Source organism: Vulpes lagopus, chromosome 5 (genome assembly GCF_018345385.1).
Source record: "Vulpes lagopus strain Blue_001 chromosome 5, ASM1834538v1, whole genome shotgun sequence".
NCBI lineage: Eukaryota > Metazoa > Chordata > Mammalia > Carnivora > Canidae > Vulpes > Vulpes lagopus.
Window position 1 is genome coordinate 73234420 of NC_054828.1, and position 119483 is coordinate 73353902.

Here is a 119483-nt window from a genome sequence, read left to right on the forward strand (position 1 = left end):
TTCTGGTGAGGGCTAGCTTACTGGCTCATAGGTAACACCTTCTCACTGTCTCCTCACATGGTATACAAGGGACTAGAGATTTCTCTAGAGCCTCTTTTAATAGGGCACTAACACCATTCATGAGGGTTCCACTTCTTACATATTTTTTTACAGCTCATCTACTAATATCATCACATTGGGCGTTAGGGTTTCAACATATAAAGTCGGGTGGAAAAAATAAATAAATAAAGGAAGGAAGGAAGGAAAGAAAAGAAAAGAGAAAGTGAAAGTCGGGTGGGGTATAAACATTTGGACCATAATGTTAGTAATGCCATGACAGTACCACATACTGGGTGATTTGAAACAAGATCTGGGATACCTGGGTGGCTCAGTGGTTGAGCGTCTGCCTTTGGCTCAGGACATGATCCCAGAGTCCTGGGATCGAGTCCCTCATTGGGCTCCCAGTGGGGAGCCTGCTTCTCCCTCTACCTGTGTCTCTGCCTCTCTCTATGTTTATCATGAATAAGTAAATAAAATCTTAAAACAACAATAAACATCTCATTGCCTCACAGTTCTGGGAACCAGAAGTCCAAAATCAAGGTTTCTACAAGGCCAAGCTCCATCTCAAGGCTTGAAAGAAGGAACTGCTCAAGCCTCTCTTCTAGCTGCTGGTAGCCTTAACCATTCCTTGGTTCGTAGATGCATCACTCCTGCCACCACATCATCTTGCCTCTGGCAAAATGTCCCCTTTTTGTAAGGACACCAGTCATTGGTAGGGCCCACACTAATGACATCACTTTAACTTAATTACCTCTAAAGACCTTATTTCTGGGGCATCTGGGTTGCTCAGTCAGTTAAGCATCTTAATCTTGGTCTCAGGTCTTGATCTCAAGGTTGTGAGTTCAAGCCCCACATTGGACTCCACATGTGGAGCCTACTTAAAAAAAAATTTTTTTTTCATAGGCTCGCATTATGAGGTAGTGGGGATTAGGATTTAGGCCTTTTGGGAGAACACAGTTCAACCCATAATAGAACCTTAAACAATATGGAAGATGAAAAAATGAATTGGGAGACTAATATTCTAGGAAACATTCTGCTTCTAATAGATTGAATAAAATCTGCAGACAATAGTCTGGGCTTCAATTTCTTGCCTTTCCCCTTATTAAGAGTTTGGGTTGAACTGTATGAAATTGCCATTTTCAAAGGTCAAATATTGGCAATTTCCTATGGCTCAACCTAATAACTTATGGATAAGCTTGTGGTACCCTACGCAGTTATCCTTGCACAGTTAAAAGATCAGCTGGACTCCTTCACTCCCAGAGCTGGCTGACCCTGGGATGGCCAAGCTCCAAGAAGACTCCTATCCCTAACCCACCTGCACTTCCCCAGCTGCTTTCAAGAAAGGCCCCAGCAGAGAGTCAGGGTCACAGCAGTGAGGAGGCTAGCAGTTCCTCTCCCTTGAAATCCTTGGGGAGAGCTTGGGGAGGTGCTTGGCCCACAGCTCTACAGTTTGCATGTATGGAAATAGCCACCCTTTCTTCCTAGTCTTCCATCTAATGACACTGGAGACTGGGCTTCTGTGGCAGCTCTCACAGCTTGCTTGTCATGGATAGTAGGTGTGTGTAAAAATGTGAAGCTGAAGGAATGAGCCAGCACTACTGTCTAGTTTCACTTAATTAGTAGAAAGGAGTTGAGACAGGAAGGTACTTTCAATGTTACATTTATCTGAACAGGCTTGCCAAACTGCTAAAGCATCCTGAGCCTTCATCCAGGCCAGAAAGAACTAACTGGAAGATGCCAAAGGACCAGTTTTTCTTCTTTCTAGTGTGTGCATACCTCCTTCCATATCCACATCTAAGGTCTTAGTTCTCACACTGGTCTGACGGTGCCCAGGCTGCACTGTGTTGAGTAGGTGTGTTGCCTGACATGGCACGAGGTCAGCTAAGGTCAGCTCAGTAGCTGTGGACATACGGGTTCCCCTGCTGTGCAGCAGGTTCTTCCTAAGCATACTCAAGCCTGAATTCTGGCCTTTGTCAGGTGGTATTTTGATAAGTATGTGAGATTGGCAGGAGGGAAGTGTCTTGAGGACTCCCAGCTCTACTCAGGCACTAGCTTGCTGTATAGCTGTTGCTGTGCAGGCACCACTCCACACCCATTCCCCTTCTTTACCCTAGGTACTAGGGAACAGTGTGAATGAGGATTAGGAATTGATGCAGGTCTGTGTTAATATATCTGAACTGTCAATGTAAACATAATCAGGCAGGGAGCTTTTTGCTCCAGAAATACATTGTTGAGAGAAATTTTTTGAAAATAGAAAATAAAATTAACTTTTCTCAAATGGGAAGGTGGAATGAAAAAAGTCAAGAAAAACCTTCTGTATTAGGGAGCTCATGCCCTTCACATTCTGTGTTTTACTTCCCATTTCCTTCTCGAGAACTTCAACTTCCTTCTGTCCCAGGGAGTTGTGAGGCCAAGTTATTATTCTGTCCATAAGCAACCATCATGGAACTCTAGACAGATATCTCTTTCAAGCCAACTATATAGTGTTCTCTATAGTAAACCCAAGAAAATCTCAAGTTTAAATCACTAAAGTAAGTCATGGATTTTATGTCTCAGGAAGATTTTAAATTTCTTCTGATAATATTCTTTATCTGGTACTGATCAGCTCAGAATTACAGAATTAGCTTCTTTCTCATCTTAGTTATGGACTTCAAGTTAAGTGAACTGCAGACAGATGACACAAGAAGAAAAACTGGACCAATATCCTTTATGAATATAGGTGTAAAAATTTTCAACAAGACACTAACTCCAACAGCGCATTTAAAAGATTAGAGTGAAAAAAATAAAAATAAAAATAAAAAAAAAATAAAATAAAATAAAAGATTAGAGTGGGATTTATCACAAATACAAGGGATAGCTCAAAAGAAAATCAGGGATCCCTGGGTGGCACAGTGGTTCAGCGCCTGCCTTTGGCCCAGGGCGTGATCCTGGAGACCCAGGATCGAATCCCACGTCGGGCTCCCGGTGCATGGGGCCTGCTTCTCCCTCTGCCTATGTCTTTGCTTCTCTCTCTCTCTCTCTCTCTGTGTGACTATCATAAATAAATAAAAATTTAAAAAAAACAAACAAACAAAAAAAAGAAAATCAATGTAATACACCACGTTAATAGAACAAAGGAATAAAACCACATGATCAATTGATACAGAAAAGACATTTGACAAAATGTAGTACCCTATCACAAACACTCAAAACTAGGAATACTTCCATAACATAATAAAGAGCATCAATGAAAAACTGACAGCTAGCATCCTCTGTGGGAAAAGGTTGAACACTTGCTGAGATCAAGGAATCCTTGCTAAGGATTCATAAGTTCACTACTGCTAATCAACGTAGGCTCGAAGTCCTGGCAGAGCATTTGAGCAACAAAAAGAAAAGACCCCCAAATCGGAAAGAAGTAAAGTTATTTGCAGAACACAATTCTACATATAGAAGATTCCAAGGAATCCACTGAAAAACCACTAGAGCTAATAAGTGAATTCGGCAAAGTTGTAGGAAACAAGACTTCCATAAAAAGAACTTTTGTCTATTGAAAGACATTATCAGGAAAGTGAAAAGATGACCTACAGAATGGGAGAAAGTATTTGCAAATCATTTATGTGTTAAGGGTTTAGTATCCAGAATGTATAAAGAATTCTTACAACTTTTTTTAAGAAAATGTATTTATTTATTCATGAGAGACACAAAGAGAGAGGCAGAGACATAGGCAGAGGGAGAAGCAGGCTCCCCACTGAGCAGGGAGCTTGATGTGGGATTTGAACCCAGGACCCCGGGGTCATGACCTGAGCAGAAGGTAGACACTCAACCACTGAGCCACCTAGGATTCTTACAAGAATCCTAAGAATTCTTACAACTTAGCAACAAAAAACAACCCAATTTTTTAAAGATCTTATTTATTTGGCAGAGAGCACAAGCAAGGGGAGAGAGAGAAACAGGCTACAGAAGGCAGACGCTTACCCGACTGAGCCACCCAGGCACTCAGACAACCCAGTTTAAAAATGAGCAAGGGTGGGGGATGCCTGGGTGGCTCAGTCAGGTAAGCATCTGACTCTTGATTTCAGCTCAGGTCATGATCTCAGGGTCATGGGACTGAGCCCTGCACTGTGCTTCACACTCTGTGAGGAGTCTACTTAAGGATTCTCTCCCTCTCACTCTGCTCCTCTGCCTGCTCATGCTCTAAAATAAATAAATCTTTTTAAAAAATAAAAATGAGCAAAGGATTTGAATAGATCTATCTCCAAAGAAGAGATAGAGAATGCCAATAAGTACATAAAAAGATGTCCAACATCATTGGTTATTAAGGAAGTGCTTATCAGAACCACAATGAAATGCCACTTCATGTTCACTAAGATAGAGATATGTATATAAATATACTTTTTATGGAAATGACAAGTGTCAGAATGTGGAGAAGGGGAATCTTCATACATTGCTGATCATAATTATAAAATGGTGAGGCTGCTATGGAAAATAGTTTGGTGGTTCCTCAGAAGGCTAAACAATTACCATATGACTGAGCAATTCTACTCCTAGGTATATATCCAAGAAAAATGAAAATAAGTATATCCACACAGAAGCCTGTACACAGATTTTCATAGTAGCCTTATTCATGATAGCCAAAAGTGGAAACAACCCAAATGTCCCTTGATGGATGAGTGGATAAACAGATTGTGGTATGTTTGTGTGGTGGAATATTACTTAGCCATAAAAAGGAATGAAATACTGATACATACTGCAACATGGATGAACCTCAAAAACATGTTAAATGAAAGAAGCTAATATGCAGAACAGGCAAATACATAGAAACAAAGTAAATTAGTGGTTGCCAGGGAACAGGGGATGAGAGAACAGGGTGTTATTACTAATGGAGTGGTTTTTTGGGGTGATGAAAAAATTTTGAAACCAGAGAGAGGTGGTGGTTGTACAAATGCCCTGAGTCATACATTTAAAATAGTTAATAGTATGCTAAGTGAATTTCATTTTGATTAAAACACACATGCACATATATGCACAAGGAGGTAACTGTTCACACCTACTAGGGTGGCCATATATGTTTGTGTGTATGTAAGTGAATATATATGTGCATGTGTGTGTGTGTGTATTTTAAGGGAAAAAAGTGTTGACAAAGATATGGAGAAATTGTAACCCTCATATGATGTTTGTGGGGATATAAAATGGTGAAACCACTATGGAAAGCAGTTTGGTAGTTCCTCAAAAAGCTAAACAGAATTACCACATGAACCAGCAATTGCACTTGTAAGTGTATACCCACAGGAATTGAAGAGAGTCTCACCTTCAGTTCAGGTCATGATCCTGAGGTCTTGGGATCAAGCCCTATGTCGGGCTCTCTGCCCAGCAGGGAACCTGCTTCTCCCTCTCCCTCTGCCTCTTCCTGCAACTTGTGTTCTCTCTCTCTCTCTAATAAATAAAATCTTTAAAAAGAGAGAGAGAGAGACTCAGATACTTGTATGCCAATGTTCATTACCACATTACTCATAATGGCCAAAAGGTAGAAACACCCAAGTAGCCATCAACAGATGGGTAGATGGATGAACAAATATGGTATATACATATAAAAGAATATTTTTTAGCCATAAAAGGAAGGAAATTCTGACATGGATGAACCTTGAAAACATTCTGCTAAGTGAAATAAGCCAGACTCAAAAGGGTGAATATTGTGTGGTTTCACTTGTATGAAATATCTAGAATAAAATTCATTCAGAAAGTAGACTACAGAGGAGGGGCAAGATGGCGGAAGAGTAGGGTCCTCAAATCACCTGTCCCCACCAAATTACCTAGGTAACCTTCAAATCATCCTGAAAATCTACAAATTCGGCCTAAGATTTAAAGAGAGAACAGCTGGAATGCTACAGTGAGAAGAGTTCGCGCTTCTATCTAGGTAGGAAGACGGGAAAAAAAGAAACAAAAGGCCTCCAAGGGGGAGGGGCCCACGAGGAGCCGGGCTGAGGCCGGGGCGAGTGTCCCCAGGACAGGAGAGCCCCGTCCCGGAGGAGCAGGAGCTGCACCAACCTTCCCGGGCGGAAAGGGGCCCGCAGGGAGTTAGAGCAGGACCCAGTAGGGCGGGGATGCCCTCGGGCTCCCTGGGACACTAACAGGCACCTGCGCCCGGGGGAGTGCCCCGAGCTCCCTAAGGGCTGCAGCGCGCACGGTGGGACCCGGAGCAGCTCGGAGGGACTCGGGCGGCGGCTCCGTGGAGGGGGCTGTGCGGCCGGAGCATGAATCCACGATTGCAGGCTCCGGAGCACTGGGCGCCGGGGACACAGCCCAGGATCCGGCCTCCCCCCCGGGACAGGCAGAGGCCAGGAGGGCCCAGGACAGCAAGACGCTCCTGCCCCGAGCTGAGCAGATCAGCGGCCCCACCCCCGGAGCATCCAGGCCCCTGCAGACATAGAGCTCCTAGTTACTGCGGGAACTGACTCCAGGGCTCCAGAGCTGCCGCCGCCACTGTGGTTGTTTCTCCTGGGGCCTCACGGGGTAAACAGCCCCCACTGAGCCGTGCACCAGGCAGGGGCAGAGCAGCTCCCCCAAGTGCTAACACCTGAGAATCAGCACAACAGGCCCCTCCCCCAGAAGACCACCTAGACGGACAAGTTCCAGGGGAAGTCAAGGGACTTAAAGTATACAGAAACAGAAGATACTCCCCCGTGTTTTTTGGGTTTTGTTTTGGTTTTTTGTTTTGTTTTGTTTTGTTTTGCTTTTTGATTTCTGTTTGCTTCCCCTACCCGTTTTTCCTTTCTTTTTCTTTCTCTTTTCCTTCTCTTTTTTCTTTTTCTCTTTTCTTTCCTTCTTTCTCTCCTCTCTTTTTCTCCTTTTCCCAATACAACTTGTTTTTGGCCACTCTGCACTGAGCAAAATGACTAGAAGGAAAACCTCACCACAAAAGAAAGAATCAGAAACAGTCCTCTCTCCCACAGAGTTACAAAATCTGGATTACAATTCAATGTCAGAAAGCCAATTCAGACACACTATTATACAGCTACTGGTGGCTCTAGAAAAAAGCATAAAGGACTCAAGAGACTTCATTACTGCAAAATTTAGATCCAATCAGGCAGAAATTAAAAATCAATTGAAAAAAAAAAAAAGAAAAAAAAAAGAAAAAAAAATCAATTGAATGAGATGCAATCCAAAATAAAAGTCCTAATGACGAGGGTTAACGAGGTGGAAGAACGAATGAGTGACATAGAAGACAAGTTGATGGCAAAGAGGGAAACTGAGGAAAAAAGAGACAAACAATTAAAAGACCATGAAGATAGATTAAGGGAAATAAACGACAGCTTGAGGAAGAAAAACCTACGTTTAATTGGGGTTCCCAAGGGCGCAAAAAGGGCCAGAATATGTATTTGAACAAATCATAGCTGAAAACTATCCGAATCTGGGAAGGGAAACAGGCATTCAGATCCAGGAAATAGAGAGATTTCACCCCCCCCCCTAAAATCAATAAAAACCGTTCAACACCTCGACATTTAATAGTGAAGCTTGCCAATTCCAAAGATAAAGAGAAGAACCTTAAAGCAGCAAGAGACAAGAAATCCCTGACTTTTATGGGGAGGAGTATCAGGGTAACAGCAGACCTCTCCACAGAGCCCTGGCAGGCCAGAAAGGGCTGGCAGGATATATTCAGCGTCCTAAATGAGAACATGCAACCAAGAATACTTTATCCAGCAAGGCTCTCATTCAAAATGGAAGGAGAGATAAAGAGTTTCCAAGACAGGCAGGAAGTGAAAGAATATGTGACTTCCAAACCAGCTCTGCAAGAAATTTTAAGGGGACTCTTAAAATACCCCTTTAAGAAGAAGTTCAGTGGAACAATCCACAAAAACAAGGACTGAATAGATATCATGATGACACTAAACTCTTATCTGTCCATAGTAACTCTGAACATGAACGGGCTTAATGACCCCATCAAAAGGCGCAGGGTTTCAGATTGGATAAAAAAGCAGGACCCATCTATTTGCTGTCTACAAGAGACTCATTTTAGACAAAAGGACACCTACAACCTGAAAATAAAGGTTGGAGAACCATTTACCATTCAAATGGTCCTCAAAAGAAAGCAGGGGTAGCCATCCTCATATCAGATAAACTAAAATTTACCCCAAAGACTATAGTGAGAGATGAAGAGGGACAGTATCTCATACTTAAAGGATCTATCCAACAAGAGGACTTAACAATCATCAATATATATGCCCCGAATGTGGGAGCTGCCAAATATATAAATCAATTAATAACCAAAGTGAAGAAATACTTATATAATAATACACTTATACTTGGTGACTTAAATCTAGCTCTTTCTATACTCAATAGGTCTTCTAAGCATATCTCCAAAGAAACAAGAGCTTTAAATGATACACTGGACCAGATGGATTTCACAGATATCTACATAACTTTACATCCAAACTCCACTGAATACACATTCTTCTCAAGCGCACATGGAACTTTCTCCAGAATACACCACATACTGGGTCACAAATCGGGTCTGAACTGATACCAAAAGATTGGGATCGTCCCCTGCACATTCTCAGACCATAATGCCTTGAAATTAGAACTAAATCACAACAAGAAGTTTGGAAGGACCTCAAACACATGGAGGTTAAGGACCATCCTGCTAAAAGATGAAAGGGTCAACCAGAAAATTAAGGAAGAATTTAAAAGATTCATGGAAACTAAGGAGAATGAAGATAAAACCGTTCAAAATATTTGGGATGCAGCAAAAGCAGTCCTAAGGGGGAAATACATTGCAATACAAGTCCATTCAAAAACTGGAAAGAACTCAAATACAAAAGCTCACCTTACAGATAACGGAGCTAGAGAAAAAACAGCAAATAGGTCCTACACTCAGCAGAAGAAGAAGGTCCTACACCCAGCAGAAGAAGAGAGTTAATAAAGATTCGAGCAGAACTCAACGAAATCGAGACCAGAAGAACTGTGGAACATATCAACAGAACCAGGAGTTGGTTCTTTGAAAGAATTAATAAGATAGATAAACCATTAGCCAGCCTTATTAAAAAGAAGAGAGAGAAGACTCAAATTACTAAAATCATGAATGAGAAAGGAGAGATCACTACCAACACCAAGGAAATACAAATGATTTTAAAAACATATTATGAACAGCTATACGCCAGTAAATAAGGCAATCTAGAAGAAATGGACGCATTCCTGGAAAGCCACAAACTACCAAAACTGGAACAGGAAGAAATAGAAAACCTGAACAGGTCAATAACCAGGGAGGAAACTGAAGCAGTCATCAAAAACCTCCCAAGACACAAAAGCCCAGGGCCAGGTGGCTTCCCTGGGGAATTCTATCAGACATTTATTTATTTATTTATTTATTTATTTATTTATTTATTTATTTATTTTTAAAGATTTATTTATTTATGACAGACACAGAGAGAGAGAGAGAGAGAGAGAGGCAGAGACACAGGCAGAGGGAGAAGCAGGCTCCATGCAGGGAGGCCGATGCGGGACTCGATCCCGGGTCTCCAGGATAGTGTCCTGGGCCAAAGGCAGGCACTAAACCGCTGCGCCACCCAGGGATCCCCGTCTATCAAACCTTTAAAGAGGAAACCATACCTATCCTACTAAAGCTGTTTGGAAAGATAGAAAGAGATGGAGTACTTCCGCACTCGTTCTATGAGGCCAGCATCACCTTAATTCCAAAACCAGACAAAGACCCCCACCAAAAATGAGAATTACGGACCAATATCCCTGATGAACATGGATGCAAAAATTCTCAACAAGATACTAGCCAATAGGATCCAACAGTACATTAAGAAAATTATTCACCATGACCAAGTAGGATTTATCCCCGGGACACAAGGCTGGTTCAACACTCGTAAAACCATCAATGTGATTCATCATATCAGCAAGAGAAAAACCAAGAACCATATGATCCTCTCATTAGATGCAGAGAAAGCATTTGACAAAATACAGCATCCATTCCTGATCAAAACTCTTCAGAGTATAGGGATAGAGGGAACATTCCTCGACATCTTAAAAGCCATCTACAAAAAGCCCACAGCAAATATCATTGACAATGGGAAAGCCTTTCCCCAAAGATCAGGAACAAGTCAGGGATGTCCACTCTCACCACTGCTATTCAACATAGTTCTGGAAGTCCTAGCCTCAGCAATCAGACAACAAAGACAATAAAGGCATTCAAATTGGCAGAGAAGAAATCAAACTCTCCCTCTTTGCTGATGACATGATACTCTACATAGAAAACCCAAAAGCCTCCACCCCAAGATTGCTAGAACTCATACAGCAATTTGGTAGCGTGGCAGGATACAAAATCAATGCCCAGAAGTCAGTGGCATTTCTATACACTAACAATGAGACTGAAGAAAGAGAAATTAAGGAGTCAATCCCATTTACAATTGCACCCAAAAGCATAAGATACCTAGGAATAAATCTAACCAAAGAGGTAAAGGATCCTATACCCTAAAAACTATAGAACACTTCTGAAAGAAATTGAGGAAGACATGAAGAGATGGAAAAATATTCCATGCTCATGGATTGGCAGAGTTAATATTGTGAAAATGTCAATGTTACCCAGGGCAATTTACACGTTTAATGCAATTCCTATCAAAATACCATGGACTTACTTCAGAGAGTTAGAACAAATTATTTTAAGATTTGTGTGGAATCAGAAAAGACCCCTAATAGCCAGGGGAATTTTAAAAAAGAAAACCATAGCTGGGGGCATCACAATGCCAGATTTCAGGTTGTACTACTAAGCTGTGGTCATCAAGACAGTGTGGTACTGGCACAAAAACAGACACATAGATCAATGGAACAAAATAGAGAATCCAGAAGTGGACCCTCAACTTTATGGTCAACTAATATTCGACAAAGGAGGAAAGACTATCCACTGAAAAAAATATAGTCTCTTCAATAAATGGTGCTGGGAAAATTGGACATCCACATGCAGAAGAATGAAACTAGACCACTCTCTTGCACCATACACAAAGATAAACTCAAAATGGATAAAAGATCTAAATGTGAGACAAGATTCCATCAAAATCCTAGAGTAGAACACAGGCAACACCCTTTTTGAACTTGGTCACAGTAACTTCTTGCAAGATACATCCACAAAGGCAAAAGAAACAAAAGCAAAAATGAACTATTGGGACTTCATCAAGATAAGAAGCTTTTTGCACAGCAAAGGACACAGTCAACAAAACTCAAAGACAACCTACAGAATGGGAGAAGATTTTGTAAATGACATATCCGATAAAGGGCTAGTGTCCAAGATCTATAAAGATCTTATTAAACTCAACAGCAAAGAAACAAACAATCCAATCATGAAATGGGCAAAAGACATGAAGAGAAATCTCACAGAGGAAGACATGGACATGGCCAAGAAGCACATGAGAAAATGCTCTGCATCACTTGCCATCAGGGAAATACAAATCAAAACCATAATGAGATACCACCTCACACCAGTGATAATGGGGGAAATTAACAAGGCAGGAAACCACAAATGTTGGAGAGGATGCGGAGAAAAGGGAACCCTCTTACACTGTTGGTGGGAATGTGAACTAGTGCAGCCACTCTGGAAAACTGTGGAGGTTCCTCAAAGCGTTAAAAATAGATCTGCCCTACGACCCAGCAATTGCACTGCTGGAGATTTACCCCAAAGATACAGATGCAATGAAACGCTGGGACGCCTGTACCCCAATGTTTATAGCAGCAATGTCCACAATAGCCAAACTGTGGAAGGAGCCTCGGTGTCCATGGAAAGATGAATGGATAAAGATGATGTGGTTTATGTGTACAATGGAATATTCCTCAGCCATTAGAAACGACAAATATCCACCATTTGCTTCAACGTGGATGGAACTGGAGGGTATTATGTTGAGTGAAGTAAGTCAATTGGAGAAGGACAAACATTATATGGTCTCATTCATTTGGGGAATATAAAAAATAGTGAAAGGGAATAAAGGGGAAAGGAGAAAAAATGAGTGGGAAATATCAGAAAGGGAGACAGAACATGAGAGACTCCTAACTCTGGGAAATGAATAAGGGTGGTAGAAAGGGAGGTGGGTGGGGGGTGGGAGTGAATGGGTGATGGGCACTGAGGGGGGCACTTGATGGGATGAGCACTGGGTGTTATTCTGTACGTTGGTAAATTGAACACCAATAAAAAAATAAATTTATTATTAAAGAAAAGAAAGAAAGTAGACTACAGGTTACCATAGGCTTGGGGGGAGCTGAGAATGAGGACTTGTTGCATAATCATGTAGTTTCTGTTCCAGGTGTTGAAAAATTTGGGAAATAGATAATCACAATGATTGCACAGCATTGTGAATGTGATGCATACTCCTGAATTATACGCTTGAAAGTGGTTAAAATGACTAATTCTGTATTATGTATTTTCCTGTTTTTTATATAAGTGTTTTTATCTTTTTTAAGTCTTTATTTAAAGTTGTTAGTTAATGTACAGTGATATATTCATTTCAGGTGTTGAATTTAGTGATTCAACACTTACGTACAACACTCAGTGCTCATTGCAACAAGTGCTGTCCTTTTTTGGGGGGAGTGGGGAGAAGGGGCAGAGGGAGAGGAGAAAGAGAATCTTAAGCAGGCTCCATGTGTATTGCAGAGCCCAATGTGGGGCTTGATCTCACAACCCTGTGATCATGACCTGAGCTAAAGTCAAGAGTTAGATGCTTAACCGACTGAGTCACCCAGAGGCCTCTACAAGTGCCTCCTTAGTCCATCACCCATTTAACCATCCTCCCACCCAAGATACATTTATGATGAGCACTGAATAATGTATGAATTGTTGAATCAGGGACACCTGAGTGGCTCAGTGGTTGAGCATCTGCCTTTGGCCCAGGGCCTGATCCCAGGATCTGGGATCAAGTCCCATGTCAGGCTCCTTGCAGGACGCCTACTTCTCCCTCAGCCTGTGTCTCTGCCTCTCTCTCTCTCTCTGTGTCCCTCATGAATGAATAAATAAAATCTTTTTTAAAACTTTTTAAAGAATTGTTGAATAACTATATTGTACATCTGAAACTAGTATTCTACTGTGTGTTAACTGTACTACGGCTTAATTCCAGTCTCCATGACTGTGGGTGGGACTTAATGACACTTCTAACAAATAGCTTACTTCTTGAATTCTCCCTCTCCCCTTCTCTATCGCTCTCTCACCCTCCCTCTCCTCCTCTATCTCTCCCCCATTCCCTTTACCCTCTCCCCGTATCTCTCCTCTCTCCCTCCACCCACCCCTGTCCACCTCACCGCTGTATCCAGTTGACTGAAACCTTCTGAGAAATGAGGCCACAACTCATTTAACTGAGTTAAATTCCAAATTCCTCGCCTTCTGAAATGATATGAGAGAAATGTTATTTTTAGCTAAAATTTTAGGTAATTTGTAATGAATCGATAGATACTTGATAGAAAATTAGGTGATTAAATGCTAGTGGCACAGATGATCCCAAACTAGATAATGATAGGGGAAGATTTTTAGGAGATTTTTTTTTAGTGATTTTTTTAAAGATTTTATTTATTATTTATTCATGGACATAGAGAGAGAGAGAGAGGCAGAGACACAGGCAGAGGGAGAAGCAGGCTCCCTGCTGGGAGCCCGATGTGGGACTTGATCCCAGGACCCCAGGATCACGGTCTGAGCCAAAGGTAGACGCTCAACCACTGAACCACCCAGCCATCCCTGACTGTGTCTTTGAGCAAGTGAAGTGGCCTCGGAGCACCCCCATTTTCTCCTCTGTAAAATGGAGGTAACCTTTTGATTGTGTTGGGACTTAAGTGGATAAATGAATGTAAAACACGTTTGCTGTCACTGTCCCACTCCTGTTTGCCCACACTGGTTGGGAGCCACATCAGCACACTCCTGAGCCCACAGGACACAAAAATGTGTTACTTGGAGCTTAAACATTAAATGAAAAAAAATATTAAATGAGCATAGCTATAGTCAAGGAGCTATATGTATAGTCTCATGTAGCTTATATGAGATAAACTCAACGTAATTAACAGAAAAGTGCCTGGTGAGTTAATACAGCAAAACATCTTTCAAAGAAAATTAGCCACTTCTGGCTAACATATCACCCCATATCTGTCTCTACTAGTGGAATCTTGTTGGACAGACAGAGTCTTTTCACCCCCTCACACACTCTTCCCCTTCAACCCCTGAAGGTGCTTGACATGTGAAGCCTAGATAGTCAGTGAGAGGGTAAGGAGGTAATTTGCATAAGGATCATGGGATCTTTCTAAGATTCCAAGTGTTTTCATCATGTCTGGAAGGAGGGCGCCTGGGTGGCTCAGTGGTTGTGCACCTGCCTCCGGCTCAGGTCATGATCCCGGGGTCCTGGGATCGAGTCCCCCACCGGGCTCCCTGCAGGGAGCCTGCTTCTCCCCCTGCCTGTGTCTCTGCCTCTCTCTGTGTGTCTCTCATGAATAAATAAGTAAAATCTTAAAAAATAAAATGTCTGGAAGAACCCAGGTGGTGGGGTGAGGTGCGGTGGGAGGCAGGAGGGCAGAAAGAGGCATAAGTAATGGGCAAGAGTAGGAAGGGGAAGGGGAAAGAAAAAAAGGAAGGGGAAGGGGTTGGTGAAGTCAGGCCCCCGCTGTTAAAACAAAATACAAAATAGAGCAGATTATATTCAACAATTGCGTTTCAGGCAGTAAGCAATGTAGAATGTAGAACTATGATCCTCGGTAGAAAGGAAAAAAACAAGGTAAACCCTCCAAACAAAAAAAGAGTTGGCTCCCACCCTTTGGGTGCCAGAATCCGCAGACCCATAAGTCGCCACATACGTGACCACAGCTGAAGAACTGTCTATCCATAGCATGGCCGTCACAGTGGGAGCCCAGGTCCGCCGGGCAGGAGCTCAAGGAGGTGAGCTTCGCTCTGGAAAAAGAACTTGCTCTTCTCACCCTAGCCCCAGAAAGCAGTGGCGGCTCTCACCATGGGAGCAGGGGGTGCCTGGGTGGCCACAGTGACTGTGGAAGGAAGACAGGGTCAGGGCAGCGGGGGGGATGACATATCAGTCACTACAGGGAACTGAACGGCAGGTGGAGAAATAGCAGGGCAACAGCCAGAGACAGGGTCCCTGAGCATCCCTGCCCAATGTTTGCCATGTTAGGAAGTGGGGCTGCCCCTTGGTCCTGGGGGGCTCCTGGCTGCCAGGACTCCAGCAGCGCAGGCCGAGCGGTGCTGGGCTGTGGTGAGGCGTGACTCACTGGCCTGCACGGACTGAGGCCACTTTTGCAGCTCATATGTTGAACTCAGAGCACGTTCTATTGGAACCGGCATTCAACACTCCGAATAGTGTGTGTACAGTTGTACGTGCGAGGGCCCACCTAGCTCCCCTGGGAAAATGTGGCCAGTGCACCCACCCTCCAGGAGACCTTTCCTGCCTCAGCCTTGTGCTTCCCAGCAGGGCAATCTGACCAAGTGCAGACAAGGAGGAAGGGGGCCCAAACCCGAGGGCTTTCTACTTGCAGATCAATCTACACTGACCCCAATAATCTTCTTTCTCAGCCCCTGTACAATAGATTTTATTTATTTATTTTATTTAAATTCAATTTGCCAACATAGAGTATAACACCCAGTGCTCATCCCAACAAGTGCCCTCCCCAGTGCCCGTCACATAGTCACTCTGTCCCCTACCCTGTACAATAGGTTTCAATGCAAGGCTTTCACCCTCATCAGCTGCCGGAATCTTGAATCACCCCTGGGAGAAGCAGGGTTAAAAATGGTGTGTGGAGGCTGTTTACGGAGGGTATATCCTCCCATGAGTGAAACAAAGATACATTGGCCCATAAGGCCTCTCTGGGGTGGTTCAAGCCTATGGCAGTACAAGCATCAAAAAAAAGTGATAGCTATAACTTAAAATTACAATTTTCCAGTCATTGTATAAACACATTATTGCCTTGCCTCCTTTACCTCTTAGATATCAGTGGCCTTATCTTAGTTGTGAGCAACCTATGTGAGATTAAGTAAACTTCCCAAAATCACACAGCCACTCCATGAAGTAGGTAGTCTTGATTGTTCCCATTTTACAGATGAGGAAGCTAAGGCAAACCTGGGATTTGCATCAGGGTCATCCTGACTCCAGATCTCAAGACTCCACCACCAGCATTTTCTAGCCTCCTGCAAACCCAGGCACGGAAGTATATTAAGTGTGGTGGACAGAGATCCAGAAGAAGGCAGAGGTGGAACGACCTTTACTTTATCACTGATTTAAGGCCAGAGTTTTCAAACTTGAATTTTGAAAACCTTATATTTTATAAAGAATGCTACTCCAATCAAGAAATTGGTAAAGTTTTAATAATAGAGGAGATTTTGAGGGGCACCAGGCTAATTCAGTGATTGAGCATCTGCCTTCACCTCAGGGTGTGATCCTGGTCTGGGGATCGAGTCCCTCATCCAACTTCCTGCATGGAGCCTGCTTCTCCCTCTGCCTGTGTCTCTGCCTCTCTGTGTCTCTAATGAATAAATAAAGTCTTTTTAAAAATAAATTTAAAAAGCAGATTTTGATAGTGTATCATTAGTGCCCATTTGAAGGTCAGGGGGAGAAACCTCTGGAATAATAATAATACTAAGTAAAGCAAGTGTAAAGGGCGGGTGGGGGTTAAATGTTACACAGTTGTAGCCCACTGTCTCTAATTAGCTGCCTCAGGAATACAAATGATACATGCTCCATGAAGGGGACAACACTCGGGCTGTTTATTCCCTCTGAAAGAACCTATTGTTCTCAGGAAAAAATCAATCCACCACCACAGGTAAGGATAAATGTGACAGAGAAAAGGAACTGAAAAAAAGAACTTGAGAATAACTTCCACCTCACCCATATATAAAATACAGGGGGGGGGGAAAGGCCTCCCTAAAGTCGCCCAAGTCCTCTGTCCATTTGTGACACCCCTCACCAACATCCCCAGGAAGAAAGGGCTCCAGGTATCATGAGAGCAGTGTTAGCCATTTGATATGTTTTTGAAATGGAATGTGGCCTTACTTTGTGCCCCAAGTCAGGAAAGCAGATTTGCCAGTGGCACCATGTGGGCTGTCCCTTTGATTTGAAGATACCACCTCTCAAGTGACTGTCTAGGTGTGAAGAAGAGTGGACTTCAAGTACAAGCCTCGCTGGGAGCTGGGGGCCACTCCGAGCCTGCATGCCACACACACCCATTCAGGATTTGTCACTCTGAGCTTAGGGGCTCTCTGCCTCTTGGCGGTTCACAAATAGGACCTCCAGCTGAGCTGTGGTAGGGGCTCTCACATCCAGGTTCCCATCAGTCCCGGCACATTCCTGCCTTGGGCTCCATCAGGGCAGTGATCACACCACACATACACTGCCTGCTTGTCAGCTGCCCAGCTCCCCTGGGCACACAGCCCTGCTCACCTTTCAGCCTGCATTCTTCTCCAGGCAGCACCCACCAGCCCACCCCCTCAGGGCCCCACTGGACACAGCACTTAGCCACTGTTTCCTTTAGCTCCATCCCATGCCTGAGTTTGCTGAAGGCAGCCTCCCCCCACCCCCACCCCTTCCAGCCTTGGCCTGTCTGAGGCTGAGTCCCCGCCTTTCCCCAAAGCTGCTCATTCCCGGGTCCCACATGCAGCACAAATCAAAACACTTAGCAACTGGATGGAGCAAATACCCCAAGGCAACTGATTTATCAGTTTCAATGCTTGACAGCTACTTTCCTTTCCAAAGGGCCCACTGTGAGTGGCCAGGGTGTAAAATGAGCTCCAGGAGAGCCCTCCCTGAGCACTGCTCTGAGAGTAGTAGGAGAGACAGGATTTGAGCCAAAGAGCAACAGACTCCTGGAAGAGCAGTAGTGAGAGAAGGAGTAAGCTTACAAGCAGTAGCATGATCCGCAGCCTGCCAGACAAGATCCAGTCAGAGGCATTTGGCTTGGCTCAGGCAGTGTACTTATAAATTAGCTGCCACATTTAAAAGTTGGAAGGTTTCACAAACATAAAAGTCTGGATGTGTACTGACTTTTCTGGAGAAATTAGCTGGTAACTGGGCCTCTGCCCCTTCATGGCCAGCTTCTGAGTGGAGCAAGACCAGGGCGGCTCGGCTCCCTCTGAACATCCTCGGTTCCCATCACTCAGCCTGGCCCCCAACTCCTGGCTCAGAAGGTCAAGAAACCAAGCCTCTTTGAGGTCAGGGCCAGCCTGAGCCCTGACCAGTCTGAAGATCAGTCACAGACTGAGAGGGGCGTGGGCAGTCTGGAAGCCCTCTAGAAATTGCAGGGGTGAGTATAAGAGCCTCAGGAGGAAATTGAGTTCACAGAGCAAAGACATTTAGGGAGGCCACTAGGGGAGTCCCTTCCTCAACCAGAAGGGCCAGATGGGCCCATCCTGACAGAAGCACCCTAAAGTGCCTGGAACCCACCATCACAGCAGAGAGCCGGCCAACCCACGTGGGGAGCTCCACCACGTGTCCAGAATGGTCTGAGAGCGCTTCCAGGGCCCCCAAGCTGAGAAGGACTTTGTAAGATTTCTGGAAATGCTACTCTTTTCCTGTTTCCTCTTAATGATTTACAATAAATGTCTCTAAGCACAAAGAGTCCTCCCCAGGATAGGCTGGGGAGGCCAAGGGCCACTACATCATCTTGTGGTGAAAGGGAATTTCCCAAGAGGCAGAGGTGGGTGTGAATTTGTATTTGGGAACCTGCTAGAAGGAAGAAAGCGTCCTAGGACTGGGAATTGATCCACAGAAACTCCCAGGCCTTGAATATCTCTATTGCTTCATACCATGCCAGAGAAGGTTCTAGATCAGTGGTGTGCTGGAGCCAGTTCCTACCAGCCTACAGGAGCCAATTGTGTGCATCTCTTCCCAGCCTCACAGTCAGGGTCAGTGGCTTCATACTGGTAGCTTGAAATCAGCCACCATGGGACTATTTCCATTACAGAAGTTGACAAACTCTAAGCTCTCCCAACCCCCAAGAATCAGTTGCTAATTATTTACTCTCATACTACTGCTGGTTCTCCCATGGACCACCTACCTGCCGGCTCTGGCCCAGAATGTGCTCCCAGGACAGATCATATCACAATGACAGAAACACCCAGACTCTACACTCCCCCATGGGTCCAAACAGGAAATGAACCAAGCAGGCAAACAGGCTAAATCAGAATACAACAGGAGTTCTGAATTAATGAACTTTCACTGACTTTCCTCTTTTTACTCTCTCTCTTTTTTTTTTTTTAGTTTTTTTTCTTAATTAAAAAAAATTTTTTTTAAGGATTTGTTTATTTATTCATGAGAGGCACACCGAGAGAGGCAGAGATAACAGGCAGAGAGAGAAGCTGACTTCCTGCGGGAAGCCTGATACAAGACTTGGTCCCAGGACCCCAGGATCATGACCTGAGTCAAAGGCAGACACTCAACCACTGAGCCACTCAGGAGCCCCTTTTGAGTTTTATTTTTATTTAAGTAATCTCTACACCCAATGTGGGGTTTGAACTCATGACCCTGAGATCAAGAGTAACATACTCTTCCAACTGGGCCAGCCAGGCTCTTTTTTCTAATTACTTTTCCAGAGGGTCCAGGTCTGAGGAGAAACTTTCTTTCCTCTGAGCTGAGTTTTCTTGGTTTGTCCTGAGTTCACATGGAAGGGTTGGGGCCAAAGTTCGTGTTGTAACAAAACCCACTCAAAGCCCAACACCTTTCCACCTCCCTGCAAGCTGACCTCCCAGCCCACATCTAGAAGGGGTTCAGTATTGCATAGAGAGCCCACAAGATGTGTGGAATGGCCTTGAATAATCTCCTGCATTCCACTCCAACCACTGACTGCAGGGCCACACCTATGGTTTTGCCATCAGCATAGATGTTCTCTGATATCTTTCTTTCTAATCAGCTTCATTCTGTCATACCCTTGACCCCATTGTATTGTCTAAAATATCACAGATATCCATCGCCAGGTCTTTAGTTGTTTTTTTTTTTTTTTCTCTCTCTCTCTCTTCTGGATCTCTTCCCTCCCAGCTGGGAAATGAAGATTGATCAGCTGGGTAACCCTTTCAGTTCCCTCCACTGCCCTGGACCACAGCATCCTGCTGAACCTTGGTAATCATCAACTCAAGGAAACTTAAAATTATACAAGAGAGGAAATGTGACTATAGTACTTGGCCAGGCTGAGAACAACTCATAATGATATAAATTTTTAAAAGCAGATTTAACAAAACATTGTGAAACAACAAAAGTGGGAAAATGTCCATAGGAAAATTTTCCTGTGTTTCTCCTTTACAATTACACAGTACTTCTGACACCAGATGTGTGGGCTTCCCAACACCAAGCGATTCTCTGCAGCACCAGGTAGATGTCCTACAATTCAATTATTTTTTAAAAAGATTTTATTTATTTATTTGAGAGAGGAAGAGAGAGCAGGGGAAAGGGTAGATGGGGAAGGAGAGGAAGAGGGAAAGAATCCCAAGCAGACTCCACGCTGAGCACGGAGCCCAAAGCAGGGCTCAATCTCATGACTCTGAGATCATGACCTGAGCCAAAAACAAGAGTCAGACGTTCAACCAAGTGAGCCACTCAGGTACCCCTACAATTCAATTCTGACACTAACTGGACCCCACAGTTAATGGCTAAGTCTCACAACCCTGCCCCCCATTTCAGATGCCAATGGCAAGTGCTGGGTCTCTGGGCTACTTACAATGTCTGTCTGACCTGGCTACAGATCAGAGGTTCCCATACCCTTTTTCTTAGGTTCGATCATTGGCTGGAACTGTTCACAGAACTCCAGGAAACTCTTATGTTTACTAGTTTATTATACAATGAAGCATGTGATAAAGGATACAGATGACAGGCAGATGAAGAGATACATGTGATCTGGGAAGGTCTTGAGCAAAGGAACTGCTATTCCCATGGAGTTGGAATGTACTAACCTAGAAGCTCTCCAAACCCTGTATTTTTTGGTATTTTTATAGAGGCTTCATTACATAGACATGATGGATCATTAACTGAATCTCCAGTCCCTGTCTTTATCTTGAAGAATGGAAGGTGGGACTAGTTGAGGAAGGTCATCAAGAAGACATGACTGCTGGTTGATCCATGAGTTGGCACCCAGTGATCAGAGGTCCTCACCCTCACCCCTGTCCTTGGAATGTGGGTCCTACTTGCCTTTCCTACTCCCAGAGACTGCTCCAAGAACACAGCCTTAAGTAATGATGAAGTGTTGAGAACCCCCACATAGTATACGTGACTGAATCCAGTTAAGGTCCCTCTCTCCCTAAATCTAAAATGTGGCAGACGAGTGCAGGGATCCACTTGTCTTGCTTCCACCCAAGACTAGCCTGTCTTGTAAACTCCCCTTGTTCCTTAAAACTGCCACCTACCAACCTGGAATGGCCTGCCTCTTTCTTCTGATCTCTCTTTGCTCTGCTCTCATGGGCTACTTTCACAGGAAGCTTACACAGGGAACCTCACAAGGGGTTTCAGATCAACAAAGACTAAGTTCCAAGCTTCTAATCCTGGTTTGGTCTTTCTGATGACCAGTCCCTGTCCTGAAGCTATTCGGAAGATTCATTATTCAGAATTGCCTCATTAGAACAAAAGACACTTGTATCACCCAGAAAACTCCAAGGGATTTAGGTGCTGCATTCAGAAACCAGAGGCCGAGTAGAGTATATATATTTTCTATTATTACACAGAGAGTATTATTTTCTAATCAGGCAATAAGAGATGCTGATCACACTGGGGAGTACAGTCTACAAGGGTGATAACCCAGCTCTCACGTGGCTCTTGGGCAACAAAACAAGGACTTCCTTTCTCATGTTCAGCTACTGATTGTTCTTGGAATCAGGACAGTAACTACCAGCTTGGAGCTCCTGATGATGTGGAGCCCCTCTTTCTCCCTGCTCCCGTTTCCTCAGATTCCTCTACAGGAATTCCTCTTTTATCTCCTCCTCAAGTTCCATCTTTTCAAACAAGTATCACATATAGAGACTGCCAGGGGCTGCATGGCTGCCAGGTACCGGCCGAGGCCTCGGGAAAGCCAGAGGACATGATGCATGGCTCCAGCCGGCTGCTGCTGCTGCGCAGGAATGAAAGCACGCTGTTGCCAGATCTTTCAACTTATCTGGAGACCCTTGACCTGCTTTGTGCAAAACTCCCTTTTTTAAAAAATGCTAGCAACTAATTCAAATATTTTTGGCTAGACCCAGAGACTGAACCAATAAAAAACCTGGTCTCCTTGTCCTTGAAGAAATTTCATTCTAATCTTCACAGGACATGAGGGAAATACTTATATTCTAGTCTTCTGGGGCAGCCAAATACAGAAAGTGGTACAAAACCTATAAACTTCCCTATCAAATCAGTTTGATTCTTTCAGAAACTGCCAAAAATCACCACCACCACCACCACCATCATCATCATCATTATAATTCCACCTTTAGAACGTGCTTTTCTCCAGTAAATTAAAAGCTAGGAGTTTTCATTGAAAACTGGCCATTTTAATTCAATAGAAGAAATACCACCACGAAAAAAAGCTCACAACCTTGCAGACACTGGCTGAACACTCCTCCCTACTTCCCAGTGAAAGCTGTCCCTCTTCGGGCTTGCCAGTGACAAGGCCTCCACTGCCCAGCTCCCCACCTCACCCCCAGCTCTCATCCCCTCCCTTGGGGTTCCCAAAGCATGAGAGCACCTGTGCTAAGCTGCCTGCTCCCAAATGATGTCCTGTCTCTGCCTTTAAGTCCTTCCCACCGGTTTCCCCTCCAGGGACCAGCAGATAGAGGCTTCTCTGTGCCACCCCTTGCCTGGGATAGGGGAAGGGGTGGCTAAGGGCCATGAGTCGGCTTCCTGAGTGCCACGATGATACCAGAGCTGATGTGGTCTTGTTGCGGAGCACACACCACAAGGGCTCCTCTGACACACACAGATTCTCCACCAACCCTCTCCAATCAAGAGACAGACCTCCTTTACCTTTCTGGGAACTTTCTTGGGTTGCCCCCCAAACACTCCAGGGAAGCTCTCTAAGGCTCTGTGTACCATGTGCTATTTCTTTATGTGCTTTTTTTTTTTTTTTTGTCTTTAATAAATGTTTCTTTTCTGGACTCAGGCCAGTCCTGTTGAGCATTCATGCCCAAGCAGCATCTGCTCCTCCCCAAGTGCTGGGTGGGGCTTGGGATCAGCTAAATGCCCCAAGCATCTGTGGGTATTGTGTCAAACCAGCCCAGCCTTGCCTAATCATTTGCAGAGGCCACTTGCTGCTGAAAGCTTTGTGACAGAAAGGGAGAGAGGCTTGTGCGAGCAGTATCTGTACCAGCTGCACCAAAGTCCATCCAGAAAGCACCCAACTTTGCTACTTTCTCAAGAGTCTGCCAGCAGTCCTGCCAGCCCTAACCTAACTCAGCCATGATAAGGAGAGGCTTCCAGGTGGCAGTAAGGCTTGGCCAGCACAGAGCCCTTTTTGGTGGCCCCCAGGTCCTGCCTAGACTCAACCCCACCTCAGCATTTGGATCCTCCACGGACTCTCTGGTGAGTAAATTCCCAGCTCAGCTAGGGAGGCAGCCCTTCTCTTGGGGGCCTAGGGCATAAGGAGCACCCCAAAATTTCTCTTCCCAGATGATGGCTGGTGCAAGGGGGCAGTGTGTTGGGGGGGCTATTTGATTTGCCAAAGGGAAGGTGCTCTTGAGACACCAAGTAGCCCAGATCAAGTGGCTCTTTGCTGGCTTAGCTGGTAGAGCATGTGACTCTTGATTTCAGGGTCGTGAGTTCAAACCCCATGTTGGGGGTAGAGAGGAAAGGAAGGAAGGAAGGAAGGAAGGAAGGAAGGAAGGAAGGAAGGAAGGAAAGAGAAAGAAAGAAAGAAAGAAAGAAAGAAAGAAAGAAAGAAAGAAAGAAAAGAAAGAAAGAAAGAAAGAAAGAAAGAAAGAAAGAAAGAAGAGAGAAAAGAAAAGAGTGATGCCTGGGTAGCTCAGTGGTTGGGCATCTATGATCCCAGGATCCTGGGATCAAGTCCTGCATCGGGCTCTCCACAGGGAGCCTGCTTCTCCCTCTGTGTATGTCTCTGTGTTTCTCATGGATAAATAAATTAAAAATCTTTAAAAAAAAAAAAAAAAAGAAAGAAAGAAAGAAAGAAAGAAAAAGAAAAAGAGAAACCAAGGAGCCCATATCCAAGACTAAGAGCATGAGGACACTCTCTTCCTGGTCTGAGTCATGTGTGGCCACCAATAATGGGTCACCTTCCTCCTGTGGAACTCAGACCATGCCCCTGAGTTGGGGTATTTCCAGACGGAGGACACTGTGTGTAGTCTGGCAAGCAACCAACCCACTCCCACAGTTGTGATGGGCCCGTGAATGTTTGATGCCACAGAGGGCTTACTGTGTTCCACAGATAGTATCACACTTCTGTGGGCACCCAAAACATGTTTCAAGGGAGCACCGTGCCCAGGCAGCCCCAAGCTGTAGACAGAGCTGGCACAGGCCCTGAGGTGAGGGGTGGCAACAATGGTTCTCAACAACCGGTTGCCTTCCCAAGGGAAGCCAGTGTTTCAGAAGGCTCAAGTGCCTGACCATCAGCTCTCATACTCACAAGCTTGGCAACCTCAGTTTCCCCATCTGTACAGTGGGGCTTAGATTAGCAGTTCATAGCCTCAAAGAACAGCTCACAAGTTTTTAAACAGAACAGTTGTTTTCAGTTTTGTTTTTTAAGATTTTATGTATTTATTCATGAGAGGCCCAGAGAGAGAGAGGCAGGACCATGATGTGAGCTAAAGGCAGACGCTCAACCACTGAGCTGCCCAGGTGTCCCAAAGAGGACAGTTGTTAAGACACACCACAGAGCAGTATGCCTCTACTTGTCAGTCCTGGTTCCCTTTTTTTCCTTCCTTTGCACTTTAGCGTCCCCTTGCCAGTCACCCACAGGTGTCCCCAGACCCTGTGCAGGGAAGATGGGCCGCTTCCCATCAGTCAACACTGGTGGAGGGCTTGAGGAGCCAGAACCCCAGGAGCAGAGCACCTGGGGGTTCCGCTGCCCAAGCAGCAGATGCCAGCCCCCAGGAAGCTGTTCAGTCTCTCTAATTTTTCCTGTCCAGGTCTCAAGATTCTGTCCAGAGAAGACAGATTTGAAGGACTATGCCCTTCCCAATGCCAGCTGGTGTCCAGACATGCTGAACCTATACCAGGAATTTCTAGAGAAGACCAAGACTGATGGCTGGATCAAACTGCCCTCCTTCAAGTCCAACAGGGACCACATCCAGGGACTCAAGCTCCCATCTGGGTTAGCAGTTGCCTCTGGTAAGGCTCAGCCCCGGGGGGGCCTCTGGGCACACCTGCTCCCCAGCCTACGGGGTGGGTTCAGCCGGCGCCTCTCCCTGTGCTCGGGGCCCTCAGGAAGGAGCTCCGCAAGCGCCCTTCCGGTTCCCAGCTGGAAGTTCTTGCTGTGTCTGACACAGCTCAGATGCTGCAGTCCCAGGCAGGTAGACAAGAAGAGCAGACTAGCTAGCCCCTCTGATCTCCAGCTCCCCTCCTCCTGTCCAAGAGGACACAACCTAGTGGCCGCCTTTGCTCCCAGCCCAGAGCAGTGCCCTGACCGCAGCCTGTCAGCCTCCTGCCCTCTGCCTTCTCCCTGCTGCTCTTCCTCTTCTGTCAAGCCCGTTCCTAAGTAGTCCTCCTCTCCACCTAGTAGAGGCCCTGGGACCCCTCCCCCACCGCAGTCCTCGGCACACCCTCCCTGCTCTATGGGGCCCATAGCTAGTCTCCCCAAACACCCACCAGATCAGATAGATAGAACTTTCCACCATCATCTTTCTTTGTGTGTGTGTATATGTGTGTGTGTGTGTGTGTGTGTCCCTGTTTTCTTGTCTCTCTCATTCATCTAGTGGGGAGTTTTTCTCCCCACTAATGAATGGGTGGTACAGGAGGCAGATGACCTTTGGGTATATGCCACAAACAGCAGGGTCATCAAAATAATTTTTGATTATTTTGCCCAAAGAATTTGGTATCCATCAAAAAAGGATATAGTTGCTGTAGTAGTTGTCTTGGGGGGAAAATCAGAACTTTGGTGGACTTTTCTGCACTTATTTTACTGTGGTTTTTCTTAAGATTTTATTTATTTATTTATTTGACACAAGCAGAGGGAGAGGCAGAGGGAGAGCGAGACAGGCTCCCCACTGAGCAGGGAGCCCAACACAGGGCTCAATTCCAGGACCCCAGGACAATAACCCGAGCTGAAGGCAGATGCTTAACCAACTGAGCCACCCAGGAAGATTTTATTTTTAAGTCATCTCTGCACCCAATGTGGGACTCAAACTCATGACCCTGAGACCAAGAGTCACACGCTCCACTGACTGAGCCAGCCAGGCTCCCCTATTTTACTTGTTTAGTACTGCTGTTATTTTGAATTATATGTGCATTATGTGTTATATAATGTTTAAAGTCTGTTATAGTCTCCATCTGGCCATGATCCTATCTCTACCTCTCAGCCAGAGAACTTCCTGTCTCTCCCTCCAGACCAAGGGCTCCTTAAGGATAGGACTGTGTCTCCACTCTCAGACTGAATGCTTCCTGAGGACCCAGGGCCAAGCCTGGGTGTCCTCTACTTCTCTCCTGGATCCCATGCCAGGCTCTGCCCATGATGCTGAATGACAGGCCCTGCCTCCCACGGGGCCCCATGCACTCACACTCCCTTCTCCAGCTACACCACTGCCCATCTCTCCACAGACAAAAGTGACTGGCGTATCTTCACCAGGTGCATCCCAGAGGAAGGACAAGGCTACGAGTATGTCATTTTTTTCCACCCATCCGAGAAGAAGTCCATCTGTCTTTTCCAACCTGGCCCCTACCTGGAGGGGGCCCCCGGGTAAGCTACCAGCAGGGCCTGGGTGGTTGTCCTTGGCCGCTTCCTGGGCTTGGCTCAGCTAATGGATTGGCCACACACCAGGCCCTGGAGTCTGTACCTCTCCTGAAGTAGCTGAGTAGGGGCGGCAGGCACTGGGCTTCTGTCTCGACACCAGGCCTGGAAGGGCCTTCTCAATCTTGTCCAGTCCCCATTGTGCAGATGAGAACCTCCTTATGGGGGTCTGAAACTTTTCCAATGAGAGGCGGTCTTAGGGGCCACTTTGAGAAAATGTTGTAAGCTTGGAAGAGGACAAGATCTGGAGCAGTCCTGTACTGCCTCACTGGCCCTGGAACCCTAAACAAGCAGCTTAACCTCTGAACTTTAGCCTCCCTACCTGAATCCTGGGGCAATGATATTCACCTGCCAGAATGACTGAAAGATACAATATTCTGGGTCTGTGTGAATGTACTCACAAATCATCTGGCACAATATAGCTATCAACACTTCATGTTTCACCCATGGGCAAACTGAGGTTCATAGAGGTAAGGTAGCCCCGTAGCGTAGGCAACCAAGTCAGATCTGGTCTCTAATCCAGGATCTGGAACTCCAAGGCCATTGATCTCTCCATTATGCTCTGCTGCCTTCAAACCTGGGAGAGGCCCAGGAAGGAACTCACACTGGACAAACTGCATAAGGGAAATCAAGCTGGCCTTGAGCCTCCTGCCCAGGGCCACTGGGCCACCAAGTCCATGGCTCTCTGCCTTCTCCTCCATCCCTATTCCTTCTTTAGGCGGTTACTGGAGGCTGTTGGTGTTGCTGGAGTTCCTACAAAGGAGAAAGAAGTGTAGGCAGCTGCTTGAAGGTCCCAAGGCCTGGGAGGGACCCAGCTGCAGTGAAATTCAGAGATGTTAAGAGATGTCAGCACTGCCACAGGCGGTGGATTCAGACCACAGCCCTTGATCACCCTGTCCATCCCAAAGGCGTCCTCTGTGAGGACACTGATTTTCCCGGTGATGCATGAAGACCCTAGGGGACTAGTCAGAGCCCTACGCAGCTCAGGGATCCCCTCCCCTCCGAAGAGGCAAACCCCAGAAGGCAGGGGTGGGGGCGAAGTGTAGCTGATTTTTATTTAGGGGCTCATGGAGGTGGGGCAGAAGAGGCAGAGGAGGACCATCCAACATTGAAGCCAGTGGGTTGAGGGGTTCAGAGAAGAGATTAACACTGAATAGAAATAAAAATACCCAGTTCAGTCTATCTACTGTGTATGGAAAAAACAGTTCTCCCCTACTATATCTTTTTCTACTATGTGTCTCCTTTACTACTCACATGGGACACTTTACTTCTGATAGTTCTTATCACCAAATGGGTGGAGGCTTTTCCCCACACCAGGCAATTCTGTGTGTCCTACAGTTTAACTCCATTCTGACACCATCTGGCCGCAGACAGGATCAAATCCCACAGGGTAAGGGCTCAGTCCACAAGGCTGCCGCCTGCTACTGCAGATGCCAATAACAAATAGTGGGTCCTCAGTTTCCCACAACTTTTGTCTGATTTGGCCATGTCGGGAAGCAAGAATTTCTTGGCCCCTTCAAAAGTCCTTCCAGCTGGACTAGGAATCAAATTGACATGAAACAGATTAACAGGAGAAAATCAAATTTAATAGTGTACATACAGGAAATCCACACAGATACGGAAATTCCAAAGACAGGCAAAATGAAGGATATATGTCAGCCTGAACTAAGGAGCAGAGTGCAGGGGTCTGGGACTTCAGGGGGAAGGAGCACCCTTCACAGGGCAATAACAGCAGATGCTTGTTCATTAGATGCTTGCCCCGCCATACTGATGGTTCACCCAGACCAAATGTAGCTCTGCTAATAAACTCTGTCCTGGGAAAGACCCCCAATTTCAATTCTTCTACATAGTTAAAGGAGGGGCAAAAGTTTCTCTTGAGCCCACAGGGTCTTGATTGCCTTCAGCTGAAAAGAATATTCGTGCCAAAGTGGCCCATCTTGGGGCAACTTGCCTTGGCTCCTACAGTTACAAATCAGAGGTCCCTGCAGCCCCTTCCTCATGTTCAATTATTTTGCTAAACAGGCTTATAGAACTCAAGGAAACATTTTTTTTTTTTTAATTAAAGATAAAGTACACAGAAGAGGCCAGATGACAACATACATAAGGCGAGGTCTGGGAGTGTCCCCAGCACACCCAAGAGCTCTGTCCCTGTGGAGTTGGAATGTATCACCCTCCCACTGAGCCTGCGTTCACCAGCCTGGAAGCTCTCTGAACCCTATACCATTGGGATTGTATGGAGGCTTCCTCACGCAGGCATGACCCGTCATATACTCCATTTCCAGCCCTTCTCCCTTCTCTAGAGGCTTCTAATCATGGTTTGGTCTTTCTAGGGACAAGCCCATCCAGGAGCCAACTAGGAGCCCACCCAGAGTCACCTCAGTAGAACAAGACCCTCCCATCACCCAGGAAATTATGAGGGTTTCAACAGCCCTGTGCTGAATGTGGGGCAGAGACCAATTTATCTTTTCTGTCTTGTCACAAGTAACCACCCAGTCCCTAGGCAATGAGAAGGGAGAGGTTGCTGGCTGGCCAAGAGCTATCCTACAGAATCCACACACTTGCCTATGGACTCCTATCTGGCCAATGAGGATAACCAGGGAAGAGCAGGTTTGGGGTTCTCTGACACCCCTCTTTCAAGCAATGTGGAGGTATACAGGGGTTTTGTAAACATTACCTCCTATAATCTGATGAAATAGGATAGGATTTTATTCACGCTTTATAGTAGAAAAACTTAAGCTCAGAGAAGCTTAGCGACTCAGCGGCTCAACACCTTAGCAACTTGCTCAAGATCAAACAGGGAGTGAGAGGTGGAGCAGCCGGGTGGAACCAAGTGGGTGTGGTTCCATGGCCCCCGGCTGTTTCTCCTCCCAGTGGTGGGAACAGGAGGGTAAGCCACCCTAGCAGGGTGGGCAGCTGGCTTGGTGCATGGAGAATAGTGCTTTTGAAGATCAGAACCTTGAATCTGCATTCTGGGGATGGGCGCCCTTCTATTTTCCCCAACTTAACCAAGAGTGGAGCAGCTTTCACATGAAGGTCAGTTTCCACAAGTGAGGATGAGAATTTCACTCACTTTAAGTAAAGCAGGTGTTTGCAGCATCCTGCTGAAGGGGCACTTGGCTTTCTGCAGGCGGTGCTGCTCAGGAGGCTGTCCTGTTGGCACAGTAGAGGGCATGAGTTAGCTTCACATTTACCTGCCTGGAAAATGTCAGCTCAGCACCAGACTGGCTATAGTGCTGGGGAGGTGGGAGCTGGCTGAAGCCGTGCCTCAGAGCCCAAGCCAAAGAGGACAGGGGCTTATCCATCCCTGTATGAGCACACTTGTTCAAATGATGGCAACTGCTGCCAGAAGTTAGGTGATGAATCAGAAAAATGTTTTTCTATTACTTTTATCAGAAAGAAAGAAAACACATTTTCCTGGTGAAACAAAATAATTGTGTCAGGGGTTGCTAACACTGCTGAAGCGACATGGGAGAAAAGGTAGAGCGACCTTGAGCAGTTTGATCAGCTGGGATCCTGCTCTGCTTCCTTTCCTGGCCCACAGAGAGGTAGAGGCCAGGTCGGGGTGGGGAGGAGGGGGGTGTGTGGCAGAGAGGCTTGCAGCCCTGGCCTCCCTCCTGCCTCACCCCAGGTTTGCACATGGAGGCTCCCTGGCTGCCATGATGGACGAGACTTTTTCTAAAACTGCTTACCTGGCCGGAGAGGGGCTGTTCACGGTGAGCCTCAACATCAGGTTCAAGAAGTAAGTCTGAAGAGGAGGATGGGGGAATGGAGTGCGGAAGGGACAGCAGCCAGGGGCTCGGATGAGGAGCCAGGGGCTCGGATGAGGGATGGGCTAATCCACCTGCTCTTTCCAGCTTGATCCCAGTGGGCTCTCTGGCTGTACTGAATGTCCATGTGGAAAAGATCGAGGACCAGAAGCTTTACATGTCCTGCATCGCCCAGAGCAGGGACCAGCAGACGGTCTATGCCAAGTGCTCAGGTACAGAGGTTCTCAGCCTCAGCCCCAGACTGTGTCCTCTGTCCCACCATCACCCTCAGGACAAATGGAAGGAAGAATGCTGAGGATGCAGTCCCAAGCTGGGATCCAGCTTTTCAGAGTGGGATTGGGCATCTGCTATAGACTCCGATAAAGCAAGGGAGAACCTGGCTAGGATTTTTTCCTACGTGTGAGTGGCACAACCTGTACCGCAAAGACAGGATCCTAGGTAACAGGATGCAGATGCTCAGAGCACCTCATCTGGGTCCTGCCATTCAGTTTGCCTTTCTCCCACAGGTATCTTCCTTCAGCTGCAGCTAGAAGAGGAATCACCCCAGTAACAGTCACTCTGCCTTCCTGCTGTCTGCTGTGCCTGCTTGGGACCCACTACAGAGCAGGGAGGGGTCCCCAAGAACTGACTGGTGACATAAAGAAGGTGCTTTTCTCTGAATAAATAAAGACTCGTGGCCTCATCCTTAGGCTCAGAGCCTTCTGCGGTGGGAAATTAGAATCCTGCCAACACCTCCCACACCCCCACTTCCCCATTCAGCACCAGGAGGTTTCCTGAGCACCCACAGACACCAGGCCCTGGGGGAGGCACCAAGCACACAGTGAGGGAGGACGGGACCCCTGGTCCTGCAACACACCATTGCAGGCCAGTAGCACAGGGCCCCTTCAGCTCCTCTGCCACCCCACCCTGGCTCCCACTAGGTGGGCAGTGCAGACACAAAGGGAGGAGGGCTCAATTTCACTCCATGAAAGAGATTGCAGGAAGATTATCTAGAGGAAGCAGTGCTTCCAGTCTCAAAAGTTGGGTGCTGTTTACCAGGCAGGGAAGGGAGGGGAGGACTGTTTAAGCAGAGGGAACAGTTAAGAGTGAAGGAACTGAGGACTAAAAGGTCAAGTGACTTTGGAGAAGAACAAAGTTTTGAGTAGCATAAGAGTTTAAGGAAGGAGAAGTGGGCAGGGCTGGAGCAGACCTCAGAAGTTTTCCTAAACCCTACTGATGGAGCTTAAACTTTGTCTTGAAGGCAAGAGGAAGCCTTTAAAGGGTTTAGCCTGGTGTGTGTGTATGGAGGGGGTGATTAAAGCTTTATTTCTTAAGTGTATTTATTTATTTTTAATTAATTAATTAATTAATTATTTTAAAGATTTTATTTATTTATTCATGAGAGACACAGAGAGACACAGAGACATAGGCAGAGGGAGAAGCAGGCTCCCAGGTAGCCTAATGCAGAACTCAATCCCAGGTCCCCAGGATCACACCCTGAGCTGAAGGCTCAACCACTGAATCACGCAGGCATCCCATAAAGTTTTATTTTTTAGAAAGATGACTCTGGTGGCAGTAAAGGAAGGGTGAGTAAGCCTGTAGGTGGGAACACTGGTTAGTAGATCCCTGCACAGCCCCCAGGTAGAGATAAGAAGGACCTGACCTGGGCCAAAGCTTTGAAGATGAAAGAGAAGTTGGAAAACATTACAAACAAAATTGTGTGGGACTTTGTCACTAATTATACGTAGTGGATTTGTGAAGAGTCATCCAGGATAACTCCACGTTTCCAGCTTAGGAATCACAGGTGGCATTCCTGGGAGTAAAGAGGACCAGTTTTGAGGCAGGGATAGAAAATGAGCTCAATTTCCCACGCACCGAGCTTGAGGCACCTGTGGTACTTTTCCCACATGGTGAGCACCAGCAGGAACCTGGGCTTTGTAATCTGGAGCTCAAGACCAATGAACAGCCAACTTGGTTTGTAAGTCATCAGTATAAAAACTGACACTGGGAGTGAAGTATACAGAGTGTAAGGCAGGGAAGGGGGAAAAAATGAAGAACAGGGAAGGGATCAAAGATCTCTCAGTCACACTAAGGCTTCAAGTTGGGGCAAAGTACCAAAAAGCCACCAGAGGCCAAGGATAGGACAGGAGGGACTGTTCTGGAGGCAAGGCCATCAGTGGGGAGAATAGTCCAGGGGATGGGCAACAGTTGGCTTAGGCCCCTGTTCAGGAGAACACACTGACCAGGTACATGTGGACTGAGGCATGTAGGAGGCCCAGCTGCTGGTGGAAAATAGGAGTCCAGAGTATACTGGTCCAGGGTGAAGGGAAGGCATGAGCCAGCTGGCAAGACTACAGACAATGGCTGATAAGTCAGGCCAGGAAATGACAGTAAAGTAGAAAAAGAGAACACGGCCAGCACACATTTCTAAGGAAGAATGGTCTGACATGAAGGAGAACACAGAATGGAGGAGGCAATTGTCATCCAGAAGAAGCCAGAACGTTCTCTTCTGAGCCTGCAGAGGAGAGAAGTGGGAAACTGAGCAGCTTCCTCAGGAATAGGCAGGATTCCATCAAGACTAAGTGGGGGCAGGAGATACCCAGGAAGAGGTCAAGGACTCGAGAAGTTTTACCAAAGAATAAGAACTCCAGGGGGGCATATCACAAAGGATTTTAGTAGTATGTGTGGTAAAGCCAAATACTGAAACAGGTAAATCTTCACATCGCCGAAGTGTAACCCATACCTTACACAGAATGGACGTAATGTCGAGTTGTTGGTGTTTAGGAGTCATTCAAAAATCTGGCTGACAAAAGTTCTGCCATCTTTAACACATGACTTCCAAAGTCAAATGTTGACATCCAGTTGCCAGATGAGAGAAGAGAGAATCACAAGGGAGGTGTTTGGGGGCCAAGCCGCGAAGTATTGCCATTGACCAGAACTCAGTCAGGAGGCCCCTCCCTAAACAACAAAGGGAGGTTGGTTGGAAGATGTGGTCTAACTACATGTTGCAGAAGAAAGGGAAAAGGGCTTGGTGACTAGCTGGCAACCACTGTCTCAGTTTGAGAGAAGGATGGGCAGAGGAAAGAAGAGTCTACTTCCCTTATCCTGGGAAGTGAAGAATTCAAGTTCAGGCCTAAGCTGAGGTTCCAGCATATGAGGCTCCCATCCTGGCGCTTCTAACAGAAACAGGCACAGGTGGAAATCTACTGTGGTAGGAAGCTCTCAGGCAAGACCCCATAGCAGGGCTGGGGGTGTCAGGCTTGACTGGGTAAGGCCAGAGGGCAGGCAGGGATGTTGGTAAGGGAAGTAAGGTTCCCAGCTCCTGGAACACTTCTCTAGGCTCTAGGGCTTTGATAAATGCTTCTCCTCTCCAGGAGGTCAAGTACTACTGTTGGACCCTGGCTCACGGGTGCCAACGCGTCCCGGTGGACGCCCCAGAGACTCAGACCCCAGACAGGCAGATGCAACAAGCAAGAGGGTTTATTGGACGTTTGCGCAAACGGGCTCTCCGAGGTGGCAGAGCCCCGATTAGCAATTACAGGCATCTTTTAAAGGCAAAAAACCGCGGGAGTAGCATAGCATTGATTTCTTTGAAGGTCAGCACGACCATGTTCAGGGACTTTCCCAGTCAGGGCGAGGGGAGATAGTTTCTTTTTTTTTATCTCGCAAAAACAGAATGTTTTTGTTACTTGAATTCTTATCTCGGAAAAAAACAGAATGTTTTTGTTACTTGAATTCATGGGAGGCGCCTGGATGAGCTGCCTCAGGGTTAGGCCTTGTCCCACTTGCGGGCGGAGGGGGGCGGGGGGGTTCTTCACTATAGCTTTCTGGGCAGAAACAGGGAGAGTTGCTGCCTCCACACTTAAAAAAAAAAGCATCCAGGGATCCCTGGGTGGCGCAGCGGTTTGGCGCCTGCCTTTGGCCCAGGACGCGATCCTGAGGACCTGGGATCGAATCCCACGTCGGGCTCCCGGTGCATGGAGCCTGCTTCTCCCTCTGCCTGTGTCTCTGCCCCTCTCTCTCTGTGTGTGTGTGTGACTATCATAAATAAATAAAAATTTATTTAAAAAAAAAAAAAGCATCTGGAATGCAACTACTACAAAGGCAGATGGAGTAGAATCCAACTGGCCATCCAGACACTTGTGTCAGCTTATTCTGCTTAAAGCAGAGGACATGTTTTCTCCAGATGCCTAGTCAAGTGCCAAGAGAGCCAAAGAGTGAATAAGGCAATTAAGAACAACCAGTTCGGGGCAGCCCCAGTGGCGCAGTGGTTTGGTGTTGCCTGCAGCCTAGGGCATGATCCTGGAGACCCTGGATCGAGTCCCATGTCGGGCTCTCTGCATGGAGCCTGCTCTCCCTCTGCCTGTGTCTCTGCCTCTCTCTGTGTGTCTCTATGAATAAAAATTAAAAAAAAAAAAAGAACAACCAGTTCGGGTGGCTCAGCGGTTTAGCGCTGCCTTAGCCTAGGGCCTGATCCTGGAGACCAGGGATTGAGTCCCATGACGGGCTCCCTGCATGGAGCCTGCTTCTCCTTCTGCCTGTGTCTCTGCCTCTCTCTCTGTCTCTCATGGATAAATAAACAAAATCTTTAAATAAAATAAAAAGAGATCTCTAAAAAAACAAAAAAAACAAAAAAAAAAACAAAGAACAACCAGTTCAAGAAGGCAGGAAACATTGGTGGCTCATACCAGCTCTTAAAGAAAGGGCCCCTAAGGCCTTCCTGGAACTGCAAAGCTACGTCATTCATCAAAGGTCTTAGATAAGGAGCCAGAGCTGTAAGACACAATAGATCACCAACTCCGTCATCTGCCAGCACCCATAGTGAGCATTGGTAGCAAAATATGCTACATGAGGCCACTGCTCAGGCCATGGGACAGATAGCTTAGTGAGACCCAAAAGCCCAGAGAGTCTTGTAGCAGTTGCCCGCCAATTGGAGGAAAGTCCTGTCCCCTGCCTGCCTTTTCATCAGGCTTGAACCCAGATGAGTTCTGTTATGCCCAGTCCTCCAGGTGTCCCTCTACAATGGAACCAGCAGGGAAAAGGAGATTGGGGCGTCATGTGTGATGGTCTCCAGGAGTGGCAGTGATGGTGCTGGAAGAGGTGAGGAGACAGCACTCTGGGCCTCATTCAAGGGAACAGTTCTGCTCAAATCCTCTAGGGTTTGACCCCTTGGATCTGCGCCCAAAGACCTCTACAGTTCAATAAAACAACAATGTTTTTTGAGCTAGAAGATCTGGCTTCTAGCTTCAACTCTGCTACTGTTTTAGCACATCATTTCTTTCTGGGTCTGTTCCTGCTCTATAAACACGAAAGAATAAGTGAGGTAACCTCTAAGTTCCTCCCAGGTCTGATATCTTACTATTCTCATTAAGTCAGCTTTTGGCGGGATACCTGGGTGGCTCAGCAGTTGAGCGTCTGCCCTTGGCTCAGGGTGTGATCCTGGTCCCTGGATCGAGTCCCAAGTCGGGCTTCCTGCATGGAGCCTACTTCTCCCTCTGCCTATGCCTCTACCTCTCTCTCTTTCTCTGTGTCTCTTATGAATAAATAAATAAATAAATAAAATATTTTTAAAAGTCAGCTTTTGGCTACTCAGTGTGCCATTCATTTGCTTGTTGGCTTTCAGATCCGCTACTCCTCCCCTACTCTGCCTTAGATTGAGCAGGGCTAGCGCAGGGCTAGCACCTACAGCCTACATTTCCCAGGCTCCTCTGTCACCTATCTTCGAGAGGCTCTAGTGGCAGATCAGAAGGTGGGAAGTAGCAAGAAGGGCAGTTCTCCCCGTCTCTGCTTTGAAAGGCAACTCAAGTAGTGGCTGTGTCTCCCCAGTTCCAGATCCTGCTAGATGGTCCTCACCAACCTATCTGCCTTTTTAGCTCTTGCAACACCCTTATAACAAGTTCCCTGTGTTAAACTCCCTCTGTTGAACTGCCCAGCAGGTGCTATTTTCCTCACCAGACCCTGACTGATGCAGCCAGGTTCTGGATTATCTATAATCATTCTCAGGCCCACTGCTGTACCACCCAGGTCATGTGCACTCTTGTATGTGCCCTTGATTTTATCCATGAAGAGAAGGAAATAGAAGGAGAGAAGGAGCCAGAAAGTGAACTGTCAATGATTGAGCATAATCCTAAACCAAATCTCTGCCCATTTTCCCCCTGCATCTGTACCACTGAGCACAGCTGGAAAAAAATCTCCCAACTATGCCATTCGGTCTCTGCATAAAGTCATGGCTGCTGTCCTAAAGGCAAGCCTGCAATACTGCCTGCGATACTGCCCAGCAGCCACCTTGCATTTCCCTAGAGCATTCACTCCCCTGTCCTCCTGGGTGACTGTTCCTTTCCTGGTCCTCTCTACTCAAACCCCAGAGTCGCCTCCTCCTCCATCCATCATCACTCTCAGCTGGTGACCTTGCAGCCTGTTCCAGAAGCATTCAGAGGGAACAAGTTCCCACCACCCACTCCTCCACCTTCTACCTCTACTCAGTTATTCTCCCTTCTCTTCAGTAACTGGGTGAACTGTCCACACAGCAGGCGAAGGACAACCCTCAGATTGATTTCTCATGATCAAGATCTATTTCTTCATGCCTACCCGGGCTGCCCTATCTCTGTCATTTAAAAATTTCTCTCTTGGGTGCAGCCCCGGTGGCCCAGCGGTTTAGCACCACCTTCGATCGAATCCCACATCGGGCTCCTTGCAGGGAGCCTGCTTCTCCCTCTGCCTGTGTCTCTGCCTCTCTGTGTGTGTGTCTGCCATGAATAAATAAATAAAATCTTTTAAAAAATAAATTAAAAAATTAAAATAAAATAATTTCTCTCTTGGGGGGTCTGGGTGGGTGGCTCAGTTGGTTAAGCGTCTGCCTTCAGCCCAGGTCATGATCCCTGGGTCCTAGGATTGAGCCCTGCATCCATTGGGGTCTCTGTTCAGTGGGGAGTCTGCTTCGCTCTCTGCCTCTGACCATCCCCCCTGCTCATGTTCTCTCTCTCTCTTTCTCTCAAATGAATTAGAATTCTCTTTTGATTCCACTTCCCACCCTGGCGACTACCCCACCTCCCCCTGCTCTTTCAGCAGATTCTTCAAGGGAGATTTTTGGTTTTGGTTTTGTTTTTTGTTCTCTCTTCCCCCTAACCTTCTTTCTGCAGCCCACTTCAACCAGGCTTCTGTTCCCACCACTGTGTCAAAACTGCTCTTGGAAAAGTCCCCAAAGACTGTGCATTGCTAAATCCAATGATCAATTCTCAGTCCTCAGCTTACTGGATCTTGCCACAGCATCTGGCACAGCTGGTTCTCCTCTTCTCCCCTCTAAATGTTGGCATGCCCAGGACCAGGATACTTACTCTTTTCTACCTACACTTCAAGTCTCATGGCTTTCAATTCCATCTTCATTTCTCTTGTCTCTAGGTACCCACACTTGGTCCAGTCTGGACCTCTCCTCTGAGGTCCAGGTTCATATATGCAACCACTTACTTAGTATCTCCATTTAGATGTCTGGCAGGCATCTCAAACTGCACAGATACAAAACTGAGCTCCTAATCATTCCTCTTCGGTTTGAAGAGGTAACTCCATTCTTCCAGTTGCTTGGGCCAAAAACCTTGGATCGTTCTTTCCCTCTTGATGAGGATGGATGGATCCATTTATTGACTTAATCCTCAGAACAGATCTAGAAACTGACTACTACAACCCTGATCTGGCCCCAATCATTTTGTACAAAGATTACTTCAATAGTTTCCTCTCTGGTTTCTCTAATTATGCCCTTTCTCTAATTATCGCCTTCATTGTTCTTAACATAGTGACCAGAGCAACTCTTTTATTTATTTATTTATTTATTTATTTATTTTTAGAGCAACTCTTTTAATACATGACAAGTCATAGCACTCCTCAGCTCAAGTAAAAAGTTAAAATTGTCACAGTGGCTACAAGCCCCAACAGCATCTGGCCCTATTATCCCTCTGACTCCATCTCCTCTTCACTCATTCTGTTCTAGCTATGCTGGCCACTTTGCCTCCTTGAACACTCCAGGCATGCTTCTGCCTGAGTGCCTCTCACTGAGGAGTCCTTCTGCCTGGAATGCTTTTGCCTCAGAAAATCTTCCTCTCTCCATGTCCTTCCTGAAATATTCCCTTCTCAAGATGGCCATCCCTGACCACCCCATTTAAAATTGAGTGCTCCTCTCTGATCCTCCCCTGCTTTATTTTCTTCCCAACACTGATTTCCTTCTCATAAACTGTGCTTTCTTTCTCTTTCTTTCTTTCTTTCTGCACGTTTATTGTCTGTCTCTCCTCTCAGCCAGCTCCCCATTCTATGTATCCCCAGTACCTAGCACAGTGGATGGATGAATAAATTGATCCAAGTATGATTCTGCTTAATGTCATTAATTCATTTAACAAATCCTGACTGAGCACCTGCCTGTGCCAAGCACTGTCCTTATGATGCTTACAGTCTAGTAAGACATTAAGTAAATAGTCACATAAAAAATCAGAGAGGAAAATAAAGAAAACCTGTGACCAAGGCCAGAAAAGTATGGTGTGCTGTGACAGCATACAACAGAAGCCCCTAATTTAGATGGGAGGCTATCAGTGAGGCCTTCAGATCTGAAGGATGAAAGAGGGGAGTTGTCCCAGGAGAGGAAACAGTTTCTGCAAAGATCCTAAGCGGGGAATGAGCCCAGTGCTTTGAGAGACTGAGGGGTGGTGGGTACTGTTGAGGGTCTTGTCTTGCAAGGGGTGGCCTGTGCCTCCTAGGATCTGCCTGCAGGGAAGATCCCCGTTTATAGTTTAATACCCTTCTGCCTCCCCGTTTATAGTTTAATACCCTTCTGCCAAAGACAGGGAGCACAGGCAAGCTTGTGCTTGACCCACTGATAGAACAGCTGTGTTTGCAGCATCTCTATGTCCAGAAATCTGGATCCTGGTCACTTTTCTTTGGGCCAGTGTAGTTCAGAGAACTAGTCACTGCAAGTCACTCCGTCGAAGAGCTATTTTTTTTAAAGATTTTATTTATTTGAGAGAGAGTGAGCGAGTGAGAGAGAACAAACAAGAGGAGCAGCAGAGGGAGAGGGAGAAGCACACTCCCTGCTGAGCAGGTAGACAGATGTGGGGCTCCATCCCAGGACCCTGGGATCATGACCTGAGCCGAAGGCAGGCGTTTAACAGACTGAGCTACTCAGGTGCCATTGGGATGTCTCCAGAACAAGGCGATGGGGGCCAAAGCAGGAGTCCAGCAAGGAGGGCTTTGTAGAATATGCAGGCTGTGTGACCATGGCTAGGGTGGGACCAGAACAGCACAGAGGGGTGGAGGCCACTGCCCACTGATGACATCCTCCTTCCTCCGTTGTAGCCCTCCCAGGAGGCCAGGACCTAGGGCTAGCTTGCTGCTAGAAACCTGGAGGAAGGAGTTAAGAAGGCCAGGCTGATGAGCTGGAGACAGAGCTCTGTTTATCCAGGAAAAGAGGTCACACTAGGCATGGGAGGCCTCTGCCAGCTCCTCCCAGGACTGGGCTGGGGGAGCAAGCTGGAAAGGAAGCTGCTCCCCTGTGGGCTCCGGAACACCTGCGGCCTCTGGGAGGCGGTGAAGCACAGGTGAGGCCTGCGCTCTGGGAGTCCATTCGATCTGGTCGTGGGCTTGGACTCCCAGGCCCGCCGGCATAAGGTTGAGGCCCCGCGGGTGGGCGCAGGGGTGCGGCGGTGGCGGCGGCAGTGGTGGTGGAGCCTCCAGGAGCCGGCCCTGGGGGTGGCCGAGAATCAATGCCGCCTTTGTGCTCAGTGGTTTCCCAGGGAGAGGAGTGGAGAGAGGGAGTGGCGGCCCAACGGCCTCCTGTCCTGTCCGCCCTGCAGACTCCACAAGCGGCGGCAGGGCGGGGAGGCTGGGGCAGGCCAACCGGGGTTTGAGCTGGAGGGTAGTTTCTGACCCCCGAGAGGTACGTCTCCTTGGACTGGCCCTGGGTGCTCGCAGGACCTCAGCCAGGTGTGCAGTGAGTGTGCTTCTGGCCTGGAGCTGCTCAGAAAGGAGAGGGAGGAGTGGGAGCGGACAGGTGGGGCAGGGGCCAAAGGATGGCTCGGTCTGCAGAGGCCTGCTCTAGGCTGCCGCTGTGGCTGTGGGGAAGACAGGCCCAGGGGCACCCACAAGACCTTGGGAAAGAGTCTGAGTTCGAGATGGGGGCGGGGGGAGAAGATGAGCCTCCTGAGGGTCTCCCTGTCTCTTCAGGGCAGCGGGATGTACCAGCAGGGTTGGGGCTCTCAGTCACTGTTTGTGACCTGCAGATCTGATAATTCGAGAGTGTTCCTCCCTTCTCCTAATAGTAGCCTAGAGTTCTAGGGGGTGTGTTGGGCCTTCTAACTCTTTAGTGAGCGAGCATCCTTGGCACTGATGGCAGGGTCTGAGATCTCGGGTGTCTAAAGCCTGCACCCGGAAACGTGCCTGTCCCGTGCCCTCCTCCATTTCTCCGCAGACCCCCAGGCTTCGCCGCCCGCTACTTTTCCTTCTCTGTTGGGGTCCGTGCGCCGTGTGGGCCAGCATCAGCGCACCTCCCCCGGGCCTCTTCTGTCCTCCGCAGGCCTCCCCAGGGACGCTGGATCTGCGCCCTCTCGGTCCCGCGGCTTTCCGCGCCGCGCCGCCACCGCCCGCCGCATGTGGCTGTCGGAGAAGGCCGGCTACGGGCCGGGGCCGCGGTGGGCGCCGTGCGGCCTGCTCCCTGCGCGCCGAGCCCCGGGGCCGCCCGCCCGCGCCTGTCCCAACGTCCTCACCCCCGACCGCATCCCGCGGTTCTGCATCCCGCCTCGGCTCCCGGACGCCGGCGGTGCCGAGCCCCGGGCCGGGCGCGGCCTCCGCGCCGCCTGCTCGCTGCCGCACCTGGCGGGCCGCGAGGGCTGCCCCTTCCTGCCCGAGAGCCCGCACACGCGCCGGCGCGAGTCCCTGTTCCACCCGCCGCCGCCCGCCGCCGCCGCCGCCGCCGCCGCCGCCGCCGCCGCCGCGCGGCCCCCGCTGCACGTGTCCGCCCCGGACCTGCGCCTGTGCCGGGCCCCGTCGCCCGAGCCGTCGCACCCGCAGTCCCCGGGCGGGCCGCCGCTCTTCCACCCCGACGTCCTGTGCTGCCCCCTGCGGCCCGCCAAGGACAGCGTGCTGCGCCTCGGGCCCCGCGGCGGGCAGCTGCGGCTCTCGGCCGAGTACCAGGCCGGGCCCGGGCGGCTGCGCCTGCGCCTGGTGAGCGCCGAGGGCCTGCCCAGGTCGCGGGCCGGGCCCGGCGGCGGCGGCGGCGGCGGCGGCGGCTGCTGCGTGGTGCTGCGGCTGCGGCCGCGCGGCCGGCCCCGGGGCCAGCGGAGCCGCGTGGTCGGGCGCAGCGCCAACCCCATCTTCAACCAAGACTTCTTCTTCGACGGGCTGGGCCCGCGCGACCTGGCCTCCCGCAGCCTGCGGGCCGAGGTGCTGGACCGGGGCGCGGGCCTCCGCAAGGACGTGCTGCTGGGGGAGTGCGAGGCGCCGCTCGCGGCCCTGCTGCCCGCCCTGGGGGGCGGGGGGCGCTGCCTCGGCCCGGGGGCCGCGCCGGCGCCTGCCCATCTCAGCCTGTAGGCTGCCTCAAAGAGGTCTCCTCCAGGTGTGTGGGTTCGTTCCTTTCAGCTGCCCAGCCCATATTTATTTTTGCTAATAAAACGTATCTCCTGGGCAGGCTGGCTCCTCTTGTTGGCACCCCACGCTCAGATCTGCAGCCTCCTTTCCTCCCACTGCCCTGACTACACCAGGGACGGAAGAAGCTCATTCCCGGTATACGCTGAATGGGAGCAGCTCTCTAGCGCTGGTTCTCAAACTTGCATGAGCATTAGAATACTCGGCATCAGTAATCCTGTACCCCATCCCCAAGAGCTGCTGAAGCTCCTTTAATAGGTCGGGGGTTCTGGAGTCCCGGGATCGAGTCCCACGAGCCTGCTTCTCCCTCCTCCTGTGTCTCTGCCTCTGCCTCTCTCTCTCTCTCTCTCTCTTTCTATCATGAATAAATAAATAAATAAATCTTTTTAAAAAAATAGGTCGGGGGGGGGGGTTAGGTAGGTCCTAGGGCTTGGTCTCAAAGGGCCTCCAACCCTTCAGGGAGCTCTCTAATCACTGAGTCACTCCAGAAAAAGCTCAGTGACTGAAACCAACTTCCACCTCCCTCCGGGGATGGCGAGGGGGGGATGTCCTTGGGGCTTCACAGTGAAAATCAGCAGTCCCCTACTCATCCACCTCCCCACTTGTACCCACATCTCTCCTGAGGACAGATGAAATGTCTGTGTCTTGAAAGTGAGTCAGGAGATGTCAGCTCACGATGCTGAGTTTGGTGTCCTCTCTGTGCTACTCTCATGGGTGAAGCTGCAGCCGATACTCAGAGCAGCATTTGAAGACCAAATGATAGAGATAAAATGTCCCAGGGATTGAGGTGGGAGACGTCCTGAGTGTGAGAGTTCTTCTCATCAATGCCTGAAAAAGGCTGCCCCAGTGAGGAAGAGGAGGGTGGCAAAGGAGATGGATAAATGTAGGTCAGAATGCGTTCACCTCCTACCTGAAGGTCCCTGATGTCAGCAGTGATCTTCTCTCTCTCCCTCTCCACCTTCTTCAGAGTTGATTCCTGTTGGCTCGGGCCAGGCTTAGAGAAAGGAAGGAGAGAGAGAGAGGGAGGGACGGAGGGAGGGAGTGAGGGAAGGACGGAGTAGGGGGAGAGAGGAGGAGGAAAGCCCTGGGTGGACCAGCCCAACTTCTTTCCCCCTCTCGCTTGGGCCCTTTCTTAGTTTCCATGGTGCCCTGAACCAGGGATGAGCCTGCTGGATCCTGATAAACCCCAACAGGTGTAATGTAACACAACATACACTTACTTCCCTGTTCAGATGGCTGGGATGCCTTCTCCCTCCCCTGATTGGGACCCCCACCAGCCACCCCAGCCCTGGGCCAGGGCAACCTTGCTCCAGGTGGCCACCAGGTGGTAGCATTGACCAAACAATAATAAGTGCTAACAACTACAAGGATTAGCGCCCAGCAATTTGTCAACTTATTCTTCCCAGCAACTCCCAGGAGGGCTAAGTACTATTGTTATCCAATGTGATGTTGGACTTCATTCCTACAGTGAGGAGTGATGCTAAGATTCGAACCCAGAGGGTCTAGCTCCAGAGTCTGGGCTTCTTTTTTTAAGATTTTATTTATTGACTTGAGAGAGAGACAGAGACACAGACAGAGGGAGAAGCAGGCTCCCTGTGCTCCCTGTGGGGAGCCAGATGCAGGACTCAATGCCAGGACCCCGGAGTCATGACCTGAGCCAAGGCAGATGCTCAACCACTGAGCCACCCAGGAGTCCCCAGAGTCTGGGCTCTTAATCCCCTCACTATAATATCCCTAAATGCCAGCTGCCACCTCTCAACCAGGTCACTCTGGAAGGGGTCTCCTCCTTCCCTAGGATGACAGCGCTGCCATTTTTTCAGTCTGTGAAATCACCCATGGTTCTAGCCCTGTCCTCAATACTATCCTTCTACTTCAGCCCAAATCCACCCTTGCCCCCGTCACAACCTGGGGTAACTGGATCTGATGCCTATTCGAAAGTCCCCGGAAAGAAATGTAGAGGTCATTTAACTTTCATTCATGCATTCCCTACACAAGGTAGGGAGGCCCCACCGAGGTGCCAGGTAGTGATCAAAACAGACATAGGGGGATGCCTGGGTGGCTCAGTGGTTTGGCGCCTGCCTTTGGCCCAGGGCATGATCTTGGAGTCCCAGGATCAAGTCCCATGTCGGGCTTCCCACAGGGAGCCTGCTTCTCCCTCTGCCTGTGTCTCTGCCTCTTTCTCTCTGTGTGTCTCTCATGAATAAAAAAAAAAAAAAAAAAAACAGACACAGGGATCAGAGAAGTTACAAAATAAGTAAGTAAAATGTGTAAAAAAAAAAAAGTTATTTGGTAATATGTTGTAGAGAAAAAGAAAGCAGGGAGCAGCATAAGAAAGGGGAGTCAGATAAAGAGAAGGGAAGACTATAGGAATGGAAAGAGGGAGGGATGAACCAAAACATCCTTTTCAACCACAGGACTTTGTACCCCGGTCCCATACCTTACTTGGATTATCCCGGTAATCATCACCATCGCTCCAGAAGCTTGGTACCATTATTCCCATTTTACTGAGAGCTAGATCAGAGAGGTTAAGGAAACCTGCCTGGGAATGGCCTGGCTCCCCTGGATCCCCCACCCCACCCTGCTACTCCCAGGTGGGAATTCAAGGAGCAGTTTACTCAGTTCACAGCTGGGAGCTGTCCCCATGCGATGGAGGCCACAGTGTCCCAGTCCTGGAGGAACTTCCTGGCCAGCTAAGGCCAGGTAGTGCCCCAGGACAGATGAGGTCCTGGGAACCCATCCTGTGTGCACACTGCTATTCACAAGGCTTGCACAAGACCTGTTCACAGGACAATTTCTAGTGTCCCCTTTGCACTGATGTGGTCACTGAAGACTAAGAAATAGTAGGCTGTGTTCTTATCCAAGTCTTTTGCTCCAAAAATCAGAGCTGCTGCCTTTCAGCACTCCTTGCTGCGTCCAAGCCTAAGTGACAGGTGAGTGGTATGGGCAGGGTCACTATGGCAAGTTCAGGGCCAGGAGCTGGGGTCAAACTCCTACTGTTCCCTCCACCCACAGTGGCCTTTGTGACAGGAAGGGGGAGGGGTAGAGGCTGGGAGAGCTACATATGTTACAGAGCCTCCCTTGTGTTAATGGTTGAGGGAGGAGGAGGTACAGCCCCGTCCCTGGGTCACTCCCCTGGCTCAGATCTCCTCAGGCATGGACCTCTTAGAAAGGACCCAAGAAAAGTTGTCCTAATCATTGCATCAGGCTTCCTAGAGGGGGTGGCCCTTGAAGGATGGGGCTGGGGCAGTATGTGGCATGCAGGCTGCCCAAGCCCCACATAGTTCCACCTTCACACCACCAGGCCCTCCCTGGAAGTGCAGGCTTACACCGTGCTTTAAGTGGTTTCTGTGGTTTAAGGGGTGGGGAGGAAGGGAAAACAAGTTGGTGACTGCTCCCCAGTTCCAAGCCACCACCACCACCCTCTCCCCCTCCAGGCTGCTTGCCCCTGCATAGAGATTCCCCAGTCTGATAAGGGAACTTGGGCACATGGGGGGTGAAATGATTGTCTGATTCCTCTTCCTTGCCTAAGAATTGTAAGAATGAACTTGAGGAGGAAAAAAATCACTGCCCCACTTTGAAAGGACTGATTCTTCCAGAAAAGGGGCCGTGATTGGAGCAGGAGCGAGGAAGATTAGATATGAGGGGGGGACTTCCCAAAAGGATGACCATGGCACCTTCTGGCCCTAGGGAGAAAGAATCCCAGACACCCATGCTTGGGATGGGGAAGGGGTGGAGACCTAAGAATGTCCAGGAGGCATGTGATTTGGTGAGGCCCAGAGGCCAGGACCCTGTCTTCCAAAGCCCCTGTCACTTCCTCCTCGCCCTGCACAGTGGCACAATGACTTGGCTGGGAGAGGCAGCCCTACCTGTGGTGTCTGGGTGGGGGGCGGGGGCAGGACTGGCTGGCGCGGCAGGCCTCCACTCCGTGCCCACCACTAGGAGGTCAGAAAGGGCCCTGAGAGACCCGGAGTCACAGAGAAAGATAGGCTGAAGAGGAGAAAAGACAGAGAGGCACAGCAAACAGAACCATGGACAGGGAGGGGCTGGCTGGGAGAGACACAGAGAGAGGATCCCAAGCGGAAGCAAAGCCAACCATCAGGCTGGGAAGGGTAGAGCAGTACAGCATGACCCCAGTGCCCCACCCCCCAGCCCTGTCCCCCGCCTCCCCTGGCGCCCCTGTCCCTCTGCCTCTGGCTGGCCCTCCTTGTCTGCCAGAGGGTACTAGGTGGGGCAGAGCTTCAGAGAGCATGGACTGCCCAAGGGGTAGAGCCCCAGAACAGACCAGCATCCTGTTCTGTGCTGAGAAGTGTACCGAGATGCAGGGGGATAATGACAGGCACAGATATACACTGTCAGACTCTTGGCACAAGGAGGTCCCCAAAAGTGTCCACGCCACTCTTCCTCACTCCCTATCTCCTGACCTACCATCCTATGAGTTGGGAAGTCCTTCTCTACTTCTAATCTTCGTCCCTCAAGCTGCAGCCATTGGGAGACATGGGGAACCACCCTGGAGCAGAGGTGCTTATGGTAGCAGCCTGTGAAGCTCCAGGGTGGGGCAGGAGTGGAGGATGGTGAGGGGGAGGGCAGGAGAGGGCCGGGACAGCTGCCTGCCCTCTCCACGCCAGGTGCCACGTGCTGTGGTGTGGCTGGCTCCTGCTCTGCTGTTTACCAGCTGGGAGCGAGAGCAGGAGGTGGTGCCAGGGAGCCGCCCCACTGCATCTTGGCCCCTGGCCAGCCAGCCTGTTGGGTAACTAGGAGAGCCAGGCCCAGCTAATCAAACTCTGGACCAACGCTGTGCAGGAGAGAAGTGGCCTCCAGGACCCACACCAGCCCCATTCTGTCCTAAAGCCTTTGGCAGAGCCCTTCCTCAGTGCAGGCCCACCCAGTCCAGGGGCTCTACCTCCTCTCATGGTGCAGAGCAGCAGCTCTCCAGGCCTCTCCCCTCCTCTGCACCCCCATGCTCCTCCAGCCTGCCATGTGCCCCCAATAGACCAAGAGAATGTGGAGGCATCAGGAAGCCAGGGAATTGTAGGGAAGGGCAGCGAGGTGCAAGGGCCAAGCAGGCAGAGGCCTCAAGAAGCTGAGGGACTGTGGGATGAGTCTGACCGCATCCCAGAGAAGCAGCACATGCCTCACACACATACTGCTGCCCCCCAGGAGAAGCCATCCCCTCCCCATCTCCCCTGCTCTTGTCGCCTTTCTTGGTCAGGTAGAAAACACACCATTCCGAAGTCACAAACACCTGGCTTCAAATCACAGTGAAGCCACTTACTGTCCTTGGGTAAGTCCTTCGGCGAGTCAGTAACAACTTTGAGCATCATGTAGCTTATGGGGAAATCTGGAATGATGGTGGATGTTGGGAGGACTGAAGAAAACCACAGCTTTACATAAAGTGCCTGGCAAAGGGCCCAGCACACAGTAGGTGATCCATAAATGCTCCTCCCCTTGCCTTCACTTCTGGTGTGTCTCCTCGAGGCTCCAAACTCTGTTCCTCCAGTCTCTCCCCTTGTCCCTTCCCGCTGCCAGGCCACTCTGCCAGCCACTCCTTTCCCCTGCCTGCTGACGGGCCAGGTGCTCCCTCCCTGCTCCCTCCTCCCTCCCCTGGGCCCTGCTCCCTGCCCTCCTGGGCAGCCAGGGCAGCAAGGACGGCACCCAGGGAGCTGCCCCATGGACAGGGCCCCACAGAGACAGCACCGAGCCTCGCAGGGTAAGAGGCCCAGGGCTCTGCAGGCAGGTGGCAAGAACTTGCCTGGAGGTTCAGAGGAGAGAGAGAGATTGAAAGAGTCTGGTCAAAAAAGCAAGGAGGAGAAGGAGGAGGAGGACGATGATGAGACAAAGAAGGAAGAGAGAGATGGGTTGGCAGGGGATATAGGCCAGTCTTGATGGAAACAAGGAGAAGCAGGAGGAGGGGCTCAGGCAGCAGCAGAGGAGGAGATGGTGGAAAGTGTGGGGGAGAAGCAGGAAACACGTGGAGGGGAAAGACAGGGAGCAGTGGAGAGGGAAGAGACAGGTGTGGGGCGGTAGGGGGTGTGTGAAGAGCAGAGCAGGAAGGGTCAGAGTGGGGCAGGCCCTCCACAGCGTGAGTGCCCCCTGAGAGGAGGTGGTGACCCTCCTTGGGTCAGTGGGCCGAGGGCAGCAGGGGCTGGAAGGCTGGCCTCTCCACCTTCTGCTCCTTCCAGGGAGGAATCTGGCCTGTCTTGAGGGGTGACAGGCAAGAGGGGTGGGGGAGGAAGGAACCACACCCTGTCAGCTGCCCATGCCCACTGGCCCAGGAGCATGGGGTTTCATTTCTGCAGAGAATGCGGGGCACCAGCCTGGGGACAGTGAGGGGCAAGGGGCCAGGCAGTCCTCGGGCCTCCCGTGGTCTAACAGAGACCCTCACAGGAGCAGGATCCACAGCCACATGCTTGGTCTGCCATGAGCACCAAGGAGAGTGCCGGCAGCTCAGCCACCTGGTGGAGGAGGACATCCACTGCCCCACAAGGCAGCTGCCCAGGGAGCACCCTACCCCAGGACTGCTCTGAGGGGCAAGGCTGGAGGCCAGAGAGAGGGTGCCACGTCAGGGAGGAAGCTGGGTGGGGCTGGTCAGGATCAGGGGGAGTGGGAGGGGCCGGTGGAGCCACTCCTTCTCCAGGCAGGGATGGGGCAGGGATCATCATCGCAGATTCAGAGGTTAGGGAGACTACAGGGGGCACAAGGCAGGCCTGCAGGCTTTGCTGGGACAAAAGGCTGGCCTCGTGCTCTATGAGGTGCTGCTGCGTGGTTGTAGGAAACAGACCAAGGTCTGGCAGGGGAAGCCTCTTCCCAGGGGCTCCCTTGGTAGGTGTTCAGTAAATGCTATAAATGAATGACCACCCACCTTACCCGCCTGCCACCGCCACTGCCATGGCATCTTAGCTGAGGCTTTTCCCTCAGCAACTGCCCCTCGGACGTATGTGCATCCCTGCCCACCCCACATCAACCCACCTGGGCCCTCTACTGCCCACTCTCTACCTGGGCCGTAGGAAGGGGTTCCCTCCCCCGCAGGCTGGTGAGCCAGGGGAGCAGCGGGAAGGCAGAGTGGGGTCTATGCTCACAGCTCTTCCTCCTCTGCCTCCAGGCAGCCTCGTCCCCTTACTCTCAACCTGCACACCTCTGGCAGTCCCAGGTGCTTTGGGGCACTAATAAACAAACAAGAGACTTAAGTCCCACAAGGATGTAAGTGGCGCAGAATGTTTGTGGTGCATCTCTAATGGGCCAGCCCCTATGGATGGCTCTGGGGGTACACAATCAAGAGGGCAGGCGGCTTCCCAGCTAGCAGGAGAGCCCCACGTTGTGAATCATGACACAATGACAGCAGTTACGGGACAACATGGCTCTAGTGTCGGGAAAGCAAACACCCGGTGCTGAGTGTCAGCACGAGGCCCAGAGGGGGGGTGGGGACATGCAGCTTCTGCAGTCGGAAGCTCGAGGGACAAGGGCAAGTTGGCTTTACCCTGAGCATGGTGTCAGGAAAGGGCATTCGGGGAAGGACGAGCTTGGGGACTGCCGGAGGTAGTAAGAAGCCTAGTGCTTCTGAGGACCTGCAGGGCAGAGAATGAAGACAGGGCTGCTGTAGCAGATGGTCTCGCCTTCTGCTCAGACACCAGGTTCTGGAGGAAGGAGTAGGGTAGGATAGGGCCTATGACAGGGTGGAGGGTGTCTCCCAGGGCCCACCATCTTCAATTTTTGGCCCCAACTGCTCTCTTCTCTTTCCAGAGCTGCTGGCTGCCAAGAAGACCCACACCTGTGAGTAGAAGATTGGGGCAGCACCTGGCGCTGGGTGTGGAGAGACAGCTTAGAAGTCAGGGGGCTCCAGGGGACATGTGCAGAGGTGGCAATGAGGGAAGCAAGGAAGATGGGGAGCCCAGAGGGGAAGAGATGAAGAAACCTCAAGATCAGGGCTATAGGAGAGGAGGAGGAAGCCTGCCTGCAGAGAGGGAGACACCAGGAGAGGAGAATTAGGAAAGGGATGGGCGGCAGAAAGAGAGGAGGGTGCTGGACGGAGGCACAGGAGCTGGCAGCAGGGAGGAGAGAGACAGGGGCAGCCTCAGGGACTCAGAGAGCCTGCACCACTAGGCTTTGTGGCAGCTGAGCCACGTTTGGTGTTCGTCTTGGTGGTTAACACATCCTGAAGTGTGAACAAGCCAAGCTGTGCAGAGCTGGAGAGCAGGAAAGCTTTCACCTCTGTAGGAAACATGACACACAGGAACACTCCAAGCCCTGAAAGACTGAGGCTACAGCATGTGGGAAGGAGGCTAGAGCTCAGGAAGGACTTCCCAACAGATACTGGCAAATATGCATCCTCCTGTGGACCTCTCAGCACATCAGATCTACCCACCCCCCTGGTTTGTGGGAGAAGCTACTCTCCCAGAAAATGCAGCCACTCCACCTCAGTCCCAAAGCTTCTATCACATCAGGGCCATGCATGCCCTTAGCGGCCTGAGGGTGCTCTGGGGGAAGGCCTCCAGAAGCATATGTCCCTGAATCAGTGAGGACCATTCTGGGGCAAGAGAGACCACCTGCATTTCTCCATGGCCTTCCCTTGGGTTACCTCCCAGTTCCTTCTGAGAGCTCACTGACCCTGCTCTGGCTTCCAAGATTGCTTAGAGCCTCCCTGTTCTAAGCGGAGAAATCTCGGAGGCAACAGCATCCCCTGGTCCCTAGGCTGGGCAGACAGGAGCTGGGGGGCCATCCAGGATGTTTCATCCTCCTGGCTGGAAGGTTGCTTTGCTCAGCATAATCCTGATCAGTGCCTCGCCTGCCCCTAGCCACAGGGCCCCACGGAAATGCTGAGCAGGGCCCTGTGAGGAAAGCAGGTCAAGGAGTGACGTGCTCGGGCTCGTGAGCTGGGGGATGGGAGCCAGGGACCATATGTGGGTGGGGGGGAGAAGGGGGAAACCATGGCCAAGGCTACACCCCTTTCCTCCTTCCCAGCCCACCGGTCCCATGCAACCATGCCCCACCTCATCCCAGGATGTTCTGTGAGGAACCGGGGTGACAGCCCCTCCCCCAGTCCACTGCCAGGTCCTGCGCGCCAGAGGCAGGCCAGTGGGAAAGGCCTGTAGCAGACCAAGGAGCTGCTCAAGGCCTGGCAAGATCAGAGACCTCTTAGGAAGTTTGGTGCAGAGAATCTGGGAGGGACTAACTCCCCCAGGCTGGGAGGCTCAGAAAAACAGGTTCCAAACTGAGACAACCCCAAGAAGGGAGGAACTCAGGAGGGACCCCCAGACCAAGAGAGGGCCTAGCTACTGGAGGGCCCCGAAGAGGGAACCCCCAGACTGAGGGAGCCCATGGAGCAGATAAGAGGCTGAGACAGCCCCTCAGAAGGACCCCCAGGCCAAGAAACTGTAGACTCACATGCCAGAAGACCTCCCAAGCTAAGACACCGTCAAGAGCAGATGTGAACCAGAGAAACCCTCCCCTTCCTTAGGTGGGATTTGGGGCCAGACTGCCTGAATTCAAATCCTAAACCCACCACACACAGCTATGTGTGACCTTGGGCAAGTAATTTAACCTCTCCATGTCTCTCACTCTCTTCATCTTTGAAATGGGAATAATGGTACCTACCCCATAAAGTATTTTGTGAGTATTAGATAATCCACATAAAACCATAAGAAGTGTTTCTGGCACAAAGTAAACATTATTATTACCACCACCACCACCACCACCATCATCATCATTGTCATTATCATCATCATCTGCATTCTGATTTCAGTAGTTTTGCTCTTGAGGAAATGTCTGACAGACTAACCCTTCTTGCAGTCAGTGGGTATTTGTCTGATGATGATTCCTGCTGCTATTATCATTTGTTCCCTGGCCTGAGGCATACACCACGTCTGTAGGGAGGGCAGAAGCACGGTGGGCAGCCTCCCAGACTACACCTCACTGGGCAGCTGTTGGCAGTCCACAGGGTCTCAGGTGGCACAGCCACTGCCCCCAGGGCAGACATCCTGTGACTTACCTCCAGAAACATCCCTGTCCCTGCAGTCAGTCACCTGGCAGAGGGTCAGGTTCAGGTCCTCGGTGGGAGGGGGAGTGAGAACATGGCCAGGCTCCTGTGAGCTCCACTCTGGTTCCCCAGCCAGAACTACCTCTGGCGGGTGGAAACAGCTCTTACCACGCGTGGCTGTCGCATGTGGTTTTGGAAGTTTCCAACGCCCCCCTGCAATGGCTGCCCCACCCCTCACACCCTGCCCCAGGCCCAGATTGGCCACGTGGGGAGCCTGTCATCCTACTTGCTGCACCCCAGAGGGGGTGGGGATGCAGTGGGGGGGGTTGTCACTCGGCCACCTGTGTGGTGTGGCTTAAACCCCCCCCACCCCAGCCCAGAAGAACTGGAGATTGCTGGGTGCAGAGCTGCGGGCTGGAGCTCCACAGAAAGGGCCTCACCCCCAACCCAGCTGCCATCTGTGCCCCCGCCCCGGACCACCCCTGGCTGAGGACAGAGAGCTGGGGCTGTGAAGCCTGAGGCCCAGTCATGAGAAGTAAGTGAATGGGCCACCTGGGAACCGGGAAGCCTGGATGGGATGCCAGTGTCAGGCCTGGGCCTCTGGAACTGAACAGTGTGAGCAACGCTGAGTGCTCTTTCCTCCTGGCAGGGTGTGTCCCAGTCCAGGCCAAGGTCTGTTGGGATGGGTGCAATTGCTGGAGGCTTGCTCCCTAGGCAGTTTTCTCAGAGCAGGGGGAGATGGGGGCTGTGGAAGATGCCTCTGTCAGGAGTGCTGGAGAGGAGCTGCAGGAGTAGCCGAGGTGCTCTGCCTTTCGTCTAACAAGGACTGAGCCCCAGTGCGACCAGCGCTTCACCCCAGGTCACACAGCCGCAGCAGAGGGAGGCTGGTAACTGACAGGCACCGTCCCGACTCCCCCTGCAGCGTCCCACCCACCCCTAGTGCCTCCAGCCTGTCCCAAAGTGGGTGAGAGAGGAGCCAGAGGGGTCACTGTACCCCGAAGCTACAGGACAGGGAGGGGAAAGCCAGATTGTCAGGTGGAGAGGGTTAGAAGTCTGTGTGTCTGTGTGTGTCCCCAGGTTCAGTCACCCATTCAATGAGATGGATATGGCAGGGGAGACGGGAGCAGAAAGCCTTTGGCTTCAGCCCCTTCCTGGAGTGGAGCTGTGGGCCAACAGCTAGTGGGTAGATGTCTGGGGCCCCCATGCCTCCTAGCAGAGCAAGGCTGGGTAAATCAGACAATCCTTGTGTGCATGTAAGGAAAGCTAGAGAAGCTCTCGGAGCAGAGAGCAAATGAGGAATAGGAAGCCCACGTCCCTGTGGCCTGAGGCCTGAGGCAGCCCCAGCCTCAACCTGGGGTCTTCCCACAAACCACAGAAGGGAGGCCATATTGGGTCCTGGAAAGACCCATAGGCTGAGAGTCTAGAGACCAGGTTCTGGTGCCAACTCTGTTACTGACTGGCCACGTAGCCTTAGGCAAGTCACTGGGCCCTGGTCTCCTCATCAGCGAAACAAGAGAGCTGAACTTAAAAACAAAACCAGCTTTGGAGAGGCTCCCAGTTCTGAGGACCCAAGACCAAGGTGAGAGCTCTGGTCCCCGAGGTGAGCTTCCCAAAGCTAGTGAAGGTGTTTCAACTCTCCCAGGACAGTTGGAGAAGAGGCCATAGAAAAGAGCGAGCTTGGGACAGAGATCCCATAGCAGGTATATGAGCTGCAGTGGGCCAGGAGGGGTAAAGAGAAGAGCCAAAGACTTCCACAGGAAGAGAGAGAGGCCTTTTGGAGCTTCCGTTTCCTTCCAGCTTCAAATGTTAAGAGACCAGTCTTCCCAGAAATGCCCCCCAGTCAGCAAATCCACCCTGGCAAGCAAGGATTGAGCATGCTTCAGAGGTTGGCAGGAGAGCAGGAGTCCCTCCTGAATGAGGAAGCCACTAGGCAGCTCTATATGATATCCCTCCAACAGCTCCATCCAGGCTGGTAGTAGGAGAGAGGGCCCTTCTATGTGGGGGTAGATGCCACTGGTCCTTCTTGCTTAGACATCTCTCAGTATCTCACAGTCCCAGCTTACCTGGCTCCCTCCCCCCCAACACATACCTAGTGAGTCCTAGCCACCTCCACGCCCTCTGACCATAGCCAGGGAGAGCCCGTACACCAGGGGCTGGGGACTGTGACACCCCAGAGACCAAGGGGCAGACACACAAGGAGCAGAAACAGACCAGGAAATAAAGAGGTGTAGAGGTCAAACCCAAAGGACAGATTTATGAAATACTTGGGGAAAGAATGATGTCCCGATGGGCTATAAATGGAGAAATACCAGGAAATACCACCCAAACATGATGAAGCCCGAGACAGAGCTGGAGCACCGAAGATAGAGAGGCATAGAGACACAGAGGTTTTGGAGGGAGGGGGCTAGGCAGTAGAAGGGAGGGGGCGCCGCGTACTGAGTACTGATCGAGGGTAGGAAGTCAGAGAGTGGGAGTTCATGGGGGTTCTGAAAGGATGGCACAGCTCCCTGCCATGGTGACCTGCTGCTAAGTAAAGAGGAAATGTCCATTAGCCAAACAGACTCCCAGCCAGCCAGAGAGACGGCGGCCCTAGTCATCTCTCTCTAAGGACACGGCCAGTGTGGAGCCAAGAGGTGTGAGGCTCCAGCTCTGGGTATGGATGGTGAGGTAGGGGGAAGAGGGGGGGGGTGGCGGGCAGGTGTGAGGTCCCATGCCTGTCTTTGCTGTGCCCTGGTCTTTCCAAGGCTGCTCATGATAATGAGAAGTGGTGGGCCAGGAAGAAGTCCGGGTCCCCCAGGTGCCACAGCTCTCATCCTGAGAGCCCAGGGCCACCTGAAGCCTTTACAAAGGACCCCCTCCTTCCTTGCACCACCCTGAAACCTATGCCTTTCCCCCTCCTCCCATTCCTAACAGGAACCACCCCCCTCCACCTCCCAGCCTAAGGTACTAGAAGCTGGAGCATCCCAGCCTGTCCCAGCACAGGGAAGCCTGGGCATTGGGTTCCACCCTCCCAGGGGCTCCCTCCCCTCCCCTGCCTCTGCCCCTGACTCAAACAGGGAACAGGGACTTTCCCACGCTGAGAGCCCTGTAAGGAAGGCAGCCCTGGGGTCTCCTCTTATCCTCCCTGGCTAGTCCTTTCTGAGATCTAATCTCTACTCCTCCTGCGCCTGCAGTGCTGTCCTGGGACTCTGGGCTCAGAACAGATGGGCATGTCTATTTGAGGGGAGGGACAGTTACAGGGCAGGGCCTCAGACCCAGAGCCAGTGTCCCTGGGTTCTGCATCTCCCAGGATGGCAGACCCTTCTGGAAAAGGAGACCCAACCCTGGAGGCAGGGAAGCCACTGACTGTGACTTGGGGCTCCCACTCCTCAGAGCTTCCTCCTGGTGATTCATCCCCTCCCCACCATTCACCGGTTGTTTTCACTCAATTCTTTTGTTTCCCCTCCTTTCTCCAGTCCCAGACTGCGGGGGTGGCGGGGGCACCAGGAGGGGTTTCAGGTGGCTGGCTGTCTTTGGTGGCTTTTCAGAACCCCAGACTCTCCCTCGCCCACCTGAGTTTTAGCGTCAATACTTTCTCAGCCCTAGGATCTGGGTGTATCAGCAAAACATCCTTGCCCTGACTTGGGAGGAGTGTTCACCAGGTAGAGAACTGCTCCTCTCCTGGCACTCCACCCCCAGTCCTCCCCCTCCTGCTCCCCTGGGCTGCCACCCACCGCGTGGTTTCCAGCTTTGCAGAAGCTGCGGGAAGGAGAGCTAAGAAAGGAGGGAGGCTGTTGACAGGCTGGGGTACACAGGGGACCCCTGGCCAGAGCTGTGGTCTCTGTGCAGGTGGGGGTGGGGGGAGCCGAGCTAAGAAAAGAGATGCATCCCTCTTTCCCATTCACCCATTCATTTCTGCAGAGGCCTACTAAGATGTGTGAAAGCCAGTCCACACTCCCAAAGGAGCTCAGTTAGGTGAGGAGGGCTGTTCTACCTTGGCCTTGGAAGCCTGCCCCAAGACCTGAGTAGAGGCAGGAGGAGGTGGGCACCACAGAAGAAGACCCGGGACAGAGGGAACCATGTGTCTGTGGGTCTTTACACTGGATATGAGTCCTGGCTTTAGTTCCATGGGTGGGGCGGAGGGGGGGGTGTCTTCTCTGAATTCTGTTCCCACCCCACCTCACACTTCTCTGAATTCTGTTCCCACCCCACCTCCACACTTCACACTTTACCCCTGCAGCCAATAACATTGGCCCCATCCCATTTCCTTGATGCACTTGGGCATCTCATTCTTACAGGGTGTATAGCTTACTAGTTGGAGAACTGGGCTCTCGAGTTACAGAGACCTGGGTTCAAATGCCAGATATGCCACTTTGGACTGTGTAACCTTAGTCGAGCGCCTTACTCCCTCCTGGACCACTTTCTCATCTGTAAAATGGGCACAATACAAGTAATACCTACTTCTCAGGGTTGTCGTAATCATTCATAAAACATATATCCAAAGCCTGGCACAGAGTAAGAATTCAGCCAAGGCTTACGTCTGTTATTACTATCCCCCCTTATTCACTGACCATGGGAGAAAAGGAGAGAGAAGGAGAAGAGAAGGCAGGCTCAGCTGGAGGCTGACAAAGCACCAGGAGGGGATAAGGACCCTCTGGCTCCTCTGACTCCATCCACTCTCCAGCAGGGCTAGGGAAGTTTCTGGGGTTGCGGGGAGAGACCCCCCTAGGCTAGAGCCCCTCCTTTGCTCCTACCACTTCCTCTCTGAGGTATAGGGCACCTGGATGGGGCCCAGGGCTGGCTTCCTAAGGGGGCACAGGGCCAGGTTCTGGATGCATTCAGAGAGCGCTATCAATGAATCTCACAGCTGTGGGAAGGGCGAGGTTAGAGGGATTGGAGGGAGGGGAAGGCAGACCATCTCCTCTCTGCCTCTCCCGTATTTCCACACAGAGGAGATGCACATAACAAGCTCCCTGAGGATACTTCAAGTCTCTGAAGGATCCAGAAGAGGTTCGTTTTCTTTTCCCAGTACCGTATCATAATGAAGCTTTAGAGGTCTCACAGGCTGAGGAGAAGACACAAGAATGGGCTGAGGAAAGGATGGCCAACCCCACCCCCGAGGAGCAGTGCCTGGCACAAAAATGTCACAAGGGACTAAACTCTTGCTCCTTAAAAATGTAGGCTGAGGACCAGCAAGCTTGGGCATCAACTGGAGTTTGTCCAAATGCAGAATCTGGGCCCTCAGACCTGAGGAGGGACCAGCTCACAAAATTTCCACAAGCCCCTTGGCTGATCTTGTTTGAAATGCAAAGTGCTAGAGCCCTGCAGTCATTAGATGCCTTGGGAGCTTTCAAAGCACATAGGCACTCCTGTCTCCTGGGAGGATTTCCTTTGATGGGCCTGGAGAGAGCAGCAGCTAGGTACAAAGCCCTTCCTGAAGCAGCGGGGGGGGGGGGGGGGGGGGGGGGGGGGGGGGGGGCTGCAGGGGCTGGCCTAGAAGGGCCTGACCTTTGCTTGGTTGAGTTCCTGGCACTGTCAGGCCCTTAGATGGTAAGTTCCTGGCAGGCCAGGCTCCAGGGCAACAGTTTGAGTAATCCTGTGATTACTCAGCTCCCCCTCCCCAATCTGGGTTCCCATCACCTGCAGCTTCAGGCAGGAGCTTAGGGGTAGGTTGAAGGTGAGGGATCCGAGGTGTTTTTCAGCTCCTGCTCACCCCACTGCCACCTCTGCCAGCCCTTCCCGTTCTCTCCCCTCCCCGCCTCCACAGTCACACTCATGTACACCGGTACTTTCTCTTTGAGGTTTCAGGCAGATGGCATTGAAAGGGGTACAGGTGGCAGGGGAAGGAGGTAGCAGTGGGAGCTGAGGGCCTGATGCTGCAGACAGGGCCAGGGGCAGGGCGTTGGCGCTGGGACATCACTGTGGGTTTTCCTGTGTTTCTGCACCTGTCTCTCCATCTTGGGGTCTAAGTCTCTGTTGTCTGCCAAACCTCTTGGTCTCTTTAGCTCGGAGGCTACAGTGTCTGGCACTCCTACCTCAGAACGTCTGACTCTGTTTCTGTCTCACCTGTGTACCTCTGTCTTGGGACTATGGTTAGGGAACACTGAAAGGTGGCTGGACTGGTGGCTGGGGTCCAAACGTCAGCGCCCTCCCCCCCCCCAACAAGCACAGGTATTTGTGAGGGGGGTCCAAGGCTGGCCACATCATCCCATGAGAAGAGCAAGGTCTTGGTTACAGCATTGTAAGGTTCCTCAGGCTGGGACCAGCAGTGGGTCAGGGAGACATGTGTCTGGGTCACCTGTGTGGTTGGCGCGCGCACACACACATACACGCACACGGATGTGGCTCTGGGAGAAGGGAAGAGGCAGGGAGGCCTGTGGTTGACTGCTGGGCTGGAGTCCGAGTTCCCACTGTGGCTTGGCCTAATCTCCCCTCTGCTTACTTTTTTGGGTGACCCACGTTGGTTTCTCCCCTCTCTGGGCTGAGGGTTCCTGTGAAGAGAGGTTCGAGCTGTTGGAGGGGAAGGTGTGGAGACAAGCACAGACTGTACAGGGCACAAGTGCTTCTTTTGGGCCTCGGGTACCCACTGTGTGTCTTTACCTTCAGCTCTGCTCTATGGTAACAGGTGCACATAGAGTTTGCCTCTTAAACACAGTGCTTTCCACAGGTAATATTGTCATGCCTACCGTCCTACCTACAAACATCGCATGGACAAACAATGTTATTTTTTATCCTCATGTCACTGACAAGGGATCCTAGGCCTAGGGAATCTAAATGACTTGACATGCAGGTGCCTCCAAATTTTCTGCCTCATTTCCAGCTACCAATCCCCTCTTGTTCTCTCTTCCCTTCCATGCATTCCAATCTGCTCATTTACTGGAAAGGATCTGAAAGGCTCACTTGCCATCTGTCCCCAATGATCACAGCCTCCTGGGTGGGTGCTGGGCAGGCAAGTGAGGGTTGGGACAGGGGAGAGAACGGACTCCTCATGGAAGAGTTTCAGATACCCATGGGCCCTGTCCCCCATGAGGAGGCAGCTGCTTACACTGGGTCAGCTCAAAGCCAGCTTGAGGGGACAACAGTTTCAAGAGGAGAGAAATGAAATTTCAGAGGGTGGTGGGCAAGCCACAGTCCCTCTCCCCACCTCCCATCAGAAGGCCCTCCAGATGACCACAGTCCAGGCCTGGGCCAGGCATGGGCCATGCACTCATGGGAACACAGGCCTGCCCTATAGGCCCTCAGGGTGGGACATGGATGGGGGCACGTCAGACCTAGTCAGGGCTATATTCCTAGACCACCTTTCTGGCCCACTCCACCCCAGCCTCCCCGCTCAAAGGGGAGGCCACGGGGCCCCAATGGCAGAGAAGAGACCCCCTACCCCCTTGGGATGGGTGAAGACCTCCAACACAGTGGGAATCCCCACTCCCCTTCAAAGTTGAGCTGGGAAGGGGCCAAACGCTGGTCCCTGAACCTCAGAGGTTCAGGGGCATTGACAGGGACAGGGAAAGTAGAGGAGAATCTGGAGCCCTGGGAGGCCACAGTGAGCTCAGTGGGCAGCAGGCATCCTACTGGCCAATGAGCAAACACGAACACACGAACAGCCAGGCGTGCCTGCTGGCTCAGGCAAATGTGCCCACTGACTCACAGTCACATGGCCTTCCATGTGTACGCATGCCTTAACATGCCCACTGATGTATGTACCCCCAAAGCTGTGTACACTGAACAGCATGATGGAAAGCAAGGGAGCTAGGATGTAAACCCCTCTCTGGGGCAAACTAGCTGCATGAATCTGGACCAACAACCTTACCTCATCTGTCTATTCCTTCACTTGGAAAGGAAAAAAATTGAATGAGATGGTCTCTAACCTCAGCCAAAGCTAACATTCATGATTTGTGCATACGACTGGACCCAGAGGGCCTTGTACACACATGAACATACACACTCTCATGTGTCGATGCACACAGAGCTGCCCACGCGCCACGCCAGGGCCAGGGGCCTGGGCGCCCTGGTTCGGTCTCTCCCTGGATCGCCAGCATCTGACAATCTGACAGACATGGCTTGTTGAGTGCTCTCCTGGGCTCCACCTTACTTCTCCTGCCCTCTCTGGGCCCCACCCTGTGGACCCGATCCCTGCCTGGCGGGTGCCTGAGGCTTCACAGGCTGGCTGAGGATGGCTGGCATCTCTAGGCAGTCCCCAGGTGCCTCCTGCCTTGGTGCACCACATCCCCCCACCCCCATGCCTCACCCACTGCCCTCAGGAGCAGAGCCTGGTGGGGGAGGGTAGCGTAGAGGAAGCCCCTTGGGCGGGAAGCAGGTGTTGTAAGAACTCCTGGCTCCTCAGGCAGAAGGGAGGCAACTGGAGGTTTTCAACTTAAAGGGCTGAGCAGGTGGTCTCTCTGCAGCCGCCTCATCTGCCTCTGCAGAGCTGACACAGCTCCTGGCTACCCTGTGAAACCCAAAAGCAGCCTCCTTGGACCCCTGGCTGAGCAGCATTCGGCACTTCACTTCTTCCATTTTGCAAGAGGGGAAGAACAACCCTGAGTGGGGTGGGGGAAGCACCAAGTCCCACCGTGTCCCTGTGTCTACAGCCCAGGACATGGGGGCCGAGGCAGGGAAGGTTCCTGGGATGACTCCTGTTCTTTCTCTCTTCCAGCGCAAATCGAAGTGATTCCTTGCAAAATCTGTGGAGACAAGTCATCTGGGATCCACTACGGGGTGATCACCTGTGAGGGATGCAAGGTGAGCCTGTGCACACATGCACGCACAACCGAGTATCTTCCAGCATGAGGAGAGGGGGCTCTGTGGCCTCTGCTCTGACTCCAGGGACAGTCTCCTGAGGCGGCTAGGGAGCAGCTTAAGAGTGCCCTACATAGGAGGGCCTGTCTTAACCTGGGGACATGATTGCCTGGCAAAATGTAATCGTGCTAAGAAAGGGGAGGAGAGAAAACTGGTTGTCGGACCTGGGGAAGCTAGGGCCAGAGCCTGGGCAGGGAGCACTGGGGACGGAACTGGGCCTGGCCAGGACTGCAGCCCAGGTCTCTGCCTGCCTCCCCCAGGGTTTCTTCCGCCGGAGCCAGCAGTGTAACGTGGTCTACTCCTGCACCCGCCAGCAGAACTGCCCCATCGACCGCACCAGCCGAAATCGATGTCAACACTGCCGCCTGCAGAAATGCCTGGCACTGGGCATGTCCCGAGATGGTGAGGCCACACAGGCAGCCCCTGGGGGTCTCTCTGGAGTCTCTAGGGCAGACATCACCCTGTAGACACGTCCTTCTGTGGGGCACGGGCTGGCCAAGCACCAGAGGTCTTTGTGGTCCCCCGCCCTCCTTTCCCCAACATCCCAGACTCCTCATCTTCTTCTTTCTGGGATGGATTCTCCTCACCCCCTTTGCCTGTGGCCCACACACCATCCAGCGGCCACATCCTGCCTCCTGCTCCATGGCTCCAATACCAGCTCCATCTTCCTGATCTCCTATCCCCGTGCTACAACATGACACAGTGGCTAGGAACGGAGCCAGAATCAGCCCGAGAACCACCTGGAAGGCATGAGGGTAGGGAGGGCGGCTGCTGTTCCTAGTGCCTCTCTCCTGGGTCCTCGCCCTCTGCCTCCACGAAGCCCCCCATCACCACCACAGAGGGAGCCCAGGGCGGGGCTGGGGGAGGCATGAGGTGATGAGGAGCCAGAAAGAGGCTGTCAGCACTTTTCAGCGCCCAAAATAACAAAGTGAAAGGAAACACGCAGGGGTGCAAAGGGGCAGGCGGGGCGAGGGGCTGTACCCCCACACCTGGGAGGGGTGGGGGGAGTGAAAAGGCAGGAAAGAAAGAGCAGAAGAGGATGTTCAGAAACAAGCCGCGGAGCCTGGGTTGGGCTGTGGTGAGTATCTAGGTCACCAGGGAGCCTGCAGGCCTGACCACAGGGAGACCTGTGTTCTCAGCTCTCCTCTTCCTCCGACCCTCCTAGAGGGCGAGGTGACCCCAATACAACTCGAGCCCCCCCACCACTGACTCGACCACCCCCCAGCCCCAAAATCAGGAGGCCACAGTCCTCAGTCCAGACTTACTGCTTGAATTCTGCTCCTGGCAGAAGCTGGTTTCCAGCTGGGAGAGTTTGCTTGGGAGACGGAAATGCCTGGGCTGGACCAACCCTGCAGCAAACACCTGCAGGAGGTGGGAGGGGTGTCGAGCAAAAGTGGGGGTCCCTGAGGGAAGTTATTATGCCACACTGGAGAAGCTCTGCTCGGAACCAGCTATTCAGGGAACAGCAAATGAATTCTGTAATGATCAAAATGCCTGTCGATGCTGCCCTGTCCCCTGCGCTCCTGCCTTGAAAACTCCTGATCCCCACCTCTTTCAGCTGTCAAGTTCGGCCGCATGTCCAAGAAGCAGAGGGACAGCCTGCATGCCGAGGTGCAGAAACAGCTGCAGCGGCAGCAACAGCAGCAGCGAGGACAGGTGGCCAAGACCCCACCAGCGGGGGGCCAGGGAGCTGACCCCCTCGCCTGCCCCATAGGGCTCCCAGATGGGCAGCTGCCCCTGGGCTCATCACCTGACCTACCCGAGGCCGCGGCCTGCCCCCCTGGCCTCCTGAGAGCCCCAGGCTCTGGGTCCTCCTACCCCAGCAGCCTGGCCAAGGCTGGGCCCGACAGGGCCTCATACCACCTGGAATACAGCCCCCAGCGGGGTAAGGCTGAGGCCAGCGGGGGCTTCTACGGCACAGGCAGCCAGCTGAGCCTGGAAAGATGCGCGCTTCACTTTGAAGACGCCAGGCCTCCTGGGCTGGAGGAGCCAGGACGGGGCCCAGACACCTACTGTAGCCCCAGTTCCCACAGCGCCTTGGAGGCATCCTATGCCTCCCTGATGGAGACTGGTGAGCAGCTGGGCAACAGGGAGGGTAGGGATGATGAGGGGGGCCCCAGTCAGCATCCTGTGTACACTAAACATGAGGCTAAGGGTGCTGAGGGGCCAAGGAGGGGAGGCAGAGCGAGGGTAGGCCAGGCTGAGGAGGGCCCTCAGCATGCATAGGGTAGCAGCTGGCTGAGATGGAGCCCATGCCCTTCCTCCTCTGGCCCCAGAGCACCTGGTACAGAATGTTTGTAAGTCCTACCGAGAGACGTGTCAGTTGCGGCTGGAGGACCTGCTACGGCAGCGCCCTAACATCTTCTCCCGGGAGGAGGTGGCCAGCTACCAGAGGAAGGTGAGGCCAGGAGACCATGTGGGAAGGGCGCAGGGGAGTGCAGAGGTGGCTATCTGCATGTCCATCACAGATAGACACGAGTGTGTCCCCACTTTTAAATATAGGGTGTGTGTGTGTGTGTGTGTGTGTGTGTGTGTGTGTGTCTACACCCTAGCAGATGGATGAGGGGTTGTCCTTGGCCCCTGCCTATTAACGTTTTGTCTGGCCTTCATCCTACCTCCTCCAGCACCCAGACCTTGGTGTGTGCAGCCCTTGGTATACTCCCCTTCCCTGTACCCTCTCTTTTTTTTTTTTTTTAAATTTTTACTTATTTATGATAGTCACAGAGAGAGAGAGAGAGAGAGAGAGAGAGAGAGAGAGGCAGAGACATAGGCAGAGGGAGAAGCAGGCTCCATGCACCGGGAGCCCAACGTGGGACTCGATCCCGGGTCTCCACGATCGCGCCCTGGGCCAAAGGCAGGCGCCAAACCGCTGCGCCACCCAGGGATCCCCCCATACCCTCTCAACGATAGCAGTAGTCAGAACGCTGATTACCGTTTGTCAAGCACCCCTTCTCTGCCAGGCACTGTGCTAAATGCATCACAGAGATCATCCCCTACCCTTCCAATGGCAACCTGTGAGGTTGGCATTTATTTCTGTTTTTAACAGACTGGGAAACGGAGCTCAGAGAAGTTAACAGACTTACTCTAGGTCACAAAGTAGTGCAGCCACAGGCACGTTCAGATCCACAGGGCTCCAAGGTTTATGCTCTTTTTCATCATACTCTTAACAAGACCACCTGTTCTAAAAAACACCCACTTGGCACGGAATTTTTGTCACTCTACGTTATTAAGACCTTTAGGTAGGTCTTTTCGGGGAGAGGGGTCAGTGTGTCCTTGTCACTTCAACAGAACGCAAGCTCTTTGAGGCAAAGCTGCATCTCAGATGTTTTTTTATTTCACCATGACGGCTGAGTGCCCACGGCTGGTGGGTGCTCGGTGAGTGTGACCCAAGTGTACATCTGTGCTAGGACAGGCTAAATAGCCAGAGAGGAGAGTGTGAGAGTTCTGAACCTCAGCCTGGGCTCCCAGGGGCCTTGGGAGGGTGGCAGGGTCATAAATGGGGCAACCACAGGACCCTCCTCCTTTGCAGTCCATGTGGGAGATGTGGGAACGCTGTGCCCACCGCCTCACAGAGGCCATTCAGTACGTGGTGGAGTTCGCGAAGAGGCTCTCAGGCTTTATGGAGCTCTGCCAGAATGACCAGATTGTGCTTCTCAAAGCAGGTGCCCAGGGAGAGTGGGCTGGCCTGAAGGGGGGGCAGAGCATGGGGGGGGGGGGCGCTGAGCAGATGGAGGTGGCTTAAAGCAGGATATGGAGGGGCAGAGCTTCCTGGCTTCATGACACTGGCCTGCATGTCCCCCTCTCTCCCCAGGAGCAATGGAAGTGGTTCTGGTCCGGATGTGCCGGGCTTACAATGCTGACAACCACACAGTCTTTTTCGAAGGCAAATACGGTGGCATGGAGCTGTTCCGAGCCTTGGGTGAGGGGCAGAGGGAATGAGAGAGGCGGGAGTTGGATGGCAAGCCCATCTAAAGCTTCAAGACCAGGCACCCTCTTTTCAGGGCAGATCCCCCCTGTACTCCAAACACCTAGAGGGCAAGTGGCCTCACCCACCTTGCTCATCCTTTAGTTTTCTCTCCCTCAGGCTGCAGCGAGCTCATCAGCTCCATCTTTGACTTCTCCCGCTCCCTGAGTTCCTTGCGTTTTTCTGAGGATGAGATTGCTCTCTACACGGCCCTGGTACTCATCAATGCCAGTGAGTGTCGTTGGGCTTGCCTAAGGAACAGTCAGGTGGCAGGGGAGCCATGGAAATGGGTCTGGACCTTCAAATGTGGTTAAATCTGGGAAATTGCTTTAAAGAGCAGAAAGAAGATTCAGAGGAGCCTGAGAGGGGAACCACCCTCCAAGGTGGAGTTGGAGAGTGGGGAGGCAGGGAGCCGTGAGGATGAGAGGAAGTGGGCCACCTCCCAGAGACAAATTAGTTTTGCTCATGAGCTCATGTCAGCGAGTCCAATGTGGCCACACACTGGAATCACCTGGGGAGTTTTAAAAAGTGATTCTTGGGCAGCCCCGGTGGCTCAGTGGTTTAGCGCCACCTTCAGCCCAGGACGTGATCCTGGAGACCCGGGATCGAGTCCCATGTAGGGCTCCCTGCATGGAGCCTGCTTCTCCCTCTGCCTGTGTCTCTGCCTCTCTCTCTCTCTCTCTCTATGAATGAATAAATAAAATCTTTAAAAAAAATAAAAAGTGATTCTTCCCCAGACTCCACTCCCAGAGACTCTGAGGTCATTGATCTGGGGTACAGCCAGAGCACCAGGATTTTTAACAGCTTCTCCAGGTGATTGTCATGTGTCACCAGGCTCGAGAATCGCGGCTCTGTGTGAGCTGATTTTGAGACTGTGCACCATAATGGCAGGACTCTGGATCCCCACTCCGCTGGAATGGAGTGGGCTGGGCAGAGCCAGGGAAGGCTATATATTCAGAGACCCTGGAGAAGTGCTATTAACCTGAATTTACAGATCGAGATAATCTGTTGTCTGGCTCTGCCAATGAGCAGAGACCTAAACTAGAAATAAAGACTTAAAAGATGACTTCTGGCTATTTTATGGAGTCAGGGTTTGTCTTTTGAAGTTAGCCACAGACTGCTGCAGAGGCCCGGGTGCTGGCCTAGGAGACTTCACCAAGGCCTTCTGCTCTCTGGGCTCATCCTTGGCTAGGGGATGGAATCCCTCTCATTTTTCCCCCACAATGGAATTCTAGCATTGAATGGACTATGTGAGGTATCAGGGTACCAGGGAGAAGGCCACTTGGAGTCAGTCTCTCCCCAGTTTTCCTTGTAGACAGCTAGCCAAGCCCCAGGCCCCAGAGCTTTTCATGCTCAAACCAGGACGCACACGCACTCAGCCTAGAAGGCCGCAATCCAGCACAGATGCCCAACATGATACACCCTTCCCCCTTCCAGGAGAAGTTAATGCCCATGTTCTTTCTTGTTCTTGTGATGGTCCCACGCCTTCCTCCAGACCGTCCGGGGCTCCAAGAGAAGAGGAAAGTAGAACAGCTACAGCACAACCTGGAGCAGGCTTTTCATCACCATCTCTACAGGACTCACCGCCAAGGCATCCTGGCAAAGGTAGGATGGCAGTCCCTGAGGGGGAAGAGGTCAGGCCCTTCACCTCAGCTGGGACACTGGGGCTCTGAGGGCACAGAGGAGGAAGTACTTGAGCCCCACATCGTGCTAGAGGGCTCGTGGCAGAATGGGGAGTAAGGGGATGGGCCGGGCCGTCACCTCCATGTGGAACTTCCAGATTGAAAGTTAGGAGAATCTGGAATTGGGAGGAAGCCCCACCCGGAAATAATCTGGCTTTAATAGAGCCAATGCTCACTCAGCATCTCTTTGTACAAGGCACCATGGAACAGAAAGATACAGAGAGGTGGTCCTTGCCCCCACCCAGGGTCTTTAGTGTGGTACGAAGAAGAGGCCCATGTCCCAGTAACTCTAATACAAGGTGGTATACAGTATTAGATACGGTAGTCATACCATTAACAAGGTGACAGACATGCTGTCATCCTCAGGATAACTCAATCAATAGGACAGGTATTAAAATCTCTCTTTAGTGATGAAAAAACTTAAGTGACTTGTCCAAGTTTGCCTGATTGGTAAGTAATAGATGCAAGATTCAATGCCAGTGCTCTCCCACGGTATCCCTGCACTCCTGGTAGGTTACTTTGATAAGAGATATTGGGGAAATGTTAATGGCGGCAAAGAACAAGGGATTAAAAATAATTCAGGGTAAAAGGAGAGGGTCATACACGCAATCCTAGGGAAGGCAGCCTTTAACGTAGGCCATGAATATGTCGGATTTTAACGGACATTCATGGGGATGGGGCAGGCACTCCAGACTACGGGAACAATCAGCAAAAATAAGGAGGCAAAATAGCACATATATGTGGAATAGCTTGTGGCACATTTTGACTAAAGCATAAGATTGGGAGCTGGCATTGATTGATGAGGGCAGGGAAGGAGTAGAAGACCAGCTTGAAATTAGGTCAGGTAGCAAATCAGAGAGGACATTCAGTGCCATCTTAAAGAGTGAAGGCTTTACTTCCAGGCAATGAAGAGCTCTGAAGGCTAGAGAAATGATGTCATCAGACCTATTATTTAGACAATTTAATTTGGAACCAGTGTCAAGGAACCATTTATACAATCGTTCAAGCAATGGGCCCTTGCTATATGCCGGGCACAGTGAGTGCTAGGTGCCGAGGATAGAGAAAGGACTTATACACACCCTATGTCCTAAAGAACTTCAAGTCCAGTTGGACAGGTTGGAAGGGCAGACTGGAGCCTGGGGAAACATCTGGAAAGCAGATCTGGTTGGCTCCACCTTCAGAACACAAACCCTCCACCGTCACCCCTCTCCTTTGCCAGCTACCAGTTCTCATGTGGCCTGTTAGAGAGGTCCCTGGTCGTCCCTCCTCCGTCCTGCAGCAGCCACACAGCCCAAGTCTCCGTCCTGCTGAGCGGCAACTCTAGGTGCTATTACACAGAGGGAAGGACCCTAATCCAGGGAGAGGTAGCTAGGGAAATATTCCCAGAGGAGGGACACTTGAAAGTGAGGAAGAATTAGTCAAGCAAAGAAGAAATGGAAAGGCATTCCAGATGAGAAGGACTTCCAGAGCACGAAGGCCAAGACGCATGTGATAGAACACAACGGCCGCAGGGTCTCAGTATTATAAGGGCAGAAACTGATAGTATTTACCAGGGTTCATTTTAGGAGTAGCAGGGGTCCACTCAGAAAACATGCACCCCACCCGCAGCAGCCCTCGCTTGCTTCCAGTTTCCTGAACACATTCCCTCAGCCCCCACCCGCCATGGGATCTAATCCAGCCACTCCTCCAGAGCCAAGTGCAGATGGGAAAGCAGGAGGATTTCCCTACCCAGGAAGGAGAGGACATCGGTGCTCTGGGGAGAAGGCTGGAGAACTGACCCTCCTCCCCTGTTAACCCGTCTCCAGCTGCCGCCCAAGGGGAAGCTTCGGAGCCTGTGCAGCCAGCATGTGGAAAAGCTGCACACTTTCCAACATCTCCACCCCATCGTGGTCCAAGCCACTTTCCCTCCACTCTACAAGGAACTCTTCAGCACTGAAATCGAGTCACCTGAAGGGCTGTCCGAGTGACCTGGAGAACGGACTCCTTTCCCTCCCCTTGAGCCTACTGGCCCTCTTCCCTGGATCTCCTCCCACCTTCATATTTTTCTTACCTGTGCCCCGGGAGGGTGGTCTCCGCCTATTCTCTAGGGATGAGCAATTGCTGAGACTGGCTTTCTGCCCACAAGTGTGCCTGGCAGTGGGCCAAGAGCCAGAGGGTGGTGATGAAGGAACACCATCTCCAGCCTCAGCGTTGTTGCATCTGCTCTCCCATGACCCTTCACCCCCAGCTTCTGAGAGGCCTGGGGTGGCACATAAGGACCTCTAGGAGGACCATGGTGTCCTCAGGACACCAGGAGAATCCAGTCGACTCTGGGCTCAGAAGCTAAGAATAGGACTTTAAAATACCTCATTGCATTTCCCTGTGGGCTTTGGCTGGGGATATGTGTCAAGCTCAGAGACTGGCAGCTGGAGCCCAGAAGGACCTGTATATAACACGAATCCAGATCTTTAGATTTTCTGCCTTCCCCCTTCCTCTCAGCTCAGCAAGGAAGTGGTTGGGCACCCTGCCCTTTTCCCGGGGTCTAAAAAAAACTAGATATGTGGAGGATAAGGATGGGATGGGGGGATGGGGCTGGGATAATTTTTTTTTTTTTATGGAATTTGGGTATAGGGATAGAGTACAATGGAGGCCAAGAGCATCATAGATAGAATTAGAACTCAAGTCTCTTATGTGCACTTTAGAAATAGACTTTAGGGGTCAGCACAAATCTGATGGGAGACACACGTCCACATGCAGGTGAAACACATACTCACAAACTCAAACTGCAATTATGCATCTCTGTAGACTCATTTAATCTGACATAATTTTTGTCTTCTTTGAGGTCACAGCTCAGAGGCACTTGTGGCCTCAGGGAAAAAGTCCCGTCCTGAGGGACCCCAGAACATTTTCATGGTACACCAACCTTAGACTGGGGGATGCCCAAACTCAATCCCAGCCCCAGCTGTCTTCTAGCACAAGAAACCCCAAAAGAAGGATGGCTGCGCACTGGTCAGCCAGATGCCCCAGACAGACCCTTGGAAGAGTCCTCCTGTCATCATGGAGAAAGAAGCCAGACACAATTTCATCCCAACTCCCGCAGGGAGGAGACCAGGGAACAGGACACACACCTGTTTTTCTGGCTGGGATTGTGCCCCTGAACTTCTCTTGGCTTTACAAATCGCTGTGAGCCCTCCTCTGAGGGATAGACAGCAAGTGATGTGGGGGTGTTGTGTTCCTCTCAGGGGAGGGCTTTAGCTGGCTAAACATAAACCCCAACTTGGGCTATTCTTTATAAAATGATTTCAAAGGCCAGAGGTGTGTGTGGAAGGGGCAGGGGTGGAGTTCTTAAATCAGATTACAGACAAACAGCTCTCCTGTCTCATTCCCTTGGGGGATATCCAGGCTGCTAGCCCAGCAACACATGAATATCATAAGGATTGAAGCCCCTGCTCTGAGCAGCACCCCAGGGAGGCTGGAGCCGCTCCTCAGGAACCCTCACTGAAGGAGTCTCAAATTCAGCTCCATGGCAGATGTTCTGGACTGAGAACTTTCCCCACAAAATGATACCCGTGGGAGACATTTCGATTGAGAGGCTGCACAGAATTGCCCTGCATCTGGGAGACTAAAAGACAACCCACAGGAAGGTGCTTGGTCCCAGAGCTCCCCAGAGGGGAGTCAGGATGCCCACAAGAGACCCTTTGGAGCTGCTAGCTGCCTCTACCTCCTGACCCCTCCTGAACCCCCAAAGTCTCCCTCTCGGCTCCCTCCCCTTCGCCATCCTGTAGTGGCTCTTGCTGCAGCCCTCCCTGGTTGCTTTATTTATTTATTTTGCACCAACAGGGTTGCTGCAGACTCATTCTCGCCTGGTTTAAAAAGAGAGAGAGGAAAAAAAAAAAAGAAGAAATGCTTTCTGGCTCTTTTCTCTACCTCAGTCTTGGCAGCAGCAGCCACAGCAGCAACAGCAGTCACAGTGGGCAGGCGGGAGGGCAGCAGGCAGCGGGCAGGCAGCAAGGAGGGAGACTCACCCACCAGGAGGTAGAGCTCCCCCGGTGCAGCTTGAATAGGAAGGCCCCCAGCCCCGGACAGATGCAGTGTCCAACTTGATGCCCCCCCCCAGCTTCTCCGGTAAGTGACCCTGCCTCCTGTCCCGAAGCTGCAGCTGCCCTTCTCGGTAACATTCTCAGAGACAAGGCCAGACTAGCAGGCTAGAGGGTTTGTGCCCCTCCTATCCCTCTTGCCAGACCTCCCCACCAACCCATGCCCCCTCCCTCCTGCCAGCCCCACTGTCCCCAGCTAGCCTTTGATCCCAGCCCTGATCCTGGCCTCACTGGACTTTGATGGGAAAACTAAAAGGTCCCAGAGGCCCCTGGGGGGAAGGACTCTAAGGAGACCTCCCTCCAGCTCCCCAGTGCTTCCTCTACCTCTGGGAAGGGTTCTCTACAATCAGTGTGGAAATTCCAGAAATCTTTCCCCCAAGAGCCTCCTCCCCATGCAGGTCCCTGTGCCTATCAGGTCTGCCTTAGAGGGGATATCCGGGTTCAGATGTGTCTCTGGACTGCCAGACAGGGACAAGAAGAAAGTTTCCTGTTCTTTAAAGGGATAATGCCCCAGACCCCACCTCATTTAAAGAAAGAAGTGGCTCTGACACCCATTTCTTTCTGCAAAGTGGCATGAAGCCAGTCCTGTAGCCATGGAGACTGGCAAGGGAAGTTTGTGATTAAATTAGCCATCTTATAAATAAAGAAAAGGGGTTGTCCCCAGATCCCCCAGCCCCTGGCCCAGCAGGCTTTCAGGACTAAGAAGAAACCCACAGGAGTGGGAGGCAGGGAAGCTGGGTTACATGCTTCACTGCACTTTTGCTGAATGCAGAGCAAAAAGGATGAGCAGGAACTGCAGCGGGAATGATAAAGAGCTAGCTGTCAGATGGACTTCCCAGAACAGGCACAGGGAGGATGAGGGAGACTGGGACACATCTGTCCCTGGAGAACTCTCAGCATGCCAGAGATACCTGCTAGGCTGGGCTGGGGACCAGAGGAGCCTGGTCTGAAGCCTCTGCCTGCCCCGGGCCATCCTCTCTCATCCTAAGCCTTGGGATGGTGTCCTACATCGCTCTGCCTCTTTGATCTCCAATTTCCAACTACTACAGCAGGAGAGCCACCAGAACTGCCCTTCTGAAGGAGGGTTGCAGAGGCTAGTTCCAATCAGGATCCAAGGTTGTGATCCTCCTGGATGGGAACAAGTCAGACCATGTCTTAAACTGCCTCTCCTAAGTTCCACATGGGAGAAAATGGGGCATGTGGGAGAGGGCTGACCCTTTAGGGCCCAGGCAGCCTGAAGCCCCAAAGGCCATCTGGATCTGCAGCTACAAAGATAGCCAGGCATCCTGCTTCCCAGGGAGCATCACTTGTCTCTGGTTCCATCCCTTTAGCCCTCCCTTGCCAATTCCAGGACCTCCCCTCCCTTGTGCAATGCCTGTTGACACCAAGCCAGGAGACTTGAGGGTAAATTCACCACCCACGAGGCCCGTCTCTATAACCTCCACCAGTCCCCGTGGCCGTTCTGCTCACCTTCGTCCTGATTCTGCCCAGGCCCACAGTGCCCAGAAACCCACTTGCAGTCTACGGGCCATGCACATGGCCTCCCAGCCTTCCCACATGCAGCATGTGGAAAGTGCGGTCTCCCCCTTGCCTGTGTCTCCTTGGGTCACAAAGTCTGGCTCTAGTGTATCACTCAGGCAGCTGGATCCCAAAGGGACAAGATGGCCCTCAGATTCACACCTTGGACTAAATCAAAATACCATCAAGTAGGGAGAGAAGAGAAGCCTGAGACTGAGGACTGAGCAACAAAACTCGAAATGTGGGCATCCCCTGGGTCCCTTGCACACCCCAGTGTCATCTACAGGCGCTGCCCTGAGGGTTCTTGTGAGGGATTCAAGTGCCCCCTGCAGCCCGTGCCAGAGCTAAGGTGCCACTGGGCTTTTGTCCATGCAGGCATTTCGGGGAGATTGGATCCTACCAATTCAGGGCACCAGGCCCTGAGCTAGGCTGCAGGACGGCAGAGGGACAGTGAGTGGAGCTTGGGAGAGCAGAGCCGAATGTGTTTGGAGGATTTAATCAAGGTGAGGACCTAGCTCCAATCTGAATCCAGGGATGTGGTTCCCCCTGAGCCTTAGACAAAGCTGTAGGTGGATGGCACAGGAGGAACAAGGGTCGGCATGGGGGTGGATGGCCAACCTTGGGGAGAACAAGTATCAGGGAGAAGGAGGGACTTGAGGTATTCTTGGATCTGCAGATACAGGAAAAACCCATCCCAGGGAGACTCCGGGTTACTTCCTTGCTTCCTGTCCCATTCACATCAAGCTTTCCTCACTGAGGTCAGGCTTAACTAGGGCTCCATGAGCCAGGAAGTCCTTGGCCTATGACCCAGGCCTGGGAGCAGGAGGAAAGTAGCGGTTCCCCAAAGAGGAGGCCAAGGAGGCCCCTGAGAAGGTGGCCCACCAGAACTGCTCCTGGATGGGAACATCTGCTCCTGGGTCTGCACCCCACGTGCCAGCAATGCTGAAACAGATAGCTCAGTCTCTCGTTCCTCTAAGGAGGTCCAGGGAAGTCCAGGGTCACCAGCCTCTGAAGTCACTTTCCAAAAAGGACCATGTCATCATCTGTTCCAGGATTGAAGAGGGGATAGCTATGGCCACAGCTCCAAAGAGAGCCCGGGCCCCATGGCTCCCTCTCCTGTTCCTGTTCCTCCTGCCTGGAGGGAGCTGTGGCGGGTGCCCTGCTGTCTGTGACTGTACTTCCCAGCCCCAGGCAGTGCTCTGTGCCCATCGGCGACTGGAGACTGTGCCTGGGGGACTCCCACTGGACACTGAGCTCCTGGACCTGAGTGGGAATCACCTGTGGGGGCTTCAGCGGGGGATGCTCTCCCGCCTAGGCCTGCTCAAGGAGCTGGACCTCAGCTACAACCAGCTCTCCATCCTTGAGCCTGGAGCCTTCCACGGCCTCCAAAGCCTCCTCACCCTGAGGCTGCAGGGCAATCGACTGCGAATCATGGGGCCTGGGGTCTTCTCAGGCCTATCCGCCCTCAAGCTACTGGACCTCCGCCTCAACCAGATTGTCCTGTTCCTTGACAGAGCCTTTGGGGAGCTGGGCAGCCTCCAGCAGCTGGAGGTGGGAGATAACCACCTGGTGTTCGTGGCCCCAGGAGCCTTTGCAGGGCTGGCCAAGCTGAGTGCCCTCACACTGGAGCGCTGCAACCTCAGCACAGTGCCCGGCCTGGCCCTCGCCCGCCTCCCAGCACTGCTGACCCTAAGGCTTCGAGAACTAGATATCGGGAGGCTGCCAGCCGGGGCACTCCGGGGGCTGGGGCAGCTAAAGGAGCTGGAGATCCACCACTGGCCATGCCTGGAGGCTCTGGAGCCTGGGAGCCTGCTGGGGCTCAATCTCAGCAGCCTGGCCATCACCCGCTGCAATCTGAGCGCCGTGCCCTTCCAAGCGCTCCACCATCTGAGCTTCCTCCGGGTCCTGGATCTGTCTCAGAACCCCATCTCGGCCATTCCGGCCCGAAGGCTCAGTGCTCTGGTGCGGCTCCAGGAGCTCCGACTGTCAGGGGCATGCCTCACGTCCATCGCGGCCCATGCCTTCCACGGCTTGACCGCTTTCCATCTCCTGGACGTGGCAGACAACGCCCTGCAGACGCTGGAGGAAACAGCCTTCCCTTCTCCCGACAAACTAGTCACCCTGAGGCTGTCTGGCAACCCCCTGACCTGTGACTGCCGACTCCTCTGGCTGCTCCGGCTCCGCCGCCGCCTGGACTTTGGCACGTCGCCCCCTGCCTGTGCCGGCCCCCAGCACGTCCAGGGGAAGAGCCTGCAGGACTTCTCAGACATCCTACCTCCGGGGCACTTCACCTGCCAACCAGCCCTGATCCGAAAGTCCGGGCCGCGATGGGTCATTGCAGAGGAGGGGGGGCATGCTGTTTTTTCCTGCTCTGGAGACGGAGACCCAGCCCCCACTGTCTCCTGGATGAGGCCTCAGGGGGCTTGGCTGGGAAGGGCTGGGAGAGTGAGGGTCCTAGAGGATGGGACGCTGGAGATCCGCTCAGTGCAGCTACAGGACAGAGGGGCCTACGTCTGCATGGTCAGCAATGTCGCTGGGAATGACTCCCTGAGGACCTGGCTGGAAGTAATCCAGGTTGATCCACCAAATGGCACTCTCTCTGACTCCAACATCACCATGCCAGGGATCCCGGGGCCCTTCTTCCTGGATAGCAGAGGGGTAGCTATGGTGCTAGCAGTTGGCTTCCTTCCTTTCCTCACTTCAGTGACCCTCTGCTTTGGCCTCATTGCCCTCTGGAGCAAGGGCAAAGGCCGGGTCAAACATCACATGACCTTTGACTTTGTGGCACCTCGGCCCTCTGGGGATAAGAACTCTGGGGGTAACCGGGTCACTGCCAAGCTCTTCTGACTTTTCCTTCCACATTGGAATTCCAGCCAAGCCAGCTTCAGGTACCAAAAGGGAAGAAACTCAAGGCTGATTGGACCAGAACCTAGTCCCACATCGTGCCAGCAGCTAATGACGCCTCCCGCGAGTCTGCCTCCGCCTGCTTTTGCAGTTTGAGGGCCCCAGGGAGAAGATGTAGACCTGTAGTCAGCTCAGCCCTCCCCACCCCCCATGAAGCAGGAAACATTCTCAAGGCTCCAGTCTACTTGTTGGCACACGCTTACAATCAGCACCAATTGCCAACCACAGCTATAAGATTATTGCAGAGGTGAGGCTGCAAAGTGTTGCTTGCTTGCTTCTCAGAGTTTCTACTCCTCAACCAGGCAGGCTTCCCTCTTTTTTCTGCTCTGTCCTCTCCCCAGGCACAAGGAACTAGGGCCAAGGACCTCAGGCAAAGATGTGAGTGTGCCATGGGGGTGGTGGTGCAGACTACACATCAGTGCTGTGTCTGCATGAGCCTCCAACCCCTGTTCCATCTGTCTCATCATTAAACTTGCTGCCAAATGGCCACAACAGTAGCAGCCTAAACTAAGTGTGATATCCGGAATTTTATTTCACTTTCTCCCCCTTCACTGTTAGTAAATCTCTCCCTTCCCACCTGCCCACTGAACACATATCCCAATGGGCTTGCCTAACATACAGGCTTGACACAGAAGGCCTGCCAGAGATGTTCTGGAGAGACTCCCACTCTGTTTCAATTTCAGCCTTTTCCCTGTCCTCTACATCTCTGCAGCTGGAGGAGAGGTCCTCCACCTTCCAAGGGATCCCTCTGCAGAAATCCCTTTGTAGGACACCCAGCTCCTTCCTTCTTTCCTGTTCTTGTTGGGATCTCCCAATCACAAATCTTTGGTGCTTGGAGGAAGAGTACAAAGGGGGCTCCTAGAAAATGCCTAACAAAGGCAAGAAGCTGCCGTTGTCCTAAGAGAGAGTCCCAGAACCCAGCAGGCCCTGGGGCTTAGAGGAAACAGGCAGGAGTGGCACCACGCACCATAGTGAAAAGCAGCAGGATCTGGCTTTCAGCAGGTGCCCTTTGTTGCCTGTTTAGTGCAGCCCAAGGGGGACGCTGACTCCAGAGAGAGGTCACTGCCTGCCAGAGACGCCAGGTACAGAGGCGTGATGGAAGAAGATGCTGACTGCCTCCGAGTGTGCTTCAAATAGAAGTCAAGGCAGAGCCAGGGATTGGAGAGGCAGCAGCCTCAGCATCGTCAGAAGGGGAGGAGTGAAAAGAGAGGAGGGGCAGGGAGGAGGGACTGAGAAGCAAGGAGTCATATGGCCCTGGGGAGCCTCTCTCTCTGCAGCAGCATCTGCTCAGTGTCCCTAGCTCCCCTCCACGCTCAAGAGCCCCCAACCACCCTTCAGTATGCAAGCATCATGAGCTTCCTAGCGACTCCTGCTGCTCTGTCCTTGCTTAGAGGAGACTCCACTCGTTAGAAGATTCCCCAGCGCAAGCTGTCCCTGACAGGGGGGAGGAGCAGGTGCCCTCCAGCAGGCAGCCAGACTTGATCCAAAGGCAAGCTCTTCAGTGAGGCCCAGGGAAGAGATGGGGGTGGGGCCAGAGATGAGAACCCCACAGATTGGAGAGTCCAACAATCTTGAGAAAACGATATCCCTGAGCCTCCGACCCTGCCTTCACCTCCCCACACACAATTCTCTTACATCCTGGCGACCTCCCCTCTCCTTACAGGCATCCAGAAAGGTTTCCCTGGCACAGCCCTCTCCTCTCCAAAATTTTCCGGCCACAGCTTTCTAGGTGGGGGAGTCCAGTACTGGAGGTTCCTACTCTGTGGTAGCCCCCGCCCACTCTGTGGTGCAGTGAAGGGCAGAAGCAGCACTGCTGTGTGGACAGATCTCTGGGAAGCCCCCTGAGGCGGTGGGGAACAGATGATGCGCCCAGAGCAGAAGGTGCAGCTGCCCTGGTCCCAAAGTCTCCAGAGCAGCGCTGCCCAATAGAAATAGAATGTGAGTCACTCCCGTCGTTTCAAATATTCTAGTATTACGTTCAAAAAGCAAAAAAACCAGATATGATTACATTTTGACACTATATTTTATTTAACCCAGGGTACCCAAAGTATCATTTCAGCATGTTATCAGCACAAAAATTAGTAATGAAATAGTTTACATTATTTTTTCGTATTAGGTATTTGAAATCCAGTGTGTATTTTACACGTAGAGCATATCTCAATTCAATCACTGAATTTTCACCAGAAAGATCTGAGCTGTTCTTAGGCTCGATAAAATTCATTGTTAAAAGCGTATTTTCACACAGCCAAGTTGTCCCAAACATATGAAAAGTTTTCCAATAACTAGATCAAGTGTCAATTTTAACATTTAAACTAACTTAATTAGGGCAGCCCCGCTGGCTCAGCAGTTTAGCGCTGCCTTCAGCCCAGGGCGTGATCCTGGAGACCCGGGATCGGGATCGAGTCCCACATCGGGCTCCCTGCGTGGAGCCTGTTTCTCCCTCTGCCTGTGTCTCTGCCTCTCTGTGTATCCATCATGAATAAATAAATAAAAAATCTTTTAAAAAATAATAAACTAACTTAAATTGAAATAAACTTAAAAGTCCACTCCTTGGTAGCACTAGCCATCTTTCCAGTGCTCAAAAGCCACATGTAGCCAGTACCACTCTGATGGGCAGGAGAGCTGTAGACCCTGCACCTCCAGGCATGGACAAGGGCCTCCCTGGCAGAGGCGGGCAAAGTGTCCCTTGAGAAGCACCTTCCTTTGGGGAAAACACCTGTGAAGTGACCGCCCACTACTGCCTCTTATTTTCCTTTCCACACTTTTCCCTAAGGCCCTTTGATGTGACTAGGTCACTGTGATGAGCACTTCCACAGCTTGTCCAATCATCAGCGAGCTAGTTCCTTATCTTACCTGCCTGGGAAGGCTGCCCATAGCCCAGATGCGACTGTACAGGCTGTGGGGGTTGTATGTGAATGCAACCAGGGACACACAGGCTGGGGTGTGTGTGTGTGAATGCAACCAAGGACACACGCTGGTGGTGTGTGTGCATGTGTAGGGATGTCACAGCCCACAGAGTGGGGGCAAGCTGATAGAGCCTCTCCCCAGGGCAGCACAGGAGTGGAGAGAGAAGGCAAATAACATCTGTCAAGAATCTGTCCTATGTCAATGGCTTTTTATGTTTTCTTATTGAATCCTTACATCAACCCTATGACACAGGACATCTGAACTGAAGGTCAAATAGAGTAACTTGCTCCAGGACACACAGCTAGTCAGTGAGGGAACTGTTTTTAACTCGGGGCTCTTGGCCTCCAAACCCAAATGCCTTCCACCAGGTGTGCTGCCTTAGTCATTGCCTGCTCTTCTGACCTCTCACCACCTCTCAGCTGAAGAGCCTGACCCAGGGCCTCTTCCACGCCACCACTCAGAACAAGTCTCTTAGGGGGACCAGGCCAGCTGCTAGCCCTTCCCAGCCTTCAGGAACTCAAAGGCACCTGACTCAGGAAGCTGAGGGTTGTTTGGTTGGTTGTTACCCTTTCTCCTCAGTCCCCTCTCCAAATGTCCTCACTGTCTCTGCTCCAGGGACTGGCAGAAAGGGGCAGAAATTCCACGGATCAGATGGACTGAACTGAAATCCTGGATGTCAGGGATGCCTGGGTAGCTCAGTGTTTGAGCATATGCCTTTGACTCAGAGTTCGTGATCCTGGGGTCCTGGGGTCAAGTCCCGCCTCGGGCTCTCCCCAGGAGCCTGCTTCTCCCTCTGCCTGTGTCTCTGCCTCTCTCTGTGCCTCTTGTGAATAGTTTAAAACAAACAAAAAGAAATCCTAGATGCCAGCAACAGAGCCTCTCACATTTTGGAGGCTTCAGATTTCCTGGGTCCTTTTCTGGGTTCAAATCTCAACAATCTCTTAGGTTATAGAGAAACTGCTTGGGAATTTCCAGTGTGGCAGAATAATCTATGAACTATTTCAGCAGGTGAGGGTCTGGGGGGAAAGGCTGAGGACAAGCCTGCCCGGTCTCTCTGGCGTCTGTCATAGGCAAGGAAAAAAGGCCGGGAAAGACAGAGTGGATGTTAGCATAGGTCAAAGCAGCTTCTCCCTTTTCCTGTTCCACTCCTCCCACCAGCTTCCCTCTCTCAGGGAGAGACAGGAGACTTCAGGGTAGGGAGGGACTTTTGCTCAGAGCAGTGAGTATGTGGTGATTCAGGATGGACAGCACTTGATACCAAGAACTCCGGAGTCCTCTTCCTCCAAACTACTCTGTAAGGAAAATTAAGTAGGAAGGCATAGAGCTGTGTGGTGGCCACATATGCAGGGGACACCTGCCACAATCCATCAGTCTGATCTAAAGACTAAAGAGCAGCACAGCATAATTGCTGACTCTAAGGCCCAACCTCTGTGTTGGGTTGCTGGTTTCTGATGCAGAGCCTTGCATCATGGGGGAGGAAGGGGTAACTCCTACAACAAAGAAAAAAATGACTGTTTTCTAAAAAAACAGATGGCTGGGGGATCCCTGGGTGGCTCAGCGATTTAGCGCCTGCCTTTGGCCCAGGGCGTGACCCTGGAGTCCTGGGATCAAGTCCCACATCAGGCTCCCTGCATGGAGCCTGCTTCTCTCCCTCTCTCTCTCATGAATAAATAAAATCTTAAAAAACAAACAAACAGATGGCTGAACACTGTTTGACTGGACTGTTTGCTTGTTGTCCAAGAAGGGAACTCTGAGTTCCAGAGCAAAGGCCTTTGAGAACCCCTCACTGCCCAGCCCTCTAGCTGAAGTCCCCTTTCCTGTTTGGCTTATTGAATGGAAACACCTGCTAACTGAATGTTCTGTAAAACGCAGACCTTAAGTTAACTGGTATCACCTACTCCTGCACCCTGTTTAGAGCACCCCTTCAAGGAAAAAGGACAGACTCTTCGGACCTTAATAGGAGAAAACAGAAATTGCAATTCACCGAATCCCAGCCTCATAACCCTATCTTGACTTGGGCTCTTGGGGGGGTGCATGAGATGACAAGTCCCAAATAGGATTTGAGAGTTTGGAATCCTCTCACCTGAAACTATCCCTTCTGCCCACCCTCCCTGCTCAGCCAAATTAGAAGTTAATTAGAAGTCAACCTTCCTTTAAAAAATTAAGGGGGAAAAAAAGTGATTACAACTGCTCATGATTAAGAAATTCCTCATGTGGTTAATTTGTAATCCTTTTTTTTAAAAAAAGATTTTATTTATTTATGAGAGAAACACACAGAGAGAGAGAGAGAGAGAGAGGCAGAGACACAGGCAGAGGGAGAAGCAGGCTCCATGAAGGGAGCCCGACGTGGGATTTGATCCCGGGTCTCCAGGATCACACCCCAGGATGAAGGCGGCGCTAAACCACTGAGCTACCCGGGGCTGCCCATTAATTTGTAATCCTTTTGGACTTCCACTTCATATCCTTTTTGCCTACCACGTCCTATTGGAGCTAGAAGGTAATGGATCCATAAAGCAGGCCTGCGCTTTCTACAGCAACAATGGACATTCTTCCTTGAGTCTGAACTACTCCTTTACCTTTTTGAAAGTAAAAATGGCTATTGTAATCAAGGCACTCAAATACCAAGGAATAATCTTAACAAGAAATATGGGAGAATCCCTGGGTGGCTCAGCAGTTTAGCACCTGCCTTCTGCCCAGGGCGTGATCCTGGAAACCCAGGATCAAGTCCCATGTCAGGCTCCCTGCATGGAGCCTGCTTCTCCCTCTCCCTGTGTCTCTGCCTCTCTCTCTCTCTCTCTCCCATGAACAAATAAAATCTTAAAAAAACAAAAAGCAGAAGTATGTTATCAAACAAGTTCTTTTCACACATTGCTGATGAGAGAATTTAGAGCTTCTGTGGAGGTAATTTGGTAATACATAACACCTTTACCAAATTTTTTTCAAACATTGCTGATGGAATGAAAATGAGAAGTCTTTGGGAGGGAGGGAATTTGCAAAATTGTATCTATCCTAATGAAAAAATGCACATAAATCTTTGACCTAGTATTCACAGCCCTAAGGATTTATTATACAAATATACAAAAGCCAGATGAAATATACTTGGGTAACAATATAATATGAAAGGATTGTTTAAAAATATCTTAATCTAACCCTCAGGCTACTGTGAAACTTACTACGAAGCAGATACACCTGCTGCTATGGTCAGGTATCTAGGCTATACAAAAGGAAATTGCAAAAAAAATCAAGAGTAAAAATAATATATATATAAGATGCATATAATGTATGCATATAACATGGGTATGTTTGCTACAGAATATTTTGTGAAAAATTTACAAGAATCTCATAAAACTGGTTGCCTCTTGAGGGAAGGGAGACCTTATTCACTGTAATAACCTTTTGTGCCTATGGATTTTATAGAATGTGTATTACTTATTCAAAATGCACATTTTAAAAATTAAAATTTTTAATTTTACAAATCGAAACCCTGAGGCCCAAAGGCATCGATCGCCCTGGTTGACCAGAGATGCAATCTGGCGTCCCTTCAGCATCCACGGAGAGCTCACCGTGTGCCGGGCACAGCGACAGAACCGCTGCAAAGAGCTCCCGGCTACCGGGAGCCCGCACCCCACAACCCCGGGTGCGCCCGGCCGCGGAGGGGCTCTGGCTCGGGAGGAGGCTCCCGCCGCCCGGAGGCGGTCACAGGCCCAACCGTCCTTGGCCGTCCCAGTCCCGGGTCCTGGGCGGCGGCCGCAATGCCCTCCTCCGAAGGGAACCGCCGCCTGGCACGGCCCACCCTCTACCGCCCTCCGCAGAAATGGCCCCGGCTGTGCCGTCGCGCCGGTCCCCTCCGTCCCGGGGAGGGCGCGCCCCTGACCGACGCCCGCACGGCCCCAAGTCCCCTCGCCGCGGGCGCCCCAGCGCCCCGCGCGCAGCCCCTCCCTCCCCCGCTCCGCGCCCTCCAAGCCCGCGCTGGCCCTTCCGTGCGTCCCCAGGGCCTGCCACGGATCAGGACGGATCCCGGCAGGAGAGCACCGAGGAGGCAAGTGGCGGGGCGCCGCCCGTCGAGGGGCCGCTCTCCGCGAGGTACCTGGGTGCCGGTGGCGAGGGGTGGCAGTGCACTACGGCACTCGAGGCCCACCAGCGGCGACACGCACGCGTGATCCCACGCCCTCGCACCTCGGTCCCCGCCCGGGGCGCTGACTTTCCCCGACGGGGAGGTGCCAACTTCCCAGGTAATTGGCCCCGAGGTGGGCTGACAGCGCTCCGTGGAGCCTCTAACGGGCTGCTTAATTCTCAGCAGGTGCAGCCGGGGGAACAGCGGCTGCCTTCCCGGGCTCCGACTGGCTAACGCCGGGGCCGGCGCGTCCGGGCAATTGGCTGCCAGCGCGCCGCAGCCCAGTCGCTCAGGGGCAGCCCGCGGAAGGATTGGTCGCGGCGGGCCAGCGATTGGTCGCCGCGCGAGCCCGGCGCTGATTGGTGCGGACGGGCTGCAGGGGCGGGGAAGAGGGGGCTGAAGCGTGGCGGGCGGGGCGCGAGGAGGGCGGCGGCGGCCGGCGGGGCGCAGGGCTAGGTGCGAGGAGCGCGGCGGAGCGCGGCGGCTGACTGGAGGAGCGGTAATGGCGGGGCCCGGGGCGAGGGGCGAGGGCCGAGGAGCGCGGCGGCTGACTGGACGGGCGGCAAAGGCGCCGGGGAACAGGCTGGGGAGAGCGGGCGGGCGGCCGGGCGGGGGCGCCCCCGGCGGCGAGCAGATGGGAACGTGGGGCGGGGAGGTGGCGGCGGAGGAGGCGTCGCCGCCGCTGCCGCTGCCGCCGCCGGGCCCCGGGTGTGAGCTACCAACCGCCCCGGGGGACGTGCTCGGGCCCACAGCGGACCGGTGCCCGCGTGCTTGCCCCCAGCTGGTGGGGCTCCGCGGACGGGCTGTGTTTGAGACGAGAACCGCCGTCAGTGGAGCCGTCTGCCTCCTATCTTCTCCGGTTTTTTCTCCCGGTATCTCTAAAAGGACGGCTCCTTAAATCGGGGGTTTGTTTACCAGTCTCGCTTCTCACCAAGCACATCTCCCCCATGGGTTCGGGCTGAAGACTCCCCTGTCAAAGCCACGTTTTTATTCTAGTCTCAACGTGAAATGGGTTGGCTTTCTTCACTCGTTGGTTAAAAATAAATGTGGCAAGGATGAGAAAACTGAGCAAGCTGCTTCAGTGCAACAAGCCCGTCACCATGTTCCAGCTACTCTGTAGGTTCTGGTTGTTAGGAGATAAGGGGATGAGAGGTCCTGGCCCCCATGGAGCTTACTAAATTCTTAAGATGAGGTGACTCCCAACGATGTTTCTAAAATAACACAAAAGTAAGCTTTCCTTATGCCTATTAAATAGTCAGCAACTGTTTCGTGTAAATGTCAAGAAATTTCAAAATTGGCTTCTGAAAAGCATCCTCTGTATGTCTCACCTTGACATGATCCACGTGTCTCCTCTTTACTCAGCTTCCCTTAGAAACTGTTGGGTGTTTTTTGTTTTAGAAACTATGATCTTAAATCCAACCTTTTCACGTTCAATTTGAAGTAATAAAATCAAACACAAGCTGGCACTCAGTACTATGGTTATATCCCTCGTGCCATTGTATTGTTTCCCACTTATTTTTAAAGAGAACTCAAACGAACTAATATGCATATAGTAGCAAAATCATACTTGATGAATCAAGTAGATATTCATTCTTTGAGACTTCAGCTAACTCGACATAAACTTCATTTGTAATATGTGAAAAGGAGTTGAGTGAAACTTAGGTTTCAATTAAAATAGAAGTTACCTAATTTATCCTTGTCGTGGACTTTCATCTTCCCACCACACATTCCTTCCACCACCAAATCATTAATATTGTGTCTCAAACACCAAGTGCTCAAATGAGAAACCTGATAGGGGGCTCCTTGAATCAATTATTAGGTCTTGTGTAGTCTACCTATTAAAACTCTCCTCCTTGCCATCTCCATCATTGGCACCTGAACTAGCCTCTAAATTGGTCTCCCTACCCTCCCCCCTTGCTGCCCTCAATTCATTCTCACTACAGACACAGCGGTTAAGAATCACAAGCAACATATGTTGTGAAAGGATGTTTGGAGTACTATGGAAGCCCATGGTAATGACACCCAAACAAGCATAGACGGTCAGGATGGGGGGGGGGGGAGCAAGGGGTGAGGGAGTTGGCAGCAGAACCAGAGGAATATCAGATGTTAGATTTTTTTTTTTTTTTGCTTTGATCTTGATAGTTTCTGAACTGGGGTGAAAATGCTATTAGTTCTTTGAGTCTCCTTAAAGAGGTGCCTTTGTGACTGGTCTTCAAACCACATTGTGTACTGCATTGTATAGAAGTCACTGACTATATAACCTTAGGGAAATCCCTGTATTTCACTGGGCTTCAGTTTCCCCAGTTGGAACATTATTAGTAGAATCAGATCATTTCTTTGGTCCTTCCGATTCTAAAACTCTATGATTTCTTAGGCATAAATTGTGGCCAGAAAGGTGATGTTAAAAGGGAAACAGCATTAGAGTGCTGATTAAGTTACTGCTCTGTTCACAAGATTTATTTCCCCAAATCCTTAATGCCTACAGACTCTTGCCTATCAAGTAAGACCTTCCCTGCTGGATAGGAAACCCCATGACTGAAGGCAGCTACCAAGTCTTTCTGAACTGTTGTATGCCCCAGAGCCAACCACACATTGAATACTCCGTATTTATTGGTTTGAATGCAGAAAAATGATTTGTATTTTAAAAACGTGGTTTCAATTCTGTGCCATCTAAGAAATCTTTTAAGTTTCGGTTCCACTCAGCTGTTACTTTAGCCAAGAATTTATATTGTCTCTGCACTGCCTCTAATTATTTGTTTTGGTGGTCATTTTTTTCTCCTAGACTGTATTTCAGGGCAAAAATTCTTATTCCTACTTGTGTTCCCAGCATGTGCAGCTGGTAACAAAGAACTAGCACTATGTAAATGAGGCACTATAATAGTGAAGACAAGCTTTGCACTTCAGAGACCATATGAAAAAATATATGAAGTAACCACTAGGTAAAAGAAGTGAACTCTTCTTTAGATACTCCAAATAAACCATCTCTTAATATAAGAAAATAGTCTGAGGCTCAAAAAATTCAAGAATTTAAGCAAAAATCTTTATGAAACAGAGCTTGTTTCCTTTGGTATATGCAAAAGTGATACCACCCAAACTTGCACAGAGAGCAGTGAAAGGTTTTATTTAAAGGTGAGGGGAAAAATTTAAAAAAAAAAAAAATAAAGGTGAGGAAAAGAAAGAAGCTGATTCTTTTTTTAATCCAGGTAAGAAAGGAACCTCATAACTCAAACACCCATTAAACTCCATTCTTTCCTTTCTACCTACCAAAAAAGGAAAAAAAAGCAACCATATTCCTCCATGTCTATACTATATCTCCAAAAGGGATATATACTGTATATATTGGATCTTCTTACTGAGTAATGAATTGCCTGAAATAACAAGACACTTGAAAAAGAGTATTTTTTCTGTTCCAGGCCTGAGTGAGCAAGAGAATGGATGAAATTTGTTTAAAGCTATTGGCTAGGGATCCCTGGGTGGCGCAGCGGTTTGGCGCCTGCCTTTGGCCCAGGGCCTCCAGGATCAAGTCCCCCGTTGGGCTCCCTACATGGAGCCTGCTTCTCCCTCTGCCTGTGTCTCTGCCTCTCTCTCTCTCTGTGTGACTATCATAAATAAAAAAATAAAATTAAATTAAATTAAATTAAAAAGCTATTGGCTAAAAACATAGGCAAACTTCTGGAGTTTCTATGACATTTAGAGTCAAAGTTTTATTCCTGAATAGGTCCTGTATTAATGAGTATGTTTTTAGCCTTCCTGGAATACAACCAGTTTTTATTTTTTAAAGGTAAAAAAAATGGGCTGCCCGGTGGCTCAGCGGTTTAGCGCCACCTTCAGCCCAGGGCCTGATCCTGGAGACCCGGAATTGAGTCCCACATCGGGCTCCCTGCATGGAGCCTGCTTCTCCCTCTGCCTGTGTCTCTGCCGCCCCCCCTCCGTGTGTCTCTCATGAATAAATAAAATCTTAAAAAACAATTTCTTGGATATCATAATCATCTGGGTTGAATTTGTGTACCTGGAGGTAAATCATAGCATAAAATTATATTTTCTTATTTTTAAAGATATTTATTCGTGAGAGACACAGAGAGGCAGGCTCCTGCCTGATGTGGGACTCGATCCCACCCTGAGCTGAAGGCAGATGCCCAACCGCTGAGCCAGCCAGACATCCCATATTTCCTCATTTTAAAGCAAGTTTCATTAAAAGCCACACTGTTTTGTTCTACTGTTTTGTTCTATAAGAAATAGACGCTGTCTTTAGTTTTTTACCACCTAAGTGTTTTCCACTAGTGTTTATTTTTTTAAAAATATTTATTTATTCATGAGAGAGGCAGAGACCTAGGCAGAGGGAGAAGCAGGCTCCATGCAGGGAGCCTGATGTGGGACTCGATCCTGAAACTTTGGGATCACGCCCTGAGTCAAAGGCAGACGCCCAACCACTGAGCCCCTCAGGCATCCCTCCACTAGTGTTTATTCTTGAATTTCCTGAATAAAGACACCAAGTACTGTTCTGCTGAGTCTGTGTAAAAGAAAGCGGGGGGGCTTCTAAAGTCACTTTGTTAGGTTTTTAATAACCAAATAATAACCCAGACCCTGGGTAAGAAGCTGGGTAACCTCTCTAAGCATATATATTCCTCTGTAAAACTGGAGTTGACATTTCCTACCTTACAGAATTGCATAACGATTAAGTTAATGGAAGTAAAGTGCCTGGTGGCATAGTAGCTACTCAGCACATTTATCTTTTCATCTTTTTCATCCTTAGTGCCACAATAACATCTAACACATGGAAATGCTTAACAAATGTGGTTGACCTAGCTTGCTTGAAGCCAGTCTAGAGGACATAGGCATAACAGATACACACAGTTGCATACAGTGTGAACAAGTGCTATCATGGAAGTATCATAAGGGCAGCATGAGCTAAGGAGAAACCTACCCTAAGTCAGCTAGGAGAAATCCCACAGGCCTCAAAAGTGTAGTAGTAGAACTGAGATGTGAGGAAGGAATAGGGTTTTGCCAGAGAGACCAGATGGGCTAAGGTGTATAACCAGAAAAAAGTGACACAAGGTCAGAGCAGGGACACACAGGCATGTAGAGCATGTCCTGCCCCCCTGGTAGCAGTGGAATTAAGAGTATAAGGTTGTGAAAGTCATAGGCAGAGATCAGATTATAAATAACTTTTCATGCCATTAATGAGTTTTTATGTAGACAACAGAGTTGCTGAAGTTTATTCATTAAACAAATATTTATTGACTAGCTACTGTGTGCTAAGCACTGATGAACAAAACAAAAAATTCCTGCTCTGTGGAGTGTACATTCTATTGGAAATACAATCAAAATGAAGACATCACAGGTCGTTATGACAGCTCTGGCTTATAATCATATAGTGAGATTGAAAACCACTGGGAGGCTTTGAGTGGATGAATAATGTTATTGACATCAGCTGTTGAGAATAAACTGGACAATGGCAAATACCAGAATATAATGGATTGCAATAATCTAGACAAGAAATATTGGTGGTCTTAGCAGTGGAGAGGCAAAATGTGGTCAGATTCTGGAAAATCTGAAGGTACAATAAATAGGATTTGCTGACAGGCTAACGGTGCTATTTGAGGGAAAAGACGAATAAAATTTTTAACCTGAGAGAGTAAAAGAATGGACTTGTCTTTACTAAGTCAGCCAAGACCACAAGCAGAGGGTAAGATCAGGAGCTCAACGTTGTACCTGTTAAGTTTGAGATGCCTATTAGATATCCAATGGAGACGTCTCATAGGCAGTTGGTATACAAACCTGAAGTTCAGGAGTTCATAGTCCAGGTCCTACCTGGATCTATGAATTTGGGAGTTACCATTATACAGATGGGATTTAAAGCCAAGCTGTGAATGAAACGGTGAGATCACTAAGGAAGTGAGGTAGAACCCACAAGAGGGCATAGGACAGAGCTCTGGGGTGTTGCAGTGTTTAGAGGTTACAAGCAGGAGAAGAAAACTGACCGATGGAGCACCCAGAAAGGGAGAAGGAAAACCAGAAGGGTGCTATTGTGGAAGCCAAGTGAAGAAAGGGTCAGAGCAGGGTGGAGTCCTCAGTTGTGCCAGATACAGGGGCGAGGGCAGGTAGAGTGAAGACAGAGAATTGGTCATTGTGATGTCCCTGGAGACCTTGGCAAGAGCAGTGGGAGTGGATTCAAGAGAAATTGAGCACAAGAGTATTGGCACTTGTGAGTTTTCCTATAAAAGGAAGGGAAGAAATGAGAAGTGTTTGGAGGAATAAGTGGAATCAAGAGAGGATTTTCTTTAAGAAATAAGAAACAGTGGCATGTTTGCTGAAAGAGATCCAGTAGAGAGGAAAACATCAACAATGCATGAGAAGGAAGGAGAGCAACAACACTTTTATGAGAGCCTTCAGTGCCAGGAGTAGAGACAGTTCATCCATGGCCACAGAAAGATTTGAGCATAGATAGGGGTAGGTGGGTAAGTGTGGTAGAACTGAGTTAATATTTTCTCAGAATGCTGTACTTTCTCAGTGGCATAGGAAATAAGGAAGATACCAGATGAGAGTGAGGATGGAGGAAGTGCTAGAGGCTTGAGAAGAAATAGTATGAATTGTCTGGAAGGGTGAGAGAAGTTATAAGAAAATCTAGTGATGATGATAAGATTAGCTTGGCAGCAAAATGAAGGTACAGTATCAGTCTAAGAATAACGAGGCCATTGCAGTGGTCCAAATGAGATCTGATGAGCTGAATCCAGCACAGTTGATGTTGGATGTTAGCATCTAGGTATTCATTGAAGCTGCAGGTGTAGATGAAATTGCCATGGACCACAGAGTGGCAGTAGCAGTGGAGAGAGGCCATAGGAAGACAAGCCCAAGGCTGTAAAAACGCTTCCAGGGAAAGAGGAGGAGAAACCAAGAGAAAGGTCCCAGAGGTGAGATTAGGTAGGGCTTATACATGCCATCTAGGTTGACTATCTGGGAAGTTGTAGTTTTGGTGAAGGAGCAGGGCAGACATCCTTTCAGTGTTAGCTGAGAAATAAATAGAAATCAGGAGTATAGATAAAAGAAAAAAAAATAGAAGGAGCAGAACCTGAAACTGGACCTGAAAAGCCACTCCTTGCAGAGACTACAGCTTCTGGAAAGGCCTAGAGGCATGGAAGGGCACAGATAAGGGATTTTAAGTAGTCTGATATGAAATCTGAAGGCTTATTTTTGTAGTGTTTGATTCATTTAATAATTTTTTTGTTCCTTCATCTTATAAAATTGTGGTCAATGTATGCTTTTCTTTGGGAGAGGGAGGGAATGAAGTATGCCTCTAATTGTATATGTCCCTTGGTAACTTTTTAAAAATACCTTGAGACCTTTTACGTGAAGTAGGTTTTAGAAGAAAAAAAAAGATTTTGAGATGGCTCAAGCTCTTGTTTTGGAAAGGTAGGCAGTAGTATTCTTTTTAATAATGCTGTAATATGTTCCCATGCCTCTCTGCCAATCATAAAGACATAGGATGAAAGCTTCTTTTCCGTCATTTACTTATTTCAGGATGTAAGTCTGAATACAGCAGAAAATGTCCACTGAACGAACTTCTTGGACAAGTTTGTCCACTATTCAGAAAATAGCACTGGGCCTTGGGATCCCAGCCAGCGCAACGGTTGCCTATATCTTATACCGCAGATACAGGGAAAGCAGAGGTATGTGAACCCCCCAGCTGTACATATGGAAATGTTCAAACTGTACTCTGGCCTTGTTAAATTGAAATGAAAGTTTTCCCTGGTGGACTGGATATGTCTGTTGGGATGTAATTGGCTTTCTTCACCAAAACTACAAATCTTTGAAACTAGTTTCTTCTTTTCTTTGTTTTTAATGTGCAGCTAGTCTGAATTGATAAGCTCATTTTATAATTCTATTTATCTGTTCCCTTCAACAGCACTACAATGGGTTCTTTTTTGGTCTTTTTTGTATACTTCTCCTTTTTATACACTCCCTGTATTTAGTTGTTACAGGGTTAATCATAGGGTCACATTTCCCCACAGGCTGGACCTAGAGAAAGGATTTAGGTACAAATGGAAGTTCTGAGCCCAGTGGACTCCTTTTAGCCTTCATTCTTCTCTAGGAGTCCTCTCCTGGGAGATACAGTTTACCCAGAATCCAGCACCCTTTCCTTGCAGGTCCAAATGCTTTCCACATTTTAGCATCTGAGATAGTATTCCAGAGACAGTGCCCATCTTCCGGTCTTCTGAGACTCTCCAGTTCCTACTCAGATGCTGCTTCTCCTTGTCATTATGGTTGAGATCTTTGGTCTATCTCATGGATCATTCTTCTCGACAGCTAGCTTCAGGGGAGGGCTGGGGTACTTTGGATGCTAATTCTGATCTGAGCCATGATCTGTGCAGAAGAGCGGTTGACATTTGTTGGGGAGGACGACATCGAAATAGAGATGCGAGTTCCCCAGGAGGCTGTGAAGCTCATCATTGGCCGGCAAGGAACCAATATTAAACAGGTAAGTGTGCAAGCAGGCAGTTGGCTTTCCCAGGGATTGATTCTGCTTAATCTTGCTTCCCTCCTCTGCCTCCACTCACACTGTGTATGTTTTTAGAAGAGAAAATACAGAACTTTTAGCTAACTGTGTTCTTTTCCTTCTAGAGAGGAGTCCTACTCCCTAGAAAATGAAGGACTCAGTTAGAAATGGGGATTTTTGATTTTATGATTCTCAGCTTGGTATAGCTTGAACCATTCTTTTCTATTATGGAATTAATGAACCCTTATTGTTAGTAAATGTTGAATTGCTGCCGAATTTTTCTTTTGTTCATTTGAAATGTCAAGAAAACAAAATATTTGATTCTCTAATCCAAAATTAGGGGGAAAGAGGGTTGGAAACACAAAGAGAAACTGTTTTGAATTAACTGCTATTTGAGGTTACCTTTGTCATTAATAGCCTTTCATAAGTACAGGTAATTGAGGACTGCTTATAGCATCCTGATTTAGCTAATTACTGTCCAGTTCCATCTACCTCCAGGGTTACGTTGAGAGTATACCTAGCTGACGAGCTGTTTCCAGAGCATACAGCCATGTATCCTTTTCTCTGCAGCTACGGAAACAGACAGGTGCTCGGATTGATGTGGACACAGAGGATGTAGGTGATGAGCGGGTGCTGCTTATCAGTGGGTTTCCTGTTCAGGTGTGCAAGGCCAAAGCAGCCATCCATCAGATCCTGACAGAGAATACCCCAGTGTCTGAGCAGCTCTCAGTTCCCCAGAGATCCGTGGGCAGGATAATAGGTACCACTGGACAGCTTCCTCTGCTTTTAACTTTTTTCTTCACCTTTGTCTTTCTTTCACATCTTCCCAAGGATTTTTCCTGGCCTACTTCCCTTCACCTTGTGGGGGTGGGGGCATTTGGTGGTGGTGCTGGGGAGACATTGAGACCAGAGCTTTACTTTTTTATAGAACCAGTAGTAAAGCAAAACCCATTACCTCGGGAAGGTATATGATCTGAACCTTACAAATAGGTTCCAGAAGGGTTCAGGTAAATGTATTTACCTCATAATAGATATTTAAAGGGAAGCTAAGTCTGCTCGTTTTATCCCAGATCTTTCATTTCCTTTTAAGATTGTATTTATTTATTTGAGAGAGAGAGAGAGAGAGAGAGAGAGCGAGCACAAACGGGGAGGGGCAGAGGGAGAAACAGACTCTCCACTAAGCAGGAAGCCCAACGTAGGGCTCAGGACTCCATCCCAGGACCCTGGGATCAGAACCTGAGCCAAAGCCAGACCCTTAACCAACTAAGCCACCAGGCACCCCCCAGAGCTGTCAAGATAGTAACCTGTTACACCTTCCCCAAGCACATTCCTTATGCTGCTACTAGAGACAGAGAAATGTCTGTCCTTGGTCCAATGTTTCATATACTGTGTAGGAAATCTTCTTATGAAGTGCCGGTGTAAAGTATGCTGAATGGTCAAAAAGTGGAAATGACATGAAGTTATACTAACCAAGAGTTTAGGTAAAAGAGAAAGAGCAGATAGGCCCTAGTCCCCTTCTTACAGTAAGAATTGCAATAGCTCCTGCTTTCTATTTTCTGTTCACTTTGGAAGTGACTCTTCTCTCCCAGTATATACAAAATAGTGATTCCTCTAGTAGTTTGGTGAGCAGGGAAGCCAAAGTGTTTATGTGCTTTTCAATGCAGGGAGAGGTGGGGAGACGATTCGTTCTATCTGTAAGGCCTCTGGAGCCAAAATTACCTGTGACAAAGAATCAGAGGGGACGTTACTACTATCAAGACTTATCAAAATCTCAGGAACACAGAAGGAAGTGGCAGCAGCCAAGGCAAGTAGCTAATAGGCCTGAATTGTGTCTAAGAATGAGAACCTTTTACTCCATCCTGGGTGAAAATATCTGGTCACAGAGCTCTCTCTTACTACAGCATTTGATACTGGAGAAAGTTTCAGAAGATGAAGAACTTCGGAAGAGAATTGCCCATTCTGCAGAAACCAGAGTCCCACGCAAACAGCCAATCAGTGTAAGAAGAGAGGAAGTCACCGAGTCTGGTGGAGCTGGAGAGCCAGCTTTGTGGAAAAACACTGGTACTGGCACAGAGCCAGAGCCAGCTACGCCACTGGGAGCTCCTCCCCAAAAAGGTGGTGGTGACATGGCTGGTGTAGGGCCAGAAGGTGCTTGGGAGAAACCCAATGGTGACAACTTTCAGAAATCTGGAGCCCAGACCAGTCCTGAGATGTCCATGTTTGAAAGTATGTAACAAAATGGAAACCCATTTGCTATATGGAAGATAGAAATATTGGCTTGGATAACCCAAAATAGGAAGCAGTAAAAGTAATTTGTTTTCTTGACTGCACTTATATAAGTCTCTTCACAGATGTTCCTTTGTGTGGTAATATATTAGTATTAATATTTATTATTTATAATTCATATTAAATACTGTTAATGTTTAGTATGGATAAATACTAATTCATTACTGTTTAATAGTATTTAATATAAGTACTAATGATATTTAGTAACTAGGGTTAGTACTAAACATAAATAATAATTTTCTGAACACAAACCAGCTAGTGATTGAGAATGATACAGAAATATGCTACTTCATGGGGCCCCATGTGACTCTTGATCTCACGGTTGTAAGTTCAAGCCCCATGTGGGGTGTAGAGATTACTTAAAAATAAAATCTTAAAAAAATATGCTAGTTCACAGGAAACTATTCTGAGTAATATATCTAAAAATTGAATTTATGTGATATTCTTTCACAGATTTATTAAATAAGTAAAATACTCAGCCTGGTGGGGTTTTGTTGGTTTGTTTTGGCCTATCTCATTAGTGCTTTTAAAAATCATCACCATTAAGAAGAATGAAAAGACAGTGAGCATCCTCTTCTGTGTATAGGTTCTGGGATGGACAGGGAAGACCAGGGGCCCTACAAGGTTTGCAGACTTGTTCAGGGTTACATAATGAGTTAGTGATAGAATGGATCTGGAACAGGCCCACCTATTTCCACTGGTTCATGCTGCAGCTAGCATATGGAGGATTTACCTTCATTATAATTGATGTCTGACTTGAATACATGGCAGATGATTAGGAATGTAAACTCTTACTACTCTGTTACATAGAAAGGTACACAGCAAAAAAAAAAAAAAAAAGAAAGGTACACAGCAAAAAAAAAAAAAAAAAGAAAGGTACACAGCTCAGCTTACTACCTTTCTTCAGGATAGTCTTGTAGGCTTCATCCAGTTGTCCCTCAATTGTTTTTTTAAATGGTAATAGCCACTTGGTGCTTGTACCTCTGATAGAGAGGCCCCATTTCAACCAGAGATGCTTCTGATATGGTCACCAGCTTAGGATTCTGTAGCTTAGCTTGTTTATCCCTGTGTTTAGTCCCTAGTCCTGACTTCAGCTTTCATGCCGATGAGTTCCTGGAAGTCTACGTCTCTGCCTCCGAACATCCCAACCACTTCTGGATCCAAATCATTGGCTCCCGCAGCCTGCAGCTGGATAAGCTTGTCAGTGAGATGACCCAGCACTATGAGAATAGTCTAGTGAGTTGCCATAGGGGCAGGGCTGGGTTCGATGAAAAGGGGGCCTATCTTTTTCATTGTGATATGTTCTCTTTTCCTGGGAAGCAACTACTTGTTCTTTCTTCCTTCTGATACTTCCTGCTTATCTATTTTTTTTTAGCGTGCCCATCTTAACTCTCCCCATTTTGATCCTTATCCTCATGTGCAGCCTGAAGACTTGACTGTGCATGTGGGAGACATTGTAGCAGCACCTTTACCTGCAAACGGTTCCTGGTATCGAGCTCGGGTCCTTGGCACCTTGGAGAATGGGAACCTGGACCTCTACTTCGTTGACTTTGGAGATAATGGAGATTGCCCACTGAAGGACCTCCGAGCACTCAGGTCTGTGGAGGCCAGGATGGAGTCCCAGTTAACTCAGCCTTGGCCATAGCTGGTGGTGTGCTCTAGGCACTTCTCACTTAGGGGGATTGGGAAGAGAACCTACATACAGAGAGTAGATGATTATCTTCTCCAGCTGAGTTATTTGGTGATCTCTAGAAACAAGGACTATAAGAGATCCATCCTGCACTGGGATTCTAATTTTAGTTTCTTTCACTTTAGGAGTGACTTCCTAAGCCTTCCATTTCAAGCAATAGAGTGTAGTCTGGCACGGATCGCCCCTTCAGGTAAATTGGTCATATCGCCTATTGACCTTGCCTCCACATAGAATAACTCTAATACAGCACATGGAAGGAATTCTCACATTCCCAGGCTTTTTGCGTTCTGGGGACTCAGGTGTCTTTTCCTCCCCAGCAGAAGAAAGCAGCAACCTGGCAGGCAGACATACATGCCTTCTGGAGTAGAAAGAGGTGGTTCCAATTTCTCTCTAGGGTGTAATCTCACCCCGTCAGTAGGGACCCCTTCTTAGGTTATCCCTGCAATCTTTTGCCAGGTGAACAGTGGGAAGAGGAAGCTTTGGATGAGTTTGACAGACTGACTCACTGTGCTGACTGGAAGCCCCTGGTGGCCAAGATCTCCAGCTATGTCCAGACTGGGATCTCAACTTGGCCCAAGATTTATTTATATGATACTAGCAATGGGAAGGTACGACTGGGGTCCACTCATTGCTCACTGTCTCTTCAGTATATTTATAGTCTCATTCACTTTTTCTTTCCCAGAAACCATTATCTGATATTACTCCTACCTCACAAGATCCTGCTGCTTACTGTTCCCTCACTAAAGGAATGTCTTTGAAGTATCAATCCTAACTCCTTAGTTCTTCAGATATTCCCTTCCCTATAGAAAGAACATCATTCCCTTTTCATTTTTCTTCTCAGAAACTTGATATTGGGTTAGAATTAGTTCGTAAAGGATATGCAGTTGAGCTTCCCGAAGACCTGGAAGAAACCAGAGCTGTCCCAGACATGTTGCACGATGTGGTGAGTGAGCCATTGTGACTACATGCAGGGCATTGCCTCAGGGCAGACCTGGTGCCCAGAGAGACATGAGGGCTTCTAGTTAGGCGTGACATTTTGTGGAGAGCTTTCCTAAGGAGTTGTTACACAGGTTGGTCGATGGAAGCATTGTGTCTCTCTCTTGGTAGCCAAACTCAACTGCCTTAACCAGATTCTGTGGGCAAAATGATAGGGTGGCCTCTCCTTACCCACCAGCCAACACTGCATTCTTCCTTTTTCTCGTCTTCATCCCTATAGGCCACAGAAACAGATGTCTCTCTTGGCAGCATACTCACTGAGCCCAAGAAGAGCCCGGGAGAGATAGCAAACACCCTGTCTTGCCTCAGCTTATCAGGTACAAGCTGCATTTCCTCCCTAGAGTATCTTTGGAAGTTACGGTTTTTCAATGTGTCTTTCCAAACCAGGGACGATGGTAAAAGTTGGCTCTTAAGAAAAGTGATCACTGAGCACTAAGAAGCCCATTTTCCCTTGAGTCTCCATGGCTGTGCCTAACTTCCCCTCCATTCCTTCTAAGCAGAAGCTGCCTCTATGTCTGGTGATGATAACCTGGAAGATGACTACTTACTCTGAAGTTGGCTTCAGCCGCCTCTGCTGCCTGCTTTGCTGTGAGTGCAGCTCTCATCTGTCTGTAGCAACAGGAAAGTACAAGAGTGACAACAGGGGCCTTGCTTTATTCTCTTCCCTAGCCTGTCTCAACACTACTCTGCCACTGCTTTCCTGCAGCTTCACTCTCAACCTGAGACCTTCACTCTCAACAAGCTTTTTGTTTCTGTGTGTTTGTGTCTTTGGCAGGACTTGGCACAGGATTTGGTGCCTGGAGAGAGGGGCCTATGATAAAGAGATATGTGCAGTCCTTCCTCTATTACGTACGTGATCTGGCTTACTGTGGACCAAATACATCCTCTTCTGTTGGACTACCAGAAAAAGTGTGGGGTAGAGGAGGATAAGTACATGTCCCTACAGGGGGATGTCTTCTTCCAGAGTTTGCTTCCAGGATGCTCAACATCTGGCTCACTGTTCTCTGCCAGACATTGATGTTTCTGCAAGGCTGTGTCCTTTCTGAGGCTGGGAAGCAGCCAGAAGTGATGATTCTGCAGACTTCTGACTCACCTCATCAGGTGACTCTGTTACTTAAAGGTTTTTGAGTGGTGAACTCAGACTGCAGTTGAGTCAGGAGGCAGAAGCAGAAATCAACATGACTATGTTAAAAAGCCTCAGGAAATGGGAAGAAAACACTGCCTCCTGGCCTTAACTGCTGATATGTTATTGGAGATAAGTTTTTTGAAACAGTTGCTCCAGCTATTTCCCTGTAAACTTTGGTTAAAATATAAGTAGACAACGGGAGAGAGCGGCTCAGGAAATGTTCTAAAGTGCTAGTGTAGTATCTATATGTACGCACACGTCCATAGAGTGAAAGAGAACTTATATGGCTGTTTGAATCATTTGGGGGGATTCTTTGCTGAATAAAGTTCTCAAGAAAATTATCAAAAACTAAATGTTGGTTGAATCAAGATGGTAGTAGGCCTATGGGTATCCTCTGAACATAAACCTGGTAGAATTTGTCACACACCTCACAGGGATGGCCCATCTTTGAAACAAGTGTCCCTTCCATGCACAGATCCTATCCTTTCCCTAAGTTGCTTCAGAATTAACCATTCACTAAGAACCAGACCAATTTAGGTTTAGGTTATGTAAATAACCCATTGGGATGCCTGGGTTGGTTCAGTCGGTTAAGTATTGGACTCTTGATTTCAGCTCAGCTCATGATCTCAGGGTTGTGAGATCAGGCTCAGCTGGAATTCTGCTTGAGATTCTCTCCATCTGCCCCTCCACCACCACCATGACACTACACCCCACCCCCACCCACATACATTTTCTCAAAATCTTACACACACACACACACACACACACACACACACACACACAGACTAGATACTTGGAAGAAGAGGTCTGGGTTCTGGTGGATCTCCACTGTGAACTTACTCTTCAGGAACCATGTCCTCGTGTCCCCCGCATTGTGGGCAGTACTGTGCAGCCAGTGAGAACTATGAGGGGACTTGGAAGTGAATATCAAAAGCAGCATAGTAATGTGGGTGGTGGATTAATGGCAAATGAACAGGGATGGCTTTTTAAGGACTAGTAAGGTGAATTGCAAAACTTAAAACTAGCACATAAGGATGCCTTGTGCAGAGTTTCTATTTTTTTTTAAGATTTTTATTTTTTTATGACACGAGAAAGAGAGAGGCAGAGGGAGAAGCAGGCTCCATGCAGGGAGCCCGATGTGGGAGTCAATCTGGAGACTCCAGGATCGTGCCCTGAGTCGAAGGCAGACGCTCAACCATTGAGCCACCCAGGCATGCCTGTGCAGGGTTTTAAATCTAGGAATTAGACCTACCCATATACTGCATAGCAACTATGTTTTCCCATATTTTTCTATGGGAAAGAAAGGTTTTAGCAGAAAGGCTAAAGGAGCATCTCTGATGAGTAGCTTGTGAGGTCGTAGAAGAATCAGTGAAGGGCTGCCATTGGTCTGGCAGTGAACTCACCCCCAAAGCAGGCTCCACCTGAAGGGTTGGCACTGCTCAACAACAGGGTCATGAGGCCTGATAGTTGCCAGGTCCTTGGCCCCTTGGCATTCACCCTTAAGTAGACGATCCCTGATACAAATCATTCATAGGACTTGTTGCTCAGGGAAATGAGTGGGGCCTCATTCCTATTACTGTGCATACAAGTCTGTGCCTTTAATATGGCCTTTTTAGGTCTCGTCAGTTAACATCCCAATCAGGCAGGTTCCTTATTCTTTCAACACAACCCTGTACTTGTTGTCTGGGTTGCCCTCTTCTATGCTTTCTTATTTTGTCTGTTGAAATCCTCTCAAGCCAAACCTGTGGGACTGTGGAATCTGGGTACCTTCTTGGATTTCCTCCATGTCTAAAGTGGAGGAATTAGTACTTCTCTAATTTGAACTGAAATATATGGAAGAAAATCTTCCCAACAAGGCTTAAGTCTTTCTGAATTCCCTAGAGCCTGGTTTTTGCTCTTGGTAAGTGCTCAGTAAATGGTTAGGATAAGTAAATGGCTTTGGGAGTAGGGGGAAACACAAAGGAACCTAAAATCCTTGGCCCCCTTCTCCCTCTGATTCAGGTCCCTCTGATTTTCCCCCCCACTAAATATTTATCTTATTGTCAGTTCAGCTCTATAAGGCTCTTTTTCAGCCAACCCCGTGCCTTCCCCCTCCCAAGAAATCGTGAACACTTGAGGATTGCACTACCCTTTATTCTAGGATGGAAGGTATCCTAAGTCACATCCTGGTTCCCATTTATCAAGGCTCCCAGCCCCTCTCAGTAGGAATAAGCATGTTCAAGGAGGCTCACTGGGCAGGCGGCCAAGGTCCCTTTCAAGGGGATACACCATAAAGATGACATTGTCCCAGGGAGGGAGGGCAGGGTGATCTGGTCTGACCAACTCAAACCCCATGTAGCTGAAAGCCCGTAGCAGGGCACCTGTGAAAAGAGAAGAAAATTAGAACACTTTTGAGGCTCCATACAATGATTCCCCTAGATTTGGCTGCTTTCACGAATGAGGGAGTGGCTGGGGGGAAGCCATGTAGTATAGGCATTAGGGTGATGTGGTATGGACTAGCAGACCTAGACTCCAGCCGTGGCTCTAACATTTACTTAGCTTTGTGACATTCTATAAGTTAACCTTCCTAAACTCCAGTTTTCTCATTTGTAAGATGGGGGTCATAGAACCTTCCTCACAGAACTTTAAGCCGATGTTTATGAAGCCCAACATGATGTTGTAAGCTCCTGACCATCTACTGTCTTAATGACCAACAGAGTATGAGGGAATAGGTCATAGTTTCTGTAACATGTGCTCCAAGCATCTGGTTAAATACATTCCTACCCTCCTAGCCCTATGCCTCACACTGTCCATGTTTAACATGTTTGAGGTCCCTTCTATCTCACCAGTTACATGCCTGAATGGTTCTCTGTTAATTTCCCCACTGTTGGGATGCCTGGATGGCTCAGCGCTTTAGCACCTGCCTTTGGCCCAGGGTGTGATCTTGGAGTCCCAGGATCGAGTCCCGCATCAGGCTTCCTGCATGGAGCCTGCTTCTCCCTCTGCCTATGTCTCTGCCTGCCTCTCTCTCTCTCTCATGAATAAATAAAATCTTAAAAAAAAAAAAAAATCACCACTGCTGCTTCAGTCTGGCTTCTGACCTCTACCTGCAGGGCCTTCCTCATAATCCCAGTGTAATTTGAATACACAAAAGTGCTAGGTGCCTTCATTTGGGGGGTGGGGGGCAGTTTAAATCCCTGAACTGCCTCTTAAAGAGTGAGGAGAAAAGGGTCCTCTACAAAGGAAAAGTTGCTGTCAACTGCTTCAGCACCACAGGCCAGGAAGGACAGCCCATCCCCACCTCTGTCATTCCGGTTGTTTTGGAAGTTTACAAACACGGAGTCCACATTGGTCTTCTCCTCCACATACTCCAGTGTTGCAGTCAAACTAGAGGCCAGAGGGAAGAATTACAGTGTTTAGTGAACTAAAAATCCAGACCCTTACTTGGAGTAGAAGAAATCTTATTGCTCAATGTTTTTTGACCTAAGCCAGGAAGTGAAAGTTGATGAACTTGCATTGATTTTTTTTTTCTCTGAAAGCCAAGGATTGCACACAATAGAACTGACACCCATGCCCTGCAAGGGGCCTGAGGAGAAGAAACTGCTCTATAAAGATAAACAGAAGGCGCGCATCCTATTATTCAACTATTTATGGATCCTCACTTCTGTGTTTCTGAATCTGAGTCCAGCAGCCTCCTGTGGGCTGTTATTCCTGGAAGTCCAGATTCTCGCTTGGCTCACAGGCTTGTCTGCACACCACTTCAGTGGTATGAAAGTATCAACCCTCATAGGTTAGCCTACCCACTACCTGATTATGACATAAAAGAAGGAAACCTGGGAAGCCCGGGTGGTTCAGCGGTTTAGTGCCGCCTTTAGCCCAGGGTGTGATCCTGGAGACCTGGGATCTAGTCCCACGTCGGGTTCCCTGCACGCAGCCTGCTTCTCCCTCTGCCTATGTCTCTGCCTCTTTCTGTCTCTCATGAATAAATCTTAAAAGAAAAAAAAAAAACCTCCTGCCTCTTCCTCTCTCACCCTCCTTCCCTGCTTTCCCTTCTGGGCTTAGTCACCTTTCCCGGTTGCCTTGATCCAAGGCCCGATATGGAATATCCAGGAAGAGTCGATGGTCACAGAGAAGACCGTGCCAATGGGTAGAGGTCTGGGGGGTGAGGCGGAAATGGAAGTCTAACTGCACTGGGTCCTGGTGGAGCAGAGGGTCAGTAGCCAGCACCGTCAGCTTCCCAGCCTGGAAAAGAAAAAAGTAATAGTTTCCTATGCTCATCTCAAATCGCAGGCCAATTTGTGTCTGAGAAAGCAAATTGGCCTGCAGGGAGCCTGGGAGAACTGGAGCCAAAGTCTTACTCTATCCCGTAATCCTAGGACCTAATTCTCTATGGTAGAGCTTTTCTTGATATCAAACAATCTAGAAAGGAGTGCAGTTGCAGTACCGCTGCCTGCTTACCTCACCTGAGGGATGCACCAACCCTTCAGAAACTTAAATCCGTTTATTCCTTAAGCAACATTGTGTCATTTGTTTACTGTCTCACTGATAATGCTCTTCCGCTTTTTTCCGTTATAGGGGTTTTCTCTGAATTCTATTTCTCATTTAAAGTGCAGAGGTCACCCACAGGCATGTTACTGCAGTGTGATACAGGGGCAAGTTGAGTTCTGGGTTCTAGTTCCTGCTTAGCATCTAAGCAACTTTATGTCCCAGAAGTCTGGTCTGCTCTTTGTTCCCACTTCCTCTTTTCCCATTCTGCTTTTTGCCACCAGCTCTGTGACCTTGATTTAATATCTCTGGGTCAGAATCCTTGTTTCTAAAGCAAGTAGCTATTATACATGAGTTCCAATATCTACAATTTTCCAACTAGCTAATGCCCCTTCTTCACAAGGTACTATTAACATTACGCCAGGGGCTTCCCCAGCACGGCATCAGTGCACAGTCCACTTACCGAGTATAATTCTTTAAACTGGTTGTGATCACCCTGCTCAGTGCTTCTGACCACCTGAAGGCCTGCTAGGGACTCAGGAGCACTGAAGGCAGGAACGGGGCCGGAGTGTCAAGTCCTCCCGTTCCTTATAAGTGATGCTGGTTGGAAAAAGAGCCCCAAGTTAGTTCCCTCTGCATCTGAGAAGAGAGGATCATAACTTCCAGGTACATAGGACTAGGATCTGGCACTGTCTTCTGTATCTTCTGTGAACCAGCCTGTTTCCATTCTCCCAGGCCAGCCAGATGGAATAATTTTAAAGTTCCATGCCAGCCTTCTATCCTATTTTGCTATTATCTCTTGCCACTTGGAAATTTCCTGCAAATTCTTTTATTTTTCCTGACAGTTTACATAAACAACTATAAGTAGAGATGAAAATAAGTACCTTTTATAACAAGGCAGCATCTTCTCCCGGAGGGTGATCCGGTATTTGTAGCAGTAAAGGTAATAGGCGTATGGTGACCAGATCGGGTAGAGGTAGTTCCGTGTTTTTCCCCTCTTGATATAAGAAAGGGAGAAGGCAGAGGGGCGTGACCTGTAACAAGGCAGTTTCTCAGTTCAGTGCCTCCCTGCGGCAAAGTGAGGTTCAGAAATGGGTGGCAGAGGTTCAGGCAACCTGGTGTCATTGTGACCCAGTGGGCACTATGACATGGGCAAGGAGTCAGCCCTTATGTCACTTCAGGGCTCCACTCTGCTGCTCCCCTACCCCACCCAACCCCCTTAACTAAGGCTCCTGTTCATCTAGTATGTATTTCATGGCTGTACTGCCATTAAAATACTTTACTTTCTGTACTGATTGTAAACAGCCCTGCCTGAGCACTTGTCAAGGGCACCCAACCTGGCCGCTTATTCTGGCATATGCATGCATGTGTGTGCGCACTATCGAGCAACACACACATACACCATCCCACTTTAGCAACTAAATGGTTCGTGTCTGACACTAGATTTCCAAGGCCCTGATCCAACGTCTGATCTGATATGTTGGTTCCCAGTTCCTATCAATTTGATATTTTTATTACCATCCCTACCTTTAATAATCCAGGGGTGCTACACATCGTTGAATTATTTCATTGCCTTGTAAGGTAAGAATTGCAAACTAAAAGCCTCCAGGAACCAGGAGAGCTAATGAAAATTAGTAGAGGGATCCCTGGGTGGCACAGCGGTTTGGCGCCTCCCTTTGGCCCAGGGCGCAATCCTGGAGACTCGGGATCGAATCCCACGTCGGGCTCCCGGTGCATGGAGCCTGCTTCTCCCTCTGCCTGTGTCTCTGCCTCTCTCTCTCTGTGTGTGCGTGTGTGACTATCATAAATAAATAAAAATTAAAAAAAAAAGAAAAAAAATTAGTAGAGCTCCTGGGTGGGGCTGTAGCAAAAGGGAAAGCTCATACCCTAAAAGAAGCTGACAACTCAGCTCCAACCAGTTGAAGAAATACACTCCGTGGTCCCAGTTTGTATGATTTTCAACATAAAATGGACAGTTAAATTCCTCAAATTTTTTCACTAGTGGCTATTAACTCAAATCGATGAAGAAAAAAAAAGCCAACATTTGTGAGCAAAATTTGATTCTGTGGTCACCAGTTTGAGGCCTCTGCATATTCATTCATCCATTCAACATATATTGAGGGCCTACTGAAAGCCAGACAGTATTCCAGGTGATCAGGATACACCAGTAAACAAAACAAAGATCCCTGTTTAATGGAACTTAGCTTCTTTTTTTTTTTTTTTTTTTTTTTTATGATAGTCACACACAGAGAGAGGCAGAGACATAGGCAGAAGGAGAAGCAGGCTCCATGCACCCGGAGCCCGATGTGGGATTCGATCCCGGGTCTCCAGGATCACACCCTGGGCCAAAGGCAGGCGCCAAACCGCTGCACCACCCAGGGATTCCCCTGGAACTTAGCTTCTAACAGAAGACAGGGGCACCTGGATGACTTAGTCAGTTAAACACCCAACTCTTGATTTTGGCTCAGGTCATGTAGCATGGGGCTCCCTGCTCAGTGGGAAGTCTGTCTCCCTCTCCCTCTCGCTGCTTACATGCTCTATTTTTTTTTTTTACATGCTCTCTTTAATAAGTAAATCTTTAACTGTAGAAGATTGTAGAAGACAATCAAACTTCTTAATTGTAGAAGACAATAAAATTTAGTATGTTAGGTGATAAGTGCTGTGGAGAAAAGAGCAGGATAAAGGAAGATCAGGAGTGTGAAGGGGTGGGGCAGGCTAGAGAAATAAATTGGGTGATCCAAAGAGGCCTCATTGAAAAGGTGATGTTTAGTCAAAAGCTTAAAGGCTTAAAGGAGGTGAGGGAGTTTAGCCAAGCCAACATCTGGGGGAAGAGCATTCCATTCCTAAACTACAGCCAGTGCAAAAGTCCTGAGAAGAAAATGGCTGAGGTTTTCAAGAAATAGGCCATAGTGTAAGCTTTGAGAAAAGCAGATGAAGTCAGCTAATGGGCCAGATTAGGGAGGCCTTGTAAACGACTACGTAGCCCTTTTCTTTTACTGTAGGAGGGAAGTCACTGCAAAGTTTTGGGTAGAGGGATGACATGACCTGATGTATGTTGGATTTTTTGTTTTGTTTTGTTTTTTTAAAGATCCTGACTGTTGTGTTGTAAATAAACTGTAGAACACTAATGCAGATTTGCCAAGAGTCTCCTGCAGTTATCCAGGAGAAAGACAGTGTCTCATTCCAGGCTAAAGCATTGGAAGTGGTGGGAAGTGGTTGGATTCTGGAAATAGTTTAAAGATAGAACCCCCAGAATTTCCTGGAGTCTGAGAACTGAAAGAATAGTTTCCATCACTGAGATGGAAAGGCTGCAGGTGAGGCAGTTTGAGGCGGGGTGTAGAGATGGGTTTAGTTTGAAGCATGTTAACTTTAAATTGTCCATTAGAGGGACGCCCAGGTGGCTCAGCGGTTGCATGTCTGCCTTCGGCTGAGGGCGTGATCGAGTCCCACGTCGGTCTCCCTGCATGGAGCCTGCTTCTCCCTCTGCCTGTGTCTGTGTGTGTGTCATGAATAAATAAATACAATCTTAAAAAAAAAAAAAATCTAAAGGAAAAGTGAGAGAGGAGCTCCGGGAAAGGAGCTCGCGGCCTCAGCTTCCCGGGCTCCCAGACGGGCCGTGAGGCTCAGGTCCCGTAGCTCCGGTCTGTCCCGCCCCGCCCCGCCCCGCCCCGCCCCGGCTTCCGCCCGCGGGACGCGGCCTCACGCCGCCCGGGCAGCGCCGTGGCCTGTCGTGCGCCTGCGCCGGGAACATGGCGGCCGCCGCAGGGCGGTCGCTTCTGCGCGGAGCGCTACGTGGGCTGCTGCTCCCGAGACTCGGGGGGGCCGCCCCCGGCCCAGAGCGCGACTTCAGCCTCTCTCACAGCCGGGTGAGGGCCAGCTCTGAGCGGGGGGCGGGTCCTCCCCTTGCCGGAATTTGTTCTGGGGGTGGCGGGCGGCCCCTGGGAGCCCTGTGCTGGCGGGCCGAGGCCGACAGCGGCGCCCCGGGAGACTCGCTCACCCCCGCTCCCCCGCTGCCAGGGCACGGTCATCGTGGAGCGCTGGTGGCAGGTGCCGCTGGCCGGAGAGGGCCGGAAGCCGCGCCTGCACCGGCGACACCGGGTCTACAGGCTGGTAGAAGACACGAAGCACGGGCCCAGGGGCAGCCTGGAGCTCATTCTCACGCGGTCGGTGGAAGGTAAGGCCCGCCGCACACTCCTGCCCGAGGCTGGCTCCTTAGCTGCTCTTCTCCCTTTCTCTGCTTGTAAAAACGACCTGCTCCGTATTTGAGAAGCAGCAGCCATAAAAGGTACTGTGGTCGTGCCATTGCCTTCCTGCATCGAACAAGGAACACGAATGCAGCAACGTCAGGAGGCCGAAGGGCATGTGCTACAGCCACTGAAGCCTATGAGGAAACGGCTCTTCTTTGCAAAGGGAGTTAGAAGTCTTTTAAGTGTTGTTCTTAGTGACTATTAACATTTTTTGTAGGAGGAATAAGCTCCATGAGAGAATAAGAGATGTGCCTTTCTTTGATCATCTCCTTAGGTCCTCCTAAATGCAATGTCTGATGTTCTCCTTGTCAGGACTTGGAGTCCGGGGTGACCTGGTCTCAGTGAAGAAATCTTTGGGCCGGAATCGACTACTACCTCAAGGTCTGGCTGTATATGCATCCCCTGAAAACAAGAAACTGTTTGAGGAGGAGAAATTGGTGAGCACAAAGGAAGGCAGAGGGACTTGGAGGAATAAAATCTTAAAATTTCTTCTAGCAACTTCCTTTCCTTTGCTATCTAACTTAAAAATGAAGTGGGGATTAGAAGAACAGGAATCCAGAAACCTGGCCTATGTCCAGCATAGTAAGGGTTCAATATTTATCATGGACTCATTTTTCTTTTTCTTTTTTTTATCTTTAATTTCCTTTTCCAGCTAAGACAAGAAGGAAAATTAGAGAAAATACAGACCAGGAGAGGTGAGATGGTGAGTAAAAACATAGAAAGTTGTTACTTATTTGTCACCTAAGGAATTACCAATTTCTTCCTGAGGCTCCTTGATTTCCTTGAAATCTCCTGATTGCAGACACAAATGTTGGAGAAAGGGGAAATGTTTGGCTGCCATAACTGGTATTGACACCTCCTGGGAGGTCCTTACTCGTTGGATGAAGTGCCCTAGCTTATTGAGGAAGGCGCCAGCCCAGTACCAGGGGATCCATGGAAGAGTATGAGATGAGGGCTCTGCCTCCCGTGGGTATTTTCAGACAAGTGGCAGAGAACAGAAACACATGAGAAAGTGATCAGTAACCTCAAGGCAGTATAAGAATGATGTGGACCAAAAAGGATTAGGGTGATTAGAGAGGGCTTTTTTTCAGATGGGATTGAATTGGCCCTTCTGGGTTTAGTAGGCTTTCTATCTAGGAGGTTAGAAAAGATATAAAGGTATTTGTTTCTTTTAAGATTTTATTTATTTATTCATGAGAGACACAGAGAGAGAGAGGCAGGGACATGCAGAGGGAGAATCAGGCTCCATGCAGGGAGCCCAATTTGGGACTTGATCCCAGGACCCCGGAATCATGCCTTAGGCCAAGGGCAGACACTCATCCACTGAGCCACCCAGGCATCCCCAGGCATATTTTTAACAAACATCTTGTAGCAAAAGCAGAGGACTTACACAGGGTAATATTATAAAACATATGGCTTACTTCATTCTGTAAACAGGGAGAAATTGTTAATGGGGTAGTGGTAGGATTGAAGGGCCAGAAGTACTGAGTTAATATGGTCTGTGAGGGGATCCCTGGGTGGCTCAGTGGTTTAGCACCTGCCTTCAGCCCAGGGCGTTATCCTGGAGTCCCGGGATCAAGTCCCACATCAGGCTCCCTGCATAGAGCCTGCTTCTCCCTCTGCCTGTGTCTCTGCCTTTCTCTCTGTGTGTGTCTGTCATGAATAAGTAAATAAAATCTTTTAATATATATATATATATAATCTGTGAAAGTCATTCTAGCCTGGGGCACCTGGGTGGTTCAGTCTAGTTAAACATCGACTCTTGATTTCGGCTCAGGTCATGATCTCAGGGTTGTGAGACTGAGCCCCGCGTTGGGCTCTGTATTGAGTGTGGAGCCTGCTTAAGATTCTCTCTCCTTCTGCCCCCTCCCCACTCATACACTCTCTTAAAAAAAAAAAAAAAAGAAGAAGAAGAAAGTCAATCTGTCCTGAGATATACCACTGATCCCCATTGACAAGTCTAACTTTAGGGGTTTTTTGGGGGGTTTTTTTCTAAAATTTTATTTATTTATTCATAAAAGATGCAGAGAGACAGGCAGAGACATAAGCAAAGGGAGAAGCAGGCTCCCAGTGGGGAGCCTTATATGGGACTCAATCCTGGGACCCCAGGATCATGACCTGAGCCAAAGGCAGATGCTCAAACTGCAGAGCCACCCAGGTGCCCCGATAAGTCTAACTTTGACATGGCCTATTTCTCCTTGCTTAGGAACAACCAGGTATAACGGGGGAACAACCTTCCCCTCTGCAGTATCACTAAAACATCTTTCTACAAAATCACCCCTGAGACAATAAGAATGTTCTGTCTTTCCCTTTCATCTTCTCGCCTATATGCTTGTGAGGCAGAAATTGTGCCGTTTCCTGAACTCAGACCTTGTGCCTCTTGCTAACAACATTATTCTTTGATCACAACTCTATCTTATGTCCCGTTTATAATTCCTATCAGACAGTGAAATTTCTGAGAAGCTGTCACCTGGAGGTGGGGATGAGGAACAACATCAAATGGGAACTAAATCCCGAAATAGTTGCCCGCCATTTCTTCAAAAATGTGAGTGTTCCCAAATACCACTATACCTCAGAGGGTAGAAGCTACCCCTGGAAAGGAGGCCCAGGATTGATCCTTTGTTAGGGAAGGCTGGAGTTAGGGAAAGTGTTGGTTGGTGGCAGGGGTTGTGGGAGGGAAATGGCTAAGGGTTAAGGATGATCAGAATTTGAAGACTGACAGGAAAAGATGGTATCATTTATTTCCTCTCTAGCTAGGGAAAACCTAGGAAATGTGACTCACTGAGTAGTTTATACTTTTGTGGATGAAGTGATTTTGGTCTCAAGACTTGTTTCTCTTCAGTGAATCTTCTTCCCTCTCTGAGAAATTAGGACTTTCTCTGCCACTATCCATGGAGGTCTCTGCCCTCCCATAGGATCAGCCAGGGTAAACTCTTCAGTTTTATTCATTCCTATACAGGAAATTCCAGAACCTTTGAGGTTGCCTACAATTGCATTAATGTAAACAGAGCTCCTTTTGGCTATGACTTTTTGCAGCTTGGTGTTGTGGTCGCCCCACATGCATTAAAGTTACCAGAAGAGCCCATCACACGGTGGGGCGAGTACTGGTGTGAGGTGACGGTGAGTGTGTCACATACTGTCTCCTTTCTCTGGCTGGGTAAAAAGCTGGGATTGGGTGGTAGTAGTTCTTATCTGCCCAGCTGACCTCTGAGGACTCCTGTCATTTTGTGTACAGGTAAATGGACTTGACACTGTGAGAGTACCTATGTCTGTGGTGAACTTTGAGAGGCCCAAGACCAAAAGATACAAGTACTGGTTAGCCCAGCAAGCTGCCAAGGGAATGGCCCCCACCAACTCCCAGACGATCTGAACCTTCTCTCCCTCAAAAGCAGAAGAACAGATTCAGAGGAGCAGTGGAGCAGCAGTGGGCCAGCGCCCTGTTACCACTCTCAGCTCTGACCAAATAATGAAATGTTAGAGAGCATATGGGGACATTAGCCTAAACTGCATGTACACATTGAATCCTCTGTATATCCCACCCCCGACTTTGACCATTATCACATCAGGCCTTCCTGGGATGGTCTTACTCAAGGAGTACCAGGTTGTAGATTTGATAAGCTGAATATTAATAGATGAAATAGTCTAGATCCTGTTGAGCCTGGAATTTGTTGGAACAAATGGAAGACTAGCTACTGTCTCTAGTACTGGTCTCATTCTCATATAAACCGAACATTTGTATCTCAAGAGGAAATAAAGAGGTTGTGTTCTTTTTATTTTTCGTTTTTTTTTATGGCAGTGATACAGTATGTACTATAGTTAATTTTATGCAGTTATGATTTAATACTGCACCTTCATGTTTACATTTCCCTCAACTGCAAACGGTGCTATGTATGGTTGTTTGTGTACATGTTTTAATGAATTTTAACTTTTTAATTTTTTTAAAGATTTATTTATTTATTTATTTATTCATGATAGAGAGAGAGAGAGAGAGGCAGAGACACAGGCAGAGGGAGAAGAAGCAGGCTCCATGCCGGGAGCCCGACGCGGGACTCGATCCCAGGACTCCAGGATCACGCCCTGGGCCAAAGGCAAGCGCCAAACCGCTGAGCCGCTAAAACTTTTTAATTTTTAAATTTTTTTGGTTGTATTATACTTCAATCAAAGTATGTTACATTAGTACATTACATGTTACATTAGTCTCAGGTGTACGGCATAGTGATTGGATAATTCTGTATGTTATGCCGTGCTTACCACAAGTATAGCTGCCTTTTGTCACCATGCAACACTATTATAATACCATTGACTATAGAGGTGGTGTTCTTTTTAGATGTTGTTTACCAGGCTTGAGTAGACTGGAGATAGGACCTCCAAGTGCGTTGTCCTCTTGAGCTATTGGGGTTTGGTACAGAAAGGGAGAATGCATTTGTAGGCTACATCCCATGGGTGCTGTGGGCAATGTACTTAAATGGATATGTCTTTGGTCTTAAGAATTATTTTTGTTAGGTATATTGATAAAGGCATGAATGGACAATGGATTCTACTTTTCTAAAGGGATCCAAATAAGGCCTAAGGGTAATTGTTGGAGAAAATGAAACTAAGATGAAAGAAATTTAAGGAGAACTCTGTTTTGTTTCTATGACCAGTTCCTGAAATTATGAAAAAGATGATACCTTAGTTTCTAGACTAGGGTTAAGATCTAGGGCTGGTCATTGGGTAATTATGGAATAGGTATCTTGATGGGAGATAAGGGAAGTAGACAGTTCTGCCTAAATTCAAGGTTTGTGAATGGGCCAAAGACCAGCTGTTGACAAATGGATTATGCTAGTCACTATAGTCACTCAAATATAATATGAGGTCACAGAGGTTAGGAAGGGTAAAGGGACCATTGACTCTCCTCTCCTTACCAGAAGCTCACAGAAACTTGTTTCTATCATAGTGTTTGAGCTTACTGTCTGAGTAACACATTCACATGAGGCCATCCCAGCTAACAGGTCTGGCATCAGCTGCACTGATAACTATAGCCAGCCTCACACTTGCCAGACTCCATAACGCAAGTCTGGCATGGTACTGTTTGAAATTTGCCATTTCAATAATCTCCATCCCTACTGTTAGGATGAAAAGCTCATTTAACATCTTTCCAGGGATTCCTGGGTGGTTCTGAGCTCTGAGTGGTTGAGCGTCTGCCTTTGGTTCAGGGCGTGATCCCTGGATTGAGTCCCGCATCGGACTCCCTGCGGAGAGCCTGCTTGTCCCTCTGCCTGTGTCTCTGCCTCTCTCTGTCTCTCGTGAATAAATAAATAAAATTGTAAAAAAAAAATCTTTCCACACCACGACCGTCAGCATCATGGAGTTCTCTGAAATTGTCTGAGCAACGGGCACAACATTCCACACAGCTAATTTCAAAGTGTTTAAATTTTAATTTGTTATAGTGTGAGTCCCTGGCAAAACAGACTGAATTGGAAACTTGTGCGCAGGAAGTTTATGATGGGGGAGTCCTCCGAATCAGTACCTGTGGAGGAAGCCTGACTGCGTAGGGGGAGGTTGAACTGAGTGGTCTCAACAAAGATCTTAATCAGCCCCTCACCCTCAAGCTAGGATAGCTGTGTAGAAATGTATAACCTGTTGAGCCAAGTGGCCAGACATGCATACCCCTACATGGGCCAGGGAAGGGTCATGTGCTTGGGTGAGGTGACTGACTTCAGGCAAAGGCATTTCCCAGGGGGAACCCAGTTGAGTGCTGGCAGCATTCTCAGCAGCTTGGGAAATGAATGCCTTAGTCCTGGAATGGGAGATCAGAGCCACATGCTCAGTCCTCTTCAGATCCATTTACTTCATAAGTTCTAGAATAATCCCTTCAGGATCCTGATGGGCCCCTTTTCCTGGGAAAACAGAGGAGGGTCTGGGACAGCTCACAGCCCCTGCTGCTACAGCCATCCTGTCTGCAAAGGGTATTTACCTTCCTCCTCTACTCCCCATCTAGATTCCTATATGTACCCCTCAACTTGTACTTCTGGTTCAGAGAGGTTACCTGATAAGATACCTTTAGGTCTTCGAGGGCCACTGATGCAATTGTTTTATTATCTTGGCCTGAGATAGTGGAGGCAGTTTCAAGAGCTTCATGCTGGCCTTCACTGTGATAGCTTTTACCCTGTAATGGTCACTGTAGTTCTGCCAACTATCAACTATGCCCATCTCAGTTACCCCATTAAAGACCAATGAAATGACTGCTAGGTGGATCTGTTGAACCCAGTAGAACCCCTGAGAGCCATACCTAGGTCTAGAATCCATTTGTCAGCTCATCCCCATATACTGCCAATCTAATGGGTTAGTGATGATGCTTCAGATCTGTGGACATCATTATCACGTAGGACCCTGAATGAAATAATTCTTCAAATGTCTGAATATCCCCTTTTTTCCAGTGTGTCTTGTACAAACAAAAGGTCATGAGTCCTAAAAAAAAAAAAAAAAAAAGGTCATGAGTCCTTATGGGATAGGACTGGGAGAATTATTACCTTATACACTTATCATGCTGTTTCAAGGTCCTTTCTCTTAAGAGTCTAGCCTCTCACATCAGTTGTTCCAGCTGAAAAACCGGCTCAGGAAGACTTCCACTTCTACCCATGAAGTGATCACAGCTATAGAAATCTCCTTCCCAGGACTCCTGGGTGGCCCAACGGTTGGGTGCCTGCCTTTGGCTCAAGATTTGATCCTGGAGTCCCAGGATCGAGTCCCAGGTCAGGCTTCCTGCATAGAGCCTGTTTCTCCCTCTGCCTGTGTCTCTGCCTCTCTCTGTCATGAATAAATAATAAAATCTTAAAAAAAAAAATCACCATTCCACTATAAATAACAAAAAAATGGACAAAATTATAATGTTTATGGACATTGAAAAGCAGGTAGTACAGAACTTCATTAAATGAGAAAAGGGAAATAAATGGGGTGAGCCCTCTGATCGCCTCAGTTTATTGCCTAGAGGTAGTTTCCTGCACTGTAGTGTAGGGAGCAGTACAGAGCGGGGAATCCCAAATAAAGCCAGAGATTAGAGCTGGTGGAGGATCATGGAGGATCACTTTCCCCTCCCATGCCAAAAAAGTTCACAGGAAGTTTGTTAAAACAATTTTAAATTTTGATTCAATCTCATAACACAAAAATGTCCCAGGTTCCAATAAAAAGACTCTCCTCATGGGTTGCCTGCCTGGCTCAGTTGGGACTCCTGATCTTGGGGTGGTAAGTTCAAACCCCACCTTGGGCATAGAGATTACTTGGGGAAAAAAGTCTCTCATCATACCAAGAACCAGGAAGATCTCAAACTGAATGAAAAAAGATAGTAAATGCTGATACTGAGATGACAACACGATCGCCAACAGGGCTGAGTCAACATTTATAAAACATTCCACCCAACAACAGTGAAGTAGACCTTTATTTATGCTCCCACAGAACATATACCAAGATAGACCATATCCTGGACCAAAAAATAAATCTCAACCAATTTGAAAATGGAGTCACACAGGGGAGCCTGCATAGCTCAGTTGGTTAAGCATCTGCCTTTGGCTCAGGTCATGATCCCAGGGTCCTGGGATAGAGCCCTGCATCAGGCTCCTCAACCAAGCAAATAGCAAGGAGCTCCTCACCTGCTTCTCTCTCTCTGCCTGCAGCTCCCCCTGCTTGTGCTCTCTCTCTCAAATAAATAAAATCTTTTTTTTTTAATGTATTTATTATGATAGTCACACAGAGAGAGAGAGGCAGAGACACAGGCAGAGGGAGACGCAGGCTCCATGCACCGGGAGCCCGACGTGGGATTTGATCCCGGGTCTCCAGGATCGCGCCCTGGGCCAAAGGCAGGCGCTAAACCGCTGCACCACCCAGGGATCCCTCAAATAAATAAAATCTTAAAAAAAAAAAAAAGGAATCATACAGAATGTGTTCTCTGATCACCATCGACTCAAATCAATGAGAGAAAGGAGGAAAATCTTACACTACTTCAAAATTAAATGCACTTGTAAATAATCCATGGGTCAGTGAGGAATTCTCAAGGAAAAAGAAATTTAATACATTGAACTGAATAAAAATGAAAACAACATATCAAAATTTGTAGCACAGCTAAAGCAGTGCTGAGGGAAAATCAAGTACTAAATGCATACATTAAGAAAGAGGAAAAGTCTAAAGTCAATCATTTAACGTCCCACCTCTAGAACCTAGAAAAGAAGAGCAAAGTAAATCCTAAGCAAGCATGAGCAAGGAAATAATAAAAATGAGAAAAGGAACCAGAAAGCAATGAAATTTATGAGAGGAAATAGAGAAAATCAATGAAATAAAGAGCTAGTTCTTTGAAAAAACATTAAAATTGACAAACCACTAGCAAGACTAAGACACAAACTACAAATATCAGAGATGAAACACAGCATATCACTAGAGACTTTACAGATACCAGAAAGTTGGTATGAACTCTATATGCATGAATTTGACAACTCAGACAAAAACCCTTGAAAAATACAAACTACCGTAATGACCCAATGTGAAATAGATCATTTGAATAGCCCTATAACAATTAAGGAGAATTAATTCATAATTTAAAGCTCCCCCCTTGGGACACCTGGGTGGCTCAGTGGTTGAGCATCTGCCTTCAGCCCAGGGCGTGATCCTGGAGTCCCAGGATCGAGTCCCACATCGGGCTTCCTGCAGGGAGCCTGCTTCTCCCTCTGCCTGTGTCTCTGCCTCTCTCTTTGTCTCTCATGAATAAATAAATAAAATATTTAAAAAATAAATAAATAAAGCTCCCCCCTTGTGCTCACTTCGGCAGCACATATACTAAAGCTCCCCCCTTCACCTCCCCTAAAAAACTCTCAGGCCTATATGGTTTCTCTGGACAATTCTACCAAAAATTTAAAGAAGTAACTAATTCTGTATAATTTTTTTTAAGATTTTATTTATTTGAGAAGAATCATTTGACAAGCCTATGCCCATCCATGTTTGTTTTTTAAGATATTATTTGAGAGAGAACAGAGAACAAGAATGAACAAGGGAGGGGCAGAGGAAGAGGGAGAAACAGACTCTGCATTGAGCAGGAAGCCCAAAGTGGGGCTCAATCCCAGGATCCCAGAGTTCATGACCTGAGCTGAAAGCAGACCCCCCCTTCAACATAATGCTAGCAGTTCTAGACACTGCAATAAGGCAAGAAAGGGAAGTAAAAAGCTTACAGATGAGAAAAGAAAATTGTTCGCATTTACTGATGACATGATTATGTAGAAAATCTCAGGGAATCTACAAAAAGAAACTAAAGTTCATACACATTCACGTGCACTCATGCATACATGCATGCATGCACACACACATAAACACAAATCCCATGTGGACACCAAAATTAAAAATACAATACTCTTTAAAATTGCCCAAAAATATGTAGGTATAAATCTAATAAAATACAGATTTATGTGCTGAAAATCACACAATGTTGATGAAAAAAATCAAAGATCTATATAAATGGAGAGACAGTGTTCATGGATCAAAAGACTCAACATGGTATCCCTGGGTGGCTCAGCGGTTTGGCGCCTGCCTTTGGCCCAGGGCACGATCCTGGAGTCCCTGGATCGAGTCCCACGTCAGGCTCCCTGCATGGAGCTGCCTCTGCCTGTGTCTCTGCCTCTTTCTCCCCCTATGTCTATCATGAATAAATAGATAAAATCTTTAAAAACAAAACAAAAGACTCAACATAGTAAAAATATGTCCTCAAATTTGTATTATTTTTTAAATTTAAATTCAATTAACATATAATGTATTACTGGTTTCAGAGATACAGGCCAGTGATTTATCAGTCTTTTTTTTTTTTTAAGATTTTATTTATTTATTCATGAGAGACACACTGAGAGAGGCAGAGACACAGGCAGAGGGAGAAGCAGGCTCCATGCAGGAGCCCGATGCGGAACTCTATCCCCGGACCCGGGATCACGCCCTGAGCTGAAGGCAGACGCTCAACCGCTGAGCTATCCAGGTGCCCCTCATCAGTCTTATATAACACCTAGTGATCATTAATTACATCAAGTGCCCTCCTTCATGCCCATCACCCAGTTACACCATTCCCCCCACCTACCTCCCCTCCAGCGACCTTCACTTTGTTTCCTGTGATTAAGAGTCTCTTATGGGGGCACCTGGGTGGCTCAGTCAGTTAAACACCTGCGTTTGGCTCAGGTCATGACCCCAAGGTCCTGGAATGGGCCACACTGGGTTCCTCCCTTAGCAGGGAGACTGCTTCTCCCTCTCCCTCTACCTACCACCACCCCCTCCCCGCTTGTGCTCTCACTCTCTCTGTGTCAAATAAATAAATAAAATATTTTTATTATTTTTTAAAGATTTTCTTTATTTATTCATGAGAGACATACAGAGAGAGAGGCAGAGACACAGACAGAGGGAGAAGCAGACTCCATGCAGGGAGCCCGATGTGGAACTTGATCCCTGGATCCTGGGATCACGACCTGAGCTGAAGGCAGACGTTCAACCCCTGAGCCACCCAGGCGCCCCAATAAAATCTTTTTAAAAATGAAGTTTCTTATGGTTTGCCTCCCTCTCTGATTTTGTCGTTTTATTTTTTCCTCTTCCCCTGTGATCCTCTATTTTGTTTCTTAAATTCCATGAGTGAAATCATAGAATAATGGTCTTCCTCTGACTTACTTTGCTTAGCATAATACCCTCTAGTTCCATCCACGTCATTGCAAATGGCAAGATTCCATTTCCTGATGGGTAATATTCCATTGTATATATACCACATCTTCTTTATCCATTCATCTGTTGACAGACATATGTGCTCTTTCCACAGTTTGTCTATTGTGGACATGGCTGCTATAAACATTGGGGTGCAGGTGCCCCATTGGATCACTACATCTGTATCTTTGGGGTAAATACCCAGTAGTGCAATTCCTGGGTTGTAGGGTAGCTCTATTTTCAACTTTTTGAGGAACCTCCATACTGTTTTCCAGAGTGGCTGCATCAGCTTGCATTCCCACCAACACTGTATGATGATTCCCCTTTCTCTGCATCCTCACCAACATTTGTTGTTTCCTGACTTGTTAATTTTAGCCATTCTCACTGGTGTGAGGTGGTATCTCATTGTGGTTTTGATTTGTATTTCCCTGATGGCAAGTGATGTGGAGCATTTTTTCACGTGTCTGTTGGTCATTTGTCTTTGGAGAAATGTCTATGTCTTCTGATCATTTCTTGATTGGATTCTTTGTTCTTTGGGTGTTGAGTTTGGTAAGTTCTTTAGATATTTTAGATACCTGCCCGGTATCTGATAAGACATTTGCAGATATCTTCTCCCATTCTATCGGTTGTCTTTTGGGTTTTTTTTACTGTTTCCTTTGCTGTGCAAAAGCTTTTTCTCTTGATGAAGTCCCAATAGTTCATTTTTGCCTTTGTTTCTCTTGTGTTTGAAGACCTGTCTAGCAAGAAGTTGCTGCAGCCAAGGCCACAGAGATTGCTGCCTGTGTTCTCTAGGATTTTGATGGATTCCTATCTCACATTTAGGTTTTTTTATCCATTTTTAGTCTATTTTTTTGTATGGTATAAGGAAATGGTCCAGTTTCATTCTTCTGCTTGTGGCTGTCCAATTTTCCCAACATCATTTATTGAAGACACTGTCTTTTATCCATTGGATATTCTTTCCCACTCTGTCAAAGATTAGTTGGCCATAGAGTTGTGAGTCCATTTCTGGGTTCTCTAGTCTGTTCTGTTGATCTATGTGTCTGTTTTTATGCCAGTACCATAATGTCTTGGTGATCACAGCTTTGTAAGAGAACTTGAACTTCTTCCCCAAATTGATATGCAGGTTTAATGTAATTACTATCAAAATCCCAAAATTTTTTGTAAACATTTACAAGATTTTCCTAAAATTTATGTGGAAGGCAAAGGAACTAGAATAGCTTAAAGAATTTTGAAAAATGGTGGGATCCCTGGGTGGCGCAGCGGTTTGGCGCCTGCCTTTGGCCCAGGGCGCGATCCTGGAGACCCGGGATCGAATCCCACGTCGGGCTCCCGGTGCATGGAGCCTGCTTCTCCCTCTGCCTATGTCTCTGCCTCTCTCTCTCTCTCTCTGTGACTATCATAAATAAATAAAAATTTAAAAAAAAAAAAAAAAAGAATTTTGAAAAATGGGCAGCCCTGGTGGCTCAGTGGTTTAGTGCCACCTTCAGCCTAAGGCCTAATCTGGGAGACCCGGGATCGAGTCCCACGTCGGGCTCCCTGCATGGAGCCTGCTTCTCCTCCCTCTGCCTATGTCTCTACCTCTCTGTCTCTCATAAATAAATAAAAATCTTAAAAAAATTTTTTTTGAAAAAGAAAAAAGTGTGAGAAATTACACAATTTTTATATTTATTATATAGCTATAATAATCAATGCTGTGTATACTCTATAGGTGGAATGATAGACACATAGATCAATGGAACAGAATATAGATCCCAGGAACAGACTCACAAATATGCCCAAACTCGGTTTTTTGGACAAAGTTACCAAAGCTATTCAGTGGAGGAAAGATAGCCTTTTCAACAAATGCTAGAGTAATTGGATAGCCATAGGCACAAAATGAGACTTAACCTACAACAAAAATTAACTCAGAATGGCCAAGGACCTAAAAATAAACTAAAACTATAAAACTGTTTTATAAAAATAGAAAATTTTCAAGATCTATGAAGAAACAAAGAGATTTTTTTTTCTTTTGGTTACAGATTTTATTTATTTATTCATGAGAGACACAGAGAAAGAGGCACAGAGACATAGGCAGAGGGAGAAGCAGGCTCCCTGCGGGGAGCCCAATGTGAGACTCGATCCCAGGACCCCAGGATCACACGCTGGGCCGAAGGCAGGTGTTCAACCACTGAGCCAGCCGGGCGTCCCTTAAAGATTTTTTTAAACAAGCTTCTCAGTTTGTTTGTTTTTTTTTAAGATTCTGTTTATCTATTTGAGAGAGAGAGAGCATGTGCACATACGGTACAGAGGGAAAGGGAGAAGCAGACTCCCCACTGAGCAGGGAGCCCAATGTAGGGCTCAATCCCAGGACTCTGAGATCATGATCTGAACCAGATGCTTAACTGACTGAGGCATCCAGGTGCCCCTAAACATTTTTATTGTTAAGTAATCTCTACATCCAACATGGGGCTCAAATTTACAGCCAGCCAGGCACCCCAAAGAGTTCTTAAATTGGATACTAAATGATCCATAACAGGGAAAATCAAGAATTTGGTCCTCATTAAAATTTAAATATTAGGCTCCTAATAAGCCCATGTGAAGAGTGTGAAAAGAAAAGCCACTGGGAAACAATATTTGCAAACTATAGATTTAATAAAGGAGCAGTATCTTGAGTGTAAAAAGAACTCTCAAACTCAAGAAAAAAAACTACAATCTGATCAGAAAGTGGGTAAAAAAAATTTTACCAAAAAAGATATAAAGAGAGAAAATAAGCACATGAAAAGATGTTCAACACAATTAGCCATGAGAGGATGCAAATTAAAACCACAATGAGATATTACTATACACCTATCAAAATGGCTAAAATTAAAAATTGTGACAATACCGAATGCTGGTGAGGATGCAGAAAAAATGGTCAGATGTTGCTGGTAGGAATGCAGGATGGGGTAGCCACTTTGGGAAAGAGTTTGGCAATTCCTTACAAAGGAATACCCTTACCATTTAACACAGCCATCCTGTTCCCAGGCACTTATCAAAGAGAAATTAAGTTACTAATGATGTATCGATGTTCATAGGAACTTTATGACCCCAAATGGAAACAAATCAAATGGCCATCAGTGTTACATAAATAATGGAATACTACTCAGCAAGATAAAGGAACTAATGATACACATCACACTGATAAATCTAAAAAGTGCTCATGAAAGAAGTTGGACACAAAGAACTACATGCTGTGTGATTCCATTTATGTGAAACTCTTGTGATAAAGCATTAGCAGTGGCTAAGAGCCAGAGCTTTGGATGGGGAGTGGACTGCAAAGGGGCAAGAGCAGTGATAGGCTAGTAAATGTTTAACAAC

General features: G+C 49.0%; 7 protein-coding genes and 1 long non-coding RNA gene across 11 annotated transcripts; 6 read left to right on the forward strand and 2 right to left on the reverse strand.

Moving 5' to 3' along the window:
- The first annotated feature begins 20506 nt into the window (after positions 1-20506).
- Positions 20507-31311, forward strand: THEM5 (thioesterase superfamily member 5). Of its 2 annotated transcripts, XM_041757231.1 has the most exons (7): positions 20507-21102; positions 23224-23504; positions 25064-25265; positions 26691-26829; positions 30509-30619; positions 30735-30859; positions 31154-31311. In XM_041757231.1, the coding sequence occupies exons 2-7, from the start codon at positions 23382-23384 to the stop codon at positions 31195-31197; spliced, it is 744 nt and encodes a 247-aa protein (XP_041613165.1). In that variant the 5' UTR covers positions 20507-21102; positions 23224-23381; the 3' UTR covers positions 31198-31311. The 2 variants fall into 2 exon arrangements, with proteins under 2 accessions (XP_041613165.1, XP_041613166.1); XM_041757232.1 differs by lacking the exons at positions 20507-21102; positions 30509-30619 and having other exon boundaries at positions 23138-23504.
- Positions 31312-39690: 8379 nt separating this feature from the next.
- Positions 39691-52581, reverse strand: LOC121491395. Of its 2 annotated transcripts, none has more exons than XR_005987953.1 (3): positions 52225-52581; positions 43153-43236; positions 39691-40004 (listed from the first exon to the last, which is right to left on the reverse strand). It is a non-coding gene; the product is annotated as an uncharacterized LOC121491395 (long non-coding RNA). The 2 variants fall into 2 exon arrangements; XR_005987954.1 differs by lacking the exon at positions 52225-52581 and adding an exon at positions 47515-47697.
- Positions 40427-42188, forward strand: C2CD4D (C2 calcium dependent domain containing 4D). The gene has a single exon (XM_041756255.1). The coding sequence runs from the start codon at positions 41250-41252 to the stop codon at positions 42186-42188; it is 939 nt and encodes a 312-aa protein (XP_041612189.1). The 5' UTR covers positions 40427-41249.
- RORC (RAR related orphan receptor C) lies at positions 47865-69069 on the forward strand. The gene is made up of 11 exons (XM_041756253.1): positions 47865-47949; positions 49980-50009; positions 60845-60930; positions 61248-61389; positions 62546-63058; positions 63264-63385; positions 64517-64649; positions 64799-64906; positions 65072-65182; positions 66447-66556; positions 68439-69069. The coding sequence occupies exons 1-11, from the start codon at positions 47910-47912 to the stop codon at positions 68598-68600; spliced, it is 1557 nt and encodes a 518-aa protein (XP_041612187.1). The 5' UTR covers positions 47865-47909; the 3' UTR covers positions 68601-69069.
- A 144-nt stretch (positions 69070-69213) lies between these two features.
- Positions 69214-75712, forward strand: LINGO4 (leucine rich repeat and Ig domain containing 4). 2 transcript variants are annotated; one of them, XM_041756252.1, is made up of 2 exons: positions 69214-72730; positions 73280-75712. In XM_041756252.1, exon 2 carries the CDS (start codon positions 73299-73301, stop codon positions 75072-75074), a length of 1776 nt encoding a protein of 591 aa, XP_041612186.1. In that variant the 5' UTR covers positions 69214-72730; positions 73280-73298; the 3' UTR covers positions 75075-75712. The 2 variants fall into 2 exon arrangements, with proteins under 2 accessions (XP_041612186.1, XP_041612185.1); XM_041756251.1 differs by having other exon boundaries at positions 69214-75712.
- A 6873-nt stretch (positions 75713-82585) lies between these two features.
- On the forward strand, positions 82586-97240 carry TDRKH (tudor and KH domain containing). Its single transcript, XM_041754202.1, has 14 exons — positions 82586-82651; positions 89671-89819; positions 90522-90628; positions 91217-91406; positions 92311-92450; positions 92548-92872; positions 94008-94168; positions 94356-94528; positions 94748-94812; positions 95079-95230; positions 95464-95565; positions 95839-95935; positions 96119-96206; positions 96394-97240. Exons 2-13 carry the CDS (start codon positions 89696-89698, stop codon positions 96169-96171), a joined length of 1689 nt encoding a protein of 562 aa, XP_041610136.1. The 5' UTR covers positions 82586-82651; positions 89671-89695; the 3' UTR covers positions 96172-96206; positions 96394-97240.
- A 1581-nt stretch (positions 97241-98821) lies between these two features.
- On the reverse strand, positions 98822-102265 carry OAZ3 (ornithine decarboxylase antizyme 3; the record flags this gene model as incomplete). Its single annotated transcript, XM_041756970.1, is given in 6 exon segments — positions 98822-99104; positions 100025-100110; positions 100790-100965; positions 101672-101746; positions 101748-101808; positions 102093-102265. Coding segments are annotated over 6 exon segments (714 nt in total), but the record flags the coding sequence as incomplete, so codon positions are not given.
- A 2648-nt stretch (positions 102266-104913) lies between these two features.
- Positions 104914-109228, forward strand: MRPL9 (mitochondrial ribosomal protein L9). The gene is made up of 7 exons (XM_041757482.1): positions 104914-105074; positions 105226-105382; positions 105768-105892; positions 106108-106158; positions 107899-108000; positions 108492-108575; positions 108691-109228. Exons 1-7 carry the CDS (start codon positions 104958-104960, stop codon positions 108823-108825), a joined length of 771 nt encoding a protein of 256 aa, XP_041613416.1. The 5' UTR covers positions 104914-104957; the 3' UTR covers positions 108826-109228.
- Positions 109229-119483: the final 10255 nt, after the last annotated feature.

Bases quoted from the DNA above. Each gene is read 5' to 3' on its own strand.
- C2CD4D (XM_041756255.1), top strand. From the start codon at position 41,250: ATGTGGCTGTCGGAGAAGGCCGGCTACGGGCCGGGGCCGCGGTGGGCG.
- RORC (XM_041756253.1), top strand. From the start codon at position 47,910: ATGGACAGGGCCCCACAGAGACAGCACCGAGCCTCGCAGG. The intron at 63,059-63,263 runs GTGAGCAGCTGG...CTCTGGCCCCAG, and splicing joins TGCCTCCCTGATGGAGACTG to AGCACCTGGTACAGAATGTT. The intron at 66,557-68,438 runs GTAGGATGGCAG...ACCCGTCTCCAG, and splicing joins GCCAAGGCATCCTGGCAAAG to CTGCCGCCCAAGGGGAAGCT.
- TDRKH (XM_041754202.1), top strand. From the start codon at position 89,696: ATGTCCACTGAACGAACTTCTTGGACAAGTTTGTCCACTATTCAGAAA. The intron at 90,629-91,216 runs GTAAGTGTGCAA...TTTTCTCTGCAG, and splicing joins AAGGAACCAATATTAAACAG to CTACGGAAACAGACAGGTGC. The intron at 91,407-92,310 runs GTACCACTGGAC...TTTTCAATGCAG, and splicing joins ATCCGTGGGCAGGATAATAG to GGAGAGGTGGGGAGACGATT.
- THEM5 (XM_041757231.1), top strand. From the start codon at position 23,382: ATGATAAGGAGAGGCTTCCAGGTGGCAGTAAGGCTTGGCCAGCACAGA. The intron at 23,505-25,063 runs GTGAGTAAATTC...TTTCCTGTCCAG, and splicing joins GATCCTCCACGGACTCTCTG to GTCTCAAGATTCTGTCCAGA. The intron at 30,860-31,153 runs GTACAGAGGTTC...TTTCTCCCACAG, and splicing joins GGTCTATGCCAAGTGCTCAG to GTATCTTCCTTCAGCTGCAG.
- MRPL9 (XM_041757482.1), top strand. From the start codon at position 104,958: ATGGCGGCCGCCGCAGGGCGGTCGCTTCTGCGCGGAGCGCTACGTGGG. The intron at 105,075-105,225 runs GTGAGGGCCAGC...CCCCGCTGCCAG, and splicing joins TCAGCCTCTCTCACAGCCGG to GGCACGGTCATCGTGGAGCG. The intron at 105,893-106,107 runs GTGAGCACAAAG...TTCCTTTTCCAG, and splicing joins TGTTTGAGGAGGAGAAATTG to CTAAGACAAGAAGGAAAATT.
- LINGO4 (XM_041756251.1), top strand. From the start codon at position 73,125: ATGGGAACATCTGCTCCTGGGTCTGCACCCCACGTGCCAGCAATGCTG.